The 144,179-nt window shown below is 43.8% G+C and overlaps 3 protein-coding genes across 5 annotated transcripts in view; 1 reads left to right on the forward strand and 2 right to left on the reverse strand.

Moving 5' to 3' along the window:
* The window catches only part of lrrc47 (leucine rich repeat containing 47), a 41,096-nt gene extending 24,594 nt beyond the window's left edge, over positions 1-16,502 (forward strand). Inside the window, exons 4-7 of the mRNA XM_059638021.1 lie at positions 2,362-2,477; positions 3,355-3,457; positions 6,152-6,241; positions 15,403-16,502. Coding sequence (XP_059494004.1) covers positions 2,362-2,477; positions 3,355-3,457; positions 6,152-6,241; positions 15,403-15,657 — 564 coding nt within the window. The 3' untranslated portion in view covers positions 15,658-16,502. The remainder of the gene's footprint in view (positions 1-2,361; positions 2,478-3,354; positions 3,458-6,151; positions 6,242-15,402) is intronic.
* Positions 16,503-58,321: 41,819 nt separating this feature from the next.
* Positions 58,322-80,459, reverse strand: smim1 (small integral membrane protein 1). Of its 3 annotated transcripts, none has more exons than XM_048561586.2 (3): positions 80,224-80,459; positions 67,454-67,598; positions 58,322-60,511 (listed from the first exon to the last, which is right to left on the reverse strand). In XM_048561586.2, the coding sequence occupies exons 2-3, from the start codon at positions 67,555-67,557 to the stop codon at positions 60,385-60,387; spliced, it is 231 nt and encodes a 76-aa protein (XP_048417543.1). In that variant the 5' UTR covers positions 67,558-67,598; positions 80,224-80,459; the 3' UTR covers positions 58,322-60,384. The 3 variants fall into 3 exon arrangements, with proteins under 3 accessions (XP_048417543.1, XP_048417542.1, XP_048417541.1); XM_048561585.2 differs by having other exon boundaries at positions 67,454-67,595; positions 79,917-80,459; XM_048561584.2 differs by having other exon boundaries at positions 79,917-80,451.
* A 3,079-nt stretch (positions 80,460-83,538) lies between these two features.
* On the reverse strand, positions 83,539-105,851 carry LOC125466544 (coiled-coil domain-containing protein 27-like). The gene is made up of 8 exons (XM_059655592.1): positions 105,720-105,851; positions 103,814-104,041; positions 102,003-102,288; positions 99,316-99,446; positions 89,751-89,828; positions 88,234-88,446; positions 85,026-85,130; positions 83,539-83,780 (listed from the first exon to the last, which is right to left on the reverse strand). The coding sequence occupies exons 1-8, from the start codon at positions 105,849-105,851 to the stop codon at positions 83,670-83,672; spliced, it is 1,284 nt and encodes a 427-aa protein (XP_059511575.1). The 3' UTR covers positions 83,539-83,669.
* Between the last annotated feature and the right edge of the window lie 38,328 nt (positions 105,852-144,179).

Here is a 144,179-nt window from a genome sequence, read left to right on the forward strand (position 1 = left end):
AAGCCGTACATAGGTATGTTTGTACCTGAGATGATACTGTTACGTGGTGACTTGTAAGCCTTTCACAGTACTCATGTGAGTGCATATGACAATAAAGCTAATTCCTAATTCTACAGCGGGTGGACTCCAGCAGTTCAAGAAGGCAGCTCACCACCAACTCAAGGGCAGCTAGGGAATGGCAATAAAATGCTCACCAGCCAGCCAGCAACGTCCACATCTTGTGAGTGAATCAGATGAAAGCTTTGCTGTCTGAGCTGGAAGGCCCCAGGTTCATGTCTGTCTCCAAAACCCTGTAGAAAATGCAGTGGTACAGTGAGTCAGTGGTTAGCACTGCCTTCCTCACGGCACTAGGGACCTGGGTTTGATTCTACCATCAGGTGACTGTCTGTGTGGAGTTTGCATGTTTTCTCCATCTCTGCATTGGTTTCCTCTGCTTTCCTCCCACAGTCCACAAATGTGCAGGTTAGGTGGATTGGCCATGCTAAATTACCCATGGTATCGAGGGATGTGTAGGTTAGATGGAACAGCCATGGAAAATGCAGGATTGTAGGGATAGGGTAGGGGGATGGGTTTAGGTCGGGGTGGGAATGCTGTTTGGAGGGTTGGCATAGACTTGATGGGCCAAATAGAATCCCTCATGTTGAAGCAGGCTAAGTGCCAAAACATTCACATGGCTCGAAGGAGGTTGTTAATGGGCTGCAAAATCCTTGGAACGCCCACACACACTGTTGTCCACTCCAGACTAGAGTGTAAAGAGATACACCAAACAAATAATCAAGGAGCTGATTTAACCCCTGTTTCTGAAAATGGAAAGAGGAGAACAGCAATGAACTGTAATCCAATAAGTGTAACCCTGGTCAGAAAGATAATGGAATCCTTGCATAAAAGTGTAATAAAAACACATCCAAAAACTTAAGAAAAGTGGTCAGCACGGATTCGAAAAGGCAGATATGCTTGAGCAGCCTTATTGAAGAAATAGAGGTGGAGGGGCAGAGAGATGTAAGGAGAAATTCCAGAGTTTGATGCCTTGGCAACTGAAGGCACAGCCACGAATCGTAGAACAAAGGAAACTGAAAAACAGCAGTCTTCTCGTAGAGAAGAGTATCGTGGACTAACTAAAGCATTTAGATTTATATGATTTTTATTTAAGACTGTGTGTGATTTACAGGCTTGAGCATGATTCTTAAGGATTGTAATCATCGCTCTGTAGTGCAGCAGATTCTTAAGCACAACAATTTCTTAGGTGGCTTCTTTAGAATGGGCTTGCCCTCTGCTCGAACTGATCAGCTTTCACTCCATTTACTATCCGAAAATCTGATCCATTCCAAAAATGAAGTTCTTGAAAAGCAAATTTATAAATCTGTTTTTCTGTCACGGCCTAAGGATAAGGAGGTTGGCTATTTAGAACTGAAATGAGGAGAAATATCTTCACCCAGACAATAGTGAGCCTGTGAGATTCTTTATCACAGAAAGTTGTTGAGACCAATACATTATTTTCAAGAAGAAGTTAGAGATGGTTCTTGGAGCTAAAAGGATCAAAGGACATGGGGTGAGGAAGTGGAAGCAGGGGACAGAGTTGGATGATTAGCCACGATCCTGTCAAATGGTGAAGGAGGCTTGAAGGGCCAAATAGCCTACATTCTGCTTTTTTCCACAATTCTAAATAAACCAACCATCAGAAAATTAAAGCAGGGAGGAAACTCAGCAGTAACACATTGTGTTCAGAAATAGTCCTTCTGACCATTAGCTCTATGAATTTGGTTAGGTATGGTGGACTGTCTCTGAGGAGAGATTGAGTAGCTCGGCCCTGTACTTGTTGGAATATAGAAGAATGAGAGTGGACCTCAGTGAAACATACAAAACTCTTAAAAGGATTGACAGGTTACATGCAAGAAGGTGGCCTCACCTTGTAGGAAAGACTAAGACCAGAGAGCATTATCCCTGAGTAAGGATTCATACATATAAGACAGAGCTGAGAAGGAACTCCTTCTTGAGGGCAGTGAATCCTTGGAATTCTTTACCACAGAGGGCTGTCGAGGTTGGGTCATAAAATATATTCAAGGCTCAGATAAGATTTTTAATCAGAAAGGGGATCAAAGGTTATGGAGAAAACACAAGGAAGCAGAGTTGGGGATGATCAGATCAGTTGCAATCTCATTGATTGGTGGAGCAGACTCAGTGGGCAAATGACCTGCTCCTGTGACTTTATGGGTGAGTTCACTAATTAATGTCACTGAAAATGAAGTGAAAGATTTCATCATGCTTGTGACTGTGTTTGTGTGGAGGTGCCTAAAGCCATGTTCCATTCAGATTTACCACTAACAACAATCCAACTCTGAGTAATTCTGTTTGTACATTTAGATTGTGCCACTTGGAAGGAAAGAGATAAAGGCGACAGACCTGTTACAGCGTTTACAGATGGAAGCTGATGAGCAACGCAAACAGAAGAAACGTCAGAATGTTTCTGGCCTTCACAAGTGAGTTGTACATTTTACTAATTGTGAGACAGGCGTGCTGTTGCTCTTTTACAGGTTGCTGAAAAACTACTAATATTGATGCACAGCTGCTAACCTTTCACTTGAGGTAATGGCAGCAGCCTTCTTGGGCTGGATTTGAAGCACAGCAGGACTTTGGAAAGTAACACCGCTCAAATCTGCCGAATGATCTTTCTGTTGCTCCCCTTGTGAAGTCATTAATTCTGTACCGGCTCCTATAGGATGCAACACATTGTGTGTGATCGTTCAGAGAAATAGGAACTGAATAGAAACTTATCCATCCATGACATGATCAGAACCATGCCTCATCCTAGAGGATATTCAAGTGTATAATCTTTCAGATGCAGCTTGTTTAATGATATTCAGAGACAGGAACTCCCTCTTCCTGGAGGGAGAGGTCATTTGTAGCACCGTCCAGTCTGAAAGCTTGTTCAGGACAGAACAGCTGTTGAGCTTAGAACTTCCTAATTCTATATGACAAAGCTAATGACTCAATACATAAATAAACACAGATACTTGTCTTTATTTGTTGTGGAACATTGTGATTTGAATTCATCCTATCTTCAGCAAATGCTTATGCATAGAATTCCTGATGGATGTTAGAGTTAAAAGAACATTAATGTGGTAATAGGCATTAGCAAGTCATAGATGTTGACATAAATTATACCATATGTAATGATAATTTGCCAGCATATTAGAAAGTGCATGGCCAAAGATCAGTTCACAAGTATTATTAAAACGTAGAGACGTTAATGTAGAATTGCAGCATTATCATGTGTGTATTCATTCATATGATGGACGGTAAATAATATCCTGGTCACACACTAGTCATGAAGCTTGTGTCCCTCTGTTTTTCCAGATATCTCCAGTTACTTAACGGAAAGGAAAATTTTCCTTGTTTAGTCGATGCGGAAGATCATGTAATTTCATTCCCACCAATCACAAACAGTGACAAAACAAAGGTAGGTTAATAATTAGCCTTAGCTCCTTGCAAGAGGTCAAAAATGAGTCATAGTTACGTTTCCAGTAAGTCTGTGCAGTCCTGCAGAGACCACGAAAAGTTTTGACAAGTCACACACCGTAAGCAAAGTGAGTTTTACTTTTCTCATTTATTACACTTCATTGTTCTTGTGTGTAGATCCGTCAGGAAGTTGAGAATATTTATAGGCATCAGTGAGCTATGGATTAGATATTTGTTCACTGTTCACTAGGACCCAAGTTCAGGGTTAGTCTGAACGGTATCCTGAAGAGTCCCTATGTGTTCGCTTTTTAGAGAGCTTTAATGAAGTGAATTTGTACAGTTTTAATTTGTTTTGGATGGCATTGGAGTAATGACACAAAGCTACTACTGAATGCTCAATATGCTTTTGGTTTCCTTCTAGTAATTTGAAAGAGATATGATTGCTTTGCGTAACCAAACTAAGTAAAAGGACAGTTACATCAACAACGCCACAACCCATGTCACTGCGGAGTATTGTCAACATCACTTCCAAATAGAATAAAGAAAGAAGGGAAAATAGTGACTTCATGTCCTTTCCCCAGTTCAGACAGCAGTGATGGATCTATAATGTAGTGATGTGTCCTCCAAAAACATCGCCACCTTTGTCAGGCATTGGTTGTGAATGAGGAGGATGTCGATGAGATAAAATTCAGAGTATTCTGGGAGCTCTCCGATACCAGTTTGAGACAATCCATCAGCAGATTCTCGACCATTCTTGAAATCCTCTACTTCCTTTGCTTCAGAAAGCTCTATGTCTAAGAGATTGACTGCTTTCACTGGTGCAGCCTATTCTTCCACGGAAATATTCCAGCCCAAATGATTGGCAATGTCTCCAACACACTGGCTCATTTCCTACACCATGGGCTAGCAGGTCTAGTGCTGTCCAAAGTGTTGATGTATGAGAGGGGAAAGCAGGGAGAGATGATCAATGAACTGTCACCCCCCTGGGCGCAGTCGATGTAACAAAACTGACCAGAGCATTCCTGCTTAGTCAGTCACTGATCTGAAGACTTCCACCTCCCTGTTCCGGGGGAGCCCTCTTCTAAACTCTGACCATTGCAGAAGTATGGCAGAAGAAGATTAGTCTGTCAATGTTGTACTCTTACTCAGAGAGATGACTGATGTAGCAAATGAAGCGATTTCACGCTGAAGTGGTTGGAATTTTCTCCTGTGATTATGCTGAGACACAGTGTTTGGTTAGGAAAGAGTGTGCTGTGCCTCAGTGGTGGTCCCCAGTCTTGGCACACGGGAAGTGTTCTGTTCCCAAACACTTAATGCCGCATAATGTGATTGGCACAAGCAAAGTAATGAAACACAAAGGTAGTTTTATGTTCAGTTGTGAAGACATTAAACCATTGCTGACTGTAGAAGGTACTAGTGAAGTACAACTTGCTGCTGCTTCTCACTTTTTAATGGAATGGAGTGGAGTGGAATGATTAAATGATGTTTCTGCTCTGTTTTACAAAATGCTACTTTGCTGCCCTTCATTCCTGAAGACTATCTAGCCATGCTGTACAAGTTGACTGATTCCAGTCACCTTGTGGTGCGTGAACAGAACAACCCCTCATACATGCTCTTTAAAGAGTGTTATTAAACTAAAACAGTCTGGTAGTGTATTGCATCCCAGCTCAGTCATTGTCTTCATTGAAAAACCACATGCAGATCCCCATTGCGGTGAATGTAACATGATGGTCAGGAGTAGGTAACCTGGCCAAAAGATTATCAGCTCTATCATAATTTAGGCATTGAAATCTGTTTTTGTTCTTCTATCACCACCCTCTGGAGATAGATCAACTTATTGTCACAGTTAATTAAACCAGGCTGTTTCATTCTGTGAAAGGTTCTGGTTCATTCTATGTTCATGATAAACTATTGGGATAGTTGAGGGAAATGTCCTTATAAAATACTTGAATTTTGTGGAAAATTTGCCTAAATATTTAGTATTAGCTGTAGTTCAATTGGTAGCACGCTCGTCTTTAAGTCAGAAATAGTGGGTTCAATTTCTCAGTCCAGAAATTCAACAACCAATTCAAAGCTGACCCCTCAGTGCAGTACTGAGGGAGTGCTGCGCTGTTAAAGCACTGTCTTTTGGTTGGCAGGTTTACTCCATGCTGCCTCAGTTAAATATGAAAGATCCATGGAACTATTTTGAAGGGCAGTGAAGCCATCCTGGTGTCCTGACCATATTTATCCCCCAATAATATCACCTAAAGCATATTATTTCATATTTATCACATTGTGAGCGCTTACTGTTTACAGATTGGCTGCTGTCTTTACTGCATTATGACAGTGAGTAAATGCAAAAATATTTCTTTGATTGTAAAGCAAGTTGGGATGTCCTTAGATTGTAAAAAGGGCTTTACAAATGCACACCTTGTTTCTGAAAGAAAATGTCTAAATACGTTACTGCATTGTTCAATGCTCTGAGTAAAGAGGTAGTCGTTTTGATGCCTTCTAATTTCTGCATGGAATGTGATCTATACTGACATATGTTTTTATTTGGAAAACTAAACAATGTTGGAAAATCACAGCAACACAGTCAGCAGCTGTTAAAAAGAAATGACTAATATTTGGGCCGGAGAGCTTCCCTTAATTTTTTTATCTCCCCACTGTTGTAGTTTTCATGTTGTTTTATAATACTTCATCTTGTCTTTAGATTAGAAAAACCACCAGTCAGCTGTTCTTGGAAGTAACCAGTTCCACAAACCTGCAGACTTGTAAAAATGTGATGGACCGTTTGATTGTGGTGAGTAACTTGAAACCTCCTGGACTTACATGTAGCCACTGATACTTTGTTTGTTTTGGTTTTTTTTGTCCTGTAGCTACTGGATACATGTTTAGTATAATTACGCTTACTCACATGTTAGCTATGTGGTCAATGGACTTTTCAACTACATATTGAATCTGTACTGTCCTTTGTCGTAATTTATTTCAGGTGATTTTGCTCTGTACTGTTTCAATGTTTGCCTTAAACTTTACCTACAATGCAAAGTCAGTTTTGTCATCGAGCGGTCCCCTGGTTTTTGTCCAGGTGTGTGTGTGTGTGTGTTCTATCCTGGCATAGTCTCTACCCAGTATCCTCCAGCCTGTTGTGATTTTGTAGGAAGGTTGCAAGTTTTCAGAAGCAGTGAGTGAGTGGGCTTTCCCTTAGACCCCAGTCTCTGTTCCTTTGCAAGTTCAGACAAGAAGAAACTTAGAGCATAGCAGTGCACCACTAGCAGGCACTTGGCCCTCCTGTGTACGCCATCTGGGATTTATAAGATCACTGTAGACAGTCAAATGCAATATCTGGAATCAGCCAAACTCTCATCACAATCACAAACACTCATCAGGTAACACTCTGGGGAATTCCTCAAACCTCCACTGGTGTCGGATGGAATTGTTTTGCAGCACATTCAAAGGACAGGTTGTTTGCAACAGTCTTCAGCCAGACGTATCAATTGGATGATCCATCTTGGCCTCCTCCAGTGGTCCCAAGCATTACAGCTACCTGTCTTCAGCCATTGGTTCACTCTACATGATATCAGTAAACAGCTGGAGATCCTGGATACGGCAAAGACTATGATTCCTGACAACATTTTGGCAATAGTACTGAAGACTTGTGCTCCAAAACCTGCCACTCCCCTAGCAAAGCTGTTCCAGTACAGTAACAACACTGGCATCTATCTGGCAATGTGGAAAATTGCCTAAGTATGTCCTTTGCATAAAACTCAGAAAAAATCCAACCCAGCCACTAACTGCCCCATCAGTCTACCCTGACCATCAGTAAAGTGATGGAAAGTGTCAACAGTGCTATCAAGCAGCATCTGCTCAGTATACTCAGTGATACCCAGTTTTGGTTCCGCCAGGGCCACTCAGCTGCTGACCTCATTACAACCTTAGCTTAGACCTGGACAAAAGAGCTGAATTCCAGAGGTCAGGTGAGATTGGCAGCCCTTGATATCAAGGCTGCATTCGACTGAGTGTGGGCATCAAGGAGCCTGAGCAAAACGAATCAATGGGTACCAGGGGCAAACGCTGGCACATAAGATGATGGTTATGGTTGTTGGAGGTTGGCCATCTCAGCTCCAGGACATCTCTACAGATTTTCCTCAGGGTAGTGTTCTTGACCCAAACGTCTTCAGTTGCTTCATCCATGACCTTCCTCCATCATAAGGTCAGAAGTGGGGATGTTCGCTGATGACTGCGCAGTGTTCACCATTCGTGACTCCTCAGATACTGAAGCAGTCCACATCCAAATGCCACAAGATCTGGACAGTATCCAGGCTCAGAATGAGAAGTGGTAAGTAACATTTGTAGCCTGACATTTGTGTGGCACAACCATCTCAAGTAAGCGAGTCTAACCATTGCCCCATGAGATTCAATGGCACTGATTGCCTGAATCCCACCCTATCAACATCCTAGGGATTACATTGACCACAAATTGAACTGAATTAGCTATAACAGCAGGTCGGAGGCTAAGAATACTGTGTGATGTAACTCACTTCCTGACTCCCCTAAAGTCTGAACACTGTCTACAAGGTACAAGTCAGGAGTGTGATGGAATACTCTTCACTTGTCTGGATGGATCCAGCTCCAACAACACTCAAGCTTGACACCATCCAAGGCAAAACAGTCCACTTGACTGGCTTCACTTCTACAAACATTCACTCCCTCTTACAGCAATGTTCAGTACCAGCAGTGTGTAATGTCTACAAATTCACCAAAGATCCTTAGGCAGCACATTGTAACCTGCGGCCACTTCCATCTAGAAGGACTAGGCTACAAATATGTGGGAACATCACCATCTTCAGGTTTCCCTCCAAACCACTCACCATCCTGACATGGAAATATGTCGCTGTTCCTTCACTGTCACTGGGTCAGAATCCTGGAACTTGTGGATCCATCTACAACATATAAAATGAAGTGGTTCAAAAGGGCAGCTCCCTATCACCTTCTTAAGGGCAAGTAGGGTCAGGCATTAAATGCTGGTCCAGACAGTGACATTTCACAAGCGAATAAAAAAGATAAACTTGTAATTTTCATTATGAGTTTTCACTGCCGTCTAGTCCTGGATCTCTCTTGTAAAATGATTACTGGATAACAGTATACCAGCTATCTCATAATGAACAACCAAAACTGTTGAGTGCTTAAGTCTGAGCAGCTCCTGTAATACGCAGTCCTTTGTCACGCAATGCTGAACAGCCTTATTATAACAAGGAACTCAACACCTTTATTGTAATTTTAACCAGCTGATAATCAGCATTGTATCCAGGTTTTGAATTATAAAAGACCTTTGTTCAATCTGATTGTCTAAGGGTAGCTTGTACAGTTATGTAAGCATAATACCACCATGCTCTGTTAACCAGCAATAACATAAGACCATAAGACATAGGAGTGGAAGTAAGGCCATTCGGCCCATCAAGTCCACTCCGCCATTTAAATCATGGCTGATGGGCATTTCAACACCACTTCCCTACACTCTTCCCGTAGCCCTTGATTCCTTTTGAGATCAAGAATTTGTCGATCTCTGCCTTGAAGGCATCCAACGTCCCGGCCTCCACTGCACTCTGCGGCAATGAATTCCATAAGCCCACCATTCTCTGGCTGAAGAAATGTCACCTCATTTCAGTTTTAAATTTACCCCCTCTAATTTTAAGGCTGTGCCCACGGGCCCTAGTCTCCCCGCCTAACGGAAACAACTTCCTCGCGAAATAATGACGAGTGAGTCTCTAAAAATTATACATTGCATTGTTGTTCTATATCAGGAACATTAAAGTGAAAGGGCCAATATGTTTCACAGCTTTTGAAGGGATGGTTTATGCTCAGTAGAAATGAATTAATGTCTGGTGCATTCATGCCTTACCTGCTTGTTTTTGATATAAAACCAGACCACTTTGTAATGAATACTTGAGGCCATTATACCTGAGTATGAACAACTGAACTGGAATGCTGCTACTTCCTCCAGGAAATTTTAACTCTGTTTTAATCCAAAGTCAGAACCAGATGCAACCTGCAAATATAACAGAACTGCAGCGTCAGTCCTCTCACAGTTTAATGCACCCAAAGAGATCAGCATGAGGTTACTTCAGACTGACCAGAGCACCAGAAAAATTTGAACCCCACTGATTATGGTTTTAGAACATAGAACAATACAGTGCAGAACAGGCCCTTCGGCCTCGATGGTGCGCTGATCTGTGAACTAATCTAAGCCCCTCCCCCTACACTATCCCATCATTATCCATATGCTTGTCCAAGGACTGTTTAAATGCCCCTAATGTGGCTGAGTTAACTACATTGGCAGGCAGGGCGTTCCACGCCCTTACCACTCTATGAGTAAAGAACCTGCCTCTGACATCTGTCTTAAATCTATCACCCCTCAATTTGTAGCTATGCCCCCTCGTACAAGCTGAAGTCATCATCCTCGGAAAAAGACTCTCGCTGTCCACCCTATGTAATCCTCTAATCATCTTGTATGTCTCTATTAAATCCCCCCTTAGCCTCCTCCTCTCCAATGAGAACAGACCCAAGTCCCTCAGCCTTTCTTCATAGGGCCTGCACTTTTAGTAAATCTCACCACGATTTTGTAATTTGGTATCAGAGATAATGGGAACTGCAGATGCTGGAGAATTCCAAGACAACAAAATGTGAGGCTGGATGAACACAGCAGGCCAAGCAGCACCCCAGGAGCACAAAAGCCGACGTTTCGGGCCTAGACCCAGATGAAGGGTCTAGGCCCGAAACGTCGGCTTTTGTGCTCCTGGGGTGCTGCTTGGCCTGCTGTGTTCATCCAGCCTCACATTTTGTCGTCTCACGATTTTGTAATTTGGTAGTTATAGATTATTTCTGCTGATGTGAAACTCTAGCTGAGAGGAAAGATTTGTGATAAAATGTGTTGATTCAGACTGTAATTCATCAGAAGACATCAGAAAGAAACTTGTTAAATTTGAAGATAGTAGATGTTTTGAATGATACATTGGCTGTCTTTTCAGCTCACAGAGCTGACTTTGAAGTTAGTGCAGATTGTATATAACACTGTCCTCCCTGCGGCTTTTCATTGTGTGACTTGGGCAGTGTCAGCCCACCAGTTGCTCCCAACTCATGACAGTCTATAATTTGACAATTTATACCTCCTTTCAGAGACGTCTTTAGGAATTATGGTATGGGAATTGGAATCATTTGAATTAGTATAATGTGGCAGATTGGATTTGATGTATCTTGATGAGTTTTTGACAGTGGTAACGTGGCCATCATTAGGCTGGCCCTTCATTAATTTCAGATTTTTAAAAACTGAATTCAGATTTCTCTATCTGCCATGGTAGGATTTGAACACATGTACTGTAGGTACAACACTAACATGGGGTTCTGGATTACTAATCCAGTGACATTACCACTACACCACTGCCTCCCCAAACTGCACATTCAGGCGATTGTAAAAGGTTACATTCTATAGCATTTGTGTTACCTTTACATTACGTTTTGGACTGAGCATTATGCCTATGAAATAATAAAATAAAAACAGTTTATTTTCCCAAAATCTGGCAGAACAAACCTGTTCATGGGATCATGCTCTCACTGACCAAGTTGTTCCTTTTATGTAAATAAACCACTTGAAAGAAATTGGGGCCTGAGGAAACATTCTCTTAGAAAATAGTGCATTAACTGCTGTGTGTGGCATGTGGTGGACGATTGATTAACGCAAACTTTATAAAAACAACATAACTCATTTGATAGTCATAGAATATTACAGCATGGAAGCAGACCCTTTGGTCTAATTTGTCCGCGCTGACCATAATCGCAAATTAAACTAGTCCCACCTGTCTATACATGGCTCATATCCCTCCAAACATTTCTTATTCATGTAACTTGTATATCATGCATAATAGTAGACTGTCAAATCAACAAACCCAATTGATTTCTTGTGGTACTCTCACTTACTTTCTGATTTAGTTTGAAGTCATTTTCTTTACTTTTCACTGTACTGCATTGCCACCAGCGAAGCTGGCAAAAGAAATGACATGACTCTACCAATACCCACCTTATAGATTCCGTGTCTGTGACTCAGCCACCCTGCAGCAAAATACCTATGCCAGTTACAAACTGTCTTCCGCAGATAGTCACTGCATTGAAGGTAATGCTCAGTAGATAACTGTTGAAATTGTAAAGACCATAAGATGTGGAAGCAGGGGTAGGCCATTCAGCCCATTGAGTCTGCTCCATCATTCAGTGAGATCATGGCTGCTCTGATCACTCTTAACTCCACCATCCTGCCTTTTGCCCATAACTATTGATACCCTTATTGATTAAAAATGTGTCTATCTCAGCCTTAAATATACTTAATGACCCAACTTCAACAGTTATAGAGCCATACAGCATGGAAATGGACCTTTTGATCCAACTCGTCCCTGCCAGTCAAGTTTTCCAAACTAAACTAGTCCCATTTCCCTGCATTTGGTCTATATCCCTCTAAAGCTTTTCTATCCATGAATGTGTCAAAATTGTTTTAAGTATTGTTACTGTACCTGTATCTTCTTCCTCTGGCAATTTATTCCACATATAGGGGAGGTGATGGCCTAGTGGTATTGATCCAGAGAGCCAGATAATGTTCAGGGGACCCAGCTCGAATCCTGCCACAGCAGATGGTAGAATTTGAATTCAATAAAAATATCTGGAATTAAGAATCTAATGATGACCATGAGTCCATTGTGATTGTCAGGAAAAATCCATCTGGTTCACTAATGTCCTTTAGGGAAGGAAACTGACATCCTCACCTGGTCTGGCCTTCATGTGCCTCCAGACCCACAGCAATGTGGTTGACTCTTAACTGCCCTCTGGGTAATTAGGGATGGGCAATAAATGCTGCCTGGCCAGCGATGCCCTCATCCCGTGAATGAATAAAGAAAAAAAATGCACCACCCTCAATGTGAAAAAGTTGCCCCTCAGGTCCTTTTTTAAATCTTTCTCTTCTCCCCTTAAAACTATGGCCCCTAGTTTTCAATTCCCTCACCCTAGGGAAAAGACCACCCACCCCCTTTGCACTGAACAATATCACAGGTTCCCTTCCCTTTGAGAGAAGAAATTCCTCCTCATCTCCTTAAATGTGTGACTCCTTTTTCTGAAGTGATGCTGTCTGGTCTTAGACTCTCCCAATGAGGGAAGCATCCAGTTCTCCACATCTCCCCTGTCAAGGCCCCTAAGAATCTTGCATGTTTCAATAAAGTCATCGCTCATTCTTCTAAATTCCAGTGAGCACAGGCCAATCTGCTCAATGTCTCCACTTAAGACAGTACCTCTGTACCCGGATTCAACCTCATGAACATTATCTGGACTGCTTCCAATGCCAGTATATTTTTCCTTAGAAATCATTCACAGTATTCTAGCTGTGGTCTGACCAGAGCCGTGTGTAGTTTTAGCAAGACTTTTTCTATTTTCATACTCTAGTCCCTTTAAAGTAAAGACCAACTTTATGTTTGCCTTCTATTTATCAACCAAATCAGTAAGCTAGTTTTCTGTGGTTTATGGATAAGGACTCTCAAGTTAGTCTGTGCTGTGGATTTCTGGAGTCTTTCTCTACTTCAATATTATTTAGCTCCTCTATTCTTTCTGCCAGAGTGTGTTATCTCACACTTTCTCACATTATGTGCCATGTGCCAAGTTTTGCTTAACCTGTCTGTATCCCTCCGCTGATGTGTGGCCATCCTCCTAACTTGCCTTCCCACCTATTTTTATCATCCACAAACGTGCCCATAGTATCATCACTTTCCTCATCCAAGACATGAATATACATGGTAAATAATTGTGGCACTCCACCAGTAAAAGTGAAGTTTTGGATGACAGCTACAATCCAGAAAGAGATTCTGGCCCACGTAGTTGGGGAGGTGATGGTGAGTGGTATTATCGATAGACTATTAATCCAGAAGTGCAGCTAATGTCCTGGGAGCCCTGGTTCAAGTCCTGCCACAACAGATGGAATTTGAATTCAATCAAAAAGTTTGGAATTAAGAATCTGCTGATGACTATGAAACCATTGTCGATCATGGGGAAAATTTATCTGGTTCATTAATATCCTTCAGGGAAGGAAATCCACCATTTTTACCTGGTTAGAGCTGACATGTGACTCCAGACCCACAGCTGTGTAGTTGACTGTTAACTATCCTGTGAAATGGCCTAGCAAGCCACTTTGTTTGAAGGCAGCTCAGAACGGGCAATAAATGCTGGCCAGCCAGCAACATCCCATGAATAAACTTTAAAAAAGGAGCTCATTGATATAGGTTTCAGTCCTTGCTATTATTGCAGAGAAGCAAGTGGCTCACACTGAAGCTGCAGATCAAACTGAATTTACAGTTCAGTGCGATGTAATGTTTATTCACGGGAGCTGAAAGGATGGTGTCAGTGCACTCCAATGTTTAATGGAACAATAGGTCTGTATTCTTGGGGTGGATGGAGCTTGCTCCATGATGCTTCACAGCAATGAAGATTGGAACTAGACCAATGCTCCATGGTAGACTTGGTGATCTCATGCTTAGACTGAAGTTAACACTATTACAGAATGCTGTTGGCTTGCCCTTGTGTCTTGGACACGTCACCCTGTCATTGCAGGCTAGGTCCTTCCTATCTGACTTCTGATTATCCTCTAAATTGGTGTCAGAACAACTGATGCCCATGACTTGCTATGAAATGTATAACTTCACTACTAGCTCTGATCAACTGCACCTGGCTTTGGAAATGAGTGTAGAAACGGGGACAGACTATTCGACCAGCCAGATTTCTCAGCTCTGCTTGTAGAATGTTCAGACTGTGACTGACACCACTGGCAAACATTGATTGTTGGAAGAAGCGTGGACTTTATAAAATAGAGAGAAGTCAATTCTTTAAAAATATTCTCTGCTTTGTTTCATCCTATCGCACTCATCATTTCTGACTGTCCTTTCCTTTTTCTGATGAGTATGCCTGTTTTCTGAATATCAGAGTCTTGATTTGCTCCTGGGTAGTTTTGAATCATACATATAATTATCCCTAAAGGGGAGGCAAAGCAACTAAAACGACAAAGGGGAAGGGTCTAGGCCCGAAACGCCAGCTTTTGTGCTCCTAAGATGCTGCTTGGCCTGCTGTGTTCATCCAGCCCCACACTGTGTTATCTCGGATTCTCCAGCATCTGCAGTTCCCATTATCTCTGACACCAAAATTGTGAAGATTTCGTTTAAAAGCAGATGCACATGTGAAACAGCAATAGATTTTTTTTCCTCCCAGTTTTCATCTGTTTTTTCTTTCTCAGGATCTTTTGAACGATAGACAAGCCCTGCCCTAAGCTCACTGTGTTTTGGAATATTGTGACTAAGTTACTGCTTTAAAAGACTGATTCCCAGTTACTCTTCATGAGTGTTTCAGGAAACTGAAGAATCTGTCTCCACTATCACTGGTGTATGAAAAGGAATCAGTTGTGATCATACTTTAGTGTTAATGTCACAGATCCCATGGATGAGGCAACTAAAAATGTATAATGTAAATTAGGAAGACACTGACAGCTCTCTTCTTGCTTCCTCGAAAACCTCAGTTTTACCATCTGATATGACCCTAGGTTCTATTCAGTCAAGGCTGAGTATAGTGAATGTGATGGTAGGGGTTAACTTTATTGGTTTTAATACCCCTATTAAGAGGGAAATGATAAAATAAGGTTCTGTTTCATATTGTGATTAATTGATTAGTTTAATACATTCTATTTATATAGTGCAGACCTTACTGAAAAGTTAAATGCAAAAAGGGTTCCAACCTTGTTTGTGTGTTTCTTGTTTTGCTTGGTGAAATGTTTCCATATTTGAGAACAATTTGGAGTGGTTTAAGTCTAATTTAGTAGACTTTTTGAGATGTTACTTGTTAGCACACAGCAGATGTATATTGGCCATGACATGTTCTTGTTTTTAATAACAGCGAATGGCAGAACTGAACAAGTTCACCTTCGAAAACCAGGAGCAGGAGTTTGTATCTGATGACGTGACTGAAGTGACTAAAGACCTAACAGAAGACCAACCAGAAGCTGATGACCTTCCCGCGATTAAGATGACCAGTCCCGAACTGATAGTGAGGCAAGTGCGGGTCGTGGATGCAGAAGGGAACCTGAAGGTTGTTTACCCTGCCAAAACTGACTTAAACGTGGATGTCCATAATGTAACAATAATCCGATAGTTCCCCCACACAATTTTTTGCCACAATTTTGCACTATTTATGTTTGGGGTTTCATTTTTTTTAAAATATGTACCATTAACACACTTTCTCTTGAAGCTGCTGGTTTTGACTGGAATATTTCCTGGCTGGGGTCTCTGGCCCTTTAAGTAATTGGCCACTAATCATCTAGTGGCAACTGTACAACTACAGAGGTTGTCACAGCAACTGTACAAGCACTTTCAGCATTGTTTTCATCTGTCTCTTTTAGATAGTACGTTTGAATTGACTGTTTAGTCTCTCAAAAGAAATGTTTGTTTGCCTGAGCCAGAGAAGGGTTAAGGGAGATCCCCTAAGTGTACCTCACAATATAGATTTTGAGAGTAGGGAGAGAAAGAGCAAAACCAGACAATATTGCAATGTGGTAGAACTCAATAACATCAACCCAGGAAGCTTCAGCGAATGGGTCATCTTAGTCATCGGTGGAGTGAGCAAAGTATTTCAACCAAAAATGTCTGTTCCAACTTACACCCCTGGTTTTGTGAATAAATGGCAACAATGTTCTGCTAACTTTGTTCAAAATGGTCAATTAATGTTACTGCCATTGTACAGCTTACAAAATATAATCTGATGCAGTTACTCATTTATTTGATCATTTTTCAACTCCATCCTTTCAGTTTTTTGCTTCAGAAATTGACACGGAGTTAAGGTGTACCTTGGCCTGTTTCTGCAGTGTTTAACAATGCCAGTGTTCCTGCATGAAGGGACTAGATTGGTGGTGGTGTCATGGAATGAAAAGTGGCATGGACAATGAGATAAATCCATTCTGATTTTGCTGTATGTATTAATAAACCAATGCTGGAAATAAAACAGTCACCATTGGTAAATTCTGTGTCTAGATTCATTTGTGTATTGTGTCATTGAAGTCAGACTGACTTATTGAAAGTTAATTTGTTCCACTGTCATATACCGATTATCCTGAATTATTGCAGCCATCACGGAAATGACTCCTCATTATTAATCACAATTGTTACAACACACAGAGACCTTTTGGCCCATCATGCTTGCACTAGTTCCGTTAACTGGTATCACTCTCCTGCCTTTTCCCTGTATCCCTGCTCTCTAACTCTACTCAGTAATTCTCCAATGTGCTTTTGAATGCCTCAGTTTAATCTCCCCTCACCATATTTCCAGGCAGTGCCTGCTGTACTCCAACTACGAAACACAAACCTGCTACCTGTGGACAGAGAATGAAAGGTATTGGAAGGTATTATTTAAGTACCTGAATGAACTGTTGGAGACACATTAAAGACAGTGGGGTTTATAGGATGGGATGAAGGAGGAAATAAAGTTTTATAGCACACTGTAGTGGCCAGAATACTTAATCCATTAAATCTTATTAAAACAATTCCAATTCTGCACAATAAGTGAAATAAGGTAAATGAGCTAATGGCACGGATTGAAATTGGCAGGTACGATGTTGTGGGTATCACATGCGGCTGACTGGATCAGGGCTGGGAACTAAATATCCAAGGATACACATCCTACTGAGAGGACAGACAGATATGGTTGCCTTGTTAACAAGAAATGAAATTAAATCAATAATAACAAGTGATATAGAGTCAGAAAGTGTAGAATCTGTGTGGGTCGAATTGAGCAACTGCAATGGCAAAAAAAAGACCCTGATAGGAGTTGTGTATGGGCCTCCTAGCTGTAGTTGGGATGTGGGGAGGAAAGTAGAATGAGGAGGTAGACAAGGTGTGGAGGACTGATATGTAGCTGGATGAGGAAAATCAGGTTGGTAGCAGATCCCGCTTTGTGGAATGGCTGGGATTTATGTTTTTTTTTTCTGGGAGCAGCTTCTGGTCGAGGCTACAAGGAAATTAGAGCCATACAGCACAGAAACAGATCCTTCAGCCCAACTCATCTGTGCTGACCAGACGTCCCAATCTGGCCTAGTCCCATTTGCCAGCATTTGACCTATATCCCTCTTAAACCCTTCCTATTCATATACCCATCCAGATGTTTTATTAATGTCGTAATTGTACCAGCCTCCACCACTTCCTCTGGCAGCTCATTCCACTGCGCTCTGTGTGAAAACGTTGTCCCTTAGGTCCTTTTTAAATCTTTCCCGTCTCTCCCTAAACCTATGCCCCTCTAGTTTTGGACTCCCCACCCTAGAAGAAAGACCTTGGCTATTCACCCTGTCCTTGACCCTCATGATTTTATAAACCTCTACAAGGTCACCCCACAGCCTCTGACGTTCCGGGGAAAATAGCCCCGGTCAATTCAGCCTCTCCCTGTAACACAAATCCTCCACTACTGGCATCATCCTTGTAAATCTATTTTGCATCCTCTCAAGTTCAACAACATCTTTCCTAGAGAAGGACAACCAGATTTGTACGTAGTATTCTGAAAGTGGCCTCACCAATGCCCTGTACTGATGCAACATGACATCCCAAGTCTATGTGTAGGGAAGCAGACTTGATTAGGGAGCTTTAGTAAAGGAACCCCTAGGAGGCAATGACTGTAATATGATAGAATTCAGTCTGCAGTTGGAGAGGGAGAAGAGTGAAGGTAACTACAAAGCCACGAGGGAGGAGCTGGCCAGAGTTTTAGATTAGATTAGATTACCTATAGTGTGGAAACAGACCCTTTGGCCCAACAAGTCCACGCCGCCCCTTGAAGTATCCAACCCAGACCCATCCCCCTATAACCCACACACCCCTGAATACTACGGGCAATTTAGCATGGCCAATCCACCTAGCCTGCACATCTTTGGACTGTGGGAGGAAACCCATGCAGCCGCGGGGAGAATGTGCAAACTCCACACAGACAGTCATCCGAGGTGGGAATCGAAACCAGGTCCCTGGCGCTGGGAGGTTGCAGTGCTAACCACTGTGCCCACCCCCAATTGATTTGATTGGAAAGGGAGTCTAGCAGAAAAAACAATGGAGCAGCAATGGCACGGGTTTCTGGGGGTAATTTGGGAGGCACAGCAGAAATTCATCTCAAGGAAGAAAAAACATGCTGAAAGGAGGACAAAGCAACCAAGGGTGACAAAGGAAGTCAGGAACAGCATAAAAGCAAAAGAAAAAGCCATGGGAAGCCCTAAAAATCATCAGGAAGTAACTAAAAAAAAGCACTAAAGAGAAAGTAGATGAAATATGAGATAGGAATATAAAAGATTTTTAGGTAGCTAAAAGGGAAGAGAAGCAAGACTGGTCATTGGACCCTGGAAAATGAGACTGGAGGAATAGTTATGGGGAACAGAGAAATGGTGGAGGAACTGAACAGGTACTTTGCATCAGTCTTCAGGGTGGAATGCACCAGCAGCAAAGCAGAACTTTGAGAGAATCAGAGGGCAGTGGTGAGTGCAGGTGCCATCATCAAAGAGAAAGTGCTAGGGAAGCTGAAATGTCTGAAGGTGGATAAGCCATGTGGACCGGATGGACTACATCACAGAGCTGTAAAGGGGAGGAGGCTATAGAGGCATTGGCGGTGATCTTTCAGGAGTCATTGCTATCAAGCAAGGTGCCAGAGGACTGGAGAGTGGTTACCATAACACCCCTGTTCAGAAGGGAAGGAGGCAGAAGACAGGAAACTATACGCTGGTTAGCCTGACCTCAGTCTTGGCAAGGCTTTAGAGTCCAGTATGAAAGATGAGATAGCGGAGTGCTTGGAAGTGCATAGTACAAGAGGGCTGAGTCAGCCTGGCTTTGTCAAGTGGCAGTCGTGCCTGGTAAATTTGTTAGAATTCTTTGAGGAGAGAATAAGGAAGCTACACAAAGGAGAGCCAGTAAGCATGATTGATTTGGATTTCTGGAAGGTCTTTGACAATGTGACGCATAGGAGGCAACTAAATAAGATAAGAATCCATGGCGTTAGAGCAAGATCCTGGCATGGATAGAGGACTGGCTATCTGGCAGAAGGCAGAGAATAAGGATAAAACAGTCTTTTTCAGGATGGCAGCCAGTGACTAGGGAAGTACCACAGGGGTTTTTGTTGGGATTATAACTATTTATGTTATGCATTAGCCATCCAGACAAAGGAACTCAGGGCATTATTGTTAGGATTGTAGCTGAAATAAATATAGGTGGAGAGGTAGATAGTGTTGAGGAAGCAGACAGGCTGCACACAACTTGGGCAGGCTAGGAGTGTGGGAAAAGAAGTGGCAGATGGAACACAATGTTGGAAAGTGTGAGATTATACAATTTGGTAGGAAGACCAGAGGCATAGACTATTTTCTAAATGGGGGAAGGCTTTGGAAATCTGAAGCACATAGGGATTTGGAGTCCTCAGGTCTCTCTTCAGGTTAACATGCAGACTCAGTTGGCAGTTAAGAAGATAAGTACAATGTTAGCATTCTTTCAAAAGGGCTAGAATGCAAAAGCAGAGATGTACGGCCCTGGCTACATGAGGCTCCAGTCACACCACATTTGGAAAAAGGTGAGCATTTTTTGACCCGTATCTAAGGAAGGATCCAGAGGACGTTCACAAGAATGATCCAAGGGATGAAGTGCTTGTCAAATGAGGAACAGTTGAGCAGTCTGGGTATGTACTCGTTGGAGTTTAGAAGGATGAGGGGCAATCTGATTGAAACGTACAGAATGGGTTGGATGCTCTGTGGGTCGGTGTGGACTTGTTGGGCCGAAGGGCCTGTTTCTACACTGTAGGGATTCTATAAATGAAAAAAAAATACTGAGGGGCTTGTATAGAGCGGACAGGAGAAGTTGTTTCCACTAGTTGGAGAGATTAGGACAGAGAGCACAGCCTCAGAGGGAAGGCACAACACCGTAGAACTGAGATGAGGAAGAATTTCATCAGCGAGAGGGTGATGCATCTGTAGAGTTCATTGCCACAGTAGGCTATTAGGCCAAATCGTTAAGTGTATTTAGGACAGAGATAAGTAGGTTTTTGATTGGAAAGGGGATTGAGAGTTATAGGGACAGGGCAGGAGAATGGGTTGGAGAAACAGACCAGCCGTGACTCAATGGTGGAGCAGACTCGATGGACCACATGGACTAAAACCTCCTGCATCTTATGGTCTTATTTTTGCAAAACCTTCCTGTCATCACATTTCTCCTGCAATGTTTATTCTACTTTTTGTGGATCTATTAACTCTTTTACTGAGTTGTGATCCCATGGGTTTTAGGGCCTTGGCTCCAATGTATCATTGCAGCACAGAGTCCAAGCCAAAACCCAAACACACGTTCAGACAAACAAAATCCATTGTGAACTGGGCTGAGGAATAGAAACCCAAAGCACTTGCTGCTGACTTATAGTCATGGGAGTATCTCTGTTCCACTAACTAAGGGCCAATCAAATCTCTTGATCAAACATTGGGCACAGCATTTTTCTGAGCTACATTACTCGCTATTAGTGAGATAAAATCAGAGACAGTTAAAAGCCTAGCTGTGAAGGTAAATAGTGTTTATTGCTCCTGTGGGAAACCCACAAAGACAATATGGAAACTCCACACAGACAATTGCCTAAGGTTGGAATCAACCCCATGCCCCTGGTGCTGTGAGGCAACAGCGATAACACTGAGCAACCATGCCACCCGTCTTGTAATGTATTAAATCAGCTGGTATCAGACCTGCCAAAACAAGTTTCTAGAGACAGTTTGAGTACAAAACAGATGTGTTTTTGCAAGATGTTGCACCTTAAAAACTTAAAAATATTTACTGGTGAAGATACCTCATTTGTGCCATTTTTGTACTGTTGCCCTTTGTTTGAATGGATGGTAAAATAAAGATTTACGTAGGTCCACTTTCACAAACATTGCATATATCAAAGCTCTTTATGATCAGTGATTGCGGTCACTTGTCATGTCAGAAGCACAGCAGTCAATTGGGGCACTGCATGTACTGTATTTCACGAACCAGTGTGTCAATGTGACAAGAGTTACTGTCTGTGATCTGGGACTTGTGCTGGTGGAATGCCTGTATTTCTCTAACGATTCCAAAGTTTATTTTAACTTATGACTTCAATTCATTAATTAGTTACCCATGCACTATTTCTACATCTAGTAACAGAAGCTGATTAATTAAAACTCCACCTTAACTAGAGATCTCTAACACTTTTAGGCTCAACACCTGTTGTCACCAGCCTTTTATATGGCAGCAAGACTTGGGTCACGACCAAAGTTACCAGCAGGAGCTGGTGAATTTGCAAAGGGATACTTGAAGTCAAGCATCCTCACCAAAGGCAATTCCTCCATTGTTGCAAGATTGTGCAGGTGAACATCTACTTGATGTGGAATGTCATTTTGGGGCCTGGGATGGGGGTGAGGGAGGAGGTGTGGGGGCAAGTGTAGCACTTCCTGCGGTTGCAGGGGAAGGTGCCGGGTGTGGTATACTGTACCCACTGTACCCGGTGTGGCTTCCTCTACATTGGGGAAACCAAGCGGAGAGTTGGGGACTGCTTTGCAGAACACCTCCGCTTGGTTCGCAATAAACAACTGCACCTCCCAGTCGCAAACCATTTCAACTCCCCCTCCCATTCCTTAGACAACATGTCCATCATGGGCCTCCTGCAGTGCCACAATGATGCCACCCGAAGGTTGCAGGAACAGCAACTCATATTCCGCTTGGGAACCCTGCAGCCCAATGGTATCAATGTGGACTTCACAAGCTTCAAAATCTCCCCTTCCCCCCACTGCATCCCAAAACCAGCCCAGCTCGTCCCCTCCCCCCACTGCATCCCAAAACCAGCCCAGCATGTCCCCGCCTCCCTAACCTGTTCTTCCTCTCAACTATCCACTCCTCCCACCTCAAGCTGCACCTCCATTTCCTACCTACCACCTCATCCTGCCTCCTTGACCTGTCCGTCCTCCCTGGACTGACCTATCCCCTCCCTACCTCCCCACCTATACTCTCCTCTCCACCTATCTTCCTTTCTGTCCATCATCGGTCCGCCTCCCGCTCTCTCCCTATTTATTCCAGTTCCCTCTCCACATCCCCCTCTCTGATGAAGGGTCTAGGCCCGAAACGTCAGCTTTTGTGCTCCTGAGATGCTGCTTGGCCTGCTGTGTTCATCCAGCTCCACATTTTGTTACCTTGGATTCTCCAGCATCTGCAGTTCCCATTATCTCCTCCATTGTTGCAACCAAGTTCTTGGGGAATCATGGTCCAGAAATTGCATCCTCACGCCAAATAATCGGTGTTTGAAACTTATAGATAGTACCCAACCTTGAGGAGGACAAGGAAAATATTTAAAAGACAATACAAATCCATCACTGAAATGGCAATAAATTGGTACACAGGAAGAGCTTGCAGTTAATGATATCACTTGGCAGAGCCTCATCCAACAAGCCACCAGGAAAGACTCAGGGGAAATAAACACTATTTACATTTACAGCAAGCTTTTTAATTGCCCCGATTTTGCCTCCCTGTGTCTGCGCCGTTTTCCACTGGGCGCTCTGCTTACATCCCACAGTGCAAAGATGTGCAGGTTAGATTCGGTAAGGTGGATTGGCTGTGGGAAATGCAGGGTTACGGCACAGAGGGAGGGGTATGGTGGTCTTCGGAGCATACGCATTCTTATTTTAAATGACTGGTGGTGACAATGATCGCAGCAATATCGATGAACATGCCAATGAGAATGTCATGGAATACAGGGTGGGTCACAGTTATAAGCTTTAATAATGAGAATGCACAGCGCAGCAAGCAGACTGAACAGATTTGGGCAAACAGTGAATGGAGAGGTGGACGTAACTACAAATCTGAAAGCTTGAGGGGACTGGATTGGGGGCTGTGCTTAGAACATGGAGGGACTACAGATTTTTGGAGAGAGATGGTAGGACACAAGTTTCGAACAGTGGCAGAACAAAGCCTGAGGAAATCGAATCATTGGCATTGTCAGAGAACATTGGACGAAGGGTAGTCAGCATTGAAATGAGTTCAGGCATACCTGAGATATGAGATAAGAAAGAAATGAGCCTAATGAACCTTAACAAGCTGAGAAGTTTAGATGGTCTAAATGAAGGATTAAATATCAGAAGACGACCAACTGGCTTATGTCACTGTTTGGGATAGAATCCATCAACACATTGTAATGGTGATAACACTGGAACAGCTGGATTGTGTAGCTAGGAGAACTGTAAAGTGATTTTCTGGAGCAGTGTACCATCATCTGTGGTAGAGGGACGAATGCCAATGCAAATTGCCTGAGCAATCTACTCAATTCATTTTGAGAAAATTATCCAAGGCAGAATTAGTGCCCATTCCTCAGCTATTCTGTGTAGCCTATAATGACAGGGTGCTTCAGATTTAGTAAACAGAGATCAGACCTAATCTTGTTAAGCCTCTAAACTTAACTCACGCTAATTTATTTTGTATGCAAATATCCATTAAAGGTTGCACAAAACCATATTGTTGAGACTTCTGATTAATTTCAGTGCAACATTCCATCAGCAATTTGAACAACCTGTAAGAGGTGAGATTTTTTCAGCTTCATTGGAGTGATCATTAACAGTTTAAACTCCAGTTGTTGGATATAGTTAATTGCATAACTACTAATCGTAACAGTTACATTTTCTGGAAGAAATTTCCTACAAGGCACAAGTCAGGAGTGTGATGGAATACGCCCCACTTGCCTGGATGGGTGCAGCTCCAACAACACTCAAGAAGCTTGAAACCATCCAGGACAAAGCAGCTGCTTGATTGGCACCTCATCCACAAATATCCATTCCCTCCACCACCGACACTCAGTAGCAGCAGTGTGTACTATCTACAAGATGCACTGCAGAAATTCACCAAAGATCCTCAGACAGCACCTTCCAAACCACGACCATTTCCATCTCGAAGGACATGGGCAGCAGATAGATGGGAGCACTATCACCTCCAAGTTCCCCTCAAAGTCAATCACCATCCTGACTTGGAAATATATTGGCGTTCCTTCATTGTTGCTAGGTCAAGATCCTGGAATTCCCTCCCTAATGGCATTGTGGGTCAACCCACAGCAGGAGGACCGCAACGGTTCAAACAGGCAGCTCACCCCCATCTTCTCAAGGGCAACTAGGGATGGGCAAGAAATGCTGGCCAGCCAGAGATGGCCTCATCCCACAAATGAATAAAAAATTGAATGAGGAGGGCCTGCTCACCTTATTTTATCTACATATCTGGAATTATGGACTGATTCCTGCCAAGAAGGAGGCCATTCAGACAATCAAGCCTGTGCTGGCTCTCTGCAAAAAGGTTTAATTAGCTCCACTCCCTAATATTTCTCACAGTTCATAGAGGTTGATTTTGTGCTTCAGGTGCTCATCCACAATCTTTCTGAAAGTGATGATTGAATTTGTCTCCCTCCCTTTGGCAGCACATTCCACATCGGAGTCTCTTGCTGAATGAAAATAAAACCGATTTTCCCTGATGTCACCATTAGTTCTTATGACAGCCACCACAAATCATAGTGTCCTCTGGTGAGCCATCCTCAGTTTCCCACCACCCACTCTGGCTTGAGCTCTCATGATTTTGAACACTACCTTCCAGTCCGCAGGAATCATTCTATAGAAATTTGGAAGGTAATCACCAATGTATAAACTATCTGTATTGTCCCCTACTTCAGCGCTCTGGGATATAGATGATGTAGCCTCCAGTACAAACTTCTTACTGATGCTATTTCCGTCAACTCCTCATTCTCTTGAGTCGTTTGGATCGCTAGTCCTGGGAGATTTCTTGCATTATCCTCAGTGAAACCACACACGACATAACCATTTTACTTCTCTACGACTTTTCTATTCCCCATTATAAATTCCCCTTGTACTGTAATAGACCCATATGCCTTTTATCCAGATATTTCCTTTTTTAACCCATGTAAACTTATAGTCTTTGTTTTAATGTTGTTGCGAGATTACATTCCTATTCAATTCTCCCTTTCCATGTCAGTGTCTTCATCCTCCTTTGTTACATTCTAAAAAACTGCCAATTCTTGGATCTGCTGCTGTTTCTGGTAACTTTATCAGTCTTTTCTTTTAATCTTATACAATCCTTAATCTCCTTCATTAAAAAAAAATGGTCAATCAATCATGGCTGAGTTCTTGAAAGATTTATTCTTGCTATAAATTCTGTAATAGTTCTTTAACATCTGTTCAGTGTCCATGTAAAATCATGTCTTTTAATGTACTTTCCCAATCCATCTCAGCCAACTTGTGTTCCATGCCTTCATAATTCCCTTCAATCAACACTCTTCATTCAGTTTGAATTACCTCATTTTTAAACATAAAAGTAAAATTCCTTCATTTTATGATCCCTCATGCCTAAAGGTTCTTTTACAAAAAGATAGTTAATTTGTCCTTTTCATTACATTCATACTAGATCTATAATAGCATGTGCGCTGGGTGGTTGCCAACACATTGCTGTAGAAAACCATCCCTAACACATTACAGAAATTAGCTCTCCACTGCTTTAGAGTTCGATTGTTTATCCACTGTATATGCTGATTGAATTCACCATGATAACTGTGTTTTCCATGCCACATGCTTCATTTATCTACTGATTAATGCCATGCCCTACACCATTTGGTGGCCTAAAGAATTTGAAAAGGTGCAATATCAAAGATTATTGCAGAAAATAAAACCTCGTGATATTAAGGGTAACATATTAGCATGGACAGAAGATTGGCTGGCTGGCAAAAAACAGAGACTGTGCATAAGTGAAACTTTGATTAACAGGATGTGAAGGATAAAGACCTACTGGGGTCCATGCTGAGGCTTCAGCTTTTTACAGTTTTGTATAGGTAAGGGAGTGAAGTCATGGCTCTAAATTCACAGATAACACCAAGATAGTTGGGAGAGTATGTGTGAAAACATGAGGAAATTGCAGGCTGATACACACAGGTTGAGTCAATGGGCAAAAATTTGGAAGATGAAGTATTAGGTCGGAAATTATGAGCTTGTTCACTTTGACAGGAAGATTATTGAAGTATTACTTAAATGGAGAATGACTGCAGAATTCTAGGGAACAGCAGAATTTAGATGTTCTGATGGATGAGTCACAAAAAGCACAAAGTTAGTTTGCAGGTGCAGCATGTCATCGCAAAGTCTAATGGATTGCTGCCCTATATTTTCAGAGGAATTGAACATGTCAGTCAGAATATTATGCTTCAGTTACACAGGACATTGTTGAGACCACATTCTGAATACTTAAGTAGGGCAGAATACAAATGTGTTTGAGCAATTCAGAGGAGGCTACCTGGAAGTGTGTGAGACTGATACCTGGAATGAGCAGATTGTCTTATGAGAATACCTTTCTACTAGAGGACTGTAGGGTGACTTGATTGAAGTGTATAAGAGCCTGGATGGTTGTGACAAGGTGGATGTGGAAAGGATGTTTCTTCTCATAGACCAGCCCAGAACTAGAAGCATTGTTTTAAAATTAGTGGTCACTCGCCTAGGACAGAGATGAGGAGAATTCTTTTTTACTCAGAGGGTTATATGACTTTTACATTCAAACTCAGAGGTAGTGGAGGTGGGTCATTAAAATTTCAAACACAGCGGTGGATAGACCCATGTCAGACACGGAATCAGGTGACATCCATCAGCATCAATCTGGCCAAAGAAGCACTGACTACACTATTTGAAGAACCAAAGACACATTCACCAGTCACCACCAACCTCATCAGCAAGGACAACATCATCAAGCTAGTGGACCTATGCCTCACCACCCACTTCACTTTCAATAACAAAACCTACAGACAAACCAACGGTACACCCATGGGATCTCCGATATCAGGGTTCTTAGCAGAGGCAGTAATGCAGAGACTTGAACAAACAGCTCTGCCAATCTCCAACCCAAACTTTGGGTCCGCTACGTGGATGACACCTTTGTCATCACTAAACAAAACAAATTAGAGGAAACCTTCAAGACCATCAATAATACCCTTTACTGGCATAACATTCACAAAAGAGGAGGAAAACAACAGCAAACTGCCATTCCTAGATGTCACAGTAGAGCGAACAGCCAATGGGGAACTTCAAACCAGCGTCTACAGGAAAACAACACATACGGACCAAATACTGAACTACAGGAGCAGCCATCCCAACACCCACAAACAAAGCTGCATTAGAACATTATTCCAACGAGCCACCACACACTGCAGCACAGAGGAACTACGCAGAGCAGAGGAAAATCACCTATACTGCGTATTCAAAAAGAACGGGTACCCTATGAACACAGTCTGACGACTTCTCAGCCACAAACCCAAACAAACAGACAAAACGGGCCCAGAAACCATAACCACTCTCCCCTACATCAAAGACATTTCCAAAATGACTGCCAGACTACTCAGACCTCTTGGCATCAGGGTAGCCCACAAACCCACCAACACACTAAAACAGCAGCTAATGAACTTAAAAGACCCTATACAGACAACAAGCAAAACAAACGTCATCTACAAAATACCTTGCAAGAACTGTGACAAACACTACATTGGACAAACTGGCAGGAAGCTAGCCACCAGGATACATGAACATCAACTAGCCACAAAACGACGTGACCCACTATCACTCGTATCCTTACATACAGATGAGGAAGGACACCACTTTGATTGGAACAACACATCCGTCCTAGGACAAGCCAAACAGAGACACGCACAAGAATTCCTAGAAGCATGGCATTCCAACCGGAATTCCACCAACAAACACATTGATTTGGAGCCAATCTACCATCCTCTGAGAAAAAGAACAGGCAATGACATCACCAACACAGGAAATGACATCAGCACAGGAAATGACATCACCAATGAAACCTAAACACATAAATAGAAAGCGGAACATAACACCAGCGCTTCACCGGAGGCTTACTGATGATGTTACCTAGAATGGTGATGAAATGTCTGAAAACAAACCTTCCAGCTCAGCAAGCAAACTCACATCCGGAGCCTCAACCTGAGCTACAAATCTTCTCAAAACCCGCTAGCTGGAATTATAACATCAGGTCCCCAAAGACAATTACAGGTTCAGAAACAGAGGTGGAAATGAAGAGCTGTGCGTGGAGGAGAAATGTAGATGTCAGTGTTCAATGTGACAACAGTTTACACACAGCAAGCTCCCATAACAGCAATTTGACAATAACCAGATAATGTGTTTTTTTTTGCAATTTTGGTTGAACAAAAAATAATGGACAACACACCAAGATATACTCTCTGCTCCTCTTCATCATCCCTCCTAGATAACAGACAGGATCTCAAGGTTAATATTCTGTTAGAAAAGCAGCACCTCCAATTGTGCAGCAGTCCCTCAGTACCGGGCTGAAGTGTCAGCATACACCTTGTCTTCCATTCCTACAATTGAACTTCAACTCCCCAACCAACCTCCATCCCTAAGTTTTTGACTCAAAGACACTGAGCCACATCTGCCCTAGTAACAATGGATCACATGAGACAGGACTGTTCTTGATAAGTGACAGCTCTAATGTTCTGATATTCTAGATTGCTCAAGTTATCTGACACCCACCAAATGGAAAGCTTTATAGCATCCAAAGACAAATCTTTTAAATCCAAGGACAGGAGAATGCAATTAAACCAACTTTCATGTGATCTCAATATCAGATTACTTTTTCTATAACTTGAATCCTGCGAGGCTAGTGCAGTTTAATTTCCTCATAATAAAATTACTACTTAGAGCACAATGGGTTTAATGTTGATAATTGAGGTAATTGCAGTTAAACACCCTGGCAATGAGCCTGGAACATTCTGTAGCTACTTGTTTTTCTTAGTACAATCTGCCTTTGTGTCTTACGGCTAAAAAAAACTCAATGTTTAGATGAAGCATTGGGCAAAAGGAGAATTTCAAGAAGTAAAATGATCTAATACTTTTGAAAATTGATTTTTGATAAGCTTCTTTGTTTTCCAAAAGTAAGTAACTTGTTTGAAACTTTACCCGAGGACTTCCCAAAGTAGGGGAGGAAGTAGGCCTCACTTGTGTGGTGAGCAGAAATGTCAACTTTGCAAACTCCAAGGCCAAAATGACCACAATGGAGCAATGCGCGAGTTATAACAGCTATAATTCTGTTCTAACCGTCCCCCACACCCACATACAGGGATATACCAACACAGAAACATAGCAACAGGAAAAAGAGGAGGCCACTCAGCCCTTCGAGTCTGCTCTGCTATTCAATAGGATCATTGCTGATCTGATTTTAATCTCAACACCACATTCCTACATATCTCTTGATAAACTATCATACCCTTGGTCATCAAGAATCCATCTTCGTCTACCTTAAAAGTATTTAAAGATATGGCACCTACTGCCTTTTGAGGAAGGGAATTCCAAAAACTCTCAACCCTTTGAGAGAAAAAAGGTTTCCTCATCTCTCTCTTAAATGCACACCCTCTTATTTTTAAACAGTGGCTCCTAGTTCTAGCGTTCTGGGGAAAGATCACCGAACCTGAAATGTTAACTCTGATTTTTCTTCACAGATGCTGCCAGACCTGCTGAGCTTTTCCAGCAACTTCTGTTTTTTCTCCTAGTTTTAGATTGTCCCATAAAAGGAAACAGCCTATCAACGTCCACTCAGTCAGGTCCGCTCAGGATCTTATATATTTTAATTGAACTGTGATGTGGGATTGCGGGGGGTAATAACATGGGAAGCAATTATTTAAATTGTCTTCCTTTATATTCCACAGTCTGACAAAATTCATGATGTGGAGGTGCTGGTGCTGGACTGGGGTGGACAAGGTCAGAAGTCACACGACACCAGGTTATTGTCCAACAGGTTTATTTGAAATTACAAGCTTTTGGAGTGCTCTGAAAGTTTGTGATTTCAAATAAGCCTGTTGGGCTGTAACCTTGTGTCATGTGACTTCTGACCTCAACAGAACTCAAACAATTTTAAGATAATAAAATGTGAGGCTGGATGAACACAGCAGGCCAAGCAGCATCTCAGGAGCACAAAAGCTGACGTTTCGGGCCTGGACCCTTCATCAGAGAGGGGGATGGGGGGAGGGAACTGGAATAAATAGGGAGAGAGGGGGAGGCGGACCGAAGATGGAGAGTAAAGAAGATAGGTGGAGAGGGTGTAGGTGGGGAGGTAGGGAGGGGATAGGTCAGTCCAGGGAAGACGGACAGGTCAAGGAGGTGGGATGAGGTTAGTAGGTAGCTGGGGGTGCGGCTTGGGGTGGGAGGAAGGGATGGGTGAGAGGAAGAACCGGTTAGGGAGGCAGAGACAGGTTGGACTGGTTTTGGGATGCAGTGGGTGGGGGGGAAGAGCTGGGCTGGTTGTGTGGTGCAGTGGGGGGAGGGGATGAACTGGGCTGGTTTAGGGATGCAGTGGGGGAAGGGGAGATTTTGAAACTGGTGAAGTCCACATTGATACCATATGGCTGCAGGGTTCCCAGGCGGAATATGAGTTGCTGTTCCTGCAACCTTCGGGTGGCATCATTGTGGCAGTGCAGGAGGCCCATGATGGACATGTCATCAAGAGAATGGGAGGGGGAGTGGAAATGGTTTGCGACTGGGAGGTGCAGTTGTTTGTTGCGAACTGAGCGGAGGTGTTCTGCAAAGCGGTCCCCAAGCCTCCGCTTGGTTTCCCCAATGTAGAGAAAGCCGCACCGGGTACAGTGGATGCAGTATATCACATTGGCAGATGTGCAGGTGAACCTCTGCTTAATGTGGAATGTCATCTTGGGGCCTGGGATGGGGGTGAGGGAGGAGGTGTGGGGACAAGTGTAGCATTTCCTGCGGTTGCAGGGGAAGGTGCCGGGTGTGGTGGGGTTGGAGGGCAGTGTGGAGCGAACAAGGGAGTCACGGAGAGAGTGGTCTCTCCGGAAAGCAGACAGGGGTGGGGATGGAAAAATGTCTTGGGTGGTGGGGTCGGATTGTAAATGGCGGAAGTGTCGGAGGATAATGCGTTGTATCCGGAGGTTATTCCACATTAAGCAGAGGTTCACCTGCACATCTGCCAATGTGATATACTGCATCCACTGTACCCGGTGCGGCTTTCTCTACATTGGGGAAACCAAGCGGAGGCTTGGGGACCGCTTTGCAGAACACCTCCGCTCAGTTCGCAACAAACAACTGCACCTCCCAGTCGCAAACCATTTCCACTCCCCCTCCCATTCTCTTGATGACATGTCCATCATGGGCCTCCTGCACTGCCACAATGATGCCACCCGAAGGTTGCAGGAACAGCAACTCATATTCCGCCTGGGAACCCTGCAGCCATATGGTATCAATGTGGACTTCACCAGTTTCAAAATCTCCCCTTCCCCCACTGCATCCCTAAACCAGCCCAGTTCATCCCCTCCCCCCACTGCACCACACAACCAGCCCAGCTCTTCCCCCCCACCCACTGCATCCCAAAACCAGTCCAACCTGTCTCTGCCTCCCTAACCGGTTCTTCCTCTCACCCATCCCTTCCTCCCACCCCAAGCCGCACCCCCAGCTACCTACTAACCTCATCCCACCTCCTTGACCTGTCCGTCTTCCCTGGACTGACCTATCCCCTCCCTACCTCCCCACCTACACCCTCTCCACCTATCTTCTTTACTCTCCATCTTCGGTCCGCCTCCCCCTCTCTCCCTATTTATTCCAGTTCCCTCCCCCCATCCCCCTCTCTGATGAAGGGTCCAGGCCCGAAACGTCAGCTTTTGTGCTCCTGAGATGCTGCTTGGCCTGCTGTGTTCATCCAGCCTCACATTTTATTATCTTGGAATCTCCAGCATCTGCAGTTCCCATTATCTCTCAAACAATTTTAACTCTGCTCTTACATCTGAAAAGTAGCCTGAATGGTATAATTGTGAAAGAGATACTGCTTCAGAGACAACTAGACAAATGTAGACAAATCATTGAAAGTGTAGGACAGATTGAGAAGGTTGTTAAATAGGTGTATGAGGTCCTTGGCTTTGGTTAAATGGGAATTGAGTACAAAAGCAAAGAAGCCATAGTGATCCTTTAATGAGCAGTAGGTCAGGATCTACTAAAATACTGTGTTCAATTCTTAGCATCACTATTTGGAAAGGATGTCAAGGGCTCAAAGATTTAGAGAAGGGTGCAGAGGACATTTACCAGATTCCAACTGGGCATAAGGGTCTTCACTTATTCTGAAGGAGTGGAGAAGCTGGGGGCATTCTCCTCAGAGCAAAGCAACTTCAGAAGAGATTTGATGGAAGCATTATAGGTCTTGAAGGAGTAAATAAGGCCACATGGTTGCAGTGGTAGGAAGGTTGGTAACCAGAAGGCACAGATTTAAGGTGATTGATAAAAGAGCCAGCTGTGACATGAAGAGACATATCCTATGCAGCAAATTGTTGTGATGTGGAACACCTTCACTGAAATGTCAATGGAAGCACATTGAATAACAACTTTCAATATGGAAATACTTCAAAGGATTTCAGAGCTAAGGGGAAAAGAGCAGGGTAGTGAGACTAATTGGATGGCTTCAGCAAAGAACTGGTCTGGACTCCGTTGCGAGGGCAGATGGTGTCCTTCATTGTTTATTCTTTGCTTTAATATTCTTTGACGCTATGAATCCTCTTCATTTTGTTTCTTGAGCTCCTAATTGGCATCTCATTAACCATTGACTATTTCCATCCCCGTCCTTTGAGAAGGTCACTCAGCCACGAGTATGAACCTGGAGGTTTGACTGCCAGTAATAAAAGGAGAGGCTTCCCAATTAACTACGCCGAGGCACAAAGCCCAATTTATTCAGTCTTTATTCAGGATTGTTCTCGACTCAACTAAAAACAATATGGAAAATTCTGTAATGGATTATTGTACTATGTACAAGATTAATGTAATCTACATTTCTATTGCAGGGGTGAATATTAATGGCCTCTTAAATCTCTAATTTCATAATGATTTTGACAATAAACATTGAAAACCTTGAAAATAATTGACTATATTGGATTGAAAACAATTCTTACCTTCACTTAGTTACAAAGGCAAAATTGCAGAGGCTTGAAACCTGAAGTTAAAACAGAAAATGCCAAAAGTACTCAGCAGGTCAGACAGAATCTATGGAGACAGAAACAGATTATGAAAGATCTGAAACACAATAGACCAGGCAACTATGGTATAAGAACTAAGATTGACAGTTAACTGTCTTGATGCATCTGTGTGCCAGCAATGGCCTAACCTAGCAACATCCTTTTCCTCATACTGGACAAATTGCTGTCATTTGTTTCAAATCTGTTTCTTGTTCCTCAGCCTGTTCAGTGCAAGACAAACAAATACAATTCTAATCTCCTTTTAGCAATGTTTACATTCTGTACAACCAAGCAATTATTTAAACTTATTTTCTTATAAGAAACCTTCTATTTTTTGTTAACTTTGTGCATACGCTTGACACTAACCATGAACTCATTTGTTGTTTTAAACTGTATCAGTGATAATGGGAACTGCAGATGCTGGAGAATCCAAGATAATAAAATGTGAGGCTGGATGAACACAGCAGGCCCAGCTGCATCTCAGGAGCACAAAAGCTGACGTTTCGGGCCTAGACCCTTCATTTACTTCTAATGTAAATACTTAGAATTGAACCAACCACCACGCCCACTCTCTCCCCCATGCCTCCCACCCAACCATTAAAACTTAAAATCATAGAGTCACACCACAAGGAAACAGACCCTTCAGGCCAAGCAGTCCATGCCAACCATAATCCCAAACTAAACTAATCTCACCCGTCTGCACCTGGCCCCTATCCATCCAAACCTTTCCTTTTCATTATGTGTATACACAAAGGCCTGAGTCTTTGGACTGTGATGGGCAAGGTCAGAAATCACATGACACCAGGGTATAGCCCAATAGGTTAATCTGAAATCACAAGATTTTGGAACTTTAATCCTTCTTCAGGTGTTAGTTAGAGAGGATGTGTCAGACACAATTTATAGGTAAAATATCGAAGGGTTACACCACTGATGAGGATGGACTAAACAAACCCAAGATGCTGTTAAATCTTTAATCAGTTAGAAGGTTTAATTGATTAGTATGTACATGTAAATCCCCAAATTCCTTTCAAGTCACTGCCCTGTGCATTATCAGTGTAGAGACGATTGCAAGCATTGTCTGGCCTAAAATGTCACCTCTTCTTTACACTGATAAAACCTTTAATTCTTGGGTTTGCTAAGTACATCCTCATCAGCGGTGAGAGCCTTTGACCTTTCACTTATAAATTCTGTGCCTGCGCTACCTCTCTCACTAACACCTGAAGAAGGAGAGAGGGTCCGTAAGCTTGTGTTTTCAAATAAACCTGTTGGACTATAACCTGGTGTCGTGTGATTTCTGACCATTTCCTATTCATGAACTTGTCCAATTATCTCGTAAACCTACACCCACCACCTTTTCAAGCAGTTCTTTTCACACTCTCTGTGTAACAAGGTTGCCCATCATGTCCTTTTTAAATCTTTCTCCTCACACCTTAGAAACATGTCCTCTAGTTTTGAACTCCCTCACCTGGGGGAAAAAAAACCCCTTGTCATTCATCTTATCTATGACCCTCACAATTTTATAAAACTCAAAAAAGTTATCCCTCAACCTCCCACACTCCAAGGAAAAAGTCCCAGACTTTCCAGTCTATTTTCAAATGTCAAACCCTTCATTCCAAGCAACATCCTGGAAATTTTTTTCTCAACTGTCTCCAGTTCAGTGATATCCTTCCTATAACAGGGAGACCAGAACTGCGCATAGTACTCCAGAAGATGCCTCGCCAATGTCCTGTACAGTCTCAACATGCCATCCCAACCCCGATACTCAAAGGCCCGATCAATGAAGACAAGCATACTAAATGCCTTCTCAACCACCCTGTCCATATTTGATGCAATAATTTCAAAGAATTATGTACCTGATCCCCTAGGTCTCTCTGTTCAACAACACTACCCAGGGCCATAACATTAATTGTACAGGTACTGTCCCTGTTTGAATTACCAAAATGCAACACCTCACATGTATCCACCCACCACTCATTAGCACATTGACCCAATTGATCAAGATCTCTATGTAATCTTAGGAAACTTCCTTCACTGTCTACTATACCACCAATTTTGGTGTCATCTGCAAACTTATTAACCATGCCTTCCATATTCTCATCCAAATCATTTAAATGTATGACAAACAAAAATGGACTGATCCCTGTAGAATGCCACTGGTTACAGGCCTCCAGTCCAAAAACAACCCTTCACCACCACCCTCTGTCACTATTCATAAAGCCACTTTTGTAACCATTGGCAAAGTCACCCTGATCCCCATGTAATCTAACTTTACTAAATAGTCTACCATGTAGAATCTTGTCAAAAGCTTTACTAAAGTTCTAGCAGGCAATGTCTTTGCTCTGCACGCGTCAATCTTTATGGCTACTTCATTAAAACTCAAGTTAGTGAGACATGATGTTTTACCTCACACAAAACCATGCTGATTATCCTGAATTAAGCCTTGCCTCTCCAAATGCATGTAAAGCCTATCTTTCAGAATCACATCCAACAATTACCCACCATTGATGTCAGACCCACAGTCTATAATTTCCAGGGTTCTCCTTACGGTCTTTCTTAAAGAATGGCACAATATTAGCCACCCTCCAGTCTTCAGATACTTCGCCTGAGTTCATTGGTGATACAAATATTTCTGCTAGCGGCCCCATAATTTCCTTCGTAACATCCCCCAACGTCCTGGGATACAATTGATCAGGTCCCAGACACTTAGCTAACTTGAAAAGCTTTTTGAAACCCACCATCAACATTTGTCTCACTGAGTTACAGGCATCACTGAGCAGGTTGTTACTGAGTAGGTAGCACTGTCGATAACACTTTCCATCACTTTACTGAGAGTAGACTGATGGGATGAAAATTGGCCGGGTTGGATTTTTGCTGCTTTTTGTGTTCAGGACGTATCTGGGCAATTTTCCACATTGCTGGATAGATGCCAGGGTTGTAACTGTACTGGGACAGCTTGGTAGGGGAGCAGCAGGTTCTACAGTATAATTTCCAGTGTGACGTCAGGGCTGAAGTCTGGTAACTGTGATCCTGGGGACCACTGGAGGAGGCTAAGATGGATCATCCACTCGGCACTTATGCGTTACGATTGTTGAGAATATTTCAGCTTTATCTTTTGCACTGATGTGCTGGGCCCTCCTATCATCGAGGAAGGGGATATTTGTGGAGCATCCTCCTCCAGTGAGTTGTTAATTGCCCACCACCATTCACAACTGGATGTGGCAGGACTGCAGAGCTTAGATCTGATCCATTAGATTTGGAATCACTTCACTCTGTCTATCACTTGCTGCTTATGTTGTTTGGTAGCAAGTAATCCCGTTTTGCAGCTTCACCTGGGTAAAATCTCATTTTAAGGTGTGCCTGGTGCTGTTCTCGGCATGCCCTCCAGCAATCTCCATTCCCTCCCAGCCCACTGAATGACCTTTGAAGTGTTAATTCCATGGTCTGGTACTTCACTGTAAAAGTGTTTACAGGAAGCGCTGGCCAAGAAGTTGCAGACATGCAGTTCCTAACTTTCTGTTCATTTAAATTAATGAAGCAATAAAATCACACCATTTCCTGCAAATTCCAATGTACCCTAGGTTCACTCAGCTGCAAAATTAGCCATTACAAGCATTCACAGGGGTCCGAAAGCTAGCCTGCCCACTCAACTATCAAAAGTCAATTAGCAGCCATGGGGACAAGAAGGCATTGAGGTCAAAACTTCATAACACAAGGTGGTATTAACTCACTGAAAGCCATTGGGGTTTCAATTTATTAATTGCCTTGTGCCAAAAATAATGTTAGTTTTGTATTCATTTATGATTCAATGGTGCTTCTCCTACCTTTGCTCCATTAATTCATTGCTATCTATTGTATCAGTTTCCTGAATTACTAACATTCTTACGGGTTTATGGGCCTATTAATTTACGAATGTCTGTTTCATTAATTCACTGGTATCTGTTTCCCTAACAGGTTACTAATTTGCCAGTTTTGCCCCAAATTCATTCATTCACTGGGATTTACTTTATTATCAAGTTATTAATTTGCTTCATTAATTCACTTTCTCCTGTCCTCGTGATCATCTGAAAGGTGCTGATTTACATATTCCCAGGAACCCACAGCTGTGTTAATTCAGTAATGCACTCTAACCGTAACTTATCAATTTGTGGGTTGGTTCTGCTGTGCAATATTTTGATTTAGATGTCACTGTTGTTCTAACAATGAGTGATGGTTTGGTGATGATAGTGTCATTAGAATAGCAATTCAGGGGCTGAGTTCAAAACTCATCTTGGTGGAATTTAAATTCAGTTAACAAATCTGGAATATCAACGTTAGTCTCAGTAATGGTGACCATAACAAAACAAACCACCAGGTTCATTAATGTCGTTCATTAAAGGTCTCCAAGAAATTTGCTATACTTATCTGTTCTGGCCTACGGATGACTTGACAGGAAAGATGTAGGGGCTTTGGAGAGGATGCAGAAGAGGTTTACCAGGATACTGCCTGGATTAGAGGGTATGAGCTATAAGGTCAGGCCAGAAGAACTCACGTTGTTATCTCTGGAGCAGCAGAGGCTGAGGGGAATCTTGATGGAAGCCTATAAAATTATGAGCTGCATAGATAGGGTTGATGGTCAGACTCTTTTTCCCAGAGTTGCAATGTCTAATACTAGGGAGCATGCATTTAAGGTGAGAAGGGGGAAGTTCAAAAGCGATGTGAGGGGCAGGTGTTTTTACACAGAGAATGGTAGGAGCCTGGAACGTGCTGCCAGGGGTGGTGGTGGAGCAGATGTAATAGGGATGTTGAAGGGACTTGTAGATAAGCAGATGAATCTGCAAAGAATGGACAGACCTGGGCCAAATGCAGGCTGAAGGAATGAATTTAATTTGGCGTCACGTTTGGCACAACATTGTTGGCCAAAGGGTCTGTTCCTGCGCTGTACTACTCCATATTTTACGACTCCCAGCAATATTGTTGACTCCCACCTGGCCCGTGAAATGGTTGAACAAACGAAATAGCTCCAGGGCAGTTAGGGATGCGTAGTAAATGCTGGCTTTGGCAATGATGGTCACATTCCTTGAGAGAATAAAAAACATTAGTGCCTTATTTGTGTGCTACAAAGTTCATTAGTTGCTTTCCTTCTTGCTTTTGGCAGCAAGATTACCTAGTGCTGGTTTGCAATCAGAAACATGTTTGTAACTTATCAGTTCAGTTTGTTCCATTGCATTTTTTTTCCTGTGGAGCAAAATTTCCTTCTACTCCTTGAATGAATGAGTAAAATTCCATAAAAAAATTAATTTTCTTGAGAATAATGTACAATTATGAATCTTTGAAATAGATTCACAGAACATCCATAAATTACAGTCTTCAGATTAATTGTGTGGTGATGGATAATCCTAAAATTGAAATGCCAGAGGCAGGATGTATTCAATTACCTCAATATTCTTTTATTATACAACACCATATGGGATCAGCAGCAAGTGTAGAAGCTACTGCCAAGAGCTGTTTCAACAGAATAATGTTTCAAAATAATCTGTACATTTCATTTCCATAGCAAAGAATACAAAGAACATTTATAAACATTATACATATGTGATATAATCCCAATTTCAGGTCAATGTCCTTTTGCAGATAAAATGTTTCTTGTTCCATAGACAGAATAAAAGAAATGACAGAATATGGAGAATCCTAAAAATGGAATTAATTTAGGCATTTCACCACTCCCAGCTACAATTTCCTCCTCTCTGGCCATCAGCCACAAACACATTGTGAGGAATCCAGAGAGAGCTGGTGTAAGATACTCGGACCTCTTTGAATCAGCTCTTGCAATGAGCAAACCCTACAGAGATTTTGGGGAGAGATTGGTCGCTGAACCTGAAGCACATGCTTTCCTTGTGGCTGAGGTTATGATACAATTACCAGAGTGTCTCCCTTCCACCCAGGCTGTAGGTCAGCTGAAACCGGTTACTGCACTCCCAATACCAGCAGGAATTAACATAATCATCACAGCCCAGAGAGTGAAGCTAGAATCTTCCAAAACTGTTTTAGGGTTGGGGAGTGATAATTCAAATCAATTTAAGAAATGATGACATATTTTGAGATTGGAGGAGATTAATGTGTTTCTATTTTCATTAATCCTCACACCCCCTCCACTTCCTATGGAGCAGGTTATATCACACTTACTCCTAACAGGGGTGTTCTATACCATGGCTGTGAGAACATCAGTGAACAATTCAAAGTACAGTCAGTCAGTTTATTGGCATTTAATCTGCAGCTGATTAGCACTAAATGACACATGATGTTAGAAACTTGTTATCAGCTCAAACATAAATTCTTTATAGAAAACACAAATAAATAATGGTTTGAATTCCTTTTCTGAGCTCCAGGAACTTACAGGAACAAAAATGACAAAAATTCAAAACTCAGCGTTCATTGAAGTGGTACACCATTATAGACCTCATTAATTTTATTTTGTATTTACTCACTGAATGAGGGCATCTCTGGCCAGGCCGCATTTATTGCCCATTCCTAATTGCCCAGAGGGCAGTTAACAGTCAACCAGATTGCTGTGGTCTGGAGTCACATGAAGGTCAGACCAGGTAAGAATGACAGATTTCCTTCCCTAAAGAACATCAGTGGATCCAGAGGGTTTTTCCAACAATCAACAATGATTTCACGGTCATCATTGGACACTCAGTTCTGGATTCTTTATTGAATTCAAATTCCACCATCTGCCATGGCAGGATTTGAACCCCAGTCCTCAGAACATTAGCTGGGTCTCTGGATTAATAGTCATTAAATAATTACAATAGTACAAAACAACAGCCAATCCAGGCTGCTCTTACATTCATTTTTTGCACATCTACCCGTACGTTCAACATCTTACCCTCTGAATATAGTTAACACGGGGGTAAATCTGGGCACATTCCCATTTCTCTTCAACAGGAGGCTGGTGTTACCAGACTCTGCTGGACTATTGTCGAGGCTGGGGAAGATGGGTTACCTGTTTCCACATCAGACTAGAGAATAATGAACAGGTTCTGAAGTGTGCCAACAAATTTTCTCTGCAGGTCAGCAAAAAGACCCCACAAAGATTGACCAAGCTCTTCACATGTTGTAATGTTACCTCCTCTGTCTGATAATGGTCCTTTGACATGCCATGGACCTCTAGCTGTGCTAAAGGTAGATATAAAGTGCACGGAACTTGTCTCCAATCACATTTGTATATATGATGGAGCCAAGGGGCCATTTGACCACCAAGCGCCAAATTTCATTCTGAGCCCAGCAATATATACATTGCTAGAAGCAGGGTCTTTGTGCGTCAGAATACCAAAGTCCAACTTAAGGGTCTCTACATTTACTGGAGCGGAGACTGACTAAAGCAACACAGAGAGCACCCCACCCCCAAAGGTTCATACATTCTGATAGCTGCAGGACTGCTGGACAAAACAACCTTCCCAAAACCAAGCTGAAAAGAACAAGCCGAGGAAGACACATATCTGTAAAATAGTGAGTTAAATCAGTCAGAATAAACTCTGCAGAAAGTCAAAACTTTTGTCAGCGATGGATAAAAGAAATGTGGGGGAACCCACCGTTGAGCTTTGGAGAACAGTCTCCAATGTTGGGGGAACAGCTTAGAGTTTTGGGGATCATACAAGCTGAGCTTTGAAGCACAGTCTCCAGTTTTGTGGGAACCCCCTGAGCTTGGGAAAACCCTCAGTCTTCCTGATGGACAATCTTGATGGAGGTGTCCTGTTCACTGGGGGCGGACAGAGTGTCCTTCCAGTCCCCGAGCCTGGGGTCCCGGTACAAACAGGCGTTCACTCCTATTAACCAGTCAATGATCCTCTCGGTGGTGAACTCCTCTTCACCCGCGCTGCTACAGCTTTCGCAATCTTCCTCACTCTCCGCCTTGTTACCGTCCGCGGGCTGCAGCTTCTCCGGGCACCGCGCGGCCACTCGGGCCGTTCCACTCGGTGCTAGCCCCTCGCCCTGGCTGCTGCGCCGTACTTTGCGGCCGTTGTCGTGCAGGAGCGGCAGGTTCTCTTTCCCGGGGCCGGGGCAGGGCAGTGAGTGTCTCCGACCCCCCGGGGTTCGGCTCGGTAACCGGCTCGGGGCGATCGGCGGAAGCTGGGCGCAACTAGCAGGGGGCAGGCCGCGGTTTTCCGGCGCTGCCACACTGCTCCTCCGCCGGCCCGGAGCTGGTCCTGAAGCCGGGCTCTGTCCCCAGACCTCTGGCCCCGGGCGGCTCCATGCCTTCGTCTCCCGGCTCCCCCAAGCCAATTTTCTCGGGAGGCTCCACGGTGCCATGGCTCGGGACAAGGTGCTCACTGCCAGCCTGGGTCTCGCTAACTCTGCCTCTCCCTGCCTCTCTCTGCAATCCTGATCCCAGCCCTCAGTCCCCCATTCTCTTTACACCAGCTCCCAGCCAACCAGTGCCCTGTCCCTGCCCACAGCCTCCTCCCTCCCTGCTGCTCCCAGACCAGCCTCCAGCACCCACCGAGAGCGTCCCGCTCTGCAAACAGCATCCCCAGCTCCCAAATCCTCTCCCCCGACATACTCAGTCAGCCCCCCCTTCCCTCCCAAACCCTCACCCCTGCAGAATGCACCGGTAAAATCACTGGGAATGCGTGCAGATAAAAAACAGTTCTTGTTATCTCTGTGTGGCTAAAAGCACCAGTTAGGGAACGGGACGCTGCCCCCTGAGATACTTCTGCAAAAGGATAGAGTGTTCCATTCAAACGCAACAGCTTTTTAAATTTAAAGGCAGCAGAGATCTCGTGCTTGTAAATCAACATAAAAGAACTACAGAAGTTAAGGGTGAGAAGTGAATGCTTTGGAAAGGTCCCTGAGGAAAGGCTTTTTTTTTCACCCAGAGGCTGGTAGAAATATAGGAATGTGTGCTACCTGAGGTAGACACAGGTCCGCTCGCAACATTTAAGAGGCATCTGGATGAGCAGTTAAAGTGCCAGGATATTGTAGGCTACGGACCAAGTGCGGGCAAATGGATTTAGTGTAGTTGGGTGTTGGTTGGTCAGCATCAACATGGTGGGCTGAAGGGCCTGTTTCGATGCTGCGTGACTCTATGAGAAATCTCATTGCAACAGGAGAGGAATTTGATGGCCTCATTAGTGGAAACCCACCTCCTGCTCCCCCAAAATGTTATGTTTTAAAACACTGTCTAGAAACTTACTTGAATATTTGACTGATGTCTCATCGGTTTGGCTGATAACTTGTCCAAGGCATTGACCATGATTTGCTGTTGCAGAAATCCTTTCCAGATACTTTGCAGAGCCAGTTTCATGGTCTCAAGGTAAGGAGTCATTGGAGAAGGAAGAAGCCATTCAGCTTGTCCAATCTATTCTATGATTTAGTTATTGAATGTGATATAACTCCATTTACTCTCCCTCACTCTGTATCCCTTATTACCCCACAATAATCCATCTGCCTCAGGTATTCATATTTGCAGTTCAGTGTCAATTTCCATTTTGTGGAAGAGAGTTCCAAACTTCTATCAATTTTATATTAAAGAAAGCTAACAATGAAGTCACCATGGTCTCACTCATTAAGCAAAACACTGTGAGTGGTTTAAGGCCCACTGTGAGGGCCACTATATATCAGGCAAGGGGAGAGATTAAGAAGGAAAGTCCTTCATGGTAACCTCAGGTAGTTCAGGAATTGAACTCACACTGTCAGAATCACAAAGCACCTATCCAGCTAACTGAGCTAACAGTAGTTTATAGGAATTCTGCAAACGCTTATTATTGGATAAATGTTAAACTGAAAATGAATGCGAAATAAGGTCAATCTGCTGTGTTTGAAAACTTGCTTGTGGTTGTGAAAAAGGCTGAGTCTGAATAAAACCAACAATGCAGAAAGAATGTTGCAAAGAGCCTTCATGTTTAGTATTTCTTAGAGGATGTAAGTTTCGAAGGACTGTGGAAAGATGGATTTTTTCAGGTTTTATGGATACCTAGAATGATTTCTTTAAGTTGAGTTCAGAGTGAAATGCATTTGTTTTTCTGACAGAGTGATGAAAGGAACAACTCAATACTATGTTCCTTGAGCAAGCTGAGTCTGTCAAGACTCCAGAGACAACAATGCTTGATTAGTAACTTGACTACATGTGCCAGACTTCAGAGAGATAGCCTTTGGAACATTATAATTTTACATCTTCCCTGTTCTCAAGAATAACCAATTGGTGAATATACTTTGTATCCAGAAAACTAATCTCTTCAGAAAAATTCCATAGGTCCCTCTTTTTCTGAAGCACATGTGTGTGTGTTTTGGTTATTTAGAGAGATAACTATTTATATTTACACATTACTGACTCTGTGTGTGATATTTGCATTACAGTTTAGAATTCAGATTTTGAACAAGTGACATGTGGGTTTTGGGTCAGTGAAGAGTTCAGTGATTAACTTGTTAGTCTTTCTGGAGCCATAATGTTTTTTAAACCAATGTGTGAGAAAGAGAGAGGGAGTTCCTGGAGTGATAATGGGAATTTATTTGCATTTTATGATGGCACAGAGTAAACATTAAAAAACATGAGCTTACTCTTGGTTTCAAAGAATCAGAAATCTATTTACTTGCTTGAGAACAAAGGGAATCACATAGACTAAACAAAATTTCAGCTGGTAGTTTGCAGAAGCCCCAACAGGAAATAAATTTCCTAGTTGTAAGGGTTTCAGATAGAAGTGTTTGCTTCGAACCTTGGAGGGATTATTTCAAGCTAAAAAAAGTTTAAGCTCAATGGTATGAATAATCATGGGAAAGATTGTCAAACTCTCAACCAGAAATTGTAAGAAACTGATAAGTTAAACCTATAGATGTGATCGAGAAGGAAACGCTCCATGGTATTTAAGTGTTGTAAACGGGTGGTATTGGAAATAGGTGAGATTAGATTTTAAGACTTCTTTTAGATTTTAGATATTAAATTTTAATTGTCACGTGTACTCATCTAAAGGTGAACAGGAGTAGAGTAAAAAGTGCATAATTTCACCACACCTGGTACCTTCTTAGGTATAAAAAAAAGCTTAGGTACAAAGTAGTAGGAGAAATGAGAGTTAAAAAGTTAAGCATTATTTCATATAATAGTAGAAAATAAAGAAATAGATTATAATTTACATTAAAGTCTTTTGTAGTTTAAACTGGGAAAATAAAGGAATAAGCTAAAGGTTCAACAGTCTTTGACGAGTCCTCCACATATCTTACTCTGCTCCCTGTGCTGTGTGTTTTGAAATGTTTCAGATTATGTTGTAATTAAATAGCTTGAATTACTCTATTTCGATTTCTTTCGAGCAGTTAATAAATCAACCTGCAGCGTCATGCACTTGTGTTTTCATGAAAGGCTACCTTGTTAAAATAAGAACAAAATATAATCTATCAAACGAGATTTCTGCCTGAGATGTGACTTGTCTAGTAGTAACATCAGCTGGATCATAACAAGTTTTTGGATGTTGCGCCACAAGGATCAATGCTGGGTCCAGCTGACGTTTCGGGACTAGACACTTCATCAGAGAGGGGGATGGGGTGAGGATTAAATAGGGAGAGAGGGGGAGGCGGACCGAAGATGGAGAGAAAAGAAGATAGGTGGAGAGGAGAGTATAGGTGGGGAGGTAGGGAGGGGATAGGTCAGTCCAGGGAAGACGGACAGGTCAAGGAGGTCGGATGAGGTTAGTAGGTAGGAGATGGAGGTGCGGCTTGGGGTGGGAGGAAGGGATGGGTGAGAGGAAGAACAGGTTAGGGAGGCAGAGACAGGTTGGGCTAGTTTTGGGATGCAGTGGGTGGAGGGGAAGAGCTGGGCTGGTAGTGTGGTGCAGTGGGGGGAGGGGACGAACTGGGCTGGTTTTGGGATGTGGTGGGGGAAGAGGAGATTTTGAAGCTGGTGAAGTCCACATTGACACCATTGGGCTGCAGGGTTCCCAAGCAGAATATGAGTTGCTGTTCCTGCAACCTTCGGGTGGCATCATTGTGGCACTGCAGGAGGCCCATGATGGACATGTCATCTAAAGAATGGGAGGGGGAGTGGAAATGGTTTGCGACTGGGAGGTGCAGTTGTTTATTTCGAACCGAGCGGAGGTGTTCTGCAAAGCGGTCCCCAAGCCTCCACTTGGTTTCCCCAATGTAGACGAAGCCACACCAGGTACAGTGGATGCAGTATACCACATTGGCAGATGTGCAGGTGAACCTCTGCTTAATATGGAAAGTCATCTTGGGGTCTGGGATAGGGGTGAGGGAGGAGGTGTGGGGACAAGTGTAGCATTTCCTGCGGTTGCAGGGGAAGGTGCCGGGTGTGGTGGGGTTGGAGGGCAGTGTGGAGCGAACAAGGGAGTCACGGAGAGAGTGGTCTCTCCGGAAAGCAGACAGGGGTGGGGATGGAAAAAGGTCTTGGGTGGTGGGGTCAGATTGTAGATGGCGGAAGTGTCGGAGGATGATGCGTTGTATCCGGAGGCTGGTGGGGTGGTGTGTGAGAACGAGGGGGATCCTCTTTGGGCAGTTGTGGCGGGGGCGGGGTGTGAGGGATGTGTTGCGGGAAATACGGGAGACGAGGTCAAGGGCGTTCTCGACCACTGTGGGGGGAAAGTAGCGGTCCTTGACGAACTTGGACATCTGGGATGTGCGGGAGTGGAATGCCTCATTGTGGGAGCAGATGCGGCGGAGGCGGAGGAATTGGGAATAGGGGATGGAATTTTTGCAGGAGTGTGGGTGGGAGGAGGTGTATTCTAGGTAGCTGTGGGAGTCGGTGGGCTTGAAATGGACATCAGTTACAAGCTGGTTGCCTGAGATGGAGACTGAGAGGTTCAGGAAGGTGAGGGATGTGCTGGAGATGGCCCAGGTGAACTGAAGGTTGGGGTGGAAGCTGTTGGTGAAGTGGATGAACTGTTCGTGCTCCCCTGGGGAGCACGAGGCAGCGCCAATACAGTCATCAATGTAGCGGAAGAAGAACGGGCAGCCCTCCGCTCCAACCCCAACCTCACCATCAAACCCACTGACAAGGGAGGCGCAGTGGTAGTATGGCGCACTGACCTCTACATCGCCGAGGCCAAACGCCAACTCTCCGACACCACCTCCTACCGCCACCTCTATCATGACCCCACACCCGAGCACCAAACCATCATCTCCAACACCATCCATGACCTCATCACCTCAGGGGACCTCCCACCCACAGCCTCCAATCTCATTGCTCCCCAACCCCGCACGGCCCGTTTCTAACTCCTTCCCAAAATCCACAAACCTGCCTGCCCTGGTCGACCCATCATCTCAGCCTGCTCCTGCCCCACCGAACTCATCTCCACCTATCTGGACTCCATTTTCTCCCCTTTGGTCCAGGAACTCCCCACCTACGCCCGTGACACCACCCATGCCCTCCACCTCCTCCAGGACTTCCAATTCCCTGGCCCCCAACACCTCATTTTCACCATGGATGTCCAGTCCCTATACACCTGTATTCCGCACGCAGATGGCCTCAAGGCTCTCCGCTTCTTCCTGTCCCGCAGGCCCGACCAGCCCCCCTCCACCGACACCCTCATCCGCCTAGCCGAACTCGTCCTCACCCTCAACAACTTCTCTTTCGATTCCTCCCACTTCCTACAGACAAAGGTGGTGGCCATGGGCACCCGCATGGGCCCCAGCTATGCCTGCCTCTTTGTAGGTTACGTGGAACAGTCCCTCTTCCGCATCTACACAGGCCCCAAACCCCACCTCTTCCTCCGCTACATTGATGACTGTATCGGCGCCGCCTCTTGCTCCCCAGAGGAGCTCGAACAGTTCATCCACTTCACCAACACCTTCCACCCCAACTTTCAGTTCACCTGGGCCATCTCCCGCACATCCCTCACCTTCCTGGACCTCTCAGTCTCCATCTCAGGCAACCAGCTTGTAACTGATGTCCATTTCAAGCCCACCGACTCCCACAGCTACCTAGAATACACCTCCTCCCACCCACACTCCTGCAAAAATTCCATCCCCTATTCCCAATTCCTCCGCCTCCGCCGCATCTGCTCCCACGATGAGGCATTCCACTCCCGCACATCCCAGATATCAAGTTCGTCAAGGACCGCAACTTTCCTCCCACAGTGGTCGAGAACGCCCTTGACCGCGTCTTCCGCATTTCCTGCAACACATCCCTCACACCCCGCCCCCGCCACAACTGCCCAAAGTGGATCCCCCTCGTTCTCACACACCACCCCACCAGCCTCTGGATACAACGCATCATCCTCCGACACTTCCGCCATCTACAATCTGACCCCACCACCCAAGGTATTTTTCCATCCCCACCCCTGTCTGCTTTCTGGAGAGACCACTCTCTCCGTGACTCCCTTGTTTGCTCCACACTGCCCTCCAACCCCACCACACCCGGCACCTTCCCCTGCAACCGCAGGAAATGCTACACTTGTCCCCACACCTCCTCCCTCACCCCGATCCTAGGCCCCAAGCTGACTTTCCACATTAAGCAGAGGTTCACCTGCACATCTGCCAATGTGGTATACTGCATCCACTGTACCTGGTGTGGCTTCGTCTACATCGGGGAAACCAAGTGGAGGCTTGGGGACCGCTTTGCAGAACACCTCCGCTCGGTTCGAAATAAACAACTGCACCTCCCAGTCGCAAACCATTTCCACTCCCCCTCCCATTCTTTAGATGACATGTCCATCATAGGCCTCCTGCAGTGCCACAATGATGCCACCCGAAGGTTGCAGGAACAGCAACTCATATTCCGCCTGGGAACCCTGCAGCCATATGGTATCAATGTGGACTTCACCAGCTTCAAAATCTCCCCTTCCCCTACTGCATCCCTAAACCAGCCCAGTTCATCCCCTCCCCGCACTGCACCACACAACCAGCCCAGCTCTTCCCCCCCACCCACTGCATCCCAAAACCAGTCCAACCTGTCTCTGCCTCCCTAACCGGTTCTTCCTCTCACCCGTCCCTTCCTCCCACCCCAAGCCGCACCCCCAGCTACCTACTAACCTCATCCCACCTCCTTGACCTGTCCGTCTTCCCTGGACTGACCTATCCTCTCCCTACCTCCCCACCTACACTCTCTCCACCTATCTTCTTTACTCTCCATCTTCGGTCCGCCTCCCCCTCTCTCCCTATTTATTCCAGTTCCCTCTCCCCATCCCCCTCTCTGATGAAGGGTCTAGGCCCGAAACGTCAGCTTTTGTGCTCCTGAGATGCTGCTTGGCCTGCTGTGTTCATCCAGCCTCACATTTTATTATCTTGGATCTCCAGCATCTGCAGTTCCCATTATCTCTGAAGATGTTTGACATGTTTGCTTTTGTTAGTTTGTACAATGCGTATATAAAATCTTTCGTAAAATCATGAGGGACATGGATAGGATGAATAGCCAAGGTCTTTTCCACATGGTAGAACAGTCCACAACTAGAGGACACATATTTAAGATGAGAGTGGAAAAGTTTAAAAGGCAACTTTTTCACACAGAAGGCAATGCATTGTAAGGAATGAGCTGCCGGAGGAAGTGGTAGAGGCTGGTACAGTTAAAACATTTAAAAGGCATCTCTATGGGTATATGAACAGGAAAGGTTTAGAGGGATAAGGGCCAAATGCTGGCAAATGAGACACTAGATTAATTTTAGATATTTGGTCAACATGAACCGAAGGGTCTGTTTCCATGCTGTACTGCTCTATGGCTCTAAGTGGGAGCTCTTGCTCGATTTGAAATGATTAGATTTAAGAGAAATCTGACATTCCTTTTAAAATAAAACAAAGAAATGCAATGCTGAAGATCTGAAACAAAGACAGAAATTGCTGGAGAAACTCAATTTGGATGGAAAGTCACTGTACTTGAAGCATTAACTCTGCTTTCTTCCCACAGATGCTGCTAGACCTGCTGAGTTTCTCCAGCAATATCTGTTTTCGTTTCATTTTAAAGTATTGAGTGATTATGAGCATAAAATGTCTGTGTTGTGGTGAAGTTTAGTGGATGGAATTTGAATGTTCCTTGATGTAAAGCATTTATTTAAAATATTTGACTGGAGATAAACTGAAAGAAATGGCAGATGCATTGAAGGTAAAAGTGAAAGCAGGATCTCACTAGATATAACTATCCAACATTTAGGATTGAAAGAAGGGAAGCTGAAATTGCAGTATTGCAGCTAGAATTAGCTGAGATACAGCTAGAAATGAAAAAAAAAACAATTTGACTTGGAGAAAGAAAAGAAAATTAAAAGCCTTGAGTTAAAGGTAAAACAGAGACTAAGGCAAAGCGAGAAAAGGGAAATACAAAAGGACATAGAGTTAAGAATATATGAAGTGAAAAGGAAGGAGATAAAAAGGGTAATGAAAATTGAGGAAAAAAACCAGAGGGAAATGGAATTTTAAAAAGCTTGAATTTCGAAGACATAGGGAACATAGAGAATGTGATTTGGCTGAAGAAAAGCTCAGAGTAAAGATAAGAGATGGTGGCAATCTCTCAGAGAATTATTCTGATTCTGATGAGGGATTTGGTTCAACTTGGAATCTTAATGCAGTGCCTAAATTTACTCTGGAGTTTAAAGGGTTTCTTTTTAACCCTATGCGAAAAGGCAGCTGGACAGATGAAGTGACGGAAGAATGTTTTAATATTAATGTTGCAGAGTGTTTTGACAGGTACAGCTATGAGTGTGTACGCTAGTTTGTCAGAAGAACAGGCTGCAGACTGCAAACCTGTCAAAGAGGTAACACTCAATGCTTATAGGCTGTTGCCTGTAGCTAATCAATTGAAGTTTGGGACTACAAGAAACAAGACAAATCAGACATTTGTAGAATTTGCTAGGGTTTAGTACTCTAGATCACAAACGCTACAGAACATTTTCGAGAATATTGGGGAAATTATGGTCATGAAAGAATTCAGAAACAGCATTCCTGCAAAATAAAAAATAACTTATTTGATATGTGTATTAAATATTCAAGATCAGAGAAGTAGCAGTTCTGGCAGATACATATGATATCTCACACAAACAGTTACAGATTGAGAGACGGTCATTTAGAAATCTCCAAAGGAAATGGAGAGATAGAAAAATCTGAAAATGGAAGAGATACTGGATTTAGAGAACAGATCGAAGTGCACCAAAATGACAAAGGCAGAGGTTAGAACTACAAAACGATGTGAGGAAACTTTGCTGAGGTCATTTTTAGTGGGTAATGAAAATGCCTCTTAAAATAGATTTTAATTCTTCTTTCCGAGGAGTTGCTGTGTTTTATATAAGACTATAAGACATAGGAGTGGAAGTAAGACCATTCGACCCATCTGGTGCACTCTGCCATTTAATCATGGCTGATGGGCATTTCAACTCCACTTACCCACATATATATACATGTGTGAGTATACACATACAATTTATGTTAACAGTACTTTTGAGTTGGAATGTGATATGTGTGTTTTGGTCCCTGTCAGTGAGGAGATTTAAGGATTAGCTTACAAGCATGTCCAAAGCCATGATTATTATAAGCTGGTAAGAGACAGAGAGTGCTCCTGGAGTGATAATGGGAGCTTGTATGGACAGCTACAAACACTGAAAAACATTAGCTTGCTTTCAGTCTTGAAGAATTAGGAATTGTTACATTTTTCCTTAAGGGAGAAACCCATTTATTAGAAGGTTTTTGAGGTCGGTTCACGAAAATTCTGGTTGTAGTTAAATGTAAGAACAGATTTTCCTGGAGAAAGCAGTTAATTCAGAACAGTTGGAAACTAGGTTACCCCAGTGACACTGTTTGCGTTTAAAATTCCAGACCAAAAGTGTTTTGCTAGAACACAAAAGGCATTGTTTAAAGCTAAAAGGTTTAAGCTCAGTTGTGTGATTGATCGAGGAAAAGGCTACGAAGCTCTGAAAAGCAGGAATTGAAAGAAACAGTGATGTCAGACCCGTGGATGTGATGGAGAAGGGAGCACTCTGGTTCATGTGTAGAATGCACTGCCAGAGGAAGAGGTGGATGTAGATACAGTTAAAACATTTCAAAGGCATGTGGACAGGCACATGAAGAGGAAAGGTTTAGAGGGGTATGGGCCAAATGCACTGTGGTGGAGCTAGTTTAGTTGGGGAACACTGTCAGCATGGATTGATTATACCGAAGAGTCTGTTTCCATGCTATCTGACCCTATGACTCTATTTGAATCCCGTAATGTGATAGTGTTTGGATAGATGAGGTGGCGTGTACTTTTACTATGTTTTTGAAATCTTAAAAATGTACCATGTGAATAGTTTGGTTTATTCTGTTATCCCAGTGTTTTGTGTAAAAAAAATCCCCTGTTTCATTATTAAATCCAAATCTGCAGCATTGTGTGCTTGTTTTTTTTCATGAGAGACCACCTTGTTAAATAAAAGCAGAATATTCAAAATAGGGTCCACCAGCTTCAAAATCTCCCTGACCCCAGCCTCATTCCATGTCCAACCCTCCCTGTCAATCCTGCCTCCTTGACCTGAAAAGCCCTGTCCATCTGTGTTCTGAGGAAGGGTCACCGGACCCAAAACGTTAACTCAGATTTCTTATTCACAGATGCTGCCAGACCTGCTCAGCTTTTCCAGCAACTTCTGTTTTTGTTCTTGATTTACAGTATCACAGCTCTTTTGTGTTTACACCCTGTCCATCTTCCTTCTCACCTATCTGCCCCACACTTCCAATGACTAATTTCTACTACCCCCTACCTGCATCCAATATCACCATCCCACCTACCTTCACCCAGCCCAGCCCCCTCCTTCTATTTATTTCTGAGCTCCCTTCCCGCGCCGCAATCCCGATGAAGGGTCCCGACCCGAAATGCCGATTTTCCAGCTCCTCTGATGCTGCCTGACCTGCTGTGTTTCTCCAGCTCCACACTGTATTGACTCTGACTTCTGACATCTGCAGTTCTTACTATCTCCAATGGTCTACCAAGGCAGATTTCTGTCTGGGATCTGACTTATCCAATAGGAACACCAGTTGGGATCATAATAACATGTTCAGAAATATTGCACCTTCATTGAATAAGATTTGTTTTTGTTAAAAAACCACAAATTGTGTTTAATAAGAAACCTGTTGGATAGAGCATTTTTAAAATTGTAGCAGGAAAACATGTTTTTATTTTTAATTGTGAATGTTGGAGTGGTCATTTCACAGTGCCTTTCTCTGCTGTTAGAGTAATTTTGCAAGTTGTCATTACCTGGACAACACTGATTTGATTTCCCTCAGTGATCATTAGACCATAAGGCCATAACACAAAGGAGCAGAATTAGGCCATTTGGCCCATCGAATCTGCTCCACCATTCAATCATCATTTCATCATTGATACGTTGCTCAACCACATTCTCCTGCCTTCTCCCTGTAACCCTGAATTCCCTGAACAATCAAGAGCCTATCTTTCTCTGTTTTAAGTAAATCAATAACTCGGCCTTCAAAGACCTCAATGACATTGAATTCCACAGATTCACCACCCTCTGTCTGAAGAAATTTCTCCTCATTTCAGTTCTAAAAGATTGTCCCTGTGCCCCTGGATCCCCATCTCTCATTCTAGTGGAAACATGTTCTCCACATGCGCACTGTCCAGGCATCTCTGTCTGCTCTAAGTTTCAACCAGGTCCCCACCTCATCCTCTCTAACTCCATCAAGCACAGACCCAGATTCCTCAACTGCTCCTCTTACGGCATGCTGTTCATCCTTGGGATCATTCTTGTATGCCTCCTCTGGACCCCTCCAATGCCAGCACATCCTTCGTTAGATATGGGTCCAAAACTGCTCCCAATATTTGAAATGCTTCTGACCAGAGCCTTACACAGCCTCAGCAATATATATATCTCTGCTCTTGTATTTTAGCCCTCTCAAAATGGAGGCTGACAATGCAATTGCCTTCCTCACTGTCAACTGAACTGGAATGTCAACCTTGAGAGAATCCTGAACTAAGACTCCCAAGTCTCTTCTGTTCTTCAGATTTCAAAAGCCTTTTCCCATTTAGAAATTAGCCAATGCCTCTATTCTTCCAGTAAAGTGCAAAATCTCACAGTCTCCTACATTGTATTCCATCTTCCACTTCTTTGCCCACTCTCCTATCTGCTGACTGACAAAAACTCACAAACTGGTTAAAACCATTCATGCTGTACCTCCTTGTCTCACAGTGGTTAGCACTGATGGCTCACAGCGCCAGGGACCCAGGTTCGATTCCAGCCTCAAGCAACTGTCTGTGTGGAGTTTGCACATTCTCCCCGTGTCTGAGTTGGTTTCCTCTGGGTGCTCCGGTGTCTTCCCACAGTCCAAAGATGTGCAGGTTGGGTTGATTGGCCATGCTAAATTACCCATAGTGTTCAGGGACATTCAGACCGGGTGGATTAATCATGGGAAATACAGGGTTACGGGGATAAGGTAAGAGACTGGGTCTAGGTGGGATGCTCTTCGGAGGGTCAGTTTAAACATGTTGGGTCAAATGGCCTGCTTCCACACAGTAGGGATTTTATGATTCTCTGATGATTCTAATGATTTGTTCAACTTTCCTACTACTTATCTTCTATCTCAGTGTTCCGGAGCTCTCAGTGGACAAGAGATGGACAACACAGGAAATCAGTAACTAGTTCCTGTAACAAATGCTTTCTGTGGAATGGTTGGTTGTAAGCTACCTTAGCAAGCATGGTCCTTGCCAAACAGTTTCAGGACATTTCAGGGCACCTGTGCCTTGGCATCTCGGTACAAAAACCATTGTGTACCTGTAGAAATACTGTACATTACCGAGAAGTGTCTCCTCGACAGGCTAAGACCTGGTGGAATCATTGCTGTAAATTCAGCAAACGAGGAAGTGATCATTTCCTTTCACCAAGTAAAATGAACAGAGTTCAACACAAATGGCCCAATTTCTGATCAATCTCCCTTGAATGAAGTGATCATGTAGCCAAGCCAGATGGTGCAGGAGGTTTCCCTCACGTACAGGTGAACAGAGACTGTGATTCTCTGCTCAACGTGACGGAGGCGAGGGAAAACGGAAGAAGACAACTGAGACCTGGAGATAACACGGTGTGGAGCTGGATGAACACAGCAGGCCAGGCAGCATCAGAGGAACAGGAAAGCTGACGTTTCGGGTCTGGACCCTTCTTCAGAAACAGGATTTTCCCGAAGAAGGTCCTGATTTGAAACGTCAGCTTTCCTGCTCCTCTGATGCTGCCTGGCCTGCTGTGTTCGTCCAGCTGTACACCTTGTTATCTCAGATTCTCCAGCATCGGCAGTTCTACTATCTCTAAATGAGAGCTGGATTTGTGTGCTCAGCTATTCAGGCTTGACACAGGAAGCAAAGTCTGTATTTATCTGTTAATTACTGCCTAAGGTCATTCATTGTTGTACTTAATAAACATACCTGACATGGTAGCAAATCATGTCATTGAAATTATTTGACAGATACAGACATAAATTAGGGCAGATATTCCCGACAAACCAAATCCCTTACAATGTCTAGAAATATTTCCCAATTTCAGCTCTGAAAGATTTGGCTCCAGCTCCTAAACTGTGCTCCCTGGTGGCGGAATCCCCAAATCGCAGTCTGGCAGAATGGAAGACAACACTTCCTCTCCAACCCCATCTCGATCCAAAATACCCTGTTCAAGTGTTGCAAGAATATAATGTCCCTTTGAACTGTATGTAATTAACCTTAGGGTCACACTGACTCTGTGTCATTAGTTTTTCCTGTTTTGACATCCCTACTTTTGGAAAAATAGTGTTTGTCACATCCACCGAACAGCCAATGATGCAGTTTTGAAGTATGATCTCTGTTATAAAGTAGGAACCCGTACCCAGCAAGCTCCCACAACTCACTATATCATAATGGCTCTGTACCAATTGATCTGGTAACCAGGGAGTGTTCCCTTGCTATTTTTAACCCATGTAATGCCATGGGATCTTTTACATCTGCCAGATCAGGGAGCCTTGGTTTAATATCTCACCTGAGAGATGTCAGCTCTGACAGTGCAGCACAGCCCTGGAGTGGAAGTATCCACGTTCCATGCTGGAGTCCTGGAGTGGGGATTGAACCTAGGAACTCGAGACTGTGACAGCCATGGCTGACACAAGAGCAGAGTGACGTTTACTATCAAATACTGGAACTAGCCAAAACTGCTGAAAGACCTTGAACTGAAAGAATATTTTTATGTGGTCACATTGAAGCATGTGGCTAGAGTCCTGAGTCATTAAAACAGACCTTTTGTTGTACGAATATTGGGAATTGGTCACCTTGATCATTGGTTCTAGTTTGAGCACAGAGTAGGTTCACAATGAGGGGAGACAATGGCCAGCAGTATTATTGCTAGACTTTTAAACCAGAGACAAAGGTAATGTTCTGGGACCTGGGCTTTAAATCTTACCATGGCAGATGGTAGAATTTGGATTCAAAAGTAACCTGGAAATAAGATACTGATGATGATAATCATGAATCCACTGCCATTTGTCAGAAAAAGCACCATCTGGCTCACAGATGCCCTTCAGGGAAAAAAACTTGCCATCCTCACCTACATGGGCCTCCAGACCCACAGCAATGTGATTGACTCTTAAAATGCCCCCTGGGCAATTGGGGATGGGCAGTAAACACTGGCCTCATCCAATGAATGAATATAACAAGAATGATGCTGATTCCGTAGGGAATCTACATTGGTGGTGTGCAATCCGGTCAGCTAGAATTCTCCTCATTATTCTTCTGTAAATAGATCAAAATATTGTTGAAGATTCCTTCTGAAGTCAAATAATTATTTTTCATGTCCTGTATAAAGAATGGAAATACTCCAAAAAGTAATCCTAAGAGCTGCTGGTATAGAATGTATATTATTGAACATTGTAGGAGAAATTCTACAAAGTAAATTCTACTAATTAAGAATTAATGTTCATTTGTTTAGAAGGTTGGGAGTGATTTCTGCTATGAATTAGATATGAAGACGTTCAATAGATTTTCTGATTAATTACACGAAACAGATCAGAAAATGAGTGAAGATGCCTATGCCCAGTCAGCATCTGTTCCCATTGTTGCCAGCTACATTAATTACAGCAACATTAACCTCCTTATTGTCAAATTCAGACATTTGCCTACCTTCCTCAGTTGATCAGAAGACCTTGTGCCAAGTGTTGTGACGTAATGAGTTACACAGTGCACCTACTGTTTTTGCAGTAACAGGTCAGGATATTTCAGAGGCAGCTCAGTATCCTACTACCTCCCCGGCAATAACTTGTAAACAGGATCTTGATCAGGAGACAGACTGATCTGGAGTTGTGCCACTTTCTGCAATGCCATCTGCTGTTAGCATGTACCAAATGATTTTTGCCAATGGGTTTATCAAGACTGTCAGATATTCCTCCTCTGCCTCCTACCTGACAGATTCCTGTCCAAAAATAGCAGGAGAACCAGCCTTACACCACTCCTGCTCCACCTGTACTCGGGGCATCAGAATTGGTAATGGTGTGTTCCACATTCCATTACTTTCTCTCATCAGGGTCCTGGCTCCAAGTGTATCAATTAGACACAGAATCTGTCCATGCACGTTTGTTACACAGATACTCTTTGCAAGTACTGAAACGTACACTGAATGCATTAATGGCCTTGAGCCCACATATCCCAAAACGTGATAATTTACCTTTAACTGGCTACGTCCCTTCAAAAATACTAAACAGCCCTCCTAAAGTACCCATGTTGAAACTCGGTACGTTTTAGGATCTCGCAGCATCTGATTCTACCTGACCAGGTGAGATGGTCTTGCTAACAATGTCACACTGGTCAACAAACATTTGCTGGAAGTGCAACAGGAAAATGCCCTCCTATGATTCTCTTATTATGAGTATGCTTAAATGCTTATGTTTAATTTGTAGCCTTGAACATATTCAGACAGGAGATAGGACAGCTCAAGCGCCCCCCCGCCCCGCCTCAGTTTTAAACTCTCTCTAGACCAGATTAATTCCCAGCTTTGACCACCACCTCCTTCCCTCCACATTGTGAATCAATTTAACACCTAATCCACATTATATTGTCTTAACAAACCAGTAATTATCACAGCAAAATATTTTGATCAACACTAAAACTCCCCAAGGAAATGAAACAACATTGTCACAAACCCCACCACACCCAGCTCTGAGCACGAGAATTGGTCCTGAAGCATTGAGCATCTCCCTTCATTGAGGATTATACTGGAATCTGCAAGATTGTTTTCACTCCTCACTCATCAATTATAGTCTCACACAGAATCAATCTTCAATGGAATGGATTTTTCACAGAGACTGAAATCTGTAAAACAGACTTTTAAAAAAAAACAAATGCCTTGCTCACTGGATCTGCAATGAACTGGAGATGCTGGTAGACAGGTCTCTTCGACATGAATGGTTCGGGTCATAAATAAATGTGGGTCTTTGGGTATTGATGCCAGAAAAGGGAAGTCTCTCCTGTATTGTAAACCATCGCCTGATACAATCATCAGAAAGAGAACAGCATCGAAACATTGTGATCAGGAACTTACACTGCACTGGGAATTGTTAACATTGCATGGTAATGAAGTTTTAATCAATACTTCAACAAAGAGTCAAAAACATAAAGGCAAGTAAATAGTCTGGAATGAACAAGTAGAGAACAGTTTACTGCCAAGAGATACAACTTCAGCTTTATTTACAGAAACACAGCACACGAGACCTTCCAAGATAATAAAATGTGAGGCTGGATGAACACAGCAGGCCAAGTAGCATCTCAGGAGCACAAAAGCTGACGTTTCGGGCCTAGACCCTTCATCAGATGAAGGGTCTAGGCCCGAAACGTCAGCTTTTGTGCTCCTGAGATGCTGCTTGGCCTGCTGTGTTCATCCAGCCTCACATTTTATTATCTCGGAATCTCCAGCATCTGCAGTTCCCATTATCTCTGACACGAGACCTTCCAGTCTGTCAGAGGGCCATTTTAAATTGGTGAGGTGCCTGCTCTGGGAGAGTCTCAATAAAACTTAGAGCAGTTGGTGTGAGATTTGATTTTAATAGTTATTCTATTTAGGTGTGGCACAAATATATCTGATGTATAACTTCCTTCTGGTCCCAAAACCATCTTGGAGAATTTGGCACAACACATTTTGGGTGCACAAAGTTGGAACCTGGCCCTAGCTGAGATTCATTGCTGCTTGCAGATTCTGGAGAAAATCAGGTCTAAAATCTTACATACATCAGCATATGCATTAACATGTGTGTGAGACATGAATCTCTCTCTGTAAAGGATGGGGCATTTTCTGGCTTTTGTTTGAGGTAAGAAGCTTCACTTTCTAGTGTGCGTGATGCATGTTTCACCGACCAAATTAAACCAAATGTTGAGTAAATGACGTGGCATGATGTCAGCTGGCAAGGGTCCCTGTCAGAGGTGAAGCATTTGGGAACAGACATTTACAGTGGCATATTTTCTTTGGTTAAAACAGTTACTGAGTGGGTGCTTTAGTATCCCATACTAAGTCAGATGGTGTAATTCTTCATTGAAGAATAGTAACACTATACTTAACACAATGTTGACCCTCAGCTGTTGCACTCCTGTGCCCAAGGTGACAGTGCATTAGGAGATGGGGGACAGGTTTTGGACAATTTGTGAATGGATTGGGACATTGACCAGTTGGAGATGGAAAGTTTGTATACATTACACTTGGGTCAAGTACAAAGTGCTCTGGCATTTCATCAACAGTATCTGCGAATATATTGACTGCTTGCGTTGCTGTACAGAGTCTGGCCCTCGAACCTCCACGCTCAGCAGTGTTGTTCGGCTGGTGAGGTTTTAGTTTATTGAGAAACGATAACTGGGAATTCAACTATTACTAAAGGTATTTTCAGTTAACATTGTCCCCTTCTTTCCTAACCCACCCTGGATACAGTTGTACAGCATAGCTCCTGATGTCAGAGACACAGCGTTCATTGGATGATCATAACAACTTGGAGGACATTACAGACTGATTGCCTCCTCACCCTTTTCCTACACAATTTGTAGGAGGGTGTCATTGGGCAGCGATTGCGAGTGGGTAGGGGTGGAGTGGGGGTTGGGGGGAAGCCGTAAAAACATCAAAGAATTTGCTTCCCAAATGTTAAAGATGTTGAAACCTGTTTGGCCCCAGGATTCAGACCATGACGTTGCCTGGTGCATGTGGCTCAGTAACACATCCAGACATTTAAAATGGAATACTGAATGTATCCATCATTGGAGGTAACATTGGAGGGAGCAGATACAGAATTAACAGTTCACGTAAGGGAGTGGTAGCCAGCTCTGATGAAGGGCTGTCGGCCTAAAACATTGACCCTGTGTTTCATTCAATGGACATTGCCAGACCTCCCCAGCATTTTCTGCAGCACTTTCTGCTTTCATTTCATATTTTGAGCATCCCCAGTTCTGAAAGAAGGATCACTGAACTCAAAACATTAGCCCTGTGTTTCTCTCCACAGATGCTGCCAGGCCTACTGAATTTCTTCAGCAATTTCTGTTTTTGCCCCCAGTATTTGTTTTGGTAAAATTGCATGGTGCATAAGACAAAAAGGAGATTAATTTGAATGTTTTTAAAAAAGAAAGGCAATTGGAGTTGGTCTGTGTGCCATGGGTTTTGTATGGCTGTGATGCGATATGGCAAAGTCGCTGAGCTGCTGATAGCATACGCTACCATGCACTTGTCTTCCTCAACACACTCCCATCAGAACAACTTGTTCTTTTTAAAGAGAAAAAAAACTACATCAGAGTTTAATTTCATGTCCACCATTCAACAATAGTGTACTCCAGTAAATTTATGCGATGGATGTTTTTCAGATTGATTCTCTCATTATACAGTATTCAAACAGTAGCTACTGTGGGGATCACTCCAGGAAGAGCATCGAAAAATTTATCAGGTGGAACAGAAAGAATTATTCAGGTTTCTACTTGCACTTGTGGACATAGTAACCTGTCACATAACCAATGATGAAGATGATCCAAAACACGGCAATTCCTCCAAGTACTTTCATCACAATGCCTAGTTTTCCAGTGCACAATTTATTATAAATCCTGAAATGAGAAACAAACAAAGACATGCTAAATGTTTAAAGGTCAGAATTACAAGTAACAGCAAGACTGTTGAAGCAATGGTTATCTGCACACAAGGACACGGTAACACTATCTTGTTACATGATAACTCTTAACTGACTGGCAGTTCTGGGGAGCTGTTATTAAAAAAAGTCTCATTCAACTCAGTAACAGTAAGCCTCAGTGACAGAGCATAATGGGGAAGATCATTAATTGCTAATTCCATCAATTCCCATGGGCTTCCTTGTAGGTTTCCTTGACCGCTCTCTGAAATTACAGGAGAAACTGGATCAGGACCTAATGTTACATTGACAAACACATTTACAAACAGCTGTCATGTTAAAGTATAATGCTGGATTTCAGCAACTGTGAACTAAGTACAAATGTACCAACATGCCAAGGAACAAGAACTCAGCCCTTTGAACCTGCTCTGCTTTTCAATAAGATCATGGCTGATCTAACGTTAACCTCAGCTCTATGTTCCTGCATACGACAGCTAGTGAGTTGAAGTTCATTAGGGCTCGGTATTGTTTTAGATTTCTTGCATGTCCAGATATTTTTATTTGGTTCTGAAATAACCACACAGCGGCTGGCACCCCATCACCAAGTCACCCTTTATTTAGTCGCGCACAGTACGCTGGGGCCAGCCGGCTCAGAGTCACTCTCCCGAATGGAGGAGATTCCAAATCTCTGCGTTGTAGTGGTCAGCCAGGGCTTTCCTGATCGGCCCAGCTCTACAAACCAAATGAAGGGTCTCATAGTCCACAGGGTCTTCCTGGTCCCAATCACTACATCCCTCCTACCCACATCCCTCCGCCCTTCCCTCGGGTCCTGGTCTTTCTCTTGTAGCTTCTCCTGTGACCTTTTCGCCCCAGGTCTGGTTCCTCTGGCTCGGACACCGACACGGGCAGCGTGTACCGAACTGTAACCCTGCTCTTGTGTCTGCAGCATCTCGGCAGAGTTACCACCTCTTCTTCTGGTGGCAGTGGTATCGAGGCTTCATCTGTCTCAGACGGAAGGGGACCACCTACGGTTTCTGACAGGTATGTTTTGCTCCTGCCCTGTTTGTGACGTAACAGCTTTCAGGTGATCCACCTGTATGTTCAGGACCGCCTAAACCTACCTGAACTTTGTAAGTTACAGGACCTGACCTCGCATCAACTTCAACTTGTACCCATACAGGGCCATTCCCATCGTTCTCTCAGAGGAGGCACGTGGCCAGCATTGGTGTTCCTGATGCTGTTTCACCCTGTCCTTCACAGGTCTGGGAGTTCCAGGTTTAACCTGGTGCAGAGCCTTCTCCCCATCAGCAGCTCTGCTGACACTGTTGTTCCTGTAATCGAACAGGAGGTGGGGCAGTTTGGAGTCGAGTGATGCTGTAGGCTGTTTCTTTAAGCCTGCCTTCAATGTTTGGACCACTCTTTCCGTCAGATCATTGGACAATGGATGGTATGTAGCTAGCCTTATGCGACAAATGCCATTTGATGACAGGAAATACCCATATTCCCTGCTGGTAAATGACATCTCATTGTTCTGTGACCAATACTTCCAGGTGTCTATGCATCACAAACAATGCTCGCAGCTTCTCAGTTGCCATCCTTGAGTTTACCAAATGGACTTTATGCATGTCCAACCACACTGAATGGGCATCCACAATAATCATGGACATTGAGCCCATGAAAGGACCAGCATTGTCAACACGTAACTGTGTCCAGGGTTCACCCAGTCATTCCCATGAACATGGGGCCAGTGCTGGTGCCAGTTTTTGTTCTTGCTGGCACTCGGGGCACTGCCCCACCAATGCAGCTATGATGGCATCCAACCCTGGCCACCAGACATAAATTCTTGCTAACATCTTCATCTTGGAAACCCATGGATGACCCTGGTGGAGTTCAGCGAGTAATTGGCAATGAGATTTACTTGGGACAATCACCCTTACTCCCCAAAGTAACTCACTGAACTCTACGGTGATGTGGTCTCACCGGGTCAAAAGCTTTCAGTCCTGTTTGTGATGGGCCGTCTGACTCTCCCATTAGCACTAGCTGTTTTAGTTTTGCTAGGATGGGAATATTATTGTGTCCACAGTCAGATATAGTCAGCTGTGACCGGAAGGGTGTCCTGGAAGTTTAAACCAGTATCGACTCCCCCATGGCAGGAACCGCCGGTGGAGTATCTGCCAGTGGGAGGTCGCTCAGGACATCCGCATGAGCCACTTGGCTTCCTGGATGGTGTTCCAGCTTGTACCTGTACTCACTGAGAATAAGGGCCCGATGCTGAATTCGGCCGGAAGCTCTAGGCAGCATCACTTCCATCAGTATCCCCAGCTGGGGTATATGATCTGTTACTGTGACAAGTTCCTGTCTGTAAAGAAACTGGTGGAACTTCCTCACATCAAAGATGACATCCAAACCTTCCTGCTCTATCCAGGTACATTTGCATTCAGCATTAGTCAAAGACCCAGGAAGCATAGGGTATTCCTCTCCATTGGTCTACTGGTGAGCCAACACTACCCCGATATTGTATGGGCAGGTCTCACATGTCAGCAGTACCTTTTATTGCTGTTCGTAGCGGGCCAAAACCTTTGATGACGATAGCTGCTTTTTCACTTCCCTAAAGGCTACTTCTTGGCCAGAGACCATTTCCAAGGCTGACCCTTTTTCAACAGAAGGGGTAAGGGTGCCAAGATGGAGGCCAGGTTATGTATGAATTTTCTGTAATAATTCACTAACCCAAGGTAAAAAACTAAGCTCTGGTACAGACATGGGAGCCAGGCTGCTTTGATCATGCTCACTTTATCCTCCAATGGGCCTCATCCAGTTTTGTTGACTCTGTAACCCAAGTAGGTCACTTGGGGTGCCATATTTTCCCTCCTAAGGTGCATGTCTGCCTGGGAGAAATGTTTAAGCACTATTTCCAATTTCTCTAAGTCCTCTTTATTATTTATTAATAACTGGTCTTATCTTTTATTAGCACATCATTCAGGTAAATGACTATCTGGGGTAGCCCTTGTAAAATGTTCTCTATGGTCCACTGGAAAAGGACACAGGCTGATGATACCCCAAATAGCAGCCTTGTGCATTGCTATAAGCCCTAATGGGTATTAATTATAATGTACTTGTGGGAATCCTCATCCAGTCACAACCGTAGGTAGGTGAGGCTCATGTCCAGCTTCGTAATCCTCACACAGCTTTGTGTACGAACCCTCTATGCCAGGGATCAGGTATTTATCCAGCTGTGAGAAGCCTGAACTAAGGAGATTCTAAATCGCCTGCATATATTGGTCAGCCAGGACTTCCTGATTGGCCCAGGTTAACAATCCCAATCAAGGACCTCATAGTCCATAAGGTCCAACTGGCTCCAATCACTACAGCTTCAAAGAGCTAATACATTTTCAGTATTGTCATATAACCCCTACAATGAGGAAACAGGCCATTCAGCCCAACAAGTCCACGCTGACTCTTCGAAGACCATCCCACCCCGACCCATCCATCCCATCCCTCTACGCTTTCCCTATAACTCTACATTTCCCATGATTAACACACCTAACCTGCACATCCCTAGATACTACGGGCAATTTAGTATAGTCAGTCCACCTAGCCTGCACATCTTTGGACTGTGGGAGGAAAATGGAGCACCTGATGGAGACCAAGCTGCATCAGAGGAACAGGGAAGCTGATGTTTCCGGCCTAGACCCTTCTTCAGAAATGGGGGAGAGGAAGGGCGTTCTAAATAAACAGGGAGAGGGGGGGGGGCGCGGATAGAAGATGGATAAATGAGAAGATAGGTGGAGAGGAGACAGACAGGTCAAAGAGGGGGGGATGGTGACTGTAAAGGTGAGTGTAAGTGGGGAGTCAGGGAGGGGATAGGTCAGTCCAGGGAAAAAGGAATGTCAAGGGGGCGGGATGAGGCTAGTAGGTGGGAGATGGGGTGGGGCTTGAGGTGGGAGGAGGGGATAGGTGGGAGGAAAGGCAGGTTAGGGAGGCAGGGACAAGCTGGGCTTGTTTTGAGATACAGTTGGGGAAGGGGAGATTTTGAAGCTTGCGAAGTCCACAAGCAGATGTTCACCTGCACACCCACCTTCCTTCAAAAATGCCATCCCCTATTCCCAATTCCTTCACCTCCGCTGCATCTGCTCCCAGGATGAGGCATCCTCCTTGAAAAATGAGGACATCTGAGCTCTACACCTTGTTATCTAAGGTGTTTGGTATACTTGTTTTTATTGGCCAGTACATTGAGTACAGGAATTGGGAGGTCATGTTGCAGCTGTACAGGACACTGATTGGAATACCGTGTTCAATTCTAGTTGCCATCATATAGGAAGGATGTTGTGAAACTTGAAAAGGTTCAGAAAAGATTTATAAGGATGTTTCCAGGTTTGGAGGGTTTGAGCTACAGGGAGAGGCTGAAGAGGTTGGGGCTATTTTCCCTGGAACATTGGAGGCTGAAGGATAACCTTATAGAAGTCTATAAAATTATGACAGGTACAGATAGAATGAATAGCCAAGGTCTTTTCCCCAGGGTGGGGGAATCCAAACTAGAGAGGCATATGTTTAAGGTGAGAGGGGAAAGATTTAAAAGGGACCTAAGGGGAAACTTTTTAACACAGAGGGTAGTGTGTATATGGAATGCGCTGCAGAGGAAGTGGTGAAGGCTGGTACAATTACTGCATTTAAAAGGCATCTGGATGGGTATACGAATTGGAAGGGTTTAATGGGCCAAACTTTGGTAAATGGGACTGGGTTAATTGAGGATATCCAGTCGGCATAGATGAGTTGGCGTGAAGGGCCATACAGCTCTACGACTCAATGAACCTGCATGTTAACCTTAAAAGAATCCTAATCTATGATTTCTAAGCCACTTTGTGCTTCAAATTTCCAAAGCCTTTCCTGATTTAGAAAATAGTCTATGCATCTATTCTCCCCACCAAAATGTACAGCCTCACACTTCCCCAGATTGTATTCCATCTGCCACTTCTTTACCCACTCTCCTAGTCTGTCCAAGTCCTTCTGTAGCATCCTTATTTCCCCAACATTACCTGCCCCTCCACATATCTTTGTGTCATCTGTGAACTTAGCAACAATGCCCTCAGTTCCTTTGCCCAGATCATTAATGTATAAAGTGAGCCGTTATGGGCCCAACATGGATCCCTATGGAACTCACCTAGTCACTGGCTGCCATCCTGAAAAGGACCCTTTTTCCTCCACTCCCTGCCTTTTGCCAGCCAACTGATCCTCTATCCATACCCCAAACACCATGGATTCTTATTCAGCTGTCTCCTGTGCATCACCTTGTGAAAGGCCTTTTGGAAATACAAATAAGACACATCTACTGGCTCTCCTTTGCCTACCTTGCTCAGTACCTCCTCAAGGAAAAACAATAACTAAACAAACAAACACACAAATAAATAAAAACAACAAATCTAAGGATTAGAAGTAACATTTTTGAGATCTTACCATATGATTGCACATTTTAAAAGATAAAACAGTTTAGCTGGCTTGTACAATCATAACTCCACAATAAGAATCAGACAGTGATAGAATCATACACAACAGAACAGGCCCTTTGGCTCATTAAGTTTGCATTGACCCATCTACGCTAATCCCATCTACAAACCATACAAAAAAGAACCAGAAATGACAGACCCAATTTAACAGACTGGACGGTATGAATTCGGGACGACACAGTAGTTCAGTGGTTAGCACTGCAGCCTCACAGCGCCAGGGACCCAGGTTCAATTCCAGCCTCGGGTAACTGTCTGTGTGGAGTTTGTACATTCTCCCTGTGTCTGTGTGGGTTTCCTCCGGGTGCTCTGGTTTCCTCCCACAGTCCAAAGATGTGCAGGCTAGGTGGATCGGCCATGCTAAATTGCCCGTAGTGTTCAATGGTGTATGGGTTATAGGGGGATGGGTCTGGGTGGGATGCTCCCAGGGGCAGTGTGGACTTGTTGGGCCGAAGGGCCTGTTTCCACACTGTAGGGAATCTAATCTAATTCTAAGAGGCGTAGAAAAACATTGTTTCTTCAGAAGCTGCACTGATGATGTTCCCTAGCACGATGACGCGATATCTGTACCATAAACAGCCAACTCAGCAAGCGAGCCAACAACCTCTATCAGCCCCTCATTAGTGTGATGGCTAGTGACCCTGCTTTTAATGCAGGAGACCACGGTTCAATTCCCTGACAGGGTGCATATGTTATATCTGAGCTGGGCAGTGTACAGGTAAGGATTTGTTCTTTGTGGTAGTGTGGCTGAGCAGTCTAAGCTCTGGATTTAAGCTCAAGTCTCTATTAAGTTGTGGGTTTGAGTCCACTGTTACCAAAGTCACAGGTAAAGAAAACAGATGAGCTTATCCAGCCCCAAAGGTAAACTGCTCCATCCCAGACAACATCCTGGTGAATCTCCTCTACACTCCCTCCAGTGCAATCACATCCTTCCTAGAGTGTGGCAACCAGAACTGCACAGTGCTCCAGCTGTGGCCTGACCAATGTTCTGTCCAGCTCCAACATAGCCTCTCTCTGTGTTTATAATCTGTGCCATGACTGATTAAAGCAAGAGCCCATATTATGCCTTTGTAATCGCCCTATTAGCCTGTCACACCACCTTCGGGGACTTGGGGATGAGCCTAAAATCCCTGTGTCCCTCTGAACTTCCTAGTGTCCTAACATTCATTGAAAACTCCCTTCTTTTGTGGCTTCTCCCAAAGTGCATCACCTCACACTTTTACAGTGCACCGTTTGAGCTTCATAATGTTACTGATTAAAATAACAAACTTGGATTAGTGCTGACGTCCTCAACTTAAACTTCCAACTGAAATTTCTGACAGACGCGGATATTTGGAGGAAAATGATTTGTATTGCATGTCGATAAATTGTTACCTTCTGAGCACACTCTGGGCTCTGGAATAATTTTTTGAAACCAGCCTTACCTTTTACAGCCTGATGCTTCTATTGCTGAAATGCTGATAGTGATCTGGTCCTGGGCATTGTCATTCCATCGACTATACTGCACATCTGTCTCATGGGTGATCATTGTTAAATTCAGTCACGGGTGCTTAAGATTAGCTGGATCTGCTGTGACACAAAACTCATGCCTTTAACATTCTTGTAGTTAATCTAGGTAGAGAATTTTTCTTTAATTATCACGCTTTCTTGTTGGTCAATAATGATAGAAAAAGACCATTCAGCCCCTTGACCCTGAGTCTGTGCTGTCATTCAGTTGGATCACAATGAGCTCTGTTATAATTCCATCTACATGCCTCAATGTTTAACACTGACTTGATTCGACTTTCCTTCAATCATTATGATTGATGTAATTCTCCAGCTCAAACATAAGAATTTCTAACATACTATGCTGGATTTTATTTACATTTGTGGCTGTATGAAACACACGTGATTTCAGGATTCAAGAAGTGCAGGGTGTATGTATGGGGGGGCATTATATCGATGAAGTTGCAATGTTTTAGTTAACTCATGGCCCTGATGTTTGCTGAGCTAGATGGAAAAGATCCGATGAGACAAAAGGAAGAATAAGGACATTTTCCAGATGGTTTAGCTATTGCTTACGTATTAATGAACAGCATCAGAACATATTAACTGGGCTTTCATTCATTTGCGGCTGTGGAACTTTGCTGATTACAAATACCCTCTTATGTCGGAGAAAATTACTGCAGATGCTGCAATCTGTACTGAAAACAACAAATGCTGGAGATCATTTCAAGAAATGAGGGAGAGAGAAAACATGGAATTGTAGGCCAGTTAGCCTGACGTCAGTGGTGGGAAAGATCCTGGAGTCAAATATAAAAGATGAAATTATGACTCATTTGGATAGCAGTAACAGGACAGCTCAGAGTCAGCGTGGATTTACGAAGGGGAAATCGTGCTTGACTAATCTTCTGGAATTTTTTGAGGATGTATCTATGAAGATGGACAAGGGAGAGCCAGTGGACGTAGTGTACTGGACTTTCAGAAAGCCTTTGATAAAGTCCCACATCGGAGATTAGTGAGCAAAATTAGGGCACGTGGTATTGGGGGCAAAATACTGAGTTGGATTGAAAATTGGCTGGCTGACAGGAAGCAAAGAGTAGTGATAAACGGGTCCCTCTTGGAATGGCAGGCAGTGACCAGTGGGGTACCACAAGGTTCGGTGCTGGGACCGCAGCTGTTTACGATATACATCAATGATATAGATGAAGGCATTAAAAGTAATATGAGCTAATTTGCTGGTGACACAAAGCTGGGTGGCAGTGTGAAATGTGAGGAGGATGTTATGAGAATACAGGGTGACTTGGACAGGCTAGGTGAGTGGATGGATGCATGGCAGATGCAGTTTAATGTGAATAAATGTGTGGTTATCCACTTTGGTGGCAAGAACTGGAAGGCAGATTACTATCTAAATGGAGTCAAGTTAGGTAAAGGGGAAGTACAACGAGATCTGGGTGTTCTTGTACATCAGTCAATGAAAGCAAGCATGCAGGTACAGCAGGCAGTGAAGAAAGCTAATGGCATGCTGGCCTTCATCACAAGAGGAATTGAGTATAGGGGCCAAGAGGTCCTTCTGCAGCTGTACAGGGCCCTGGTGCGACTGCACTTTGAGTATCGTGTGCAGTTTTGGTCTCCAAGTTTGAGGATGGACATTCTTGCTATTGAGAGAGTGCAGCAAAGGTTCACGAGGTCAATTCCCGGAATGGCGGGACTATCATATGTTGAAAGATTGGAGAGACTGGGCTTGTATACACTTGAGTTTAGAAGGATGAGAGGGGATCTGATTGAGGCGTATAAGATTATTAAGGGATTGGACACTCTGGAGGCAGGAAGCATGTTTTCGTTGATGCGTGAGTCCAGAACCAGAGGACACAGTTTAAAAATAAGGGGTAGGCCATTTAGAACGGAGCTGAGGAGAAACTTCTTCACCCAGAGAGTGGTGGATATATGGAATGCTCTGCCCCAGAAGGCAGTGGAGGCCAAGTCTCTGGATACTTTCAAGAAATAGATGGATAGAGCTCTTAAAGATAGTGGAATCAAGGGTTATGGGGATATGGCAGGAACAGGATACCGATTGTGGATGATCAGCCATGATCATAATGAATGGTGGTGCTGGCTCGAAGGGTCGAATGGCCTATTCCTGCACCTATTGACTATTGTCTATCACAGTGGGTCAGAGAGCACCCATGGAGAGAGAGCAAGCTAATATTTCAAGTTTAGATGACTCTGCATCGGAGCTGATGTGAAGTGTCGAGGGTGCAGCATTTATGCTATAGTTATGTGTGTGGTTGTGGGGGGGGGGGGTGGTGTGGGGTGGGAAGTGATGATATGGTGGTGGTGAGGTTAGAATGTTGGCAGAGAAAAGATGTTTATAGTCCAGGTGAAGTGATCGGAATGCGCGAATGGCAGAACAATGCTGCGTCTACCTGCCCGACTGGAAAGGACAGACAGTCCCACTGGGATGGGGAGGGGAGAGAGGACATGGTGACAGTGAATGCAACAAGTAAAGCTTCCCTTCCTGTAGCTGGCCATTTTAACACAGCGTCCTGCTCCCATGCCCCTGTGTCTGTCCTCGGCATGCTGCAGCATTCCAGTGAATCACAGCGCAAACTGGAGGAACTACATCTCATCTTCAGACTAGGCACTTTACAGCCTACAGGACTTAATATTGAGTTCGACACCTTCAAACAATGAACCAACTCCAATTCCTTCCTTTTCTTTCAGCTTTACTTGTTACATTCTCTGCCACCATGTCCTCTCTCCCCACCCCAATGGGACTGTCTGTCCTTGCCAGGTTGGCATTGGGATATAACATTTCCAATCACTTAATCTACCCTATCAGTATCCTTTCTACCCCAGAACTCCAGCCCCCCAACACCACAATATAAACGCTGTCCCCTCCACACTTCACTCCAGCTCTGATGAAGCGCCATCTAGACTCGAAACATGAGCTTGCTCTCTCTCCACAGATACTGCCTGACCCGCTGTGACCTCCAGCATTTGTTGTTTTCAGGTGAGATCACTTCATGGCCGAGTGGGAGCTGGAGTATATCATGCTCAGTCAGCAGCTGTGTGGAAGCTGCAGTGTAACAGCCTCTCTACAACTCTCTCTATTTTTCTGAAGAGGGGTCTCAACCTGAAACGTCAGCCTTCCTGCTCCTCTGTTGCTGCTTGGCCTGCTGTGTTCACCCAGCTCCACACCTTGTTATCTCTAACCTCTCTACAATAACAGGTTTGATGCACAGGTTTTTGACAAGGAATGTTCTTATTGCTTTGTGGGACCATTGGTTAAAGAAGCTGCTGTGTGCATACTGGGCTCTTTTGGTGCTAGCAGGTCAATGTAATTTTATGTTTATAGAGTGCTGGATCTTTGTCCTTAACATTTTGTATTGTATATTTGGTCTAGTTAAACCATACAATAATTTTGCAGTACTGCATTGAACAAAACCTAGAAAAGGATATTTCAGTACAATTATGTTATAATGATATAAACTCTATGGCAATTATTAATAAAAAGTTGAGTACTCATAGAATCATAGAACCATAAGGTCTACATCACAAAAAGGCCATTCAGTCCATCGTGTCTGTGCTGGTTGAAAACAACGACCTCTCTATTCTAATCCCAATTTCCAGTGCTTGGCCCATAGCCTTGTCTGCCTTGTCATACTCATTTCAAGTCTCAATGTTTAACAATGTTACTTATAGTTATTTTAGTCAATCTGTTCAGACATACTATGACATACCTCAGGAGGTAGAGACAATACCAAATCCTCAACATACAAGTCCCTCAATGACACTACTTGTAGGATCAATGTTGCTACAAAAATCAACATGTGTTAATGCACCTTGGGTCCAACTTCATCTGTGAGACTGACAAGGAGGAATAATGACTTCACTCTTTGAAATAGTCTGTTTCAGATGATTTCTCTATTAGTGCCAAAGATCACATCAAATGAAAAACTGTTTAATGTGGCACCAAGAGCAAAAAACCAAACGAAACACATATTGATAAAGGAATTCATTTTTGCTGACATTTCATTACTCATCCCACTCAGAGAACCGGAGAGAAAACTGTTTTGCAATACTTTCGCATTCATCTGACAATGAATTCCTCTAAGCCATCAATCTAGAAAGACAAAGAAAATGATCAAAACTGCAGTAGAAATTTTGGTAGGTAATATCGCACTAAAAGTTGTACATAGGTTTTATTAACTAAGATGAATTATACTTCATAATTTGTCACTGGGCAACAAGGTTAACTGGCTCAGTGGAAAGGCAAGTAGCCAATTGATTAAAAACAGGAATAATAGGAAATTAAGATAGAACAGCATGATATCAGGAAACCAGTTCTGGTTAATGAGCAGAGATGGTAGGAACTGCCAATGCTGGAGAATCTGAGATAACAAGGTGTGAAGGTGGATGAACACAGCAGGCCAAGCAGCATCAGGAAAGCTGATGTTTCGGGTCGGGACCTTTCTTCAGAAATGGGAGGGGAGGGGGATTGTGAAATAAATAGGGAGACAGTGGGATGCAGATAGAAGATGGATAAAGGAGAAGATAAGGTGACAGGAGACAGACAGGTCAAAGAGACGGGGATGGAGCCAGTGAAGGTGAATGTAGGTGGGGAGTTAGGGAGAGGATAGGTCAGTCCAGGGAGGACGACAGGTCAAGGGGGTGGGATGAGGTTAGTGGGTAGGAGATGGAGGTGGGGCTTGAGGTGGGAGGAATGGGTAGGGAGGCGGGGACTAGCTGGGCTGGTTTTGGGATGCAATGGGGGAGGGGAGATTTTGAAGCTTGTGAAGTCCACATTGATACCATTGGGGCTGTAGGCTTCCCAAGTGGAATATGAGTTGCTGTTCCTGCAACCTCCAGGTGGTGCCATTGTGGCACTGCAGGAGGCCCAGGATGGACATGTCGTCCGAAGAGTGTGGAGTGGGGGGGGGGGGAGTTGAAATGGTTTGCGACTGGGAGGTGTAGTTGTTTGTTGCAAACTGAGTGTAGGTGTTCTGCAAAGCAGTTCCTGGTTTATGAGAGATAATGGGAACTGCAGATGCTGGAGATTCCAAGATAATAAAATGTGAGGCTGGATGAACACAGCAGGCCAAGCAGCATCTCAGGAGCACAAAAGCTGACATTTCGGGCCTAGACCCTTCATCAGAGAGGGGGATGGGGGGAGGGAACTGGAATAAATAGGGAGAGAGGGGGAGGCGGACCGAAGATGGAGAGTAAAGAAGATAGGTGGAGAGGGTGTAGGTGGGGAGGTAGGGAGGGGATAGGTCAGTCCAGGGAAGACGGACAGGTCAAGGAGGTGGGATGAGGTTAGTAGGTAGCTGGGGGTGCGGCTTGGGGTGGGAGGAAGGGATGGGTGAGAGGAAGAACCGGTTAGGGAGGCAGAGACAGGTTGGACTGGTTTTGGGATGCAGTGGGTGGGGGGGAAGAGCTGGGCTGGTTGTGTGGTGCAGTGGGGGGAGGGGATGAACTGGGCTGGTTTAGGGATGCAGTGGGGGAAGGGGAGATTTTGAAACTGGTGAAGTCCACATTGATACCATATGGCTGCAGGGTTCCCAGGCGGAATATGAGTTGCTGTTCCTGCAACCTTCGGGTGGCATCTATTCCCAATTCCTCCGCCTCCGCCGCATCTGCTCCCACGATAAGACATTCCACTCCCGCACATCCCAGATGTCCAAGTTCTTTAAGGACCGCAACTTCCCCCCCACGGTGATTGAGAACGCCCTTGACCGCGTCTCCCGCATTTCCCGCGACACATCCCTCACACCCCGCCCCCGCCACAACCGCCCCAAGAGGATCCCCCTTGTTCTCACACACCACCCTACCAACCTCCGGATACAACGCATTATCCTCCGACACTTCCGCCATTTACAATCCGACCCCACCACCCAAGACATTTTTCCATCCCCACCCCTGTCTGCTTTCCGGAGAGACCACTCTCTCCGTGACTCCCTTGTTCGCTCCACACTGCCCTCCAACCCCACCACACCCGGCACCTTCCCCTGCAACCGCAGGAAATGCTACACTTGTCCCCACACCTCCTCCCTCACCCCCATCCCAGGCCCCAAGATGACATTCCACATTAAGCAGAGGTTCACCTGCACATCTGCCAATGTGGTATACTGCATCCACTGTACCCGGTGCGGCTTTCTCTACATTGGGGAAACCAAGCGGAGGCTTGGGGACCGCTTTGCAGAACACCTCCGCTCAGTTCGCAACAAACAACTGCACCTCCCAGTCGCAAACCATTTCCACTCCCCCTCCCATTCTCTAGATGACATGTCCATCATGGGCCTCCTGCACTGCCACAATGATGCCACCCGAAGGTTGCAGGAACAGCAACTCATATTCCGCCTGGGAACCCTGCAGCCATATGGTATCAATGTGGACTTCACCAGTTTCAAAATCTCCCCTTCCCCCACTGCATCCCTAAACCAGCCCAGTTCATCCCCTCCCCCCACTGCACCACACAACCAGCCCAGCTCTTCCCCCCCACCCACTGCATCCCAAAACCAGTCCAACCTGTCTCTGCCTCCCTAACCGGTTCTTCCTCTCACCCATCCCTTCCTCCCACCCCAAGCCGCACCCCCAGCTACCTACTAACCTCATCCCACCTCCTTGACCTGTCCGTCTTCCCTGGACTGACCTATCCCCTCCCTACCTCCCCACCTACACCCTCTCCACCTATCTTCTTTACTCTCCATCTTCGGTCCGCCTCCCCCTCTCTCCCTATTTATTCCAGTTCCCTCCCCCCATCCCCCTCTCTGATGAAGGGTCTAGGCCCGAAACGTCAGCTTTTGTGCTCCTGAGATGCTGCTTGGCCTGCTGTGTTCATCCAGCCTCACATTTTATTATCCTGGTTTATGAGTACACTGCTGAAAGGTTGTGAGACCAGCCTCACCAACAGAGGGCGTGGTGGCTGCATTTTCCACAGTACAACAGTACACACGCTATTATCACTACACTATTAACCCAGAGAGCCAGGTAACGTCCTGGAGCCCTGGGTTCAAATCCCACCAACAAAGGTGGTGCCACTTAAATTCAATAAATTTCATGATGACCAAGAAACTATTGTTGATTGCTGAGACGACTCATCTTGTTCATGAATGCCGTTTGGCGAAGGGAATGTGCTGTCAATACCTGGTCTGGCCTACATCTGACTCCAGACCCACAGCAATGTGGTAACTGCCCTCTGAGTAATTAGGGATGGACAATAAATGCTGATATAGCCAGTGACACCCGTGAATAACTAAAATGCTACAAAATGGTTTGGGCCTTTCTGAGATTATGGAAGGTGCTATATAAATGCAAGTTCTTTCCTTATTCCATGTGAGGATGCTGAGCTCATCATTCACCGGTCGTATTCTAAATATCAAGAGAATGTTAAAGATACAGATACTGATGAACTGGTGGAATCAAAGTTGTCAATTGTAATGAATATCTTAAACAGTGATGACTTCGTCATCTACCTTAGTTGGGAATCATGTTTCAAAGGGTCTCTTGCATGGAAAAGCTGCAGATGCCTCAAGGTTTTAGACTCAGGTTCAAAATCATTCACCAGTTAACTTGGAAATGTTCGAATTTGGTTTCATTCGCATGATGTGGTTAACAGGAGATGACAGCACAGGTCACCTCGCACCAGGGAACTGAAGAGCTGAGGTGCCTGACAGCCCGAAGGGAGAGCAGAGCAAAAGAGGAAGGCACACCGGATCTCAGGACTGAAAGCAATCCAGGATTACACTACCCTGTTTGTCACTTGAGAACTGGGAGCCGTCAAGCACTCATGATGCAGGGCAAAGTCACTGAACAGCTTCAGTGCTAACAAGGCTGACATTCCAGGTGACTGACATGGATTTGAGGAAAACCAGGGAAGGGCTTCTGTTTTCCTCGTCAAAACATAAAAGAAAAGGAAAGATCTGGTCATTGCTTGTATTAAGTGAAATCTGTCTAACATGTTTACCTTTGCTACAGTTTGGAAATAATTTGTTGTTTGTGACACATTTTTGGACCAGCTGAGGCACTACGTTATCGCTATGAGAGTTTTTCTTTCTTGATATTATCCACTGGAATTGTCTGTAAGATTTCTCTCCTGTTTTTGCTCAGCAGCAGTGTATCATAATATATGACCTAATTAAGAGAATTCTTCCCAGTGCAAATCTTGTGGACTTGCATCAGAAGTTATTCACACTGAAGGACGCTAGCTGCTCTCAAATGGTGGTGATGGGTCATTCATATGGTCAGGGTGAACAGCACAAACATATAAGAATCCTTGTAGTCATGTCCAGCCCAATATCCCACCAATACTCAGAACACCTCACTAGTTCGTGGACCCTGACAATTTTCCAAGGCCCAAAATGAAATGGGTAGCTCTTCATTCGTCTGCTCCAATGGGGAACACAAACCTTTACTGCAAAGACGTTGGATTCCCAGGCATCTTCTGCAGCCTTATCAGGGGCACATCAGCTCTCAACTTGCAATAACTGTTTTGAGGTCTTAAAAGGAAGCCCTGGGCATAATTCATACTGAATCATAGAATCCATACAGTGTGGAGCAGGCCATTCAGCCCATCAAGTTCATACCAACCCTCTAAAGAGCATCCCCCCAAGACCCACTCACCCCTTACCTTATCCCTGTGCCTCTACCTTTCCCATGGCCCATCCACCTAACCTGCACATCTTTGGACTGCAGGAAGATTTGGAGAACCTGGAGGAAATCCACACAGATGTGGGAAGAATGTACAATCTCCACACAGATAGTCACCTGGGGATGGAATTGAACCGAGGTCCCTGGTGCTTTGAGGCAGCAGCGTTAATTACTGAGCCACTGTGCCACCCTAATTCAGAACCACTTTCAGACTCGTCTCTTGTAGAGGAGCAAACACAACAGGCACCTGTTTCATTGTCCACGAGAACTGAAATACTTTGCACAAGACTCAATCTCTAGTGCCACTGTTTTCTGCCCCAGTTTCTAAGGAACTGAGGAGTAGGCCATTCAGCCTGATGAGTCTACTCCACCATTCAATAAGATTATGACTGACGTGGCATAGTGTCAGCTCTACTTTTCTATCCACTCATTGTAACCATTGTTAACAAAAATCTAACTCAGCTTTCAATAGCTTTAATGATCCAGCCTCCACTGCTCTCTGTGGGCAAAGATTTCCACATTTTAACAACTATCTGAGAGAAAGTAAAGAAACTTAAAAGGTGTCTTAAAGAAACTCCTTATTCTTAAATGATGTCCCCGACTATTTGTCTGTCCCACCAGGAGAAACATGGGGTCTTGGTCTGCCCTCTGGCCACTGCAGAGACCTCTGTGTAATGTACCATACATACCGTATCCTCTGGAGGCAATTACAATGACCTTTGAAAATGACATTCTCAGAGACAACAGTGAAGGAATTAAAAAGGGACTTGGTCACCCTGAGCCAGCAAGCGGGTGAACAGGTTTGTGACTGATTGCTGACTGTCGGGTTCTGTACTGTGTGTATAATCTGTCTAATTTTGATTTACCACCTTCTCTCTATCACTTGGCACTTCATTGTTTGGTGACCAAGCTCAGGTTATGTATTGGTTTCTACTGCAGTCTGTCACAGGGCTTGAGGTGTTGTTGGGTCACTGATTCTCACAGGTTAATGATGCTGTCTCAAAGTCAGAGTTACGTCATTAGAAAGATTGAGAATGTGTTGTACAGATCAGGCTGTGCTGGAACATTGTGTTGCTGCAGAATAAGGCTGGAATGTTCTCTAGGTGCTGTAAATTGGTATGTGTAACTGAGCTTAGCAGTTATTATTCCTGAATGTGTGTGTGTGTCTGAGAGAGAGAGATTGTGATTGTCTGTATGTGTGAGTGAGTGTGTGTGTGCGCGTGTGTGTCTGAGTATGTGTGTTTCTGTGTGTGTGTGTGTTAGAGGGAGAGGGAGAGTGTGTGTGTGTGTGTGTGTGTGTGTGCACGCGCATGAGAGAGAGAGAATGCAAGTGAGAGGCAGAACTGGGAGCCTCTGTGCAGGGTCTACAGCATTTTCACCAATTATTGGGTGACAAAAAGTAGGCAAAAATAATTCCACTACCAGAATCGCAGGCCAAAAATAGAACAAGAGCAAAATACTGTAGATGCAGAAAGTCTGAAATACAGACAGAGAGGTGAAAATCCTCAAAAGGACTAGCAGCATCTGCAGAGGGACAATCCAAGTTAATGTTGCAAATCTGTGACCTCTCACCAGAACTGGGATTAATTCACCACCACATGGTTCACACCAGAATTACTAAACAATATATTGGCAAAAGAAGGCAAAATGCGGATTATGTGAGAAATGTTCCATTGGATTTGGACTGAATGGAAAAATGAATTGACAATAAAGCAAGGGGACGATGTGTTGAAGTCTCATTCCTGGTCAATTCATGGTCAGGAATGTATTTAGAGCACAGCCAAAGGGGCTCAGGTTCAACTCGCAAATCATCCCGACATAAACCAATCACAGGCAACGAGTGTGAGAGTGTGTGACAGAAAGGAGAGTCTCTACCATCACTATCCCGAGCTCCAGGCTACCAACTACACATGAACTTGTGTTACCATGGTGACATGGACTTCAGGAAGGGAGAGAGTCTGGGGGAGGAGTTGGGGTTTGGAGTAGGGATGGGGTGGTCAAAAGGTTGCTGACGGATTGGGGAGAGAGTGGGTGGATGAGGGGTTGGGCGTGGGGGAGGGATATGGTTTGGGGGTGGTAGTGGAGGGGGGTATTGTGATGGGGTGGGTGTGGGGAGGCAGATAGTTTGGGGGTTGGCTGTCCAGTCTGGATCAGATTGCTGCCCTCAGCATGGGGCTTGATCCCTGCTCAGCCTGGGAGCAGATTTGGGGCCTGTTCCCACGCTGGGGATCATGGCTCAGTGGTTCAGACCTGACTTCAGGCCCAGAACCTAGGAACCACACAGTGGCTCAGTGACTTAGCACTGCCTCCTCACAGCACCCTGGGCCTGCAATCAACTCCAGCCTCATGTGACTGTGTGGAGTTTGCATGTTCTCCCCATGTCTGCATGGGTTTCCTGTGGGTGCTCTGGTTTCTTCCCACAGTCCAAAGATGTGCAGGTTACAGTGGTTTAGCCATGCTAGGTTGCCCGTGGTGTCCAGGGATGTGTAGGTTGGGTGGATTAGCTGTGTGGGGGTTGCCAGGATATGGTAGGGGTGTGAATCTGGGTGGGATGCTCTTCAGAGATTAGTATGGACTTGTTGGGCTGAATGGCCTGTTTCCACACTGTAGGGATTCTATGAAGAATAAAGACATGGATCTAATGATTTAGAGAGAAAGCTGTAGCCATTTCTTACTTATGAAGTAACATACAGACAGAAAGAACTACTCAGCTCATTCAGTCTTTGCCAACTGTCTCAGGCGACATCTGTCAGTTACATTCCCCAGTGTAGCCTTGTAGAGGTATTCCTCAAATGCCCATTGAATTGCCTTTGGAAACCAGCACAGGTGGTAACTGTCATTCCTGCATTGCTTATCTAACCTCTGCTACTCGTGAATGTTCTCCCTACCATTTTACCATTTCCAGGCCTGACAGAGACAGGGAAGAGTTGATTGGCTGCAGCTGGAGATTGGGCTTAGAGTCTCAGTTGGAAAAAGTCGAGCTTTGTGTTTCTGCTTTCTGTGACATTTTAATGCTCCAGCAGTGCAGAAGGCAACATGACTGAGCAGGCCCGGCCCCAGCCTGAGCAAACAGCACCACTCTAGAGCCTGTCGCTGTTACTGGGACACGGAGAGCGTGTGTGTGCAGATTTTCACGTCATTCACAAGTCTGGTGCCTTTGAGCAAATGAATTTCTTTACAATCACAGCCACTTGTGAAATGTAGGACACACCGAGTGGTTTTATATCCAATGCAGATTGATAACAATTGCAGCAGCCCACTGGAACTGAATCAGAATCAAAGAGTAAACTGTCCACTGGCCTGATTCCGAGCATTCACTTGATGTGATGTGATTTTAAGGGAGCAAGTGGTATTTTCCATTTAACAGTCAGATAGCATTAAACATTGAGAATTCATAAAAGAGGTTTTGAGGTACTTTGAGTTTATTATATCCCTCTTTAGTTCAGGGTCACAGTAACGTGGGTGAACAGAAAGATTAAAAGCCATGCTGATGGTTTTCAAATAGAGTTGTATAACACAATAACTGGCTACTCAAAACCCCAAGTTGAACTGTGGTCCAGGTGATAGAATAAACATCACAAATTGAATTTTAGGTTGACTACTAAATAATTTTGCATCTTTCCTCTTTGTGATTAAAGTCTATTTCTGCAGTGCTCTCAGTTGTGTCTAATTACTGTGCTTAAGCACAAAATCAAGCTTTAAGTTGAAATTTTACCAAATATTTCAAGTCAAAATAGAATGGCGAGATTAACTTACCGGATACAGTGTTCAGTAAACACTGTTTACAGCTAAGGCAACTGCTCTCTGGATTGAAAATCGCCGCAAAGTTTGAAGGCAGTCAGATTTGCCAAAACACTGCCGCTTAAGAAGCTGATGAAACTTCAAATATCCCTACACACTTGCCGAAAGTCAGGAAAGTACTAGGGCAATGGGGACGGAATTGTACAATGCAATCTTGGAGGAGTTAACAGATAGCAGCTGCCTGGCAGTGAGCTCTGTCATGTGGGACTGAAAGACACAACACAGCTACTTCTCAAACTTGCCAATCGCCTTTTCCACTGACCATAGTAACAAGGAGTAAAATCTGGAGGCGTTAATTCTTCCACTGCACAACAGAGCTGGAAAGAAATTCAAAGTACAGTGCAGGATTCTGGTCAGGTCCTGCACTCCGAATGGCTTGTTCTGTTGTAATGCATTGCACAATTCAGTAAACTGCTCAGCCCAGTCCCTTCTGGGCCACTTATTAACTTCTAAATCATATTTACCATCCCCCACTATCCCTTCAGGGAAGAACAGAATTGGAAAGATCAGTGACCTGGCCTTGTGCTGATAACACAGTGACTTGTGAGAAAATAGTAAATACAGGACAGGGATGTGTGGAGTCAACACAGCCCAGAAATGAAGCAATCAGGAACAGCCTTCTCAGAACATGTTTGAACCCGCCGTATCCTCCTCAACCACAGATTCTCCTTAGCCTGGGGGATGGACTGTGCCTTATGGAGGATGTGACAGACCACCCCATATTGAGATTCTCCCTCCACCACCCCCCACTCCTCCGCCGGTCTCCATGACAGCAGCTTTGGTACAACCATTATTTCTGGCTCACAATAACCTGCTCTCTGATGGACAGTATTGCAATGTCTCTTATTGTTCAGACATTGGGGTTGGGGAGTGGGAACCTGAAGTGGGTGTAAAGTGGAAAGCTCTTGGCATCCTCTGATAATTGCCTTTTGAAGGCTTGAGGGAACAGTAGGCTGGTGTAGACTCTCCTGCCAAGTGGATGGATAGTTCCCAGCATGATGTGCTAAATATTTGGGAAAACACATTTGTTGAGCTTAACTTGCCAGAATCACGTGACCTCTGCTTTCTGTAATGCGGCCTGATAGAAGAGGTCATTAAAGCTGAAACTGCCTGTGTTGTGGGAGCTGTATGGGGAGCCAACTATGACAAGGGAGAGCAAGGAATAATTTGCAGTACCAGGTGAGTCAGGTTGGCTTGGAATTTTCAACTCCGTACTCCTGAAGAAAACAAAGATAATTTGAGAAAGAATAGGAACTTCTTCCTAACTTAGTGGCACATTTGAGATGTCTGCAGAATTAAACAGAAAGTCTGGACTAATGACAGTGCTGGAGAAAGAATGCTACAAGTTGCATCGCACCCTAGATCTCACTGAGAGCCAAAAACACCAGGACTGGAGAAATTCTGAAGACCTCAGAGATATATTTTGAACCCTCTGTAATTGATGAACAACACGTGTTTAATAACAGTGCTCAGCAGAAGAGGGAGATTACTGATGTGTGTGCAACTATGCTGAGACATGTGGCTGAACATTGTGAATTCAAACAACTGAAGGATGATATCAGCAGAGACAGGATTGGATAAAAGTTGTAAGAGTATATCCGCTGACAGAAGAGAAATTAGCTTTCTCGGAGTAATTGTGGGGCAGTTAAGAATAGGCCTTGGTGTGCTCTCAGCAAAGACAGCAAACTTGAACTCTCTCCTGTAAGAATGCCAGTAGTTTCACTGAAAGAGATTTTCCTTGGGTTATCCCATAGAGAATCAACAAGATTGAACTCCTGAACTGTCTGATAGCCAATCACGGTTACATGACCCTTCAAATTGAAAAAAGTTTGATAGGCGACACTTAACAATGGGATCCCAGACTTGCCTACACTATTTCATTAGCCACATCGGGACTGATGGTTGACTTTCTGAGCTGTGGCCTGCTGAGAAAAATTCCATCCACATTGCTGGAGGTTAGACAAGCTTTGCTGTGGTAACAAAAGCATCTGGGGGAGGTGATGGCCAAGTGGCATTATCACTGGACTGTTACTCCAAAGCTACCTAGACAACATTCTGGGGATCCAGGTTCAAACCCTGTGAGTTCAATAAATATCTGATAAAATGGTGGAGTAGCAGATAGTGAAGGGGACTGTCAGAAATTACAGCAGAATATAGATATACTGGAGAGTTGGGCAGATAAATGGCAGATGGATTTCAATCCGTGCAAATGCGAGGTGATGCATTTTGGAAGATCTAATTCAAGGGCGAACTATACAATAAATGGAAAAGTCCGAGGGAAAATTGATGAACAGAGAGATCTGGGTGTTCAGGTCCATTGTTCCCTGAAGGTGACCACGCAGGTCAATAGGGTGGTCAAGAAGGCATATGGCATGCTTTCCTTCATTGGATGGGGTATTGAGTACAAGAGTTGGCAGGTCATGTTGCAGTTGTATAGGACTTTGGTTCGGCCACATTTGGAGTACTGTGTACAGTTCTGGTCGCCACATTACCAAAAGGATGTGGATGCTTTGGACAGGGTGCAGAGGAGGTTCACCAGGATGTTGCCTGGTAGGGAGGGTGCTAGGTATGAAGAGAGGTTGAGTAGATTAGGATTATTTTCATTAGAAAGATGGAGATTGAGGGGGGATCTGATTGAGGTCTACAAAATCATGAGGGGTATAGACAGGAAGGATAGCAAAAAGCTTTTTCCCAGAGTGGGGGATTCAATTACAAGGGGTCATGAGTTCAAAGTGAGAGCAGGAAAGTTTAAGGGAGATATGCGTGGAAAGTTCTTTACACAGAGGGTGGTGGGTGCCTCGAACGCGTTGCCAGCGGAGGTGGTAGATGCAGACACGTTAGCATCTTTTAAGATATATTTGGACAGGTACATGGATGGGCAGGGAGCAAATGGACACAGACCGTTAGAAAATAGATGACAGGTTAGACAGAGGATCTTGATCGGCGCAAGCTTGGAGGGCCAAAGGGCCTGTTCCTGTGCTGTAATTTTCTTTGTTCTTTGCTCTTTGTTAAGGATCTAATGATGACCATGAATCCACTATTAATAGGATTTGGTAGCCAGGGGCTTTCTCCCAGGGCAGAAATGACTATTATGAGGGGGCATAATTTTAAGGTGATTGGAGGAAGGTATAGGGGAGATGTCAGAGGTAGGCTCTTTACACAGAGAGTGGTTGGCGTATGGAATGTAGTGGTCGTGGAGTCAGAGACTTTTAAGTGACTCTTGGTAAGGCACATGGACAATAGCATAATGTAGGGTATGCAGGGTAGTCTGATATTAATAGGATAATAGGTTGGTACAACATAGTGGGCTGAAGGGCCTAGACTCTGCTGAACTGTTCTATGTCCTATGATTATCAGGAAAAGCCAGCTGGTTCACTAATGTCCTTTGGGAAGGAAACTTGCCATCCTTACCTGGTCGGGGCTACATGTGACTTCAGACCCACGGCAATGTGGTTGACTCTTTACTGCCCTCTGGGCAATTAGAGACAAACAAGAAATGCTGCCTGGGCAGTGGCACCCTCATCTTGTGAATGAATAAAGGAAAAAAATGTTTGAAGCCCAATTTTATGTTCTCTTTACTTTTTTTTTATCTCTCATTACTGGATTATAATGGTCTGATAACACCAAACTGGTTGTCAACCATTATAGGAAAGCGATCTCTTTTAACTGATTGAAATCTGGACAGGGTGAGTGTGTGTGTTGAATCTGTTAGGGAGAGTTTGGTGGTGCCTCTGGGTCTTCACTTCCAAGAAGAGGAGGAACTGCGATTCCAGATTCCATCAGCATACGATGAAATTTTAAGCGGTCATCCAATATTGTCTAAAAGGAAAACAAGTAATGATTAATTGTTTAAGGTATTCTGCTTTACTCACTATACCTTTGTTCTCCACATGTCGGTGTTGACCATTTTGGATTCTCATGACAAATAGCACAGACGCTAATACACTGTTAGATTGCAAGCCTGAAAAACTGAGTGTTTTTGGTTTTCATTCACTCATGGGATGTGAGTGTCTCTGCCTGAGCCAATGTTTATTGCCAATCCCTAATTCCTTTAGGGAAGTTCAGGGTCACCTACATTGCTGTGGGTCTGGAGTCAAATTTCGGAGACACCAGGTAAGGATGGACATTTCCTTCCCGCAATGACATTAGTGAGCTAGATGTGTATTTCCCAAAAATAGCTTACACGGTCATCGTTAAACTCTTAATTACAGATTTTTTTACTGAATTCAAATTTTACCATTTGCCATGGCAGAATTCAGACATGGATCTGCAGAACAGTAGCAGAGTCTCTGAATTAATACTCCAGCTATGGTAGCACCTGCCATGGTCTTGTGATGATATTATGCCTTTAAGAGCTATATTTTGTTTTGTGTTTTTTTAAGACAGGCTTTGTGCCAGCAGTACCAAGCTATCTCTCCAAGTAAAGTAAAAGGGTTGTGCATCCTTGGGTTTTGTTTTCTATAAAAGTTAGAACAATAGAACCAGCATGAGTGGGTGGAGTCAGGCTCCCACAGAACCGGCGTTTTTAGTGTAGCTTTCAGTAGTTGCTGGGATTTGAGAGCTAGTTGTAGAAACTGATATTTATTTCTCTCTTACAGATAAAAGCTCTGTTGCCAGGCATGCCTGTGAAACAGTCCGTTTTACTGATTTTTCCTTTGCCAAGGGTGTGTTTATGGGATGCTACTTTATTGAAACATAGTTGCAGTTAAACAGTTTATTATTCTGTTAAGTTTTCCATTAGAGTTAAGATATTTCAATTCCTCTTTCTTTTTTTTGTATTTTAACTCTAGACTACGAATAAAGTATGTTTTGCTTAAAGCCTTGTAGTGTAGTTCGATTGGTTACATTGAAAACACAGCACCTTATACTTCCCTTTAAATAAGAAGAGGTAGGGTCTACGGTTATCTCCTTGATAATATTTGAATGGGGTTTGGCCTGGGCCATAACAGCCTCCCTCACAGTCGCCATTAAACCAACTTTATGAACCAGACTTTTATTCAATTTTTTCCCACTGCAGCAACTTCAGCAAAACGTTGACACAATCTATAAAGCTAACAACTTTACCCGGAACATCTCAAGAGTATCCTCGTCAGTAATCTGAGTTGTGGGTTGGACAATTCCTGGGGAAGTGTAGACAGCTTGCACTATCTTACCGATGAATCGTTCAAGCTACAGATTAAACAAAAACAGGGGACAATAAAATTAATTAATCATTCTTCTGCAATCTACCAAAGTGCTGATGCAACAGGTGCTCCCCCACAGCCTTCTTATGGTCTTTATGGTTATAAAGAGGTGTCACGGGTTAGAGGTAGAGAAAGGAAAGTTCACATGTCAGATGGTCCGAAATTCTGGTGCTTAAATAAAAGACATTATTAAAACTGTCAGGGATTTACAGAGAAATATCAGCTCAGAGAGTGCTGAGAATCCACAGAGACAAATAACACAGAAGCTTTTAATTGGAAACATGAGGGAGACAGATTAAAAAGTTATAATTGAGTTACAGAGGAGGGGTGAGTGGGGGCTCATGTCATCAACTAGCACCAGCACACAGGAGCTGGACCAATTCACCTGTTTCTGTGATTTCATTACTATACCAGAAGCCTAACAATTGGCCCATCAAGTCTCTCATTCTATCCCTATTTGCCTGCCCATTTAATTGGCCTTCCAAATTCCTCTTGAAGTCATCAGTTATCTCCACTTGCACCATCCATGTGGGCCACAGCTTCCACCTCATCATCACACTCTCCATAAAGATGTTCTGCCTTGTGACCCCACCTTGATATTCTTGCCCAACAACCTTAAAACTGTAAAGCCCAGTCCTTTTCAATGCCACCTCTGGAGTCTTACCTGGAGTTGCTGGTCCCTCACCAGGTTTTTAAGTTGGGGAACAGCCTGCATCCTTGGTCAACCAAACTGTTTCACAGCCATTGGCTCATTTGTTGCCTTAGAGACAGGACACTCTGTTCCACTCAGGGAGGAGGTCCTGCCCCTGAAATCTGCTGGCCAATCAAACAGAAGGCAAACCCAGAGGTTTTACTGGGGCCAGTCTGAGAGGTTCTAGTTGCAAACAAAGTGGTCACTGAGTTTGACAGGTGAAGACGTTGCTAACACAGGAGGGTGGATGACAGCCTTGAAGGGTGCCTTTCATTGGGCACAGGCAGCGTAAAGCAACAAGGCTTCGTGATTTCACCTGGTCACTCCTTGACACTCCTAAGCCTTACCATGAACTACACAGATAAGGGGCCTCAGGTGGCCCCGAGTGAATGAGACACTCAGCACATTCCCCACTGGTATTACAATCCCAGGGACAGGAGACTGGTACTGTGTCAGCACCAAGGCACCAGGCCAGCTGCTCTCAAAGGGGATCCTTCATTCCAAGCACACGTCATGATGGAAATGGAAAATTCCCACCTGGAATGCTAAAGGAAAGATGTTGAGGAAATATCAAAGATGACAATTCAAAGGCTTGTCCTGTACCAGAACAGTAATTCAGAAAGAAGAAGGGTCTAGGCCCAAAACGTCAAACTATCCTGCTCCTCTGATGCTGCCTGGCCTGCTGTGTTCATCCAGTTCCACAGCTTGTTACCTCAGATTCTCCAGCATCAGCAGTTCCTACCATCGCTGTAACAAATTCTGTCAGGGAGAGATTAGGAGCATGAGGACTTGATCAAAAAAGACATTTCTGTTTTCAAATGGGCAAAAGGGAGGTGAGGAGGCAAAATGGGTCAGAGTTATACCTTTCAGATACAGTTAGATCAAAACCTTTACTTATTCCTGTTGCATAAGGTAATAGGATTATAGTTGTGTTTTTGACAGAAAGACAATATAAACTTGGCAGTTGAATTCTAAAGGAGGTGCAACATCAGAGGGACTTTGGTGTATGTATGCACAGATCATTGAAGGTGGCAGCACAAGGGGAGTCAGTGGTTAATAAAACAGGCAGTATTCTCGGCTTCATTAATAGAGGCACAGAGCACAAGAGCAAGGAGCTGATTTTGAACAAGACACTTGTTAGACCTCAATTGAAGTACTGTGTACATTTGTGCATACAACATTCTAGGAGGGATGTGCATGTATTGGAGTACAGAAAGGATTTACAAGGATAACTCCAGGGATGAGAAACTTGAGCTCTGAAGTTAGATTGAAGATGTTGGGGCTGTTCTCCTTGGAGAGAAGAAGGCTGAGAGGAGATCTGACGGAGGCTTTCAAACCATGAGCCAGCTGGATACAGTAGACAGGCAGAAGATGTTTCCAATCAAATGAAAAAACAAGAACAAACGGGCATAGATTTAAAGTGATGTGCAAATGAAGTAACAGTGATGTATAAAATAAAATTTTTACACCCAGTGAGTTGTTAGGGTCTGGAATGCATTGCTTGGAAATGTAGTGGTGGCAGGTTCAATTGAGGCTTCAAGAGGGCATTGGGTAGTCTTTTGGACAGTAATGGTGTGTAGGGATAAGAGGAAAAGGCAGCAGATTGGCACTAGGTAATATAGCAGGAGTAGGCATGATGGGCTGAATGACCCCCATTCTTAGTATAACAATTCTATAATTCTGGTTTAATTTAAGATCGACCCTAAAGTTCCACAAGTCTGATATATAATACAGGCTTTGGGTACAACATTGCTCACTCTGAGGCAATTTGAACAGAACACAGTCAAGCACAGTCTCTCAATGGAGACAAACATGACTCAGCTAACTCTTAATCAGTATTGCTGCAGTTAATATGCTCAGTATTTAATGTAACCTGTAGGTAATAACTGAGCTATATTAAACTACATCCTGTTATCAAAGACAAGAGCCTCTTCGATTGAGACTAATTCATGGACAGACTAGCCCACAACCCCGAGACTTGCAAAAGGAGAACTGATGGCAGCACTCTCTTGAAAGTGAGCAGGCATCACATCACCCAATAACATGATGACAATGATGGTCTTCTCATCACTGTCCATCACTGTTACAACAAGCCCAACATCCCTGAACAAACAACTGCAGGGTCAGCAAACAGGTAAGCTGATCCTAAGTAACACATTACATTTGATAATGTGGTAAAAGTTTGTTTACGCAACGTCAAGTGTAATTCCCATCTTCCTAAAATAATGGTGCCAATATCTGAAAAAGCCATGAGGATGTTGCACTGAATTCTGACTCACAGAGTATTTAGCTTCCACTTAAGTTAAAACCCATTTTTCAACACTTGAAAACAAATACTAGCAAAACAATGGCCCACATATTGCAAACACCAGCTCAGTAAACAAGGTAAGGGGATTACCCTGGTGCCAGTGAATTTCAGTGCGATTTGTAAATCCTGTAGTTCACGCTGCATTAATTCACCCTGGGAAATGGCTTCATCATACTCAGCCTGTAGATGCCTCTTCCTCGCATCTTCAGCAGTGATGTGAAGCTGTAGCTTATTGATCTCAGTCTTCAGTTTCACAAGCTCTTCATTTTTCATCCTCAGCCCTGACTGTAACTCAGCAACTTGCTAAAAATAATTCAGAAACAACATTTGAAACAAAAGAAACCATCTTGTGCATTTTGGGGGTCTCTAGCCCATGTTTAGGTGCTTTTGATGTAAACAGTACAACGACACAATGCAAGGTTGCGGGGTGGCACAGTTGCTCAGTGGTTAGTGCAGCTGCTTCACAGCACCAGGGACTGGGGTTCGCGTTCACCCTCAGGTGCAGAGTTTACACATTAATAGAGGGATTGAGTTGAAGAGCCATGAAGTTAGGCCCCATCTGTACAAAAGCCTGGTTTGGCCACATCCGGAATATTGTGTCCAGTTCTGGTTGCCTCATTACTGGGAAAGACGTGGAAGTGTTGGAAAAGGTGCAGAGGAGATTTTCCACGATGTTGCCTGGAGTGGAGGGAAGGTCTTACAAGGAAAGGTTGAGAGAGCTGGGGTTTTGCTCCTTAGAATGACGAAGAATGAGAGGTGACTTGATAGAGGTGTACAAAATGATCAGAGGTACAGAGAGAGTGAATAGTCTGAGACCTTTTCCTAGGGTGGAGGTAGCTATTACGAGGGGGCATAGTTTGAAAGTGAGTGGAGGTAGATATGTGGGAGACGTCAGAGGTAGGTTCTTTACTCAGAGAGTGGTTGGGAATGCATTGCCGGAGAGGGTAGTGGAGTCGGCGTCATTCGGAGTATTTAAGCAGCTATTAGATAGGCATATGGATAATAGTATAAGGTAGGGGTGAAGTTAGATAGACCTTAGGTTTAGGTAAAAGTTTGGCACAATATCATGGGCCGAAGGGCCTGCACTGTGCTGCACTATTCTATGTTCTATGTTCTGTGTCCGAGTGGGTCCTCTCCAGGTCCTTTCCACAGTCCAAAGGTGTGCAGGTTATATGGATTGGCATTGGTAATTTCCCATAGTACCCAGGTTGGATGGGATAGCCATGAGAAATGCAGAGTGGTGGGTCTGTGTGGGATGCTTTTTAGAGGGTTGGTGTAGACTTGATCGGCCAAATGGCCTGCTTCTATGCTGTAAGGGATTGTATAAAACTAACCAACGGGCAATACTGTCTCAGGACCCACACTGCACCAAGAATAAGGGTGGAACGTTGTCAGCATCTCCTCAGCTATAACCATCTTTCTAAACCTCGAGTACAGATTGGATAGACACAAAGTGATGAAATCAGTAATAAATGATCACAGAAAGTACTAAAGTAGACAATGAACACCCATTAGTTTGGGATTCCAAGGAATGATGGGAGACAATGAGGTGATGACATTTCTGGATAAGACTTCAAAAAGAATTAAGTAAAATACCAAGTACGTACCTCATGGAGGCTGAGGTTTTCTTTTTGAAGACCTGTCATAATTTTTGTATGATTGTTCCCTTCTCGCAGATTGGAAAACTGCACATAAAAAATACAACAGGGTTTGCTGATTAAATCTATACAGTTCCAATCTTGGATACAAATCATTAATGCACCCATTAAAAGCCTTCACTACAATGGTCAGCCAAACGGTGTCACAAATGATTTCTCTTCCACACGGTCCTCAGTACATTCCCATCTCCTAAAAGGTTAGGATTACAGAGCAGCCATGGACGTCCAGTCCCTATACACCTGTATTCCGCATGCAGATGGCCTCAAGGCCCTCCGCTTCTTCCTGTCCCACAGGCCCGACCAGTCCCCCTCAACCGACACCCTCATCTGCCTAGCCGAACTCGTCCTCACCCTCAACAACTTCTCTTTCGATTCCTCCCACTTCCTACAGACTAAGGGGGTGGCCATGGGCACCCGCATGAGCCCCAGCTATGCCTGCCTCTTTGTAGGTTACGTGGAACAGTCCCTCTTCCGCACCAAGCCCCAATCCCCACCTCTTCCTCCGTTACATTGATGACTGTATCAGCGCCGCCTCTTGCTCCCCAGAGGAGCTCGAACAGTTCATCCACTTCACCAACACCTTCCACCCCAACCTTCAGTTCACCTGGGCCATCTCCAGCACATCCCTCACCTTCCTGGATCTCTCAGTCTCCATCTCAGGCAACTAGCTTGTAACTGATGTCCATTTCAAGCCCACCGACTCCCACAGCTACCTAGAATACACCTCCTCCCACCCACACTCCTGCAAAAATTCCATCCCCTATTCCTAATTCCTCCGCCTCCGCCGCATCTGCTCCCAGGATGAGGCATTCCAAACCCGCACATCCCAGATGTCCAAGTTCTTCAAGGACCGCAACTTTCCCCCCACAGTGGTCGAGAACGCCCTTGACCACATCTTCCGCATTTCCCGCAACACATCCCTCACACCCCGCCCCCGCCACAACCGCCCAAAGAGGATCCCCCTCGTTCTCACACACCACCCCACCAACATCCGGATACAACGCATCATCCTCCGACACTTCCACCATCTACAATCCGACCCCACCACCCAAGACATTTTTCCATCCCCACCCTTGTCTGCTTTCCGGAGAGACCACTCTCTCCATGACTCCCTTGTTCGCTCCACACTGCCCTCCAATCCCACCACACCCGGCACCTTCCCCTGCAACTGCAGGAAATGCTACACTTGCCCCCACACCTCCTCCCTCACCCCTATCCCAGGCCCCAAGATGACTTTCCATATTAAGCAGAGGTTCACCTGCACATCTGCCAATGTGGTATACTGCATCCATTGTACCTGGTGTGGCTTCCTCTACATTGGGGAAACCAAGTGGAGGCTTGGGGACCGCTTTGCAGAACACCTCCGCTCGGTTCGCAATAAACAACTGCACCTCCCAGTCGCAAACCATTTCCACTCCCCCTCCCATTCTTTAGATGACATGTCCATCATGGGCCTCCTGCAGTGCCACAATGGTGCCACCCGAAGGTTGCAGAAACAGCAACTCATATTCCGCTTGGGAACCCTGCAGCCCAATGGCATCAATGTGGACTTCACCAGCTTCAAAATCTCCCCTTCCCTCACCGCATCCCAAAACTAGCCCAGTTCTTCCCCTCCCCCCACTGCACCACACAACCAGCCCAGCTCTTCCCCTCCATGCACTGCATCCCAAAACCAGTCCAACCTGTCTCTGCTTCCCTAACCTGTTCTTCCTCTCACCCATCCCTTTACCCACCCCAAGCTGCACCTCCATCTCCTACCTACTAACCTCATCCCACCTCCTTGACCTGTCCGTCTTCCCTGGACTGACCTATCCCCTCCCTACCTCCCCACCTATACTCTCTTCTCCACCTATCATCTTTTCCCTCCATCTTCGGTCCGCCTCCCCCTCTCTCCCTATTTATTCCAGAACCCTCACCCCATCCACCGCTCTGATGAAAGGTCTAGGGCCGAAACGTCAGCTTTTGCGCTCCTGAGATGCTGCTGGGCCTGCTGTGTTCATCCAGCCTCACATTTTATTATCTTAGCCATTGTTTCCTACTGTGATCACAGACTAATAACTCTCTGGAAGCATTTGCCATTGTGCAGTATGACTGCTGATGGGCTAATGAATTGCATGACTGCGAGGAGGTGGTGATGTAAAGGAAAAGTCACAGGGTTAATAATCCAGAGGCCTAAGCTCATGCTTAGGCAGATGTGGGTTCAAATCCCAGAATGGTAGCTTGAGGAGTTTCAATTCAATTCCTGAAATTAGAAACTAGTCTCTGCCAAGGTGACCAGGTCATCTTGCATTGAATTTATTCATAGATTGTGAACATCACTGGCTAGGCCACCATTTATTGCCCATCTCTAAGTTCTCCAGAAACACTGTTAGAATCACAGAATTGTACAAGAGCGAAGAGGCCCTTCAGCCCATTGTATCTGCACTAACAAAAAAACTAAATCTAAATCTATGCTGGTCCCAAATAAAAACCGAAAAAAACTGCAGATGCTGTAAATCAGGAACAAAAACAGAAGTTGCTGGAAAAGCTCAGCAGGTCTGGCAGCATCTGTGAAGAAAAGAATCAGAGTTAATGTTACAGGTCTGGTGACCCTTCCTCTCTCCAACCCAAAATGTTAACTTTGACTTTTTTCTTCATAGATGCTGCCAGATCTGCTGAGCTTTTCCAGCAACTTCTGTTTTTGTTCCAGATTAATCCCACTTTCCAGCACTTTGCTCATCACCTTCTATGTTATGACACTTCAAGTGCTCATCTAAGTCCTTTTTAATAGTTGTGAAGTTTCCTCTCTCAACTTTCCTTCCATGTAATGGGTTCCAGATCCCCACTGCCCTCTGGGTGAATTTGTTTTCCTCTCTGAAACTCCTGCCTTTCAGGTTTAAATTATGGAATCTTGTTATTGGCTCTTTGTGAGCAGTTGCTCTCTATCCACCCTGTCCCTCATAACCTTATAAACCTCCACCAGGTCACCTCTTGGCATTAAAAAAAGAACAACCTGAACATATCCATTCTGTCTTCGTAACTAAGCTCTCCACCCCAGGCAACATCCTGGTGAATCTCCTCTGCACATCCTCCAGTGCAATCACATCCTTCCTATCATGCAGAGACTGGTAAAGGCAAGTGCCTGGTCTGCCTTCTTAATCACCCTATTTACCTGCCCAGCCACCTTCAGGGATCTGTGGACAAGCATCTCAAGATGCCTCTGTTCCTCCAACCTTACTATTGTGCTGTTATTGATTAAATACCTTCTCATCTTGTCACTTCTTCTGAAGTGCATCACCTTACATTTACCAGGGTTAAATTCTATCTGCCCATCTGACTAGTCTGTCTACATCTTCTCATAACCTAAGACCTTCTTCCTCTCTGTCAATCATCTGGCTAATCTTTGTGTCATCCGCAAACTTGATTATCATCCCTCCATTTGTTCTTCTACATCATTTAAATATGTCAAGAACAATGAGGGATCCAGCACTGATCCCTGCGGCACACCACTAGACCTGGATTCCAGTCACACAAACGGACTTCTACCACCACCTTCTGTCTCCTGTTACTAAGACTATTTCAATCCAACTTATCAAGTTACTGTGGGCATCATGTGCTTTTAATTCTTTATCATTCTCCCAAGTGGGACCTCATCAAAGACTTTGCTGAAATCCACATAAATTACATCAACTGTTCTACACTCATCTGCACACCTGGTCATCCCCTTGAAAAAAAATTCAATCAAATTTGTTTGGCATGACCTCCCTCTAATAAAGCCATGCTGACTATCCCCGACTAAATCTTGCCTCTCCAATTGGGGATTAATGGATAAAAATCACTAATGTCCTTCAGTGAAAGAAATAGGAAAAATAATATGGGAACACTATCAACTAGCTTTCATTAAGGTCAGGGAAGGTGGTAAAAGAGGGGGAGGTGTGGCTTTGTTGGTCAAGGACAGTATAACGGCGGCTGAAAGAACCTTTGAGGACTCGCCTACTGAGGTGGTATGGGCTGAGGTTGCCAAGGAAGGTTTGTCGACTGAGTCAGTGTGGGTGGAAGTTAGGAACAGCAAGGGAGCAGTCACCTCATTGGGGGTTTTCAACAGACCCCCAAATAGCAGTCGGGAGATTGAAGAACTCATTGGCCGGCAGATTGTTGAAAAGTGCAAACGTAGCAGGGTTGTTGTTGTGGGTGACTTCAACTTTCCCAATATAGATTGAAGCCTCCTTAGTGCAGATGGTTTGGATGGAGCCTTTTTGTCAGGTGTGGTCAGGAGGGTTTCCTTACTCAGTATGTGGACAGGCCGACGAGGGGGGAGGCCATTTTGGATTTGGTGCTCAGCAATGAGCCAGGACAGGCGTGAGATCTCGTGGTGGGAGAACACTTTGACGACAGTGACCGCAAGAGCCTCCCATTTACCATAGCCACGGAAAGTGAAAGGAGCAGTTACCGGGGAAGATAGTTAACTGGGGTAAAGGAAACTATGACGCTATCAGACAGGAGTTGGGAAGTACAGATGGGGAGCAATTGTTCCTCAGAAAAATCACAGCAGACATGTGGAGGCTGTTTAAGGAGCAGTTGTTGCGAGTGATGTATAAATTTGTTCGTCTGAGACAGGTAAGAGGGGGTAAGATTAGGAGCCTTGGATGACGGGTACAGAGGTGCTTCTTGTCAAAAAGAAAAAGGCAGCGTAAGTAAGGTGGAGGAAGCAAGGGTCTAGCACAGCTTTAGAGGATTACAGGCTTGCTTGGAAGGAGCTCAAAAGTGGACTGAGGAGGGCCAGGAGGCGGCACGAAAAAGGCTTGGCAGGAAGGATTAGGGAGAACCCGAAGGCATTTTACTCATACGTGAGGAATAAGAGAATGATCAGGGAGAAGGTAGGGCCAATCAGGGATAGCGTAGGGAACTTGTGCGTGGAGTCTGAGCAGATAGGGGAAGCCCTAAATGAGTTTTTTGCTTCGGTTTTCACTAAGAAAAGGGGCCTTGTTGTGAATGAGAACTTTGAGGAGCAGGAAAACAGGCTTGAACAGATTGAGATTGAAGAAGTTGATGTGCTGGAAATTTTGGCAAACATTAAGATTGATAAGTCCTCAGGGCCAGACCAGATTTATCCTAGGTTGCTCTGGGAAGCGAGAAAGGAGGTTGCTAAGCCGCTGGCGAAGATCTTTGCTTCCTCACGCTCCACGGGAGTCGTACCAGAAGATTGGGAGGCAAATGTTGTTCCTCTTTTCAAGAAAGAGAATAGGGAAATCCCTGGAAATTATAGACCAGTCAGTCTTACGTCTGTGGTCAGCAAGGTTTTGGAAAGAATTCTGAGGGATAGGATTTATGACTACTTGGAAAAGCATAGCGTGGTTAAAGGGAGTCAGCATGGCTTTGTGAGGGGCAGGTCATGCCTTACAAATTTTATTGAGTTCTTTGAGGAAGTCACGAGACAGGTTGACAAGGGTCGAGCAGTGGATGTGGTGTACATGGACTTCAGCAAGGCATTTGATAAGGTTCCCCACGGCAGGCTCATTCATAAAGTCAGCAGGTATGGGATACAGGGTGATTTGACTGTCTGGATTCAGAATTGGTTGGCTGACAGGAGGCAGAGAGTGGTTGTAGATGGTAAGTATTCTGCCTGGAGGTCAGTGCTGAGTGGTGTCCCCCAGGGCTCTGTTCTTGGGCCTCTGCTCTTCATAGTTTTTATAAATGACTTGGATGAGGAGGTTGAGGGGTGGGTTAGTATGTTTGCTGATGACACAAAGGTTGGAGGTGCCGTTGATAGTATCGAGGGCTATTGCAGGCTTCAGCGAGACATTGACAGAATGCAGAGCTGGGCTGAGAAATGGCAGTTGGAGCTCAGCCTGGATAAATGCGAAGTGATGCATTTTGGAAGGTCGAACTTAAATGCTGAATATAGGATTAAAGGCAGGATTCTCGGCAGTGTGGAGGAACAGCGGGATCTTGGTGTTCAAGTGCATAGCTCCCTCAAAGTTGCCACCCACATGGATAAGGTTGTTAGGAAAGCATATGGTGTTTTGGCTTTCATTAACAGGGGGATCGAGTTTCAGAGCCGTGAGGTTATGCTGCAGCTCTACAAAACCCTGTGAGACCACATTTGGAATATTGTGCCCAGTTCTGGTCGCCCTATTATAGGAAAGATGTGGAGGATTTGGAGAGGGTGCAAAGGAGGTTTACCAGGATGCTGCCTGGACTGGAGAGCTTGTCTTACGAGGAGAGGTTGGCTGAGCTCGGACTTTTCTCTCTGGAGAGAAGGAGGAAGAGAGGTGACCTGATCGAGGTGTATAAGGTAATGAGAGGCATGGATAGAGTCAATAGCCAGAGACTTTTCCCCAGGGCAGGATTGACTGCCATGAGGGGCCATAGTTTTAAGGTGTTAGGAGGAAGGTATAGAGGAGACATCAGAGGGAGGTTCTTCACTCAGAGAGTTGTGAGCGCATAGAATAGTTTGCCAGTGGTAGTCATGGAAGCGGAGTCATTAGTGACAATTAAGCGACTGCTGGACATGCACATGGACAGCAGTGAATTGAGGGGAATGTAGGTTAGGTTATTTTATTTTTGGATTAGGAATATTCCACAGCACAACATCGTGGGCCGAAGGGCCTGTACTGTGCTGTACTTTTCTATGTTCTGTGCTCTATGCTCCAGTATTCACCGGATCCTCAACCACCCATTATGTGTAGAAGTGCTTCCTAACATGTTTCCTGAATGGTCTGACCCTAATTTTCAAACTATAACCCCTAATTCTAGAATCTCCAGCCAGTGGAAATAATTTATCTTTATCTATCTTGTCCTTTTATGTTAACATCTCGAAGAGTTTGATCAGATCATCATTTAACCTTCTAACTTCTCAATAAAACAGGCCTAATTTTTCTAATTTCTCTTAATAGCCTAACTCCTGAAATGTTGGGATTGTTTTTTAAAACTATGTCAAATTCCCTCCAAGGCCAATACATCTTTCCTAAGGTGTGGTGCCCAGATCTGCTCACAGTACTTCAAACCAACATTTTCTATAACCGCAGTATAACTGCTGTGTCCTTGTCTGCCTGCTCTCTAGATACAAAGGCTGGCATTCTATTAGCTTTCTTGATTATTTTTGAACAGGTCTTTGGCATTTTAAAGATCTACATACCCGAACACCTAAATCTGTTTGGACATCCACTGTGCTTAACTTCATTCCATCTAGAAAGTATCTCAATCTATCCTTTCTCAGTCCAAAATGGATAGCCTCAAACTTCTTCTCATTGAACTCTATCTACTACAGTTTTGCCCATTCACTTAATCTACCAATATGCCTTTGTAATTTAATGCTATAATCTTCACTGTGTACGATGCTTCCTAACTACGTGTCATCAGCAAATTTGAATATATGACTTTCTTTGCCATTATCCAAGTTGTTAATAATAATGTGAATAATTGGGGCCCCAACACAAATCTTGTTGGATACCATTGCTCACATCTTGCCAACTTGAGACCTACCCATTATCACCTGACAATCAACCCCTTTTTCCCAGCCATGTCTGTAATTCTCCCTCAATTCTGTGAGCTTCTACCTTAGCTCACGGTTTCTTACATAGAACGTTATCAAATGCCTTCTGAAATCCATAGAAACAAAATCCGTAGACATTCCCCTGTCCATTCTGTCATCTTAACACAGTATGACCTTCACATGACTCCAAATCCACAGCAATATAGCTGACTCTGAAAAGACCCAACAAGCTACAGTACACAGTTCAAGGGCAATTAGGATAAAGTGTGGAATGTTGGCCCTGGCAGCAACAACCACATCCCACGAAGGAATATAGAAATGCTCTTCATGTGAACAAAGAACATAGAACAGTACAGCACAGTACAGGACCTTCGGCCTGTAAATTGTTCATCCTTGCAAAGACATGGCAACTTGGCAAAACTGCAAAATAGCATTGACACCGATGTGTGTATGGAGTGTTAAAAACAGTAAACTGATATCTCCCAGCATGTCCTTTCAACTGCACATTCAGGCTGTGATGCTTCCTGCCAACTCTGGAACCTAACCACCCTTATCTCTGAGGATCAATGTTTATGTAACATGTATGCAGTGACTGAGATGTGACAAACTACATTGATTAAACAAGCAGCCTCTTCCACTGAGACTAATGCATCGTCTGTCCTCCACCACAGACACTGACTAGCTCTTTCAACTACCACTGGAATGAGAGTTGATGACAGCACTGTTTTGAATGGGATAACATATATATCACATTCCCTATCCCACTCAGAGGCCTGGTAATCTCCAGGGAGAGTGTGTGTAGCCGGATTTAAAGCAAACAGACAAACTTAGGGAAAGAAATTTGTGTAATTCAGCTCTAGACCATTGAGGCAAATGAAATAAATCCAGCATGTCATGAAAGGAACTTAACTGTTTCATAAATCTTCCTTTCTAGAGTTGGGAGTGGAGTAGGGAGACCTTTAAATGGCAGGTGCTATCAGGTTTGTCAGCTTTACTGGTGAGTGGGCTATCTCTTTCTTCATTCATTCACAGGAGGAAGGCTAGTTGATCATTTATTGCCCATCCCTAATTGTCCAGAGGGCAATTCAGAGTCAACCATATTACTGTTGGTCTAAAGTCACCTGTCAGCCAGACCAGGTCAGGATGGCAGATTTCCTTCCCGAACGTAAAATCTCACAACTCACTGACATTTCAGCACTGGCTCAAGATAGAGTCAGATGTGATTCTGCAGCACCGGTAGGGGGATTGGCACATGAAAAGGCATTGAGGAAATGATCACTGTTAGATTAGCTTTATCAATTTTAATGTTTAATTGAATTCAAATTTCACCATTTGACATGATGGAATTCAAATGCCTCTCCCAGAAGCAGTAATGTGCAACTCTGGATTACTATTCCAGTGACATCACCACGACATTAATACTGCTTCTCTGAATCCACAATGAATTGTCCAGTTATGGATCAGACTGATTCCTGGGAATTGAGGACTGATGTGTGAGGAGAGACTGGATCAGTTAGGACTACACTCACTGGAGCTTCAAGGAATGACAGGTGATTCTCGTAGAAACCTATAAAACTCTAACAGGACTCAACAGGGCAAACGCAGGAAGGATGATCCCAAGAACTAAGGAGTGCAGAACCAGGGATCACAGTCTAAGGACTGAGATTAGTAGAAATGTATTCACCCAGAGAATGGAAAGCCTGTGGAATTTTGTGCCACATCAGGTAGTTGAAGCCAAAACACTGTCTGTTTTCAAGAAGGAGTTGGAAATAGTTCTTGGGGCTAAAGGGATTGAAGTGCATGGGGAGCAAGCAGAAACAGGGTACTAAGTTGGATGGTCATATTGAATGATACAGCAGGTAGGAGGGGCTGAATGGCTTTCTCCAGCTCCTATTTTCTATGTTTCTATGCTTATGAGATGTCCGTAACGCCACTCTGTATTGTGGTGCTGTCGGTTCAGCACAATCCAATTGGCTAGCATTGGTGATGATTTGCAGAGGTCTAAACAATGCTGCCAACATTCACTTGTCTGTTTCATACCTTATTAGACATGTCATTCAGCTGATTACATCTGTCCTTCAGCTCCTTCTGCACTCTCTCCATTTCAGCCTCTTTATTTCTCAGCTTAGCCTCAGCTAGTGACCATTTCCGGTTTATGGAGATAACTGCACCTGAGGAAAAGAACACACCTTCCTTCTTATTCACAAGTGTTAACAGCTTCTTTCAACAGTAAGTCTCACCAACCGATTTGCAGAATATTTGTAATGAATAAACTACATAAAATGGCTGAACCTTGGGAGTAAAATCTTGTTGATTACAATTCTGAATCCTCTGCATAGATTGTATCTTGACTGTGCAACATAATCCAGGGATCACCTCTTGGCATTCAATAGTGTTACCATCATTGAATCTCACGATTAACATCCTGGGAGTTAACACTGACCAGAGACTCAACTGGATTTGCCACATAAACACAGTAGCAGATCAGAGACTAGGAACGCTGCAGCAAGTAACTCACCTCCTGACCCCCCCCCCCCCCCCCCCAGTGCCTGTTCACAATCCATAAGGCACAAGTCAAGAGCGTGATGGAATACCCCCCCCACTTGCCTGGATGGGGCAGAAAGGATGTTTGGGGACTCGTCAACTGAGGTAGTATGGACTGAGGTTAGAAACAGGAAAGGAGAGGTCACCCTGTTGAGAGTTTTCTATAGGCCTCCGAATAGTTCCAGATATGTAGAGGAAAGGATAGCAAAGATGATTCTCCATAGGAGTGAGAGAGACAGGGTAGCTGTCATGGGGGACTTCAACTTTCCAAATATTGACTGGGAGCACTATAGTTCGAGTACTACAGATGGGTCAGTTTTTGTCCAGTGTGTGCAGGAGGGCTTCCTGACACAGTATGTAGATAGGCCAACAAGGGGCGAAGCCACATTAGATTTGGTCCTGGGTAATGAGCCCAGCCAGGTGTTAGATTTGGAAGTAGGTGAGCACTTTGGTGATAGCGATCACAATTCTGTTATGTTTACTTTAGTGATGGAAAGGGATAGGTGTATCCCACTGGGCAAGAGTTATAGCTGGGGGAAAGGCAATTACGATGAGATTAGGCAAGATTTAGGGAGCATAGGATGGGGAAGAAAACTGCAGAGGATGGGCACATTAGAAATGTGGAGCTTATTCAAGGAAAAACTCCTGTGTATCCTAGATAAGTATGTACCTGTCAGGCAGGGAGGAAGCTGTAGAGTGCGGGAGCCGTGGTTTACGAAGGAGGTGGAATCTCTGGTCAAGAGGACGAAGAAGGCTTATGTTAGGAGGAGATGTGAAGGCTCAGTGAGGGCGCTTGAGGGCTACGAGGTAGCCAGGAAAGACCTAAAGAGAAAGCTCAGAAGAGCCAGGACGAGATGTGTGAGGTGATGCACTTCGGTAGGAGTAACCGGAATGCAAAGTACTGGGCTAATGGTAAGATTCTTGGTAGTGTAGATGAGCAGAGAGATCTCGGTGTCCATGTACACAGATCCTTGAAAGTTGCCACTCAGGTTGACAGGGCTGTTAAGAAGGCATACAGTGTTTCAGCTTTTATTAATAGAGGGATCGAGTTCCGGAACCAAGAGGTTATGGTGAAGCTGTACAAAACTCTGGTGCGGCCGCATTTGGAGTATTGCGTACAGTTCTGGTCACCGCATTATAAGAAGGTTGTGGAAGCTTTGGAAAAGGTGCAGAGGAGATTTACTAGGATGTTGCCTGGTATGGAAGGAAGGTCTTATGAGGAAAGGCTGAGGGACTTGAGGCTGTTTTCATTAGAGAGAAGAAGGTTGAGAGGTGACTTAATTGAGACATATACGATAATCAGAGGGTTAGATAGGGTGGATAGGGAGAGCCTTTTTCCTAGGATGGAGGGCTTTAAATTGAGGGGTGAAAGATATAGGACAGATGTCAGAGGTAGTTTCTTTACTCAGAGAGTAGTAAGGGTATGGAACGCTTTGCCTGCAAAAGTAGTAGATTCGCCAACTTTAAGTCCATTTAAGTCGTCAGTGGATAAGCATATGGGCGTACATGGAATAGTGTAGGTTAGATGGACTTCAGATTGGTATGACAGGTCAGCACAACATCGAGGGCCGAAGGATCTGTACGGTGCTGTAATGTTCTATGTTCTATGTTCTCTCACACTCAAGAAGATAAACACCATCCAGGATAAAGCAGACCATGGGGAATATTCATTTTTCCCTACCACAAAGTGACAATCACGTATTGTTGTGTGATTTTCCTGCCATATATGAATTACTCATCATTAATACAGCCTTGGGTGATTGTTTGTGTGGGTTTTGGCTTTCATCCCACAGGACATAGGTTTGCAGGCTAGGTGGACTGGCCATGCTAAATTAGCCCTTGGTGTCTAGAGTGTGTAAACTGGTGGATTATCCATGCAGCTTTTCTACATAATTAAACCATACTTTGACTATTGCCTGGAAGTTAGGTAAAAATACAATTAATTTGTAGGTAAAAATACAATTAATTTGTGATCACTTGAAATTGTGGCACATTTATTTGATGCAAAAGTGGGTAATTTTCCTTCTCTTACTGTTAACATTATCCAAATATTTGGGAAGGTTTAATGATCATTTTATTTCTGCATGGACAACACCTTTTACTGTACACTGTGTAGCTAAGTCCAAATGTAATTATTTAATTTTAGTATAAATTTCTCACTAAACAGATTTTATTTCACATACCCCTTGCCATATTATAGCACACTTTAACTTCTCTCAGTTCCTTCCTCAGCATTTCATTGCTTTTATTCAATCTTTCCTGCTCTTCTGGTTTCTCAGCTTCAACGTCACAAGGTCCACCATAATCGAGAAATTCCAGTGTTTGAGCCACTGTACCCAGGTCCATAATTTCATCTGCATCTTCTTTCTCTGTTGTATTTATGATTATTTTCATTCTGCCATCCCCCACATCCTCTCCTCTTTCTGCAAGCATTTCCTCACTCGGTTTCTCCACCAGTGCCTCCGAAATCTACATAAACAATAAATGAACGCCTCATTCACACCAAGAAATCAGTGAAATCTGAATTACAGTTTGATGATTGAGTCATGGCAATTACGTTTATAGCCCAATTTGGTGAATTTTGAAGAGGCTCATGTATAAAGAGTTACAATCACATGCCTTTTTCCCCAGTGTCGTAATCGTCAGTATATTTACTGCGTGTGCGTGTGTGTGTGTGTGTGTGTGTGTGTGTGTGTGTGTGTATGTTGTTGGGTTGTGAAGCAGTATGATGCCAACAGTGTGGGTTCAATTCCCACACCAGCTGAGATTACCATGAAGTACTCTCCTTCTCAACCTCTCCTTTCACCTGAGGTGTGGCTGTCCTCAGGGTATCTGTCCACCAGCCATCTCTCTCTAATAAGAGAGCAGCCTATGGACTGGTAGGACTATGATGACTTGCTCACCTATGAGAGTGAGGTGGTCCCTCTGGAAAAGGATGATCCTGTTTGTGGCGTGGACCTGCATGAAGAGCCCTGTTAGATGGGGATGCTGTCTCACTGAAAGTACCACATGATGATACCATAATGATACCAACTGCATTGAGGAGCCTTCCTATTCCTTCAGGCAAGGATTCCTGTACATTGGGATAAATGTGATTCCTGACTGAGTCTCTCCATTATTTTTCATTGAGTTATTCTTTGTTCCCAACTTCTACCTCACAGGCTTGGTGATCCATTTGGATTTGGGTGTGAGATACGCAGATCTTTTCTGGGTCCCATCTCTGTGCCAGAATTGCATCACCCACATGACACAAATGCACCGATTGGCCAGGTTTGGTGCCTATTCAGGAGCACCAGGTGTAATCAGGAAGTGGGAAAATGCAGAAGCATGGGAGGGCCTGCTAATGCCCTCCCTTTGAAAGTTACTTCGTACTCTGGGCAAAGCAGGATCCAATGCTGCTCTTCAAAAACACATTTTCCAAATTCCTTGCCCTTCCTGCTTCACTGGGTTTGAAGAGGCAGCTCCACCAGTCTTCATACTCCACAGATCATCTCCCACCCATGATGTCAGTTTCTTCTTCTCCCATTCATTCTCTGCTTGAACTGTCTCACTCCCCTGCAGGATATGCAACAACTACACATTCACCTGCTGCTAACCCACCATTCCAATCCCAAACCGTATTTACAGAGGACAGAAAGCAATTTCTCAGCAGAGCTAAAGGTGGATTAAGAGTCTGCACACTTCTGTTGTGTCCACAAGAACGATTCTGAACTATCAGGACCAAGAATTGGTAACATCAGCCATCATCCACTTCCTTTATATTACAAGGTAATAATTACTCCTAACGGATTCGATAATCAGAAGGATATTTTTGTTCAACTGTATCTTAATCTTCATTCTAGTGAGATGCATGTGATTTTAGGGAAAGTGGGTTGATTAATGGGGTAGCTTCTGCCAAAACCAAAATGTTTCAAATTTCTTTCCTCTTCAGTATGAGAATAATCACACTTTAGCCAAGAGAAATTCTGTTACTGCCACGTCAAAAATTCTTTACCTCAGTTCTAGTTTCCAGTTCACGATCTCTGCCCGTGCTTTGGTAAGCCTCTTCCAGGACATCGTAACCGAAGTGAATAGAGCTGTCAAATCTCAAATGGCTGATTTGCAGTCCTTGTTGCCATATCTCATCCCTCAGTTTACTAATAATACTATCCTTCTTCTTATTGTCAGCTTCTATCTCTTTGAATTTCTCCATCTTCTCTTGCAGTCCAAGAAATGTCTGAGCCTAAATCAAGTGAGTTAAACACAAACAGTTCAGAAACCCCATCGAGTCTGCACGGACCCTCGAAGAGCATTCCACTCAGACCCAGTCCCCCAACCCTATCTTGTTACTCTGCATTTCCCATGGCCAATCCACCCTAACTTGTGCACCTTTGGAACATGGGAGAAAATCTACGCTCACGGATAGAACATGCAAACCCCACATGATAGTCGTCAGAGGTGGAATCAAACCCCGGTCCTTGGTGCAGTGTGCTGTGAAGGAGCTCAGTGAATAAGATAAATGACTCAATAATTGATCTCATATTCAGACCCCCTCACTGGAATTTGATTTTTACCTAGGTAATTAATCAGAATTCACTCCAGCATTGCAGCAAGAAGGCTGCTCAAAGGAAATCAGAGATAGCAGGAACTGCTGATGCTGGAGTCAGAGATGACACAGTGTTGAGCTGGAGGAACACAGCAGGCCAGGCAGCATCAGAAGAGCAGGAAAGCTGATGTTTCTGGTCAGGAGCCTTCTTTAGAAATGGGGACGGGGGAAGGGAGCTCTGAAATAAATGGAGATCTTGGGGGGGGGGTACAGGCTGGGTAAGGTGGTTGGGATGGTGATAGGTGAGTGAAGGTAGGGAGTGGAGGGAATTGGTCAGTGAGGTGGAATGAGTAAATAGGTGGGAGAGAAGATGGACAGGTTCTGTCAGGTTAAGGAGGCAAGGATGAGAGGGAGGGTTGGTCATGGGATGAGGCTGGGGGTGGGGAGGTTTTGAAATGGTTGTATTTCCCACTTTTGAAATGGGTGACAGAGAGCTGACTGCTGGAGTACAATCGGGGACTGTAATTGAGTTGGAAAGTGGGTGATTCTGTGATGGAGAGGATGCAGGGTCAGAAACGTAGGCCAGTCAAATGCAGGAACATGCTCAGGTTACTAACAAGCAGCTTTGATTGTAGTCAGTAGCCATGGAATCAAAGCTGAGGATTCAGAGTTTCTGACAGTGGCTGAAGGTGATGGCATTAGTCTTCCTAATGGCTGACTGGAGGAAATCAAGGCTTGTTTGGAATAGAAGGTCATGCTTACAATGTGGAGAATTGAGAACCATTGGAGAGATAAGGGCAGGTACCATCGGTTTATAGCCAAACCAACTTTCTCCAGCAAATCTCAGATCAGCAATGTAGTTCAGTTGTTGAAATTAGTCTCACCTTAGTTACATCTCTGTGAAAGGTGTAGAGACACTCTGGACTGTGAACAGGATACTATTTCCAAGTTTAACAAGAGCCAGTTATTTTATTGTGGAAAATCACTGCTCCAACAAATCCAACTTGGAAGAAGCTCCGGTATGAAGGAATACAGTTTTTCAAGCAGGTAAGAGGAATAAGGGAAAAGGAACGAGAGAAAGGAATAACAGCAATGCCAAGGCTAAGGACCAATTCCACCTCCCAGAAACACCTGCCAACTGTGTGGTGGGGCATGTGGCTCTAGGATTAGGCTCAAAATTCACACAAGGACCCACAAAACCCAGGATCTTGACATGGAATTTCCAAGGTGGGCAGTCAGACTCATTCGTGTGAGACTGCTGATAATAATCATGTCAGTTATTTATAAATGTCGCACCCAGTGAACAAGGCACTTTCTCTTAATATCTGTGAATAGGAACATCAGTTTTCTGCTTTTGTGAATTTCAGTTTCTCACCTGTGTCTTTATGGTGTTACTGTCACGGATTGTACTGAGCTGCTGGGTTAAATCAGCAATTTCAGCTTGCAGGTTTTCAATTATACGATCCTTTCTTAAAGATTCAGCCTCAAAATGAGAGAGATTCTTCATCTTTTCTTCTAACATCAAGACACACTTTTCCTGTTTCCATGAGAGAAAACCCATATTATTCTGACGATGGCGAGGGGCTCAAGACTATTTCTGGATATCTTGCTGTAAGGACTCTCTTAGGAAATAGGCTGCTAATCAATGGCAAAATAATTCAATAGCAGGATGTTTGGAATCAAATAACAAATTGGAGCTAACGTCCATTTTAACTGGGTTAGTTACTGAAAACTGTGAAGAATTAATTAAACAATCAGTAAAGTATTGAAAGACAAGTGAGCACATTTCTTCCAAATTCCTGATCTAACCCTGAGCATAGATACTGAACAAGTATGCCATGTTGGATGCATACTTAATGCACGTACAATTCTAATTTGCTGTTTTGTTTGATAAAAATTTAGAGACTTTGGATCATTTGTTAGGTTCATTATTCAGTAAATGACGGATATGAAACATACTGGATTGTCAGCTCTCTGGTTTTCAGTTTAGTCAAGGTTTATTTGGACTCTATCTCCATAAGATTTCAGAGTTTAGCTTTCATACAGAGACTGACCGTGAGCAATCTCTCAGCATTGACTTCTCCATGAGTGCAATGCAATGACACAGGGCTCACCCTGGGTCAACAGAATAACAGGCCAGTCCCATCGAGCTAATCAATCACATACATCATCACTGGTGCCTTTTGGGATAGAACAATACTTGGAACCAGGACCTTGCCCAAGAGGAATGTTCTCACCAACTCACTCATGTGTATCAGCTCAATGTTTCCAGCAGGAAGAGATTCACGGTGCCAGACCTCACAGCTGGTGCTCTGGAAGTTAATGCTTCTGATGGCTAATCACCTGGAGGTTGGAACCATCGGAAAATATCTCCAACTCAGCAGTTTGGGTCAAAGACTTTTAAGTCTTTGCTTAATAGTTACCCAGTGAAAGTTAGAGGGTTGAACACCTAACTCCTGGCTAACTATTTAACTGATTCTCCCAGTCACAGCGGACTGACACCCATCCAATCACTTACCCCTATCCACTCACAGACACTCAAACTCCCTCCCACCCTGGATCCAGCTCCACTACTGTCCCTTTGCTCCTTCTGAGAGATCTAGCTGTGGTGTAAATACAGATAACTGTATGGAACAATTGATTGATTGTGTTACATTTCTAGGAGATTGTATTTTAGAGCCAGCCGCTTCTCACGATGATGAAATCTTACAAATGTAACAAGTAACAGTGGGTCTGCTATAGTCTTGCACACAACAGGCTGAGAATACACAAAGTTCTCTCTTTGTTTTTGTGCTGCTTTCTTTACTAAACTATCTCCTCGCTCACTTCCCTTTCCTTAACCTCTCCTTGAGTTTTCTCTGTTCTTTTCTGTAAGAATATTGGCAGTAGATTGTGTGGAGGGTTAAGCCACAATTGCAGGTCAGACAGGGGCTAATGGAGGAACCATATCTCCAACCATGTTTCTAGCCCATCACTCGCGCGTCCCTCTGCTTTTCGTACAACCCCTGCCACCCAGCATTCCACAGACCCTACTCACTTCCCATTTCCATCACCTCTCTCCACCGACTCCACTCTCCAGCCCCTGCTCTTTGTTCCCACTCACTCCCCTCAGAAGCCTCACCATTTCCTTTCTGCCATGTTCCCTCCTATTGTATTCCTCCAGAGGCCGTGAACAAAGTTTGCTTCCCACATTTAAAAGAATCTGACTGAGTGGGAAGTGTGATCCTGCCCGGAATATTTAGGTGGACAGGCCAGCAGAGCTTCAGGCGGGAAACTCAGGAAGTTTAATTGCCCAGGTAGACATGGCCCTCACCGTAAGGAGAGGCTGACTATCAGACACGGTCTCAGAGACACGGGTACGCCTTCTTTAAAATGTGAAAGCAGGTTAAGCCCTACATTACCAAACTCGCCTCCTGGGAGCACAGTGGATATCTATCCTTTCCCCTGCTTCAGGAACACCTGGATATTGGAGCTCACTTCCTTTCATGGGGGACGTTGTTCCAATTTAGCTTCTAGCTGTGCTCAATCCCAAGTATTCATCCATGTTAAAATTCCCTTCACTGTGCATCTTTCTCTCATTGTGTATCAGTTCCTTGCTCTCTGTCTCAATAGATGTAACATTGTTTTACCATCATGATAATGACATTGTGTTTGCTACAGTTGGGTATTTGCTTTTAGCTTCAAACTTTAGCCCAAAAAGGCCTTTCACTTCATCCTCATTTTTCTTTGGGTGACGAGAGACACCTCATGGAAATGGAACAGAGACAGAATTCTGCTTTCATATAAAGATCACATCATATAACATTAAAATAAACTTCCTCTTTATAGATTTAACGTGGCCTGATCTGAGTTCTGAAAAACAATCCTACGAAACTCGGAACATTAACTCTATTTATCTCTCCAGAGTTGCTGAGTTTCTTCAGTACTTTCTGTTTTTATAACAATTTGGGTGGAGCTGATGTGATGTGAATTTCTCAGTGAGCTTTTGCTCATTTACTCTATATTGAAATCTCCTGTGCGTACCTAAAGAAGCTATAAATATCAATACCAATTCTTCCCAAATGCAGATGAATCTTCGCACAAAAGAATTAACTCTGCTAACTTTGACAAGTGTCTAATGAGTTTTCTTTGTACCTTCTCGTGTATCATAGCAGCATGCCAAGGAATGCCCTCACTGTCAGCTCTGGATCGTGGTTGACCATTGTTTCTTTGTTCTACTGGGTGAGACACTGAAGTTCTAACTTTACTCAAGGACGGACCTCCATGTTTTGTTGTGAAGACAGCAGAAGAAACAAAATTCAAAGAAACAGTGAGTATTGGTCAGTCCCTCTGGAAAATGATACATTGTCAAGTTGAATTATTCTACAGTTTTACCTGGACAGCACACCAGGTATTGTTTACTCTTCCATTTTGAAAAATTGCAAAGTCAGCACAGATAGTTCTTAGAGATAGTAGGAACTGCAGATGCTGGAGAATCTGAGATACCAAGGTGTAGAGCTGGGTGAACACAGCAGGCCAAGCAGAGTCAGAGGAGCAGGAAAGCTTTGCATTTTTGGTCAAAATTGAGTGAAATGTCTTTATCTCACTGAATGTCAGCATTCAGTCACTGCGGTCCCCATCACTGCATGGCAGCAATTGTCAGTCCTGGCACAACAGCTGCTTTCGGTCTCTAAGTTGCATGAGTGACTCATCACCAGAATCAACTCAGGAAAGATGTCAAGACTTGAGGAGGGCAAGAGTGGAGCATTTCCTGGAATTGACCAGGGGTTCGGGATTCAGGTCAAAGTGCTCTTCTTGGATTAAAAATTTCTCAGGGATGGCCTTCCAAAGGTTTTCAAAACACTGGAAAGTTTCAAGAGAATATTTAAGAGGGCATCTAATCCTTCCAATGAGTGGCTCAATAACCAGAGGTCACAGATTTAAAATTGGCAAAAGGCTAGGGCAAAGATAAAACTAAATGGTTTCACTCTGAGAATTCCTAAGTCAAAATAATGACTAATGACAGGCAACAAGCGATCCCAGTGGTCTGGCCTGATGTATTTTAAACCCAATACCCAATCTACTCATCCAGTACATCATACAATCCCATTTCTTCTCTTGGAAGATGCCTATGTTTCTAATTATTCCCCCCTCTCTGGCATTCTTCTCCTTGTAACATATGATTTGCACATGGGGGTTAACTCTGGTGATGTGCAGGAGCCCCTCTCTCTCAGGAGAATCTCAGCTGGATTTTCTGCATATGAGGGCAGTGAGCTGATAAGATTTCTCCAGGCACAGTTTATACATACACTATATTGTCAGCAGTATCACTTCATCAGAAATATCTTTATAGTCTTACCAGCTGCTGCATTTTTGCTATTAATTACTGATGCCATTGGTCTGATGTAACTCTGAGTAGTAAAAAGCAAATAAAAATAAGTTTTTTTTAACTTGATCAATCAATCCGCTTTCATTAGCTAAGAACAAACTCAAAGATTATTGTTCGGATTCAATGTACTGAACATGTGACTTGAAATCATGATTGGTGTATAACTGACAATATTTCACCAATGATTTATGAAATTTGATTCAACATAATTAAGTCAGTGGTTAATCCTTGGTGTAAACAACCAAAAAAAGGTCATTTTTGGGAATGGGAAAGGACAATTAAGCAGAACAATTTGGCCTTGCTACAAAAAGATTAATCCCTCTGAGCCTTCTTCTTTCTATACCTCGCAGACATTTCTCTCTCTGCAAACACACTCCTCTCACACACATTAATATTCTCCCCATCAAGCCCACAGGCTAGCTATTCTTGCTGGTCAGAAATTCCATGGCATTTTCTTAAAACTAGGGCAAGTTCTTCCTACAGGGAGCAAGCTGGGATGAAGTTAATACTCTAGCTTTTTTTAACCAAAACATCAAATGTCCCTGAATTCCCCATCATTCCTGTGAGCTGTCTCACTCAGTTTCTGGACGCTTAGCCATCATACATGCAAGAGAGGGTCAGGAACACCCCACGCCAGTTCTTCTGCAGTTCTAAAACAGAAGATAGATACTTTCAAATCAACCTGCTCAAGGATGCTAATAAACACCCCTGGAGCAGGTGGGACCTGAATCCATGACTCCTGGCCCACTATACCAGTACCAGAATAATGCTATATTGACAATGGATGAAATAAGACCCTCGATCCATTCTCATTATATCCCGCAGCTCAAACTCCAGCAATCAGCTACACAACCAGAAAAGTAAATACAGCAGATGATGGCAGCCTGAGAGAGAAAGAGCCAGAATACCCCATGCCAACATCAGTGGTTAAAGTCACAGAGTTAACATTACATGTTCTGATGAAACACATCTGACCTGAAACATTAACTCCATTTCTCTCTCCACACATGCTGAGTTTCTCTGTCAATTTTGTTTTTATTTCAGCTTTGCAAATGGCTTTTTAAGAAGCTGTAACAGTCAACAAACATTTGAACAATGTAAGGAGAGAAGACAAATTGATATTTCCCTTCCAATACCTGACAGCAACACAGAAAACTGAGACAATTATTTCTGATAACTATTTATAAGATGATTATTTGGGTCAAAATAATGTGCCAGGGGAAAAAGCGGGAACTTGGTATGAGGTAATGATGCTCATTTGAAGAGCTGGTGCAGCCACGATGGGCTGAATGTTCCCCATCTGCAATGTGACACTTCTGTGATTCACTGACTGTGACTCCTGACTTTATGGTCTCCTTGGCCAGCCGACAGTGGGAATGAGCATCTAATTGGCATTGTTACAGTTTTCAACACCTTCCTTCTCAGTGAATACATTTCTTTCACTACAAAGTAAGGTAAGAAGCAAGGAATGGAATTACAGCAGTGTCCAAAAACATCCAAAAGTCAATGCAAGAGATATGAAGGTAGTACGCTTAGTCCCAGGGTTGTGAACAAGTTCTGTTCCTAAGCCCATTTGCAAGATTTGTGCACAAGTTGGAACATAATGCAGGACAATATAAAGCAGCTGTATGTATGTACAGGCAATGGTTGTATATTGTGTCTTTAAAATTACTGCCTTGTATGGGATCACATTCGTAAGTCAGACATTTGTGAATTAGGGATCCCCTGTACTTTGTTAAAGTGGAAGAACAGATTTTTAAAGTTGTCTTAGCAAGTGTATGCTATTAGCGAGATAGTTATTTGTGCTATAAGACTCTGAGTGGGATTTATTGCCACTTGCATTTAACAAATAAATACAGTGGAAAATGTAGTGTCACCGCATTCCGATGCCATTTGGACTTACTAAAAATACTAAAATGCAGAGTTCTTCCTCCCTTCTTGTGCTCTGCTCAAAATCAGGGAGGGGATTGGGGCATCTCCACAACATGCTTTGTGCCCATCAACACCTCTGCATTACAGTCCATTGCAGGAGTCCTGCTCCAGGTCCACTATCGCTACCATTGCTGTGTTGCCAGGAGCACCGTACCGGGCCAACAACACCGTCACTGATTCAACCAGCGCTCCTGATCAATCCACCGGGAGTTACTATTCTGGCCTGCTGCATCACTGCCGTTGAAGCCCAATGGCCTGATTCCAACACTGACAACTTCTCCATCAACTGCAGAGGCTGCCCTGCCATAGCTGCCAGCTTGAAAACCAGTGCTGATGACACCAACTCAGCTCCTGTGCCATGGTCACCAACAGCGAAGTTGTCACGTTCTGGCACCATTTCTCACTGACCGGCCCACGCTCACAGCCAGTGTGAGCTCCCTAAGGATTTGCCCTCTCTGAGGAGATGACTGTGGATCTGCTGTCACACATAAACCAGGCTGGATAAGGATTTCACTAATCACCTGCTTAAACCTGAGATGACAAAGGCTCTATGAAACAGTATCCTTGAATCTTTAAGACAGATGTGGTTTGATTATTGATATGTAAGACAGTGGAAGGCTTTCAGGGGTAGGTAGGAATATGGATTTGAAGTTACAGTCAGATCAGCTGTGATCTCTATGAATGTCAGAGCAAGCTTGAAAGGCTGAATGGTCTAGTGCTGCTTCTTGTTTGTATATTGATACAAATTGAGTGAGTTAAAACATTACTCTGTTTTAGCTGCAGCAACATTGCATGAAGCTTTTGGTTTCTCTTCTAATTTAACCTCTTTTTCCTAATCAACCTGCTCAGAGATGTCAAAACACACCTCTGTACTAAGTAGGACTTGAACCTGAGCCTCCCAGTCCTGAAGTAGAGATGCTACCACCATGCCACAAGAGGGACACCCCACTTGTTGTTTGAAAAGCTGCAATTTGATTTATCAGCAGCCCCAGCTCATTGGGCTCATTTCCCACAGGATCTGAACTGGAGATTCTCTCATTTCTAACAGCCTCATCAGCAGGCACAACACATAGGTGTAATCCTGGTGGAACTCAGCTTTCTCAGCCCCACGTTGCTACTTTAACTGATGCATCTCTCTCTCACCCCGCTGTATATTTGACCACAATGTCACGGGGAACAATCTGCTGGATCAGAAGATTTGTCTTACAGTGATGCCATGGACTTAAAAATAAATTTAATACCTTAATAAGAAAATACTGTAGTTTACTTATTTGCAGGGATGAGATTAATAGACATTTGCAAACTTCTGATTTTGCACCAGGCATATTCTAGCCGTTTATAACATGTATAAAAACCCATTTTCCATGGTTTAACATTTTGTGTCAAAACAGCAGAAATTGGGAATTCTGAAAACATTGATCTTACTTCAAACTGTTGGATTAAGTTTAAAATAATATGATTGAGAAAATTTATAATCATCAACGCACCTGCTTAGGGGTTGGTTTTGTTGCATCTTCGTTCCTTTCCTGCTTTTCCACTGTATGATGGTCAGTTCTTGTAAAAGCAGAAAACCCCTGCATCTTCAGGAGGAGCTCTTGGCCAGCCTTTCCTTATGAAGTGACTGAAGATCCTTAAACTCACCCTAAAATGAAGTTGTTAAATGCCGAAACAATAAATTGTTTATGGTATCAACAAGCTGCTCCAGTTGCAATTCGACCAATAACAGTGACACAATATCTGTTATTTTGTGTTCCATGCTTTTTATCACAGACTATTGAGGTTTTTTCTCCCATTCATAGCATGAGGGCATTGCTGGCTACAGCAGCATTTATTGCCCATCCCTGTAGTCCTCATGATTGGTTGAGAACTGCAAACCTCCTTAAAGAATTTTCTGTGATTGTAAAAATATCAGGTAATTGCACAATGGAATTAGTGCAGTCAATATGTGTGAATGAAACTGCTGGATGGAGATTGTCCAATACTATTGTTGTATCCACATCAACACAAGCAGAACAATCCCTGGTGATACCGAAACTTTGGGTAAATACCCTACAAGTCATAATACATTATTCACATGTAATAAAGATGAAATCTACTCCGATACATTGTGGAATGGCTCATGTGGTTTAGATTAATTCTCTGTATGGAGCTGGCATTAACAATATAACGATAGGACAATTTAGCAAAATGGGTGAAGTTTAAATATTTGGATAAGAACTTTTGACTTCCAAAATTCGAAGTGAGTTTTCACTTTGAAGTCTTTCCCTGTTGTGTGAATGTACCTGTTGTAATCGCTAGTCTCTCAGGTGATGGGCTGAGTGACCTCCTGCTGGGATCAGGAAGCAGGCGGTGGCCAAGTGCTGTCCTGCAGCAATTTGGGGAGACTGCTTTTCAATGAGAGCCCGAGCCAGAAAGGGAATGAGGCCAGAATTGTTTTGTACAGCAGCCTGCGCTGGGGCCAGTTCATGAATGAAATATGTGCATGTGCGCCACTGTGGGGAGGGTCTGCCCCCACCCCATGCCAACCCTCCCCCCACCAACAACCCTGTTCTTGTCCCCCTATCCCATCACACTCCACTCATCTATTTCCCTGCAATGGAGGGATGGAAAGGGTAGCTTGCAGTCCCTCTCCTGATGCTGCTGTTCAGTTCTAAGAGGAACCATAACAAAGATCCAATTCAAACAGACATCAAGCTGGAACACACAAACACACACACACGCATACACAGTGCCTACTGTTACAGCTGGGGCCTTTGGTGCCCAGTAGCAATAGACTGACTTATGGGCAATGATAGTATTCAGATTTAGTCAATGTGTTTCCTTTACGTTTTGCTGGGACCATGTCGCTTTTACTGGCCCCTTCATGTTAGATTGAACCACATGGTTCACATTGTTACATAGTGGTGTGACTGTGATGCCTTTGATATGGCACATCCTTAGTCAGATCCTGTTGGGTGACATTTGGATGAATCAGTGTCGATCCTGCTGGGGCATCAAAACAGCTCCATTGAAAGGGGGGGGGGGGCTCAGATCTGGAAATTCTCAGCATCACTCAGTCCAGTTGCCAATAGTGGCAGAAAAGTTACTTTGAAGTGGGAACATAAGAACTAGAAGCAGGAATAGGCCATTCATCCCATCAAGGTGTCACCACCCTTCAGTAAGATCATGACTGATCTGACTGAGGTCTCGGCTCCAGTTTACAGGCCTCTTTAGGAGCAAAACTACACATTGAAATGTTATGACCACATCATGACCTTTAACCTCCTTGTCAATCAAATATCTGTTTAACTCAACCTTGAGTATATTTGAGGACCCAGTCTGCACTGCTCGCTGATTAAGAGAATTCCAAAGATTAATACCCATCTGACAGAAGACATTCCCTCTCATTTCTATTTTAAATGGGAGGCCTCATTTGTCCCCTGCTTCTGAATTTCTCCATGAGGGAGAAACATTGTCTCAGCATCTCCCGTGTCAAAACTCCTCAGAATCATATATGCTTCAATATGAATGCTTGTTAAAAATCGCTGAACCCCTGCAGCATGGGAGCAGGCCATTCAGCCTATCAAGGCCACACTGACTCTACGCAAAGCAGTCTACCGAGAACCAACCCTCTACCCAGTCCCTGTAACCCTGCATGTCTCATGGCGAATCCCTGACCTACACATCCCTGGACACTATAGTAATTTAGCTTGGCCAATCCACTTAACCTGACTGTGGAAGGAAACCGGAGCACCCGGAGGAAATCTATGCACACACGGGGAGAATGCCCAAATGTCACACAGACAGTTGCCCGAGGCAAAAATTGAAATCGGGTCCCTGGTGCCGTGAGGCAGCAGTGCCAACCACTAAACTACCCTATTATTATTCTCCTAAACTCCACTGAAAGCAGATGGATCAATCAAATTATGTGGTTGTCATGATGGAAAGCAGGAACCCTCGTTATCATTGAAGATTTCAAGGCCATAGAACTGTCCTACCTCAGCTATATAACTCCTCGATGACACATTACCAACCACTATATTGACCCATGACATTCCAATGGTCATGCCCCATTCTGAAACTATAATTATCCCTGATTTATTATTAGTCCATGGAGTAAAGAAAACAATGCTGTGTTCATCATAAAAAACTGAGAAAGAAGGAGAAACTCATTTGTCACAAGAATCTTGGTTCTGAGATGTTTTCCCAGAGAAAATGGACTTTTTTTGACTGCCCACATAAATAATTGTTTTCAAATAAGCGGCCAAAGAGAGGAAAACTCTGTAGAAGCCTCCCAGCTCTGAAACTGTAACAATGACACTAGAAATTTACTTAAGCGTACATTCATCAACAAGGACATTACAACCCAGTGGTCTTTCCCAGTATAATTGTTATTATCCATGGTCATCTGAACTCAGATACAAGGTGGGGGTGGTTGTAAACAGGACAGCAGAAATGATCTCATTGAACATTTCCAATTACATAAACTACTTTTTATAAACTAGCGTCTTCTGTACTTTGGGTTGCAATGAATCTACAGGAGGGCCTTTACTTCATACCAACTCAGCCTCCTGTATGCAGCAGGGTGAATCCAGAGACATTTTGGGCCATCACACTCTCATCTAAATACATAATATAGTGTCACTGTCACCCTGAAACTGCTTTGCATTAACTACAGTCCCAGGTTATATAAAAGAAAACATAAAAAGCAGAGCTCAGGATAAAATATTCTGAATCTCCAGATTTCTGTAAAATTGAAACGCGAGGAATTCCACTACACCAAGGTTTACGCACAGAACACTGGGTTGCAGCAAATTTCCAAACACAGCCGGGCCAGCCCCAGAGTTCAGTATCGCCCTCTGCTCCTTCCTCTCCAGTTTACAGCTCCCTTCGATGTATCTCACTACCTGGACATTTAGGAACTGACCTGATGATGTCTCCTCCCATTTTGGAAAAAGTGGGAAATGTCCAATTTGGAAGGGAATTAAAACGGCTTATGGATTATAATTTGAGGATCTATTGGTCTATTTTGGATCACATTCTCCTGTGCTATCGCCCTTTGACAGGTGAAATTACAATGAAACACGAACCGCGTGGGGTTTCGTCCGTCAGATCATTTCACAGATATTTGGTTGGAAGCTCTGCTCCCAGTTCCTGTCGTTTCGAAATCACCCAGTGATTCCCAGTCGGGGGAAGAGTACTGGTGGGGAGAGCCCTGCAGAAGCAGTCCCACGGTTCAGCTGTGGGTTGCGGAGAGGACTAAACAGCGTCCAGGCGCTACATTCCAGGCCCGGCTTGTGACGCTTTCAAACGGGCACCGAATGATCACAGCTTCGGAAATCAACAGCCGGAGGGTGTGAAGGGCCGAATTGTTAACAGTGTAGGGGCTGAGAATGGACATGTGTAATCCCCTGGGTTTTGTCCGGGCATTCTCACCATGTTACACCCACCACCACTGGAAGCCTTACAGAGTTCAGTAATGTGAAAGACATCCTGCCATTCAAGATGTGTTTGCGCCTGAGACTTCTCTTCCTTGCATTGCTGTTACCAAAAATGGAGCGCGTTTCCACTGGGTTCTCAGTGCAAGGTGAGAAGCTGCAGCAGTTCAGCATCGTTTGAAACAGCGGGTAGCTCTGCTCAGAAAGTTGTCCTGATGTAGAATTTGTTCAGTTGCATTTTGTTTGGGTGTGCATGAGAGGGAAATTGTATTGGCTAATCCTCCAAGTAATACAAGTGTCATTACACTGGGGATTCACAATCCGAAGGACAGCCGTCAGCCCAGAGCTACATTAGATGTTCTGGGTTTGTAAACAGCGCAGAGAGAAATATAAGATTCTGAAGGGGCTTGACAGCATACATGCAGGGAGGATGTTTCCCCTAATGGGAGAGTTGAGGGCCAGAGGGAATAGTCTCGGAGTAAAAAGGATGCCAATTTAAGACTGAGGTAGAGTCACAGAGTCATACAGCATGGAAACAAGCCCTTTGGTCCAATTCGTCCTTGCCGGCCAGACATCCCAATCTGGCCTAATCCTGTTTGTCAGCATTTGTCTCATATCCCTCTAAACCCATCCTATTCATACACCCATCCAGGTGCCTTTTAAATGCTGTAACTGTACCCACCTCCATCACTTCCTCTGGCAGCTTGTTCCATACACGCAGCACCGTCTGTGTGAAAAAGTTGCCCCTTGGGTTCCTTATAAATCTTTTCTCTCTCATCTTAAACCTATATCATCCAGCTTTGGACTCCCCTACCCTGGGGAAAAGACCTTGGCTATTCACCCTGTCCAAGCCCGTCATGATTTTATAAAGCTATACAAAACCATCCCTCAGCCTCAAACGCATCACAGAAAAACAAAGGCTATCCACTTCTACCTATAAATAAAACCCTCCAGTCCCAGCGACATCTTTGTAAAAACCGTAAGAACTGTGGATGCTGTGAATCAGAAACAAAAACAGAGACAACATTAACGTTTTGGGTCTGGTAACCCTTCCTGAGAGCTGATCAGATCTGAGGAAGGGTCACCAAACCTGAAATATTAACTGTTTTTCCATTCACAGATGTTGCCAGACCTGCTGAGCTTTTCCAGCAACTTTGTTTTTGTTCCTAACATCTTTGTAAATCTTTTCTGAGCCCTTTCAAGTTGAACAACGCTTTTCCCAAAGCAGGGAGCCCAGAATTGAATGCAGTATTCCAAAAGTGGCTTCAGTGGTGTCCCGCACAGCTGCAAATGACACGCCAACTCCTACACACAGTGCAGTGTCCAATGAAGGCAAGTGTGCCAAATGCACCTTCACCCTCCTGTCTACCTGCAAATTCCACGTTCAAGAAGTAATGCACCGGTACCATTCTTTGTTCAGCAACTCTCCACAGGGTCCTACCATTAAGTGTATAAGTTCTGTCCTGGTATGCCTTCCCAAAATACAACACTTCACATTTATCTAAACTAAACTCCATCTTCCAATCCTCAGTCCATTGGTCCACATGGTGCCCTTTAAGCCTGCTTCACTGTTCATTGTGATCAGGCTGTTCATACAACTCCATGCCCTGATTTCCCCCACATTTTCGATTCTTTTAGCCCTAAGAGCTATACCTATGTCCTTCTTGAAAGCATTCAATGTTTTGACCTCAGCTGTTTTTGGTGGTAGAGAATTTCTCTGAGTGAAATAAATTCTCTCCATTTCAGTCCTAAATGGTTTACTCCATATCCTTAGACTGTGACCCCTGCTTCTGGCATTCTTTGATCGCTACCTTTGAGCTCCAGCCTCTTAATTCATTTCCAAGGTCCCTGTCTTCTGCCTGTAGAACCTCATCTCATTTTTTTTACCTTTCTCATTGGTACCACATATTCTGGCTGCTTTCCTCCTCCATTCAGATGTTCTGTAGGCTCCCACAGTTACCTGTGACCCAGCGCCAGGGAGACTGCATGTCATGTTGATGTCACACCTGCAGCCATAGAAACGTTTATCTGTTCCCCTTATTGTAACATCCCCTATCACCATTACACTCCCACTCCTTCTTTCCCCTCTGCTTTGAGGCTGAGTCACTCCTGGAGCTGCAGACTAGGCTAAAGCTCCATTTCCTGGAGAAACCATTTCTCCAGAAAATCTGTTCAAGAGGCAGATGACCTGTGAGGGACTCCTGCACTACCTACCTGGTTCTGAGGGAGGGTCACCGGACCCAAAACGTTAACTCTGATTTTTTAAAATTCTTAGACGCTGCCAGATCTGCTGAGCATTTCCAGAAATTTCTGTTTGTGTTCCTGATTTACAGCATCCGCAATTCTTTCTATTTTTGTTTACTTTGCCAGGTGGTCACTCATTTCCTTTCTGCCTGTGTGGTCTTTAGTTGTACTGGGACCACCTCTCTGTATGTGTTAGATACAAAGAGATTCCACCCGCTGATCCAGACTGGAAGCATAGATTTCCAGAAACGAAATAAAAACTGAAAGAACTGTGGATGCTGTAAATTTGGAACAAAAACAGAAGTTGCTGGAAAAGCTCAGCAGATCTGGCAGCAGTGACCCAAAACATTAACTCTGATTTTTCTTCACAGACGCTGACAGACCTGTTGAGCTTTTCCAACAATTTCTGTTTTTGTTCCAGAACCTAAACCTGGAACACTTCATATGCAAGATAATAAAATGTGAGGCTGGATGAACACAGCAGGCCAAGCAGCATCTCAGGAGCACAAAAGCTGACGTTTCGGGCCTAGACCCTTCATCAGAGAGGGGGATGGGGGGAGGGAACTGGAATAAATAGGGAGAGAGGGGGAGGCGGACCGAAGATGGAGAGTAAAGAAGATAGGTGGAGAGGGTGTAGGGAGGGGATAGGTCAGTCCAGGGAAGACGGACAGGTCAAGGAGGTGGGATGAGGTTAGTAGGTAGCTGGGGGTGCGGCTTGGGGTGGGAGGAAGGGATGGGTGAGAGGAAGAACCGGTTAGGGAGGCAGAAACAGGTTGGACTGGTTTTGGGATGCAGTGGGTGGGGGGGAAGAGCTGGGCTGGTTGTGTGGTGCAGTGGGGGGAGGGGATGCACTGGGCTGGTTTAGGGATGCAGTAGGGGAAGGGGAGATTTTGAAACTGGTGAAGTCCACATTGATACCATATGGCTGCAGGGTTCCCAGGCGGAATATGAGTTGCTGTTCCTGCAACCTTCGGGTGGCATCATTGTGGCAGTGCAGGAGGCCCATGATGGACATGTCATCAAGAGAATGGGAGGGGGAGTGGAAATGGTTAGCGACTGGGAGGTGCAGTTGTTTGTTGCGAACTGAGCGGAGGTGTTCTGCAAAGCGGTCCCCAAGCCTCCGCTTGGTTTCCCCAATGTAGAGGAAGCCGCACCGGGTACAGTGGATGCCTACACTTCATATGCATGTCGCCCCAGACACTGGACATCCCTGATGTCCTACATTGTACAGGAGAGGTATCCTACCTCAACAAGCTACCCTACCATGACTTACACATCAATTATATTCTTTCTGTTTAGCTCCTCCAGTTTGAGTATATATCAGGGATCTTACCTTCGTCCCAATATTTTAAACACTTATTATAACCTAAAGATCAATGTTTGCTTTAAAGACTGGACAGTAGAAATGTTCACTAGGTCTGACTTTCCAAGATCACTGCTTGTCACACAATGTTTCACAGTCTAACTTGACAATCATGTTTTCTCTGGAATGTCAGTTTGAGTATTTTTATAACTTCCCCTGTGGTGCAGCTTTTCATTTCCTGTTCTTAATCTGGAAGATACAGAAAGAAAAGGAAGAGGAGCACCTTCACCCCTCCCTTTCACCAAATGCCCCCTTTCACCAAACGCCCCCCTTCACCAAACAACCCCTTTCCCCGAACTCCCCCCTTCACCAAACACCCCCATTCACCAAACTGCCCCTTTCACCAAACCCCTCTCTTCACCAAACACTCCCCTTCACCAAACTCCCCCATTCAGCAAACTCCCTTTCTCCAAACTGTGCCCTTTACCAAACTCCCTCTTCACCAAACTCCCCCTTTCACCAAACAACCCCATTCACCAAACTCCCTCTTCACCAAACACCCCTTTCACCAAACTCCCTCTTCACCAAATGCCCCTTCACCAAACACTCCCTTTCACCAAACACCCCCTTCAGCAAACTCCCCCTTTGTCAAACACCGTTTCACCAAACTCTACCCTTCACCAAACACCCCCGTTCACCAAACTCCACTTCACTAAAACCTTTCACCAAACTCCCCCATTCACCAAATACCCCCTTTCACCAAACATCCCCCTTTACCAATCTCTGCTTTACTAAACTCCCCTTTGCCAAACTCCTCCCTTCACCAAACACCCTTTTCACCAAACACCCTCTTCATCAAACTCCCCCCTTTGTCAAAAGTCCTTTCACCACACACCCCCATTCACCAAACATCTCCCTTTCACCAAACTCCCCTGTTCACCAAACACCCCCAGTCATCATACATCCCCCTTTCATCAAAGTTCCCCGTTCACTAAACTTATGAGGTTACCTATCTGCATTACTCTTTGACAGAACATTTAGCTTCTCAGTATTAATACTGCTGGGATTAACTCTTCTGATAGGCTTGTTGTTGCGTTTTTCTATTTTTAAAAGTTTTGCAGAAGTGCAATTATATCTGAACATTTTTTTAACCCATCACCAAAGTTTCTGTTTATCTATAATTCACCAGCACCACATCAGCCATGTTCCAATAATTAACCAATGTCCCTGCAAACAGTTAAGTAGATTTGTTTTCTCTTTCAATCCAGAAGCATTATCACATGCAACTTAGCAACCTTCCCCAAAATTAACTATTTTTACGAATCAACCTGTTCAAAGATGCTATGACATATGTCTAGTGCAGGTGGGACTTGAACTTGGGCCTCCTAGACCAGGGTAGGGGCAATACCGCTGCACCACAAGAGAGCCCCCACAGTTATCTAGTTCAGTCAGTTACCTAATTAGCTGCAGCAGAGGCCTAAATTTGTTTTGATTTATCCTGTCCCCGAGCCTTTAAGAGACTTTAGGTTTGTAACAGTAGCTTTGAGTGAAATCTCGCAGTCTTAGATTTTATACAAGATTAACCCTTAAAGTGTAAAACTCTTACCTGGCCTCCCACCAGTTCACTGTCTTACACTCTGTCTCAGTGCCCATGATTTTCAGACACAGGTTGACTGAAAGGAGGGATCATGTTTCTCCACATAACACGAGTCACTATTTGCTACAGATAAGTAAATTCCAGCTACAGATAAACAATCATGAACCATCGATATTTAACTTCACTAGTTAAAACTCTAACCCCCTTGTTCATTCCTCCTTCCACACATAGCCAGATGGATCAAAAAGATTGGTGGTAAGGGTGGAAGGAAAACTGAGAAGGCAATCCAATTGATCCCTTGTCACAGGGTTCATTGACATGATCCTTTTGCTTCAGGACTTGCTGATTTTCAGTCTCTCTTCTTTTCTCCAGGTACTTTCCACTTTCTTTTTAGGAGGCCTCAGAGTGACTGGTTCAGAAATTGTTAACTCTTATTACTTAAAAACCATAGTACTTGGTGAGGGGAAAAGTACTGATTTCCCTTTAGGGCTTTACTTTTACTGCAGATGGGAAAGACAATAGTTCCCTTTCTGAAGGCTTCCCACCATTTTGTTCAGGCCCACAAGCTGTTGAGCTACCAGCAAGCCAATCACATAGTTGCTGGCAAGCAGAAGACCTTTCACACCAACAAGTGGTCACCCCTCCACAGATCAAACAGCTATTTGTGCCACCAAGTCTCCTGTCATACATATTCATTGGTTCCAGCTCATCTACTGTAACTTCCCCTACTGTTTGAACAAGCAGCTGTGTAAACAGCACTTACAATATGTGTCAGTCAACTTACTTTTTAAAAAAAAACACAGTAAATCTATTCTACAATTTATAGTTTTTTAAAACAGTCCTTTTCCAATTTCAGTCCACAATCAAAAATACGGAAAAATACACTTACAAAGAACAGCCTTGATACCCTTCATCACATTGTCCTCAGAAAAAAGGTCAAAACCGGAAGATTCTTAACCTCCATTCAAATGCAAAGATAAAATCAAATCGTAACTGACTTGTTTTGCAGATCCATTCCAAAATGAGTGCAATTACAGAAAAATCTTTTGTCACGAGAGAGCAATTTGCCGTCTGGATTTGGTGACACAGTTATTTTACTGTCAGTGCTTGCCAGGTTACTCTGGGGATGGAGTTAATAACTGCCAAGGTAAGATCACACCGCAGACAAGCAATGACGTTCGTGGGAAGGGTCTCGTGTTTAAAAAGAAATGTGTTGCCGGTATCGCATGTCGGTGGGTTAACTGATCTGTGCGGAAAGAGATGAACAATAATTAAACCCCAAGCCAAGACTACTTACATGTGCAACATGGAGACAAATTTACAACAGCCATTACATAGTTTACGATACATCCACCCCGCAGAAAAACATTGCATTTATCAAATATCCCATATCCCTCTCCGGAGCCAGTTGCTGGATTTCTAAAAGCTGTGAATCGGATTGGCTTTGCGGGACTGCCTCATGTCCCTGTCATTGTATGACAACGTAATACAATATTGCAATACATGCTATCTTGGATGCAGTGACGATTTGCAATGCATACTACTGAGAGTTAATGGTAAGCAGTTGATTAAGTTTAAATACTATTGCTATAGCATGGAAAGTACAAGCATAAGATATATTGCTGACTTCTAGAAGACCTGAGACTTTTTGAAGAATGTTGGGGAGAAGAAATGGCGACAGTTCAAATTGCTTAATTAACTTGGTGACTAAACTGTATTTAACTCCGTCAACTGCACCTTCCAAATCCACGACCAATTCCTTCCAGAAGGACAAGAGCAGCAGGTATATCAGAACACCATCATCGGCAAGTTCCCCTCCAAGCCATTTGCCTTCCTGACTTGGAAAATAACAAAAACAAAGTTCCAGTAACTTTCCGGCAGTGCTTTTGGTTTTTACTTGGAAATATAACACTGTTCTTTTGGCGTTGTTGAGTCAAAATCATTATATTCCCTCCCTAAGGACATTGTGGGTCAACCCACAGCAGGAGGACTGCAGCGGCTCAAGAAGGCAGCTCACCGCCACCTTCTCAAGGGCACCTGGCTGTGTGCAATAAATGCTGGGCCAGCCAGCTATTCCCACATCCATGATAAATGTGATGACCTGAAACTAAAGCTTTTCTGACCTTCTGCTAGTGAGGGAGTTATTTATATGAATGATGACCCAGTAAACCTGGAGCAAGAACTGGACCAATATTGGTTCAATCTGAACACGACATCAGGGGGAACTGAGTGAGGTGTATTCTCTGATCTAATCTAATGTAACCTGCTCAGTCCCTTTGTCTCAGACCCAATGACCTGAATCTCACGCTGGTGTGTCATAAATTACAGCCACAAACATAGGGAGGCAGCAGCCTACCGGTAATGCTACAGGACTAATAATTCCAAGAGCCAGGCTGAAACACTGGCAGCACAGGTTCATAATCACACTATGGCCAGAGGTGGAATTTAAAGCCAATCATATTAAGAAATTTGTAATGTAAAGTTAGTAGTGAGTAATGCTGCCATGAGGTTACCATTGATTGTCAGGGAAGGACGGCAGCCACCCTTACATGGGTATGGAGTCACTTCCCTGGTCTGGCTTACATGTGATTCCAAGCTCAAACAATGTGGCTGACTCTTAACTGTCCTTTGGAATGATCTTACCAAGTCACTTAATTCAAGGCAGTTAGGAATGGGCACTAACTGCTGATCTTACCTATGACACCACATCCCAGGGAAGAATAAAGCTTGTTTTTTACCCCTGTATTCATTAACGGGATGAGGGCATCGCTGACCAGCCAGCATTTATTGCCCAGACCTAATTGCCTCAAGAGCAGGTCAGAGTCAACCACATTGCTATGGGTCTGGAGTCATATGGAGGCCAGGAAATGTAAGAACATAGAACACAGAACCGTACAGCACAGTACAGGCCCTTCGGCCCACAATGTTGTGCCAAACGTTTACCCTAAACCTAAGGTCAATCTAACCTCCACCCCTACCTTATACTATCATCCACATGCCTATCTAATAGCTACTTAAATGCCCCTATTGAGGCCGACTCCACTATCCTCTCCAGCAATGAATTCTGTGCCCTGACCACTCTGAGTAAAGAATCTACCTCTGACATCTCCCCTATAACCACCTCCACTCACTTTAAAACTATGTCCCCTCATAATGGCCACCTCCACCCTTGGAAAAAGCCTCTGGCTGTATACTCTATCTCTACCTCTGATCATTTTGTACACCTCTATCAAGTCATGTACACCTTGATCAAGTCAAGGACAGGCAAATTTCCTTCCCTAAAGGGCATTAGTGACCCAGATGAGGTTTCGCCCTATAATTGGCAATTGTTTTATAGTAGTCATTACATTCTTAATTCCAGATATTTATTGAATTCAAATTCCACATTCTGCCATGGCAGGATTCAAACTGAGGTCCCCAGAACATTATTTGGGTCTCTGGGTTAACAGCCCAGCAATAATACCACTAGGCCATCAACTCCCCTGTGTGTCAGTATCTTTCTCCCGTCTGTAACACATGGCTTCCTGAAAATGAAAAGGTATCTTCCAGTGTCTTGCTTGACTTTAACAAAAGAGTACCAAACCAACATCCAGCAGCACCAAGTTAACACATTGAGGAAGAAGTTCTACCCTAAACATTATCTGACAGTCTGAAAGCATTAGTTTGGACAGCTTTCATTTCTTATATATTAACCTGGTATTATCTACCTAATCTGGCTTTAATTTTCAATTTGGTGTTAATGAAGGTGGAGATCTGTGGAATCACAGAATGTTTCATCAGCTGCAGCTCAGGAACTTAGTCATTGGCTGAGAAAAAGTCTTGCATTTATATAGCACCTTAAATGGTCTGTTGGGAGATGAGCAATAAATGCTGTCAAGCCAACAATGGCAAGCCCCATAATGATTTTTTTTAGAAACGTCCCAATGTGTATCAGAGCTATGAAGGACTTTAAAAGCGTAGTCACTGTTGTAATACAGTAATGTAGATGAAGAGTGTAGTTCCTGTAACTCTGCTCCAGCAGTGCATTTTGAGCTCAACTTCTGCAAAGCCACTGCACAGTAAAGCCTTTCCATTTTATGCCTTGTCTGTTCTGCAGCCTATCTTAATGAGGTTGCCCAATTCATCTCTATCAGTGTAGAAACAAGAGGGGCTTAAAACTTCATGCCATCACCATCCAAAGCTGAAGATATTTTCTAATCAACCTGTTCAGAGTATAATTACACATTTCTGGGGCAGGTAGGACTTGAGTTCAGGCCTCCTGGATCAGAGGTAGGGACACTACCAGTGTTCCTCAAGAACCCTCCCTCAAAGCTGAATGAACACTCTACAAATGCTTCCAACTTAGGATATCGACTGCTAGGCAGCTTCTATCAGTCTGAACTGACCTTGAACCTACAGGCAAAATGCCAGCAAAGTAACATTTGTGGTAATCTTACCTTTAGAAATTGTAACTTCAAGATGTCAATGAGTTCACTTCTCATGATTTATTTTCTTTCTGCATCTAGAACCTGATGGAATAATCACGGTTTCTGATGAGGGGATTTGCAACAGAACAGAACATCAAACTTGTCTGATAACAAAAACAGTTGGAGGAAATGTTACGCTCAGTGTTACTGTCTCGGGTTCTGATCTTAAACAGATTGCATGGTTTAAATTTTATGCCGCTCAAGGACCAATATTTCACAGGTATACAGGCTGCAAAGGAGCAGGTGAATAAAATACATTTACACTGAGAGATGAATAACATGCATTTATCTTCTGTCAGGTATAGTCAGTACATACTGGGGTAATGATTGGTATGTGAAAAATACACCATTTGTAACAATGGGTCTTTAATTCACAAATGCTGTGGGTGATTTTTATGCACTTCAGGATAATTAAAAATTTGTAATCAGAAATCTCTCAGAGTATGAGTGTGTACTCGCTATACTCAGTATTTCTTGGACTCCTATATAATGTGTTAAGACCATAAGTAGTAAGAACAAGAGTAAGCCATTCAGTCTTTCGAGTCTTTTCCACCATTCAATATGATCATGGCTTTTCTGACATCCCTCACAATAACTTTCCTGCATTTTGCCCATAACCCTCGATTCCCTGACTGATCAAGAATCTCTCTATCTCAGCCTTAAATGTGCACTCTGCCCCCACAGGTCTCTGTGTCTAGGAATTCCAAAGACTCACCATCCTCCGAGAGAAGAAATTGCTCCCCATCTCAGTCTGAAATTGGTGCCCCTTTATTCTGAGACTATGCTGTCTGCTCCTAGACTCTCCCATGTGGGGAAACATCCTCTCAGCATTTACCCTGTCAAGCCCCTTAAGAATCCGATATGTTTCAATGAGATCACCTCACATTCTTCTAAACTCCAGTGAGTAGAGTCCCAATCTGTTTAGTCTTTGTTCATAGGACAATTCTCTGTACCAGGATCATCCCAGTGAATCTTCTCTGGAGTACTTCTGATGAAATAATAGTTTTCCTTAAAAAAGAGGACCAAAACTACTCACAGTGCTCCAGATGTGGTCTCCCCAGCACCTTGTCCAGTTGCAGTAAGACTTCCCTACTCTATATTCCAACCCAGTTAAAATGAGTACCAACAATCCATTAGTGTTGCTGATTCCCTGCTGCCCTTGTGTGCTAACTTACTGTGTTTCATGCACAAGTCACTCCATATCCCTTTGTGTTGCAGGTTTCTGCAGTATTTTCCATTTAAATAAAAAATTATTTTGTCCTCCCTTCCAAACTTTACATTTTCCCACATTACACACCAGTTAGCAACATTTTGTCAGAGACAAAAAAACTGCAGATCCTGGGATCCAAGGTAGACAAACAGGAGGCTGGAAGAACACAGCAGGACAGGCAGCATCTGGAAGAAAGGAGCAGACAATGTTTTGGGTATTATCCTGATGAAGGGTAATACCCGAAACATTGACTGCTCCTTTCCTTCAATGCTGCCTGGCCTACTGTGTTCTTCCAGCCTCCTGATTGTCTACCAACATTTTGTCCATTACTTAACCTATCAAAATCACTTTTTAAACAGTTGTATCCCTCTTGAAATTTCCCTTTTCACCTATTTTTGTGTCATCTGCAAATTTGGCTACAGTACATTCACTTCCTTCCTCCAAGTCATTAATATTTATTGTAAACTGTTGCAGTCCCAGCACTCATCCCAGTGGAATGCCACTGGTCATGGTTTGCCAATCTGAACAGGAACCCCGACACTACTTGGTCTGCTGTCTTCATCCAGTTCTCCACCTTTGTTATCCTTATCCTCACTTGCTGCTTCCTGCCCATTAGGCAATTCTTTATCCATGTCAATATCCTAACTTCAGCACCAGGGGCTGTTATCTTATGACTTAACCTTTTGTGAGGTACCTTTATTGACTACCTTCTGGACATCCAAATACAACACACCTACTGATTCACTCTATTCACTCTGGTTGAAACTTCCTCGAAGAACTCTAACAAATCAGCCAGACACTTTCATGAAGCCACACTGACTCTGAATAGATTATGATTTTCCAAATGTTCTGTCATTATTTCCTTCATAATTGATTCCAATACTTTTCCTACAATCGATGTTAGCATAATGAGCCTATAGTTACTTACTTTATGCCTCTCTCCCTTTTCAGATTGGGGTGTCACATTAGCAGTTTTCCAATCCTATGGCATTTCTCCAGAATTTAACTAATTTTGGAAAATTTTAACCAATGGATCCACTATCTCTGTAGTTATCTGTTTTAGGATCTGAGGATGTAAGCCATCAGGGCCAGGGGTCTTGTCTACCTTTAGTCCCATTTGTTTGTCAATACTACATCTTTAGTAATGGCGTTGGTACTAAACGTTTGGATGTTGGAAGTAATTTCCACTATAAAGGCTGATGAAAAATATCTGTTTAACTCTTCTGCCATTTCCTTGTTCCCTAAAACCATCTCCCAGAATCATTTTCTAAGGAGCCTATGCTCATTTTGACCTCCCCCTTCCTTTTAATATATTTATAGTAGCTCTTGATGTCAGTGTTAACATTCTTCATTAGTTTACCATCATTTTATTTTCTCTGTCTTTGCTATCTGGATTCTGAATTTAACCTAGTCTTTGGGATCATCACTGACTTTTACCTCATTATATGCTTTATCTTTCAACTTAATGCTTTCCTTAACTTTCTTGGTTAGCCATGGCTGGCTTGTCCCTCTCTTACAATCTTTCCTGGGCTGTAGTTTTGCAGAGAGTCATGGATTGCCTCCTTAAATAGCTGCCACTACTTGCTGTCAATCATGCTCATCTGTCCACCCACTTCACTTAAGCTAACTCTATCGTCATTTCATTGTAATTCCCTTTACCTAAGTTGAAGACAGTTGTTTCTGACCCATGTTTCTAACTCTCAAACTGAATATTAAATTCTATCAAGTTATGATCACTGCTTCCAATGGAATTTTTTAAAAACTGAGTGGCTATTTATTAAGATAATAAAATGTGAGGCTGGATGAACACAGCAGGCCCAGCAGCATCTCAAGAGCACAAAAGCTGACGTTTCGGGCCTAGACCCTTCATCAGAGAGGGGGATGGGGTGAGGGTTCTGGAATAAATAGGGAGAGAGGGGGAGGCGGACCGAAGATGGAGAGAAAAGAAGATAGGTGGAGAGGAGAGTATAGGTGGGGAGGTAGGGAGGGGATAGGTCAGTCCAGGGAAGATGGACAGGTAAAGGAGGTGGGATGAGGTTGGTAGGTAGGAGATGGAGGTGCGGCTTGGGGTGGGAGGAAGGGATGGGTGACAGGAAGAACAGGTTAGGGAAGCAGAGACAGGTTGGACTGGTTTTGGGATGCATTGGGTGGAGGGGAAGAGCTGGGCTGGTTGTGTGGTGCAGTGGGGGGAGGGGACGAACTGGGCTGGTTTTCGGATGCGGTGGGGGAAGGGGAGATTTTGAAGCTGGTGAAGTCCACCTTGATACCATTGGGCTGCAGGGTTCCCAAGCGGAATATGAGTTGCTGTTCCTGCAACCTTCGGGTGGCATCATTGTGGCACTGCAGGAGGCCCATGATGGATATGTCATCTAAAGAATGGGAGGGGAAGTCGAAATGGTTTGCGACTGGGAGGGGCAGTTGTTTATTGCGAACCGAGCGGAGGTGTTCTGCAAAGCAGTCCCCAAGCCTCCGCTTCGTTTCCCCAATGTAGAGGAAGCCACACCGGGTACAGTGGATGCAGTATACCACATTGGCAGATGTGCAGGTGAACCTCTGCTTAATGTGGAAGGTCATCTTGGGGCCTGGGATGGGGGTGAGGGAGGAGGTGTGGGGGCAAGTGTAGCATTTCCTGCGGTTGCAGGGGAAGGTGCCGAGTGTGGTGGGGTTGGAGGGCAGTGTGGAGTGAACAAGGGAGTCACGGAAGGAGTGGTCTCTCCGGAAAGCAGACAAGGGAGGGGATGGAAAAATGTCTTGGGTGGTGGGGTCGGATTGTAGATGGTGGAAGTGTCGGAGGATGATGCGTTGTATCCACTACCCCTCCCATTCTCTAGATGACATGTCCATCATGGGCCTCCTGCAGTGCCACAATGATGCCACCCGAAGGTTGCAGGAACAGCAACTCATATTCCGCTTGGGAACCCTGCAGCCCAATGGTATCAATGTGGACTTCACCAGCTTCAAAATCTCCCCTACCCCCACCGCATCCCAAAACCAGCCCAGTTTATCCCCTCCCCCCACTGCACCACACAACCAGCCCAGCTCTTTCCCTCCACCCACTGCATCCCAAAACTAGTCCAACCTGTCTCTGCTTCCCTAACCTGTTCTTCCTCTCACCCATCCCTTCCTCCCACCCCAAGCCGCACCCCCATCTACCTACTAACCTCATCCCACCTCCTTGACCTGTCTGTCTTCCCTGGACTGACCTATCCCCTTCCTACCTCCCCACCTCTCCTCTCCTCTCCACCTATCTTCTTTTCTCTCCATCTTCGGTCCGCCTCCCCCTCTCTCCCTATTTATTCCAGTTCCCTCTCCCCATCCCCCTCTCTGATGAAGGGTCTAGGCCCGAAACATCAGCTTTTGTGCTCCTGAGATGCTGCTGGGCCTGCTGTGTTCATCCAGCCTCACATTTTATTATCTTGGATTCTCCAGGATCTGCAGTTCCCATTATCACTGGCTATTTATTAAACTTGCCTCAGTATCCATTACCAGGACCAGGATGGACTGTTCACTGATTGGCTCCATGATATATTGCCCTAGGAAGCTATCCCTAATGTACTTTATGAATTTGATGTCATAGCCTCCCTTTCCAATTGATTAGCCCAATCAACATAAAGATTAAAGTAAAACCATAATTTTTGTTTTATACATTTTTCATGTTCCTATTATTTGTTGGCTTATAGCCTTTCCCTTGGCCGCTCTTGGGGAGACTCTACACTACCCTTACTAATGTCTTCTTTCCCTTGTTTTTTCATCTGCCCAGTTAGACTCTACATCATCCCAACTGAGATCATCTCTTACAGCTGTCCTTGTTTCATCTCTTATTAACAATGCTACCCCGCCATGTTTTCCAATCCTCCTGTCTCTCTGAAAATATTCCTGAGTGTTAAGTATCCAAGGTAATAAAATGTGAGGCTGGATGAACACAGCAGGACCAGCAGCATCTCAGGAGCACAAAAGCTGACGTTTCGGGCCTAGATCCTTCATCAGAGAGCATTTTATTATCTTGGATTCTCCAGCATCTGCAGTTCCCATTATCACTGTTAAGTACCCAGTTTTGATTTCATTCTAACCATGTTTCTATGTTCATACTCATCCTCAAGTTGCACCATCAATTCATCTACTTTATTTCAAATACTTAGCACGTTAAGATGCAAAGCCTTTAAGTTGGTTTTATTCACACATTTCCTTCTATTTTAATGGTTCCTTGGTACCAGTATGACATTCATACATTCTGTCCCTTCCTTTTACTTTCTGGCAACAAGCAGCCCCATCACTAACCTGATTCTGTCATTATCCATGCAAATGAATCCTCCCTCTACCCAACCATTCCAAATTTCATTTAAGGCCCTATCCATTGTTATCAAATGCGATTTTCTGGAGTCTGATCTCAGCATGATCCAGGTGGAGCCCATCCCAGTGGAACAGCTCCCTCCTTCCCAGAACCGGTGCCAAAAATCAGTCTTTCCCACAACAATCTTTCAGTCAGTCACACATTTACTTCTTTAATCTTGTTGATGTTATTCCAATTTGCTGATGGCCCATGTCGTAATCCTGAGGTCATTACGCTTTTGGTTTTGCTTTTTAATTTAATCCCTCAGCACAACCTATTTTCTCTTTCTACCTATATCATTGGTACCTCCCTGAACCATGACCAATGGATCTTTCCCCTCCCTCTCTAAGTTCCTTTGCAGCCCAGGCACCAGGTAGCCAACACAGCTTTTGGCATTCTGGATCCCAGCCACAGAGAACCATGTCTGTGAATGTGTTCATGATAGTGGGTGCATTGGTTTAAAATTTTCAACATTGCTTAAATTCTGATAAGGTCCCAACTGGAAATGGAAAAATGTGAATGTGACTCCTCTATTCAAGAAAGGAGGCAGACATGAAGCTGAACACTACTGACTGCTTAGCCTAATATCTATTACAGGGGAAATGTTGTAGTTTCTTATTAAGGAGGACAGAACAGGGAATTTAGAAAATTCCATCGTCATTAGGAAGTGTCAGTGTGGGTTGCGAAAGGAATATCAGCTTTAACTAATTTATTGGAATTCTTTGCAGAAGTGACATGCAAAATACATAAAGGGGATCCTTTGGATGTCCTGTAGTGGGATCCCCAGAAGGCATTTGACAAAATGCCACATCAAAGATTATGAGATAAATGAGCTCATGGTGTAGGGGGTAACATATTAACACATTGAGAGAGGATTGATTAGTTCACAGGAAGTAGAAGAAGGCATGAATCTCATTTTTGCGTTCTCAGGATTTGGGAATGGAGTGTCACAGTGATCACCGTTGTATTAATGACTTGGACAAAGGGTTAGAATATATAGTTGCTACATTTGTTGTAGATACAAAGACAATCAAGAAAGTGAGGTGTGAAGAGGACATCATGAGTGTGCTAAGGGGAATGGATAGCTTAGGTAAGTGGGCAAAGATTTGGCAGGTGGAGTATAATGTGGGAAATATGATCTTGTCTATTTTGATAGGAAAAATACAGAAGCAACAAATTGTTCAACTGGAGAGAGATACAGAGATCTGAGGTACAGAAGGGATCCTGTCTGGTGCATGAATCGCAAAAGATTTAAAACATATTATAAGTAATTCAGAGAAGATTCACACAACAGATACAAGCCGGTGCAGAGCTGGATGAACACAGCAGGCCAGGCAGCATCAGAGGAGCAGGAAAGTTGACGTTTCGGGTTGGGACCCTTCTTCAGAAATGGGGAGGGGGAAGGGAGCTCAGAAATATAGAGAGGAGGGGTGGGGCTGGGGAAGGTAGGTGGGATTGTGATAGGTAAGTGCAGGTAGGGAGTGGTACCTTTCATAGGGACTGCTCTCTCTGCGACTCCCTCATCTGCTCCACACTCCCCACTAGCCCCACCATGCCTGGCACCTTTCCCTCCAACTGCAGGAAGTGCTACACCTGACCCTACACCTCCCCCCTCACCTTCATCCCAGGCCCAAAACAAACCTTTCAAATCCGACAGAGGTTCACCTGCACATCCGTCAATGTGGTCTGTTGTATCCACTGCTCCTGATGTGGCCTCCTCTACATCAGTGAAACCAAGCGGAAGCTCGGAGACTGCTTTGTAGATCATCTGTGCTTGGTTTGCGACAATCAACAATACCTTCCGGTCGCGAACCATTTCAACTCTTCCTCCCAGTCCCTGGGCGACATGTCCATCCTGGGCCTCCTCCAGTGTCACAATGACACCACCAGCAAACTGGAGGAGCAGCACCTCATATTCCGCCTTGGGAGCCAATAGCCTGATGACCTAAATGTGGAATTCACCAGTTTTAAAATCTCCCCACTCCTGGCCTCATCCCATGACCAACCCTCCCTCTCATCCCTGCCTCCTTGACCTGACACAACCTGTCCATCTTCTCTCCCACCCATCTACTCCACCTATCCCACTGACCAATCCCCACCACTTCCTACCTCCAATCACCTGTCATCGTCCCACCTACCTTCCCCGGCCCCACCTCTCCTCTCTATTTATTTCTGAGCTTCTTTTCCCCTCCCCATTTCGGAAGAAGGGTCCCAACCTGAAATGTCAACTTTCCTGCTCCTCTGATGCTGCCTGGCCTGCTGTGTTCCTCCAGCTCCACATTATGTTGTCTCTGACTCCAGCATCTGCAGTTCCTGCTATCTCTCACTCAACAGATACTTGGGATGAGAAGGTTATCTTATGAAGAAAGATTGGAAGGGTTAGCTTGTGTCCTTTGGAGTTTACATGAATGAGGCATAACCTTATTGAAACAATAGACAATAGACAGTAGGTGCTGGAGTAGGCCATTCGGTCCTTCAATTCAGCACCACCATTCATTATGATCATTCCTGATCATCCACAATCAGTACCCTGTTCCTGCCTTATCCCCATAACCCTTGATTCCACTATCTTTAAGAGCTCTATCCATCTATTTCTTGAAAGTATCCAGAGACTTGGCCTCCACTGCCATCTGGGGCAGAGCATTCCATATATCCACCACTCTCTGGGTGAAGAAGTTTTTCCTCAACTCTGTTCTAAATGGCCTACCCCTTATTTTTAAACTGTGTCCTCTGGTTTTGGACTCATCCATTAGCCGAAACATGCTTCCTGCCTCCAGAGTGTCCAATCCCTTAATAATCTTATACGTCTCAATCAGATCCCCTCTCATCCTTCTAAACTCAAATGTATATGAACCCAGTCCCTCCAATCTTTCAACATATGATAGTCCTGCCATTCCGAGAATTGACCTTGTGAACCTACGCTGCACTCCCTCAATAGCAAGAATGTCCTTCCTCAAATTGGGAGACCAAAACTGCACACAATACTCCAGGTGTGGTCTCACCAGGGCCCTGTACAGCTGCAGAAGGGCCTCTTTGCTCCTATACTCAATTCCTCTTGTTATGAAGGCCAGCATGCCATTAGTTTTCTTCACTCCCTGCTGTACCTGCATGCTTGCTTTCATTGACTGATGTACAAGAACACCCAGATGTCGATGTACTTCCCCTTTACCTAACTTGACTCCATTTCATAAATGAACCTAAGGGATTGGGGTGAATGGATGTAAAGTGATGAATCCCTTGAGCAGCTTTAAAACAATCAGGGTAAATCCCATGTAAGACAGAGAAGATGAAGAATATTTCTCTTTCAGGCGATTGAGAATATTTGGAACCCTCCTCCTCAGAGAACAGTGGCCTGGGGCATCACTGAATAGTTTGAAAGCTGAGGTCGATAGGTTCTTCATTATCATAGGAGTTAAGACCTCAATTAGATCAGCCATGATCTAATTGAATGGCAGAGCAGACGCAAGGGGCCGAATGGTCTACTCTTGTTCCTAAGTTATGCGTTTGTAATCCTACTTTAAGAGGTATTTGATGCCACTTTCTGTTTCTTCCTGATTCGAATTAGATTTCCACCATTTCATTTAAATTCAGATTAGGACTGTGTACTTAGAGTCATAAAGGTGAACGGAATGGAAACAGGCCCTTCAGCCCAACTTATCCAACTTGTCCATGCTGCCTAGTTTTCACAACTAAATTAGTCCTATTCACCTGCATTTGGTCCAAATCGCTCCATGCCCATCCCATCCATGTCTGAATGTCTCTTAAATAATAAAATTGTACTCACTTCCACCACTACCTCTGGCAACCTGTCCCAGACACTCACCACCCTCCGTGTGAAAAAATTACCCCTCTGGTTCCTTTTGTGTCTCTCCCCTCTCACTTTATACATATGCCCACCCGTTTTAGACTCCCCTACCTTGCAGAAAAGCTGTTGGTTATTCACTTTATCTATGCCTCTCATGATTTTATAGACTTCTATAAGGTCACCCCTCAGTCTGCTACACAATAGGGGAAAAAGTCTCAGATTATCCAATCCCTCCTTACAACTCAAACCAGTCCAGGTAACATCTTAGAAAATCATTTCTGCAGTAGGGCAAGCATTTCTGTCCCAGCAAGTGTCTCTCTGTCTTGCTGCACTTCCTCTCCTACCTCACTGAGGTTCCTTGTCAAATCATCTTCCAGAACGTGTGTTCCTCATCCTTGTTTCCTGGTTTATCTCCTGGTCTTGTGATTAATTTGTGTGATATAAGCATTTTAGGACAAGTCACAATGAGCCATTGCTTATCCTCCAGCTGAGGTCTTGCTCTAATGTTCAGACGCTGTGGGGAGGGTACCACTTCCCCCAGGTGTCCCTGGTCCTGACACCAGATGCCCAAATATTGACACCTTGTCATGGTTTCATTTGGATGGTGTACAGGATGGCCAAGTGTAGTTGCCATGAATCCTCACTCCCAATGCCAAGTCTGATTGAGGCATGTTTGGAAACACCGTGACTGGGGGCAGCGATTAGACACAGAACAGGAAATGAACCATTGACCTGTCATAATTTAAGTTTCAACTCCAGACCAAACCATCATGCAATGTATAACGGGATCATCGCTTTCTAGGAGTTGTTTCTATTTTGTTGAATTTCTTTCAAAAAAGGCTGACCAGTTTTAGTTTTGAACTTCACATTGTAGTCTCTGAATAGACTTGAACTGAATGGAAAACTAACAGTCTTCTTTAACCTGTAGCTATTCTGTGTTACTGAACAGAAAATTGATGTTTCAGTCAAACACTCTTCAATAAGAAACTGATATTTTGTACGATGAAGTGTTCAATAAGATTTCCTGCAGTGAAGGATATGGGAGTAAAAGGAGAATGTTCTCTTCAGTTATGGCTCTGTCTGATAGGCTGCAGCATTGTTGCCATTTCTGTGTTGGTGCAAATTAACTTTGTTTCGGTATTGAAGCAAACAGTGAAGCTGAGAAACCATGCCTTAGGCTGTAGCTTGTAAAAGAGGACGTGGAGCACAGTCAACAAGCCCAGAGACACTGCAGCCTGCACATTGCCAACCAGGTGAGAGCTCTGTGCTCCTCAGAAGGCCAAGCACAGCCAAATCATCAGCTGGAGTATTGTGTACAGAGATAATGGGAACTGCAGATGCTGGAGAATTCAGTTGTGGGAGCCACAGTATAGGAAGCATGTGAACCCATGGGAGAGAGTGTAGAAGTGATTTATAGGAACAGCTCAGGGCTGAAGAACTTCAGTGATGAGGGTAGACTGAAGAAGTTGGGACTGTTTTTCTTGGAGAGGAGACGGCTGAGAAGAGATCTCATTCAGGTTTTCAAAATCATAAACAGGCTGGATAGAGTAGATAGAGAGACCTGTCACCGCTTATAACAGGAGCAAGAACAAGACTACATGGATTTAAAATGATCCACAGAAAGAGCAAATGTGAGGTGAGAAAAATCATTTTTACATAACGTGTAGTTAGGGCCTGCAATGAACTGCTCAGAAATGTGGTGGAGACAAGTTCAATTGAGACATTCAAGAGGGTATTGGATAATTAGTTGGATAGAAATAAGTGCAAAGGTATGGGGGGGAAAGGCAGGAGATTGACACGAGGTAATGATGTTGTTTGAAGAGCTGGTGCGGACATGCTGGGCCAAATGGCCTGCTCTGCACAATAACAATTCTGTGATTCTGTGTCTATGAAGTAGGTGATCTTACAGCTCCTGGCTTCCAGAAAAGCAGGTACATGGCCAAGAGTAGGCCAAGTACTCAGGAACTGAATTGTGAAATGAAAGGTAGATTGTAAGAGTCTAAGGTCTATGCTTACTGGAAATGATCAATGTGCAAAAATCAGTAAGTAATAAATGTTGGATTTGATTCGGCTGTGAAGAATTCTGAATGATATAGGTGGTAGTCCCAGCAATGAGGGAAGGGGTTAGATAATTTGTATTCCTGGGTGGTGTTAATTATGGGAAAAAAGTGTGAGCTCTCCTATGCTTTTGTTAAACACAGTGGCTTGCAATTTTCTCCAACGAGCTAAAAGAACAAACTTGCTCTTGGTTGAAAGTCTCATTTGAAAATGCCAGGAAATATAAAATTAGCAATGTGATTTAGAACAAAGGTGAAGAAACCCGTAAGAAATATGTTTTGGCTGTCTGAGACAAACGCAATGCTACAATTAGTGATAGAAGCAGAGATAATTTGCAAAAAGCTTGGTTAACAGGTTGAAAAGGAGAAAGTGATGTGGAACAGAGCAAGCACTTGTGATCGGGACTCACTGGTTTTGCTGAGAATAAGTACCAACATGGACCTGATGAGCCCAGGCTGCCTGGTGTTTGAGTTTTGATTTTGAGCTTAATCAATGTAATTCATTTCTCCATGCAGTTACAGGAGAAGACTGACACCTCCTGCAAACTTGCTGCCCAGAGTTCTGTTGAAGAACCAGAATCTGGAAATTGAGCTGATCGACCTCAGTGAAGATGATTTTTACCCAAACAGGTTCTGGGCTGAGATCGAAGAGGATAATATTAAAGACATGGAACAGGAGATAGTGCCATATGATGATGGTCCTTTTGAATTGCTAAATCCTTCACGAATACGCTATTACTTTGTCCTTGATTCCCCTCCGATTGGTAAGAAGAATTCTTTCTGTTTGCATGCTTAAAGATGAGCAAACCTCAAAAACCAAGTAAGATGCGTAGCCAAATATTTCAGTGAATGGGAGACCAATGGAAAGAGTGAATACAAAAATTTAACCACAACAGGATTAAATTAACTTCTAACTTAACTAAAAATCAAATAGCTTGCAATAAGCTTTAAAATGCATTTATAATTGGTCTCGCACCATATTAAAAATCAATACAAGAAAATAAGACAATTTCATTTGGATTATACAGAATTAACAGAAACAAAATCAGGGAGGACTGCTGCTATCAACTATGTCCCATCGTCCCATCCTTTGTTTCTTTATCTTTATGAATTAAAAACAAATTGAAGAAACTAATGGAGTAAAAATTTGCGAAAATCCCTCAGTAACTTGTTTTGAAAGAAAAACAGAAATTGCTGGAACAGTTCACCAAGCCTGGAAGCAACTGTGGAGAGGGATCCAGTGTCCCTTTTCTTCAGAAAAGTTGAAAAAAGTTAACTTTGTTTTCTCTCCACAAATGCTGCAGGACCTGCTGAGTTTTTTGCAGCAATTTCTGCTTTTCTTTCTGAATTGCAGCATCTACAGATCTTTCAGTTTTATTGTTTTGAAATAATTTGGGAGAGAAATAAAGTGGCAATTTACCACAATTTACTCAAACTTGTTTAAACACTTTGAGTGATCCAACTATCTTATCTTTTCATATTTTAATTATTTTTCTGAGTGGGCATTTAAAATTCATTGTTTGTATAAATTCTCCTTAGTTGTTCATTTTTAGCTTTCCAGCAACATACTCTGTTTTTAAATTCTCTAATACTTTACTATGTTTCTGGTTGATTTATCATCGGAAAATATCAGTCCAAAAATTGTGATAACAGAAAGTAAATGTTAAAAAAGGGAGAAACTGTAAAAATGGAAAGTTTCTCATTTATTGGAGAATCATATTGTGGTATTTTATTATTCCAATACACTCACATTACACTGGAGATTGTGAATTCTGTAATAACCGGGAATGCACTATTTAATACCTAATTCTGTTTACATCCTTCCTCAGTATGGATTTGAAGAAATTAATTTTAAATTCTTACAGCAATCCAGATATGTTGTTTGGTATTAATCAGATCTTGATTCTTATTTACATTATAGATATTGGAGAATATCTAATAGGAGATGTTATACAAATGCACATAGCTCCTTATGTTGCACTCTCAAACACAGCCTACATTAGATGGTTCAAAGAGCCTTTGAATATGTCATCATCTGGGGAGAACACAACTATTCTAAGTGAAGGAGCTGAGGGAATTTTAATCAATGGAGTAAGGTAACATGAAGTACAACACCTGAAAAGATTTGTGGATGTGAATCAACCTCTTGCCCAACTTTTATTTAATGCATCAGTGTACAATTCAATATGAACTCCAAGTCAGTCTGTAAATCCTTTCATTGTTCAGCAAGATTATTGACTTAATGATATAGTATACTCTCTGTGCTATAGATTATTGGGAGTCTGAAAACTAGTCAAATAAATCTCAATTGTCTATAATCTGTACCGATCCATAACCTATAATCATCTATAATCTATACCCATTATAGTAAAAAACAAAATGGGTATATGTACAAGGTTTAGGAAATTGAAATCAAACAAGGACCTGGAGGTTGACGAAGAAAACAGAGAAGAGCTTAAACAAGGATTTAGCACAGCCAGAAGGGGCCATGAAATGTCCTTGGCATTTTATACATATATTCAGTGTAAGTGGGTAACAAGGGAAAGGCTGGGTCCACTAAAGGACAAAGGATGGATTAGCTTCAGATTCTAGGGCATGTTGATATTAAGAAGGAGGAGGGTTTGGGTTTCTTGAAAAACATAAAGGTGGATAAGTCTCCAGTGCCTGATGGGATCTATCCCAGGATAGTGAGAGATGGAAGGGAGGAAATTGCTGAGCCTTGTGAGAGATCTTTGTATCCTGTTTAACCCTAAGTGAGTTCCCAGGAGGCTGGAGGCTAGCCTTTGCTTAAGAAGGGCAACAGGGATAATTTGGGGAATTAAAGGCCGGTGAGCCTGACATCAGTGGTAGGGAAATCATTGGAGAATATTCTTAAGGACAGGATTTACTCACATTTGGAAAAGAATGGACTTACGTGGAATAGCCAGCATGGCAGGGGAGGTTTTTACTCATAATTTTGATTGAGATTTTTGAGGGAGTGACAAAGATGTTTGATGAGGATAGGGCAGTGAATGTTGTCTACATGGACTTTACTAAAGCATTTGACAAGATCCCTCACAGTAAGCTAGTCCAGAAGATTAAGTTGCATGGGATCCATGATATGTTGGCCAGTTACATACAAAATTAGTTTGGTCATAGAAGGTAGAGGGTAGTTGTGAAGGGTGTTTTTCTTACTAGAGATCTGTGTTCCACAAGGATCAGTTCTGGGACCTCTGTTGTTTGTAATATATATAAATGATTCAGATGAAAGTGTGTGTGGTCTGATTAGAAAGCTTACAGACAACATGAAAATTGGTGGATAGTGAGGGAGGTTATCAAAGGATACAGCAGGATATAAATCGACTGGAACATTGGGTGGAGAAATGGTAGATGGAGTTTAATTTGGACAAATGTGAGGTATTGCATTTTGGGAGGTCAAATGCAGAAGGAAAGTATGCAGTAAATGGTAAATCTCTTAGCTGCAATGATATTAGAGAGATCTTGAGGTGCAAGAGCATAGTTCCTCGAAAGTGGCAACACGATTGCTTACCTTCAACAGTTGGGGCATTGAGTATAAAAGTTGAAAAGTCATCTTGCAGCTGTATTGAGCGTTTTTCGGCCACACTTGGAGTATTGTTTGCAGTTCTAGTCACTTCACTAAAGGAAAGGTGTAGAGGCTTAGGACAGGGTATAAGAGAAGTTTGTTGCCTGGGTTGGAGTGTAATAGTTGTGAGGAGAGCCTGGACAAACTTGGATTGTTTTCACTAGAGTGCCAGAGGCTGAGGGGGCAACCTGATAGAAGTGTATAAAATTATGAGAGGTACGTATAGGGTGTAGAGTTGGTCTCTTTTCCTGGATGTCAAATACTAGGGGCTATAAGTTTAAGGTGAGCGGGGAAAAGTGTAAACGAGATGTATGAGGACTTGTTTTTACCTAGAGGGTGAAGGGTGTCTGGAACATGTTGCTGGGGTAGATGGTAGAAGCAGACACAATAGCAATGTTTAGGAGGCATTTAGACAGACACATGAACAGGCAGGGAATAGAGGGATATGGGTCATGTGCAGGTATTCATTTAGAATGGCATCATGGCTGTTGCAAACATGATGGGCCAAAGGGCCAATTCCTGTGCTGCATGTTCTACATATCTATGTACCAATATATAATCCATATTGATCTGTGTACCAATCGCTCACGGCATGAGCAGCAATCATGCAGCGACATTTCATGCACTCTTATTGGACATTTCATCAATAGAAAGTCAGTCTTGTCACAAAGGAAAAATAAAACAAAATTGAATTTCTATTGAAGAACGGAAGTTCAAATTGGAGCAACATGAAGTAACTAGGTATTTATATTGAACAAGATGAAATCATGGATGGCTATTGCGAGCTTGATGGTAAGGAGCTGACTTTCCTGTCTCTGTGCAGCACTCTCATTGTCTGAGAATTGGTCATCACGGCCTGTGCCAGAATATCTTGATAGGAAAGGGCAAGGAAGCAGGCGCCAACGGCTACCTCAGCTCAGAAGAGGCAAAAATACAGTGAATCTTGGAAGTGATGGAAGAGATCCACGATCATCCTGTGTACCGTCCTATGGGCCTGCATGTCAGATCAATACCATCACTTCCAAAGACGCAGTTATTTTATTTCATTTGAACGAGTTCCTGTTGGTGGCTGTCAGTTCAAGTGCCTGACTTCACAGATGTATTTTACATTCTATGCAGTTTTCTTGTCTTTAATCTTATTTATTAATGCTTCCAGGGATGGTGAATTTGGCCATATTCGTGCTGTCATTTATGATTTTTCTAAAGAAATCCCAGGAAATGTGGCTGTAGCAGAAAGGCTATTTGACATCAGGAAAGGTACAGAAAATCAATTCTTTATCAATCACTCATTTATCTCCTGCACTGGTTTGATTCATGACACTGTTCACATTCAAGATTTATAGATAAACTGTATGTGATCAACCTCACATTACCTTTTATTTCTCTCTAATCTCAGGACTAGCAATGGAAGCAAGTTTTTTTGAGTTCAGCTTTACTGATTTAAATGCAACAGCCAGGTGTCTAGAATGACGACTACACTTATCACAGCTGCTTTCCCCAGTGAAGGGCTCTCTACATGGGTGCTGCACGCAGCAGTCCCGTAAAACTGCAAACTGCAGTGGTTCATGGATTCCCAGCCCAACTGGTTAATTTGCAGCATTGTGGAGTCTGTGGACCATGTGTAAATAGATAGTGGGTGTTTGCATCCTCTTTTTAGTTACTCCAAAAACCTCTTGTGCTTTTGGTTGCACTACAACCCCACGCTTCTGATCTTTGGATGTATGATTGAAGTGTATAAGGATCTGAATGGTTTTAACAAGGTGGATGTGGAAAACATGTTTCCTCTTATGGGTGTGTCCAGAATTGTGAGTACTACTTAAAAATTAATTGTTGCTCTTTTAGAACAGAGATAAAAAAAAGGAGTTTTTCTCTCAGAGGTTCACAATTTTGAAACTTTGTTCCTCAAAGGTAATGGAAATGGGTCATTAAATATTTTTAAGACAGCGGTGAATAGATTCTTGTTAAACAGGGAATTGAGGCTTATCGGGGGTAGATGGGAACGTGGAATCTGAAACAAACAGGTCAGCCATGATCTCTTGAGTGGAGACCCAGGTTCAAGGAGCCAAATGATCTACTTCTGCTGTCGTTTTTTATGTTTGTATGTCAGGCAGTTCACCGACACCAATACTAGGGAGAGCAATGCCCTAGTGGTATTAACATTGGACTGTTAATTCAGAAACCCAGACAGTGATCTGGGACCTGGGTTTGAATCCCGCAGTGGCAGATGGTGGAATGCAAATTCAATAAAAATTTGGAATTATAAGTCTAATGATGATCATGACACCACTGATGATTGTTGGGAAAACTCATCTGGTTCACAAACATTCTTTAGAGAAGGAAATCTACCATCCTGACCTGGTCCGGCCTACATGTGACTCCAAGGTGGTTGGTTGACTCTCAACTGTTCTCTGGGCAACCAGAGATGAACAATAAATGTTGGCTTAGCCAGTGAGACTCTTATGCCATTAATGATTAATTAATTCATCATTAAAATCCAGTGCGGAGGGGTGTGTGCAGATCAGA

Source organism: Stegostoma tigrinum, chromosome 28 (assembly GCF_030684315.1).
Source record: "Stegostoma tigrinum isolate sSteTig4 chromosome 28, sSteTig4.hap1, whole genome shotgun sequence".
NCBI classification, from domain to species: domain Eukaryota; kingdom Metazoa; phylum Chordata; class Chondrichthyes; order Orectolobiformes; family Stegostomatidae; genus Stegostoma; species Stegostoma tigrinum.

Excerpts from the sequence above, each read along its gene's own strand:
- smim1 (XM_048561586.2), bottom strand. The coding sequence starts at position 67,557 with ATGATCACCCATGAGACAGATGTGCAGTATAGTCGATGGAATGACAAT. Across the intron at positions 60,512-67,453 it reads GAAGCATCAGGCTGTAAAAG|GATTTATAATAAATTGTGCA; the intron begins GTAAGGCTGGTT and ends TTCTCATTTCAG.
- LOC125466544 (XM_059655592.1), bottom strand. The coding sequence starts at position 105,851 with ATGAAGAATCTCTCTCATTTTGAGGCTGAATCTTTAAGAAAGGATCGT. Across the intron at positions 104,042-105,719 it reads GTAACACCATAAAGACACAG|GCTCAGACATTTCTTGGACT; the intron begins GTGAGAAACTGA and ends CACTTGATTTAG. Across the intron at positions 99,447-102,002 it reads GTGCTATAATATGGCAAGGG|GTGCAGTTATCTCCATAAAC; the intron begins GTATGTGAAATA and ends TCTTTTCCTCAG.